Source organism: Schistocerca piceifrons, chromosome 4, assembly GCF_021461385.2.
Source record: "Schistocerca piceifrons isolate TAMUIC-IGC-003096 chromosome 4, iqSchPice1.1, whole genome shotgun sequence".
Classification (NCBI taxonomy): domain Eukaryota; kingdom Metazoa; phylum Arthropoda; class Insecta; order Orthoptera; family Acrididae; genus Schistocerca; species Schistocerca piceifrons.
The window spans coordinates 366,146,573-366,290,751 of record NC_060141.1 but is presented as its reverse complement, the minus strand read 5'-3'; the positions used below and the strand labels follow the sequence as shown (position 1 = coordinate 366,290,751).

General features: G+C 40.3%; 1 protein-coding gene across 1 annotated transcript; it reads left to right on the top strand.

The window, feature by feature from the left end:
- Positions 1 to 35,854: 35,854 nt before the first annotated feature.
- On the top strand, positions 35,855 to 125,805 carry LOC124794801 (protein disabled). Its single transcript, XM_047258458.1, has 7 exons — positions 35,855 to 36,082; positions 36,553 to 36,767; positions 43,967 to 44,110; positions 97,685 to 97,825; positions 97,923 to 98,552; positions 98,649 to 103,572; positions 121,471 to 125,805. The coding sequence occupies exons 1-6, from the start codon at positions 36,046 to 36,048 to the stop codon at positions 103,569 to 103,571; spliced, it is 6,090 nt and encodes a 2,029-aa protein (XP_047114414.1). The 5' UTR covers positions 35,855 to 36,045; the 3' UTR covers position 103,572; positions 121,471 to 125,805.
- The last annotated feature ends 18,374 nt before the right edge of the window (positions 125,806 to 144,179 follow it).

Genomic DNA, 144,179 nt, shown 5'->3' with positions numbered 1-144,179 from the left:
TTAACCAAGTCACCACTAACATCATATTCCCCGTCCCTATGGAGACTGTTCCCTGCTCCACCCACTATCACTACCTGGTCCTCTTTCGTAAAATTCTTACATAACTCCCCTATGCTTTCAGTCACCTGAGCCAATCCTGCACTACGCTTCACAATGCTGGTGACCTGGTACTCACTTCCTGCAACTGCTGGCCCACACCTCTACCGTGGGAACTACCAAGCAGCAGAACCTCCTTTCTGCTAGACTTTGCAACTAACCTAGGCCTCCTAATTGCTGAGGACTGCTGCAAGTTACCTACATCTACGGCTACACGAGGCTCCTCTCCACTCAACTCTGACAGTTGGTCGTATCTATTGCATGTATGCAAAGTAAAACTGTCTGAATACCTCCTCTTCCTAGCTACCTTCTTGCCAACTGCCAGTTCCCATTCCCCACCACCCTTCACCCTCCTCAACGTATCTAGTTCCTCCTTTGCGCGTTGTAACTGCACCTGAAGGGCACAGATCTTGCGCTCCTGCTCCTCTATTCACTTGTTTCTACTACAGATTCTACATTCCCAGGAGAGGATATCCCTAAAATAACTACTGGCTTCCCCAATGCTTCCCCCCCCCCCCAATGAAAATACTTTGAACAAATCCCACACCGTAATCCACTACTCACAAACCTACGACAGAGCCCATACTTTTCACTCATGGTAAAAATTTTACAGTTACTCAAAAAAACTATACGTCTACGTTACCAAAGTTAGTTACGCCAGTAGAACTGTTTAAGAACTAACAATAATGGTCTCGAAATTCTCTGCGTACGAAGAAAGCAGCTACTTGTATTAATACTATTACAACACAGCCGATACCAATACCAGCAAAACTTCACAAAATTACTAGCGAAAACCAAAAAATTAAAACGACCACTGTAACACTAAGCGAAGTTAAAACACTAAATGAAAATTTTACTGAAATATTTCACTAGAAAGAATAATAAACGTCAGTTGAAAACTAAAGCACGAAATTTACTAACGACTTCAACACACCGAAAACTATAAAACACAGCGAGCGAACGATTACAAAAGTTTATTAAGTCGTTATTTCGCCACAAACGGCACGCAACACCGCTGAAATCTATTAAATTTAATAACTGTATTACAGAGCACAAATAAGTTTGTCAGTACTTGGCTTATATCCGCTACAGCTGCAGTGCACGCCGCAAAATGTAAACACACTACTGAGGCACGAGGCTTAGACAAACGACGAAAGCAGACTCAAAATAATAGACCACTCGAGTCAACAACACAGGAAGAAAGACTGAGATTAATGAAAATCCACTAATAAGTTACTTTTACGGCAAATATTAAAACAAATAAACTTTAAAATAAGTAAATGAAGTCTAAAATTTATAAAATATTTACGAGCTATTTCAACAGCAGTGCAGCACACGTGACGTCACCACGTTTAGATTCCTATCATTAATTTATTCAAACAGTAACCCATTCTTACAACTACTTTATTAGTGCCTTATTTCTTGCCCTGCCAGCACTACATCCACTGAGAGAATATTATCTATCTACGTCAAAATTAAGAAATAATTTGGGAGAGGGAAAAATCAGAGAAATTAGTGGATATGTACAAATTTCTGCATTTAAAGTAAATTGTGCTTTACAGTCATTATTATTCTGTATCAACTTAAGTTTTTTTCTGGCACTGTAAATGTCATTTACGAACTTCCAGCATGCGAGAGTAACTTGGTCCAGCACCTTCTGTTGATCAACAGAAGGAAAAACCGGTCCAATTTGCAAATTTTTGCTTTTTACTCATTCGATTACTAGTTTCGGGCCGAGACCCGTTTTCAGATCATAGTACGGGGCAGAAGACCAAATTTACACTTACGCGTAATACAGTTATTGCCAAATTCTTAAGTACATGCCCAAGATACAGAGTATGTATTTTTAAACTTATATAAAAAAGTCGAAAATGGCATTTCCGAAGATGTCAAAACTGTACAATGAACATTTATAGTGCTTACAGATAACTGGCAGTTTACTCCTTCCGATGACGTAAGGAAACCTAGGGGAAGGGGGCGCCCTATCAGGCTGTAGGAAACCTTTTTATTTATTAAAATGTTCTCCAACCATCAAGAATACAAAAATTTATACAATAACCGTATGCTTAAGAACTTTGTAATAATTGTATTACGCATGAGTGTGTATTTGGTTTCCTGCACTGTAGGATGATTTGAAAATCGGTCTCGGCGCGAAACCAGTTATCGATTGAGTAAAAAGTAAAAATCTGCATCTTGGACTGGTTTTTCGTTCTACTAATAAATGTTATTTAACTGCGTTTTTTTGTATTGTAAGAAAAGTTAAAACGCAATATTAATAAAATAAATTCGTGAGCAGTAAATAGTTGACTTCAATAAATATGATGCCTCTTTTTAATTTGTCTGAGACTAACATTCTAACATTTTGTTTTTTAATTAAATTTTCATAAATAATATAGTTGGGTTTTGCTGAGCTTTTTGTTTTTTTTTAATTTTTCTAATAAAAACGCTTTTTCCAGGTTAAATTACAACAACCTTGATAGCAGAGAATTACGACGGACGACATCGGGTCACATAAACGCTCTACGTCAGATAGAGAGAAATGCGTAGTCATTGTAGGTGTAGCCAATACTCCAGAAGGAGGAGAAGAGTGAGTGCGGGAACATACTTGCCTATTAGTGTTGAAAAGCCACGCGCGACGTAAGATTGTAGAGGAGAACAACAGAGGCGAAATCGTGAGTCACGGCCACTGGGAAGACACTCAGCGAGGGGAACAGGTTATAAAATACTGCTGATAAATATTAGATCCAGGGCTTTTTCGTGCCTGCGCACCCTGAAGTAGAGGATAGTCCCCTGCACTGGAGTATGCGAGCGGCAAAATTTGTTCAGATTGCCATCCAACAATTTAGGCCTGCAGGTGACTGGTAATAGTTTCAATAAACTGGAATTTCCATCCGATGATGAGCTTTCCAGGTCCCAATAAGCAACTTCTTTGTTATCTTGAAACAAAATACAGTATATAATGATACTTGGTAGATATTTTAAGTTTCAGCCAGTAGCTGTCCTCATTTTCACCGAACCGCGGTCTTTTGCTGCACCAGCTACATTTTAGCTGCGGGGAAGTCTCCGCTTGCGTTATCACTTCAACAGATTACTTAATAAAATGTTTTATTTGTTTGCAAGTGTGTAGTAGAAGGGCAGGCTTGCACCTGCAAACAAACAAATTATTTTTTGGATGTTAGGATTAAAACTTTATGACCATCCCTCCTAAGTTTTTTTTTTCATCCGTAACACAATGCGTTTCAAGAATTAATTCTAATTTTCAAGTGCTGTGGGATAGTATATCATTTTTGAGTATGTCGTATCCATGTGTGATGTCCTGCTTCTCTTTCGCTGGGGGTCCACTGGGGGCCGAACCGCACAATAACCCTGGGTTCGGTGTGGGGCGGCGATGCGGTAGGTGGACTGATATGGCCTGTTGTGGAGTTGTGGACCGCTGAGGGCTACGGCGGGACGAAACCTCTCCGTCGTTTCTAGGTCCCCCGTTTAATATATTCATACATACATACATACATACTAAGCCTGTAGATATTCCGTTTTTATATAGTATTTGTTTTGCATTCTTCGATGCGAAAAGATGAACACTAGTGGCTCGAAACGCGTTACAAGCAAGTTGTTATAAAATTGACAATTTCTAAGCTTAGTGACTCGTAACGGTGCAAACGTAGGTATAGCCTTATCACAATGCAGTCGCAGAAAACTAATATTGCCAATACAGCAAATAACTATTAAAAAAATAAGTTAGCTCCCTCAGCAGTAGAAAACGGGAATAAATCCTCGAAACGCGTTGGGCTGTGCATGAAAAATCTTAAATGGTTTTGTATCTTTCTTATTAAAATTATTGCATACAGATTTCCTAAAAGCATCGTTTAAGGTGCGTGAGGTCGAGTTACTCATTAATGCCAGTTTTTGACGAATCAGTATGATTCCAGTTCGTTGTTGATTTGTGCATGCAGCGCCGCGCTGTGGACGTATGTAGCGAGCAGAGAGAACAGTTTTCCGATAGCCGCAGCGGCCTTGCTCCTGTAGTGATATCCACAGGCGAGCAGCCAGGTCTAAAGTCTGTAGCAAGGCTGCCGTGAGCCTCAGCACGGACCACGTGCAGTAAGGCGCATGCGCGGCGGCTGTGACCTTGGACCGTTCCTCCGCAGACCGCGCGGAGACGTTGTGTAACTTGTCGGAAGACCCGTGCTGACGCGCCCGCAGCTGGCTGGCCTTGCACAGACGCCGGTGACAGGAAGTTTCTGTCTCACTACTTCACCATGCCAAAACACTGCCCACCATCACTTTCGAGCGCTATCTTCGTAATCTCTACATGATTTCGCCCACGATGATTAGATAATTTGGAGAAATTGCAGAGACCATTCGCTTGTTTTGACTCCATTCCACCGTAATGCCTTCCGGGTCTTATTCAGTTTCATTTAACTACCCAATTTTTCGAGTAGTGTACCAGAACCAATGTTGCAGCCAAGTTGTATTTAATGCAGCAGCTGATCCTTCTCATCATGAAAGACCTCTTGGGCACACAGATCATTACTCTTCTGTTGTAGTACCGTGGCAGGACAGGGCTGCAAGGACATCGATAAGTTTACATTTATGTACATCAGCAAGCCACCTTGCGGAGTAGGCCTGGGGGTACTTCTGGTACCAGTTTTCTTACTTGCAGAACGCCCCTGTTTTAGTGTCTGCCACTGGAGTTTGGTGGGCCTCTCCGCAACGCCCTCGCGCTTGGTAACGAACTTCGGACACAACGTGACACTGTTCTTTGGATGTTCTGTATGTCGGCTTATGGTATGGCCAAGAGATCGCGGTGCTACACGAAAGTCGGCAACGGGAATCGATACTACAATTATTAGAGGGAGCTCGCTGCAGTCCACAACGACGTATGGAAGGGACTCAGCACAGCACAGCATCGCTCACGCACCGGAGGTCAATATAGAGCCGAGAACAGAAGGGCCCTCCCCCATTTCGAGACTTCAGCTACAGCAGTAAACATCATCGTGTAGGACAGTGACAGTTAAAAGTTTCTGACAAACTTGTACTTAGTAAATGTTGAACATTGTACCTCAAGACAACAGTGCATCAGGAGATGCTTTGCTAGTCAATGACAGTTGTCAGTTATCCAGTACTCCTGTGGCAAAGAACTTTGGCAAAGTTAAGTAAATCCTTAGTCATTAATGTAATACAATTAACTAATATTTCATGAGCTGTAGCTCCTATGTGCCAACTCATAGAGCAATCAAAGAACTCACAGTTATGGCCAGATGAAAGTAGTTTCGTCTGGTCATAACACCTCTACTAATCCACCCGGCTAATGATGCCAAACCGACGAGAAATATACAAGAATCGATGTGAATACGAGTATTTCATGAGCCACTTCTTTCGTTGCTGTACACTCCGGACTGATACGGAACCCCTAGATATTTCATGGTCGTGACTGTTTTCAGTGATTTACCACAAACCGTGAAATCCAACAATTATTCAACTTTCCTTCTATTTATGCAGAATATTTAAGACTTATTTTCTTCGAGGATCAATTACCAGCCCCTGAACCAATCGTCAGTACCCTTGTAAGTCTTACTGCAATTCGTTATAGTTTTCTAGTGTTGCAACTTGTATGCAGGGTTTCTCAGAAGGAATGGTCAGTGCTCAAGGCTATGACAAGGATGTGAGTACTTGTTCATCTACGATACTGTGAAACACATCTACTGAACAAGAGCTAATAGCTCTTATGATATGCAGTTTAGAGCATATGTTTACTGGAGCTAGTACTCGAACAGATTTGTTTCGCAGTATCGAAGGTGTAATGTCATACGTCTTAAGGCATGCATTTTAGAGCATATGTTCACTGGAACTTTTTTCTTGTTTCGGGCTATACTACCTCCGCACAGAATTCAGATAGCAAAGAGCTAGAAGCAGAAGAGATCTGTTTCACAGTGTCGACGATATAGTGATCATAACTCTTACGGTATGCGTTTTAGAGTCCATGTTTACTAGATGGATTTTTTTTTCTCTCTTCTTTCTTCATACTAACACCTCTGGAAGTTTGTCGATGGAGTTTTGATTCACCGTGCACAATGAATTTTAAGTGTCCTGTAAAGCTCCCTTGCGATAATACCGAATTATCTTGTGCGCCTGACCATTTCACCCCGTTGAGAACTGCGTGCTGAGTACTAGCCAGTGGAAAGTTCTGAATCCAGACACAAAACTAGTCCGATAATCAGTAAGCTTTGCTTGAAAGAGAGCTTACTCTGTGCATCGCTGAATGATGTACGATGTATCTACATGCATGCACATCTACATCCATTCTCTGCAAATCACTTGCAAAGGGTACAGTAAAAAGTTTGATGATATGCTATATTATTAGAACTTCTTTCCTGTTCAATTAACGGATAGAGTGTGGGCAGAATGATTGCTTGTATGTCTTTAGGGGTGCTGTTATTAGTCTAGTTTTATCTTTATCCTTTCTTCAAGTACTGTGTGTGAGGAACAGAAAACTGTTTCCACTCTTGCATCCTTTGCCGTCCGTTATGGCTGAGCGGTTCTATGCGCTTCAGTCCGGAACCGCGCGACTGCTACGGTCGCAGGTTCGAGTCCTGCCTCAGGCATAGATGTGTGTGATGTCCTTAGGTTAGTTAGGTTTAAGTAGTTCGAAGTTCTAGGGGACTGATGACCTCAGATGTCCCATAGTGCGCAGAGCTAATTGAAAATCTTGAATCCTTTGTAACTGTTGTAGGGATCTTGTATATTGTCGCTATTGTTGTCTCAGTACACATATTCCCTGTTTGTCTGGTCTGATATGGATCCCCATAACTTGTACAAGGGTTTCGTAAGTAATCTCTTACGTGGAAAAAATCTAGTTTCCTAGAATCACGCCAAAAAATCGAAGTCGGACTTTGCTTTACCTACAAATTGACACAGTGACTCCACTTCATATCATCAATCATAACTGCTTGCAGGTATTTTGTAGAACTAATTCCAGGCTTGCCTCATTATGAGCTCCGACCTATTATCGATATAAACCCATCCAAGCAATAGCAGCGTCACCTGGCGAGGAATGATTGCTAGCCAGACACACGCACGGTGTACGTAGCATTAGTGAGCGTGCTGTTCGTGTGTGGAATGGGGAAGGCGTGCGATTTATCGGAGTTTGACTGAGGGCAGATTGTGATGGTCTGAAGGCTCAGCACGAGCAGTTCGGAAACTACACTTCTTGTCGGGTGTTTGAGGAGTGCTGTGGTGAGCATCTTCAACACGTACCGAGATCAAAGTGAAACCACGTCCAGACGTCGTGGGTTTGGTCGGCCATCCCTCATTAGAGATGTCGAATGTCGTAGGCCGGGCAGACTTGTGAAACGGGACAGGTGGGGAACTGTGGCGGAAGTAGTATCATACTTTAATTCTAGGTAGAGTACAAGCGTGTCTGAGCACGCAGCGCATCGAACACTCCTAACGGTGGGCCTCCGCAGTCGACGATCCAGGCATGTGCCAAAGTTAACACCACGACATTGACAACTACGACTGAAATGGGCACGTGACCGTCGGCACTGGATCAAGGCGCGGTGGCAGAGTATTGCATGGTCTGATAAATCCCGATACCTTCTTCATCACGCCGATGGGAGGGTGCGAATCCGTCGTCTTCCAGGGGATCGCTCCTTGACACCTATACTGCGGGTTGGAGACAAGCTGGCGCGGCTCCATTATGCTCTGGGGAACATTCACGTAGGGATACATGGGTTCAGGGGAGCTCGTGCATTGCACCCTGACGGCGAAGGAGTATCGTACGGTGGTTACAGACCACGTATACACTTCATAACGATCATGTTTCCCAACGGCAGTGGCAGTTTTCAAAATATTGTGCCATATCACAAGGACTTCCAATTGACGTGCTGGCCACCCAATTCACCAGATCTGAACCCGATCGAACCCTTATGGGTTGCGATTGAACGTGGCGTCAGAACCCATCGCGTCCTTCCCCAGAATTTATAGGAATAAGGTGACTTGTGTGGGCAGATGTGGTGGGAACTGACTCTAGCGTCCTGTCAAGGCCTGATTGGTTCCATGCTAAGACCCGTCACCGTTTTTACCCGTTATTGATGTGGACATACCGGCTATTAGGTAGGTGGTCATGGTCATAATGTTCTGGCAGACCAGTGCACAGTCGAGCGCTGCGGCCTTTTAATGTTTCATGAAATGCACAACTTTACATTTTTCCCATTTTAAAAACTAGTTGTCGGCCCTTGCACAAGTTTGACACTCAACTGTACAGTTCCAGTTATCAGTCAAAAACGGCTTCAATGATAGTCCAAACAGTGGTGCTGTGTCCTGAGTCAACATGTCGCTATCTGATATACGCTTCGAGGCGTCGTTCACCACGAAGTCGTCGTACACGTTTAAGAATATTCTGGTTGAAACACTGTTTGTGAAAAGAAACTACAGTCGAAATACTGCTGTTCGCACTTAACAATTGCAAGTTTCATTTTTTAGGATTCTGTACCTCAGTCTGTAAAAACGGAACCTTGTACGATCAGTTCGTTGTTCGTCTGTCTGTCTATCCGGCTGTTCAAAACTCTTTATCTCAGAAACGGTTAGACGCATCAACTGGAAACTTATGTCACTTATTAAGGTCTACAGTCGCTTCGCGATGTAAGAAAATTAAGCTTCTAAGTCAGTGCAATCAGAATACACGGCCATTTATGTCATATATTTTCATACTCTCATACTCACTCATAGCTACTGCAGGGCTTCCCAACCTTTTCAGCTGGCGGACCCCTTCTACAGTCGAAAATCCATGGCGGACCCCTAGTCAGTCAAGGGCACAGCAACTTTAAATTTCAGAGCGAAACCCATGGGAACTGAAAGCTTCTTAATGCAAGTGCCATGTTCCCAATGACCCCCCCCCCCCTCCCGAAGTATCAATAGTCTTTTGAGCTTCTTGTGGTTGTTCTTCCTTTGGTCGTCCTCCCTCCTCATTCATTTCAACTGGAAACTTCCCTTGTTGTGAAGGCGATGGAGAAACCGCACCCATCTTCAGTGATCCTGACTTCAGCCACGGATCCATGTTAGAAGTAATAAACTGGTCAAAAATCGACTTATGAAATAGATAGTGCACTGACAAAGCAAGTTTAACATTTAACGATGCCTGGGGCCGCATACGTGCCAGCGAGCGCTGTGATTGGTCGACAAAGCGCATGCGTAAAAGGTTTCACCGTATCTAGCGCCGTGAACCGGCGCACAAACGACCCCGCTATTGTTGCGAAACAGTCGATCAGAGAAGCCGCATTCTCCGGCACTAAACTATGCATGCGTTCTCACTTAGGAACCGCAAAGGCTGCTTGAGAATACGATCTGAAGTAAAAGTGCACATGTTTTTCACACGAAAAAAAAACAGTGATGAATTTGATTTTCACATTTGTATACAATAATTTTACTCATTATTTTACACGATTTGTTGAAAGGTGGCTGCGGACCCCCTAGAAAGAGCCGGCGGACCCCTAAGGGGTCCCCGGACCACACGTTGGGAAGCCCTGAGCTACAGGGTACTTCCCTTTGACGTAGAACGTGACGCCTGGCACGAAGTCGACGTTCCAAAACATCCCAAAGGTGTTCATAGGATTCAGGTCAGGACTCTGTGCAGGCCAGTCCATTACAGGGATGTTATTGTCATGTAACCACTCCGCCACAAGCCGTGCACTATGAACAGATCATCGATCGTGTTGAAACATGCAATCTCCATCCCCGAATTGATCTTCAACAATGGGAAGCAAGAAGGTGCTTAAACATCAATGTAGGCCTGTGCTGTGATTGTGCCACGCAAAACAACAACGAGCGCAAGCCCCTTCCATGAAAAACACGACCACACCATAACACCACCGTCTCCGAATTTTACTGTTGGCGCTACACACGCTGGCAGATGATGTTCACCGGCATTCGCTATACCCACACCCTGCCATCGGATCACCACATTGTGTACCGTGTTTCGTTAGTACACACAACGTTTTTGCACTGTTCAATCGTCCATTGTTTACGCTCCTTACACCAAGCAAGGCATCGTTTGGCATTTACCGGCGTGACGTGTGGCTTATGAGCAGCCGCTCGACCATGAAATCCAAGTTTTCTAACCTCCCGCCTAACTGTTATATTACTTGCAGTGGATCCCTATGCAGTTTGCAATTCCTGTATGATGGTCTGGATAGATGTCTGCGTACTACACATTATGACCCTCTTCAACTGTCGGCGAGCTCTGTCAGTCAACAGACGAGGTCGGCCTGTACGCTTTTGTGCTTCACTATCACTGGACCTAGGGATGTTTAGGAGTGTGGAAATTTTGCGAATTGACGTATGGCACAAGTGGCACCCAATCATCTAACCACTTTCGAAGTCCTTGAGTTCCGAGGTACGCCACGTTCTGCTCTCTCACGATGTCTAATGACTACTGAGGTCGCTGATATGGAGTACCTGACAGTAGGTCGCAGAATAATGCACCTAATATGAAAAACGGATGCTTTTGGGGCTGTCCGGATACTTTTGACCACATAGTGTGTCCGTAGCTTTGGATAAGTTTAAGCACTTAACAGTTAGCACATCTCTAACTTCCTCTGTGTTTTCCGTCAGTCGGACTTGGTAAGCGTCTCACACTGACGAACATTACCCTCGAAATGATTGCACGAATGTTTTGTGATAGATCTGTTGGTTAGGTGAAATATAGTGCCTTAGCCTTCGTCAAATGAACCTTCACCTGGAATGTATCTCCGGCATAAATACATACATGTCACCGGTCCGCCTAAAATCGCCGCGTGTGACTACACAGGGATATCTGACCATTTTTTGTAGTGAGTGCTAATCTACAGATTTGTCTGTATTAAAAAACAATTTTGTAATGATGATACTTAACGTATATAGAAATAAAACGTCCATGAGGAGCATCAGAAAAGTAACAACCTTTTTTTTACCAGTTATTTATACGTACAGTGAGTAGTAACACTCCTATCACAGTTCCGAGCAACAAGCTGAATATCACTTCCGCTTCCAAAGACCTCTTACTATTGGAAACCACGGGCTAAATCCTAATATTCCTTATGAATGTCTTATCTTACCGTGTCAGCTGTGCGGAAGCGATTGCAATCCATTTAGTCGCGACATCGATAGCTCCGGCGCCACGCTGTCGATACATACGATTTTCAGCTGACAACCTACTCCCCGTCGGCGCGTTGTATTGACAGATCTGCCCACGAAGAGGCAAGGTGTGACTCTTTAACACTCGTACAGACAGCTTGTGGGAACACCTCTCACGGCTTCCCGTAGCATCACTGATTCGATACTGATACTGGAGTTTAGACAGATGAAAGCCGTCGCTACGCAACAGTGTCGTAGTGACGTTTTCCATTAAATAATTGCTCTCATTTTTATACACATATACCTAGTAAATTACACGTTCTGTGAACCACTATGAGGGGGTCACAAGGCAATTGAACAACAGAGTATAATGGAAACTAATATTTGTAAGCTGTACGAAATTTCATTTCTGTTTCTCTGATATTGCAGTGCAAAGTTTTTTTTGGACAGATCTCGACTATCGCACTTTAATTCGCATTTAATAGATCCATCTTACATAAGCTGTATAACACGTAACAATTTGAGGGGTTTCCTTACTTTCTCTACATTTCAGTTGCAACTATCCCAGACTACAAGAATTTCGCGCCAGAATTGATGAAATGTACGTCGTTAAACAGAGATATCCATAATTGTAAAACAAGACGTAAAAATGATAATCACATTGAGGGAAATCGGGTTATATTTAATGCCAAGGACACGGTAAATGCAGGGTGCTTTCTGTACAAGAGTTTGCCACACTATATAACAAAATGGTGTAAATATGGCTATTTTCAAAAGTAAATAACACTGGGATGACAGAAGTCATGGGATAGCAATATGCACATGTACAGGTGGCGGTAGTATCGCACACACAAGGTATAAAAGGGCAGTGCATTGGCAGAGCTGTCATTTGGACTCAGGTGACCCATGTAAAAATGCTTCCGGCGTGATTATAACCGCACGACGGGATTTGACGGACTTTGAACGCGGAATGGTTGTTGGAACTAGACGCATGGAGAATTATACTTGGTAAATCGTTGGGGAATTCAATATTTCGAGATCCACAATGTCAAGTGTATGCCAACAATACAACATTTTAGGCATTACCTCTCACCACGGACTTAACGACAGAGAGCAGCGACGTTTGCGTAGAGTTACCAGTGCTATCAGACAAGCAACGCTGCATGAAATAACCGCGGAACTCAATGTGGAACGTACAACGAACGTATCCCTTAGGACAGTGTGGCGAAATTTGACGTTAATGGGTTGTGGCAGCAGACGTCCGACGCGAGTGCCTTTGCTAACAGCAAGACATCGCCTGCAGCGTCTCTTATTGGCTCGTGACCATATCGTTTGGACCCTAGACTACCGGAAGCCTATGCCCCAGTCACATGATTCCGGATTTAGTTGATAAGAGCCGATGGTAGGGTTGCGTGTGGCACAGACCTCACGAAACCGTGTACTCAAGTTGTCAACGAGGCACTTTGCAAGCTGATGGTGGTTCCATGATGGTGTGGGCTGTGTTTACATGGAATGAACTGAGTCCACTGGTCCAGCTGAACCGATCATTAACTGGAAATGGTTATGTTCGGCTACTTCGAGACCGTTTCCAGCCATTCACAGACTTCGTGTTCCCAAACAACGATGGAATGATTATGGATGACAATGCGCCATGTCACCTGACCACAATTTTTCGCGACTGGTTTGGAGAACATTCTGGACAATTCGAGCGAATTGTTCGGCCGCGCAGATCGCCCGACGTGAATCCCGTCGAACATTTATGGGATGTAGTTGAGAGGTCAGTTCATGCACAGAATCCTGCACCGTTAACCAATTCGCAGTTACGGACAGCTGTAGACGCAGCATCACTCAGTATTTCTGCAGGAGACTTTCAACGACTGGTTGTGTCCGTGCTAAGCCGAATTATTGCACTACGACGGCCAAAAGGAGGTGCGACACTATATTAGGAGGTATCCCGTCACCGTTGTCACCCCAGTTCTAAATGTTACTTGGTTAAAATTTGTCCACACATTGTGAAAGAATATCTTGAAGCTGAAAACTGTAGTAGTGTGAACGTCAGTACTTTTAAATACTTGCATTAATTAAATCAGTCGTTTTTATATATTTATGTAGTTGTGTAATTTTTAAACTTGTAAGCGTGTTATTATTATGTCCTATGTAAACGTGACGTATCCAATACAATTGAAGAGAATGGTCCACGGACAAAAAAAATTGTGACTGTAAAGAGAGAGAGCGGATAGTAACGGACCAGGACCAACTGACGTTTCTCATTGTCCAGTGACACGTGACGTAATCGCTGGCACTGAATCAATACTTCACAGAAAAGTGTAACTTAAATCATGAACAGAGTTTCGCGGAGAAGATTCTTGTTTACTTCTACGCACAATGTTGCCAGATTACGAAGACACCTGCTATGAACTCGGAGATACTGGAAACTTTTCGTGCGGTCATATGAACTAATTTCAGCTGATCGTGAATTCGAATTATACACAGCATCGTATGCCTCGTAATCCTATGGAAGCTAGAGCTCTGTGCAAGGAGTAGCGCAACCTGTAGTAGATGTTATGTTATTCTAATTGATGTTTTAATTACGCAGCGAACGTGAGCTCCGTCTCTAATGACCTTGTTGTCGACGATACGTTAATAATCTTCCTTCCTGGTTTTTAATTATGCAGAAAAACCTTATTTCATTGACGTGGTACGTAATGTTGTCAGGGCGCATGTAATGAAGTGCTGGACAACCACGTTTATTAGTGGTCAGACATCTTAATAACCACCTTGAAATCGGCAGCCCTGCCTTCCAGGATAATACGCTCTCGCCCATGGAGCCGAAATTGTGATGAAATAACACTCATTATCCTTCACATATCTTGCCTGACCAGCAGACCATCCGAATTTAAACCTCAATTGCAAATACTCGAAAAAATTCAAGAAACGAGTGTTCGTCTGCAAATTCCAAGGCGGAAAGATAGCGAGCCACAGCAGCAGCAAAGTTCGATCGACTGAAAGACATGTGCACACTCGTCAGCTGATGACAGGAGGAGAAACAGTCTGCAGTCATTTACCCACTTACCTTTTAATTGTCTTCACAGCGTTAGTACATGTTAGGTATTTATATCTAACGATTAATCCTATAAAAATTTTATGATTGCCACACGATTGATAATTGTATTAACATCCTCAGAACAAGACAGTTACTACATTTGTTAAAGAAAAAAGAAAAGTTTTTTTGTTTAGACTGATTGTATGTAATTAGGAGTGATGTGAGTGATGAATCGAAAACCCACAGTAATCATATAAAATAATGATGTAGTTTGTAAACATATACTGGGGCGTAAAACGTCAGGACAAAAGTAACTGTCGCATGAAGTTTCATTACCAAGTAACATCACTCGATGAAACTTGGACCATACATAGAAAGAAAAGCTTATAGTAGAGAAGTTAACTGGAAGAAATATGCAATGAGACGAACAGAAGTGACACTTTTATTCGAAGGCAGTAAGTACAACGAAGCCACAGCGATTCATGATGGTCGCCTGGACATTACGAACGGCGGGACGTGGTTCTTAATAGGAGATGTGATCACCACCGATGGCAATACATTGTCTGCCAGATGCTCCCATACTGGCCCATAGGGTTGGTAAGGTTGTGTTAGGGCGTTCCATACCTCCACCAGTGCCCTTCACGACCGCTGGATGGTCGTTCGTGCACGTGGTCGTGGAATCTTTTGTGACGTCCTGGGGGCCATCATAAATCGCGGTGGTGTAATCATCGTCTTTGAATGAAAGTGTCATTTCTATTTGTCTCATTGCGTATTTCTTCCAGTACCCTCTGTATTAGACTATGAAGTTACTTTGGTCCTTAAATTTTGCACACCAGTGTACCAGGGGTGCTTGAAAAGTCCGTACAAAAATAAAAACTGCTTACATGTTTGGGGTAAACCTTTTTTATTTGTCGACATAATCTCCTTTTAGACTTACACACTTGGTCCAACGCTGTTCTAATTTGTTGATACCTTCCAAATAATAGGAATTGTCCAAGTCTGCAAAATAGCTATTAGTTGCTGCAATCACCTCTTCGTTTGAATACAATCTTTGTCCCGCCAGCCATTTCTTCAAACTGGGGAACAAATAGTGGTCTGAGGGAGCCAAGTCGGGAGAATGGGGGGGATGTGAAACGAGTTAGAATCCTGTTTCCACGAATTATGCGACAACTGCTGAGGTGTGTGCTGGTGCAGTGTCGTGATGGAAAAGGACTTTCTTGCGGTCCAATCACCGGCGTTTTTCTTGCAGCTCGGTTTTCAAACGGTCCAATAACGATGAATAATATGCACCTGTAATAGTTTTACCCTTTTCCAGATAGTCGATGAGGATTATCCCTTGCGAATCCCAAAAGACAGTCGCTATAGCCTTTCCGGCCGAAGGAATGATCTTCGCCTTTTTTGGCGCAGATTCTCCCTTGGTAACCAATTGTTTAGATTGTTGTTTGGTCTCAGGAGTATAATAATGTATCCATGTTTTATCCACAGCGACGAAACGACGCTTAAAGTCCTGCGGATTCTTCCTGAACAGCTGCAAACCATCCTTGCAACCCTTTACACGATTCCGTTTTTGGTCAAGCGTGAGCAATCGCGGAACCCATCTTGCGGATAGCCCTCTCATGTCCAAATGTTTATGCAAAATATTCGTTCATTCGAGATGCCCACAGCACTAGCAATCTCACGCACCTTAACTCTTCTGTCATCCATCCCCATATCATGGATTTTATCAATGATTTCTGGAGTCGTAACCTCCACAGGGTGTCCAGAACGTTCAGCATCACTTGTGCCCATATGGCCACTCCGAAAATTTTGAAACCACTTATAAACTGTTCTAATCGAAGGTGCAGAATCACCGTAATGTTTATCAAGCTTCTCTTTAGTCTCCTCAGGCGTTTTGCCCTTCATAAAGTAACGTTTAATCACCACACTAAATTCTTTTTCGTTCATTTTTTGACATTCACTCGACTTCCTTGATTCACACGAATGCCAAACACAAAGAAATAGATCAGTATGGCTTAAACTTGGTGTGCGTTTTTTCCAAAGATGCTACTAACTAAACATGACTCGATACACGCTGGTGATGCCATGTCTCGGACTTTGAACGGACTTTTCAAACGGCCCTCGTATTATTAAATAACACTGTAGTTCTCTAAATAACCAGACAGCTGAAAGGCTATGTAATTACAAATACATTTTTAAAAATCTCTTGGAGAGCCTTGAACAATCTACCGAAATCAGGGACTGTGGACACTCAATCCGATCGCCTGCAAAGATTTTTTGCCAGGACTGGTTGGGCACTGACGACTTCTTACTTTCTGATGCCAACCCGCAGCGAATACCAGGTGTTCTTAGGGTTAGTGAACCGATTAAATCTTATTAGGAGAGAGCTTCCTCGTCCAAGGAACTTAATCATCGAAATTGTTCTGTTCGAAAGCCAGTGAGCAACCGCTCTTTAGCTGCCGTGGTCAGATACAGCCAAAATCACACAGAACGGACCGACCTCCGCAGAAAGAGAAAGTGGTGTAATATTCGTCCCCAACGGGCGCACGTGGCAGGGCTGCGAATCAGCAGCAGCCTCTTGTGACTGCAGCAACGGATCCGGGCTGCTCCATTAGGCGGGGCTCAGCTTGCATCGGTCGCCTTTTTTGTGGACGCTTCCGGCCATCCCCTCCCCGCCCTTCAGCCAGAGATAACAGAACAGGATGCTGCCTCCGCGCCACAAAGCCAGCCGGAAAGGTCCAGTTCCTATCACATATGAGAAAGCTAATCTCTCAAGATCTAGCCACTGGAATACAGGAGTCTATACTTTTTAGGCTACTCAATACGTTTGCAGAATTTCTTTAAAGTTTCACTCTTCTTTACGTAACGCATTTCAATCAGTACAGTAGTAGAACCTGCAGCTTTTACAGCTTTGCCGTGCCGCTGTTGTGACAGAGTAATAATTTATACAAAATACGAAAAGGAACTAGGTTGCCCAGAATAGTGTTTATCAAGAGGTTGTGATGCTTACCAATACTTGGGAAAACGAAATTTGGTGAACACATCTGAACTATAACACTGCGAAAATTCCACACTCAGAAACAGGGCACCAAATGAATTCAAACTGACAAGAAATGTACCGTAAGCCGCTGTACGAGCATTAAACGATTAATTTTGTAAAATTATGGCATATATCTAGTCCCTGCAGCGTCGTCTCCTGTGTAACCAGAAACGTTATTGATGCACCATTCATTTTGTGAAAAGCTTCCAAAGTGGGAACGTGAAAACCACTATGTCTCACTGACATCAAAGTTCGCAATATAAGAACTGTAAGATGACTAGAGGTGACGTTGCTGACAGGATTAGATAAATCGACAGAATTTGCCTTTCTAGTAGTCTCTGCCAATGTGAGCTTGCAGAATGTTAGTGTATTTATATCTACAGAAAAATTGCAGAAAACCTATTGTGTAGTTGAGTTGGCAATCGTCTTATTTGCTTGCATGTTTGATGCATTAATTGTCTTTAATTAAAGCTGGGTGCGACTGGAATGTTTTCAGTACTAGTCAACATACACTATTGGCCATTAAAATTGCTACACCAAGAAGAAACGCAGATGATAAACGGGTATTCAAAAAAATGGTTCAAATGGCTCTGAGCACTATGGGGCTCAACTGCTGTGGTCATCAGTCCCCTAGAACTTAGAACTACTTAAACCTAACTAACCTAAGGACATCACATACACCCATGCCCGAGACAGGATTCGAACCTGCGACCGGAGCAACAGCGCGGCTCCGGACTGGAGCGCCTAGAACCGCTCGGCCACCGCGGCCGGTAAAAGGGGGTATTCATTGGACAAATATATTATACTAGAACTGACATGTGATTACATTTCCACCCAATTTGGGTGCATACATCCTCAAGAGGATGTCGTTATCAGGAGAAAGAAAACTGGTGTTCTACGGATCGGAGCGTGGAATGTCAGATCCCTTCATCGGGCAGGTAGGTTAGAAAATTTAAAAAGGGAAATGGATAGGTTAAAGTTAGATATAGTGGGAATTAGTGAAGTTCGGTGGAAGGAGGAACAAGACTTCTGGTCAGGTGACTACAGGGCTATAAACACAAAATCAAATAGGGGTAATGCAGGAGTAGGTTTAATAATGAATAGGAAAATAGGAATGCGGTAAGCTACTACAAACAGCATAGTGAACGCATTATTGTGGCCAAGATAGATACGAAGCCCACGCCTACTACAGTAGTACAAGTTTATATGCCAACTAGCACTGCAGATGACGAAGAAATTGAAGAAATGTACGATGAAATAAAAGAAATTATTCAGATTGTGAAGGGAGACGAAAATGTAATAGTCATGGGTGACTGGAATTCGGCAGTAGGAAGGAGAGAAGGAAACGTAGTAGGTGAATATGGATTATATAATGGTAAGACAGAGATTTAGGAACCAGGTTTTAAATTGTAAGACATTTCCAGGGGCAGATGTGGATTCTGACCACAATCTATTGGTTATGACCTGTAGATTAAAACTGAAGAAACTGCAAAAAGGTGGGAATTTAAGGAGATGGGACCTGGATAAACTGACTAAACCAGAGGTTGTACAGAGTTTCAGGGAGAGCATAAGGGAACAATTGACAGGAATGGGGGAAAGAAATACAGTAGAAGAAGAGGGATGAAGTAGTGAAGGCGGCAGAGGATCAAGTAGGTAGAAAGACGAGTGCTAGTAGAAATCCTTGGGTGACAGAAGAAATACTGAATTTAATTGATGAAAGGAGAAAATATAAAAATGCAGTAAATGAAGCAGGCAAAAAGGAATACAAACGTCTCAAAAATGAGATCGACAGGAAGTGCAAAATGGCTAAGCAGCGATGGCTAGAGGACAAATGTAAGGATGTAGAGGCTTATCTCACTAGGGGTAAGATAGATACCGCCTACAGGAAAATTAAAGCGACCTAGAGAGAAAGAGAACCACTTGCATGAATATCAAAAGCTCAGATGGAAACCCAGTTCTAAGCAAAGAAGAGAAAGCAGAAAGGTGGAAGGAGTATATAGAGGGTCTATACAAGGGCGATATACTTGACGACAATATTATGGAAATGGAAGAGGATGTAGATGAAGATGAAATGGGAGATACGATACTGCGTGAAGAGTTTGACAGAGCACTGAAAGACCTGAGTCGAAACAAGGCCCTGGGAGTAGACAACATTCCATCGGAACTACTGACAGCCTTGGGAGAGCCAGTCCTGACGAAACTCTACCATCTGGTGAGCAAGATGTATGAAACAGGCGAAATACCCTCAGACTTCAAGAAGGATATAATAATTCCAATCCCAAAGAAAGCACGTGCTGACAAATGTGAAAATTACCGAACTATCAGTTTAATAAGTCACGGCTGCAAAATACTAACGCGGATTCTTTACAGACGAATGGAAAAACTGGTAGAAGCCGACCTCGGGGAAGATCAGTTTGGATTCCGTAGAAATGTTGGAACACGTGAGGCAATACTGACCCTACGACTTATCTTAGAAGAAAGATTAAGGAAAGGCAAACCTACGTTTTTAGTATTTGTAGACTTAGAGAAAGCTTTTGACGATGTTGACCGGAATACTCTCTTTCAAATTCTGAAGGTGGCAGGGGTAAAATACAGGGAGCGAAAGGCTATTTACAATTTGTACCGAAACCAGATGGCAGTTATAAGGGTCGAGAGGTTTGAAAGGGAAGGAGTGGTGTTGGGAAGGGAGTGAGACAGGGTTGTAGTCTCTCCACGATGTTATTCAATCTGTATATTGAGCAAGCAGTGAAGGAAACAAAAGAAAAATTCGGAGTAGGCATTAAAATCCATGGAGAAGAAATAAAAACTTTGAGGTTCGCCGATGACATTGTAATTCTGTCAGAGACGGCAAAGGACTTGGAAGAGCAGTTGAATGGAATGGACAGTGTCTTGAAAGGAGGGTATAAGATGAACATCAACAAAATCAAAACGAGGATAATGGAATGTAGTCGAATTAAGTCGGGTGATGCTAAGGGAATTAGATTAGGAAATGAGACACTTAAAGTAGTAAAGGAGTTTTGCTATTTGGGGAGTAAAATAACTGATGATGGTCGAAATAGAGAGGATATAAAATGTAGACTGGCAATGGCAAGGAAATCGTTTCTGAAGAAGAGAAATTTGTTAACATCAAGTATAGATTTAAGTGTCAGGAAGTCGTTTCTGAAAGTATTTGTATGGAGTGCAGCCATGTATGGAAGTGAAACATGGACGATAAATAGTTTGGACAATAAGAGAATAGAAGGTTTCGAAATGTGGTGCTACAGAAGAATGCTAAAGATTAGATGGGTAGATCACATTACTAATGAGGAAGTATTGAATAGGATTGAGGGGAGGGGAAGTTTGTGGCACAATTTGACTAGAAGAAGGGATCGGTTGGTAGGACATGTGTTGAGGTATCAAGGGATCACCAATTTAGTATTTTAGGGCAGCGTGGTGGCTAAAAATCGTAGAGGGAGACCAAGAGATGAATACACTAAACAGATTCAGAAGGATGTAGGTTGCAGTAGGTTCTGGGAGATGAAGAAGCTTGCACAGGATAGAGTAGCATGGAGAGCTGCATCAAACCAGTCTCAGGACTGAAGACCACAACAACAACAACAATAACAACAACATCCTGAGAAATCAGTACCGAGAACAACCACCTCTGGCCGTAATAACGGCCTTGATATGCCTGGGCATTGAGTCAAACAGAGCTTGGATGGCGTGTACAGGTACAGCTGCCCATGCAGCTTCAACACGATACCACAGTTCTTCAAGACTAGTGACTGGCATATTGTGACGAGCCAGTTGTTTGGCCACCATTGAACAGACGTTTTCAATTGAGAGATCTGGAGAATGTGCTGGCCAGGGAAGCAGTCGAACATTTTCTATATCCAGAAACGCCTGTACAGGACCTGCAACATTCAGAAGGATGTAGGTTGCAGTAGGTACTTGGAGATGAAGAAGCTTGCACATGATAGAGCAGCATGGAGAGCTGCATCAAACCAGTCTATGGACTGAAGACCACAACAACAACAAGTAATTACAAATCACAGAATTAACGTGACAGAGTTAACATGACATTTGACCACTGATTGCTTCCTCGGGATGTTCTCAAATCTGAGATTCTGGTTGTGTTTTTACTCTTTGTGTGTCTTACTCTTGGAAATAACTCCTCACAAACATACATATTTTAAAGAAAGATGATATATATAACGCTTGGCTGTGCGGCAAGGGATATTTGTCTCTGGGCAGGTATGATTTGTTAAAGTCTAACAAAGATACTTGATGAACTTTTCCTTTTAATTGCATGCCAGAGTGCAACTTTATACATTCCATATGAAAATATTCTTGCATTCTGTCTAAAATGTTTGTAAACGATGTAACCTAAATACAAAAATTTTGATTATTTTTTTGAAAATCCTGGAATCAGTTTTCAGATTATTGTATCAAATTGAGGAGTATGACTGCATATTTCAGGCCTTCCTTATGTTTCAGTTTATTATAATTGTACATAAACAGAACTTTCTTTTTGACCAATCGTGTGACAGATGCTCACTTCTTGGGTGCATAGATAATTTTGATACTTGCTTTGGGCTGCAGACAGCCCGGGGGTTGGACACCCCTGTCCTAGAGCATAATCTAATTTCAAACACAATGGATACCAAAGAAAAAATGGTCTTCTCTGTAGGAGTCACTGTGGATTGTGAAACTTTAAACGTTGTCAAATATGTGGGCAGAAATAACCCAGGGTTCCTATTTTCCAAAATGTTTTTGATTCTATGCCACAGTGTAGCCAGCTTCAAAAATATTTGCTATTGGACTGAGTATTTAGTGATAGCCATATTGTAGTATGTTATCCACAAAGGAAACTCACCCACAAGTGTGGTTATCATATAGTGTTCCAAGGAAGTTTGATAGTGCCACTCCCGCTACTTTTCCACTACAAGGTGGAGAGTACATTGCAATAAATGTTGGACAAGCTACAGTTGTATGATAAACCTAGAGTTGAATATAGATCCTTGCCATCTGCAGGCAGCATGCTATCTATTGTTCTACCTATACATGCCTCATTGACTAAGAAGTACACAACCTTGTCTACCATAGTAACAATGAGTTCACAGACCATCGTGTGATACAAGAAATTAAAGGCGTTTTCTCAACTCATCACCAGACACTCTAGTTTTTATAGGTTTTTTTATAATGTTCCACATAAGAAGACTAGAAACAAGTTGCACCCATAATTTAGAATTTAGTAGTATTCTCATAGCGCAGGGTACAGAATTATGTTGCCATTAGGAGGCAAATCAAGGACACCTGCATGCCAGAAGTATTGAAAAAGCATCATGTATCATGTGTTATGCTACAATGTTGATAATTCCCAGAAGAGAAAACGCAGGGAAGATGTGACCCAGAAAATAGCTGAGAAAGGAACTGTACAGTGCATTTTCTGCTATAGTGTACAGTTTGTGAAAACACAACCAGCAAATGTTGTCAGGACTACGTAAACCTTCGTGATGTATTATCTGAATATATTCTTGTAGGGTCTTAGGGTCTGCAGCCAGATTATAGTCATCTAGACCCATTATTTCAGTGATCTGCCTGGACCACTGAAATATTGTGTCAAACGAACTCCATGATCTGGCTGCAGACATGACAAGAAGATGACTAATAAGAAACATTAATTATTGACAAACTCATGAGCACAGAAAGCTACATAATGTGTCTATGTAGTCACCATTTAAATTCATATTTTACATGCCCAGGTCGCAAGTGGAGGGAGGGCACTTCTGGCACCCCTGTTTGTCCTCCTTTCCCTGTTCCATTTGCAAAGGAATCATGGGAAGAATGATTAAAGATAAATCTGTGTATTAGCTTTAATTAACCGGTTTTTCTCATTGTGATAATTTTGCTATATTTAGGAGGGAGTAAGTAACATGTAGTCAGATTCTTCCTCGAACATGTTCTCTCAGAATTTCAGTATTAAATCTCTCCATGATGTCAAATATCTGTCTTATAGCACATACCACTCTAGTCTGTAACACTGTCACACTCACTAAACAAAAATGTGTGGCTTTTGATTGGATCTTCTCTATTTCTTCTATTAATCCAATCTGGTAAAGGTCCCAGACTAATTACCAGTACTCATGAGCGACCAAAGAAGTGTTTTGAAAATAACTTCTTTCATGGCTGAAATATATTTCCTTATGATTCTGCTTCTGAATCTCAGTCTGGAATCTGCCTATCCTGCTATTTGTTATATGTGGCCATTCTACTTTAGATTTATGTGGAGGGTTACTGTTAAGTATTTTAGAATTGTTACTGTTTCTGGTGTTTTTTCACCAGTAGTAAATTGTATGGTAGTGGATTTCTTCGCTTGTTTATGTTACAATTACTTATGTTTAGGGTCAACTGTCAGTCCCTGCAGCAACCATCAATTCTCTGTAGATATTTCTGGAGTCTGCTACAGTCTATTGGTGTTGCTACCTTCTTATAGATTGCATCATCTGTGAATGGCCTCATGGAGTGTCCGATGTTATCCATTACATCACTTATATAGAGGGTGAACCAGAACTCCACCAACAAACTTTCAGAGGTTGTTTAGGAATATTTTGTGAGTATTTTGATAGTAGTGACCAAGACCTCCTGTGGTTTATTGCAGAGTAATGATGTAATAGTGATTTATTCGGTTTATCATCCCAACTACCTTTATTTATGGGAAAATACCTTAACAAGACTATAATATGACAACACAAAATACAGTATAATGCAGCAACTCTCAGACAGATGCTGCAATAGTGCAGTGAGGTTGCACTGATGGGAGAATGTCTCAGCACAGCATCATTGTGCAGCTCTTCCATTGCATTCAGTGAAACCGTACACCTGATGCGTTTTGGCAAACTCTCCATCAGTAACCAATATGGCTGTTAATGAACAACTGACTTAGCCAGAAAAAGATACTGAATGCAGTCTTGATGTCAAAGAGTAATCTGGGCTTTACTGTTGTCAACAACAAGTACTATGAATGACTGGAGCAAGTGTTTCCCAACAAGACGTACGGTGCACTGTGCATACCTCAATGTTTCCAGTGTTATACCGATATTTTCAGTACAGTACAAAGATACATGAGCACAAGAAATCAAGTAAAATGCAATTACTCTTTAATGAGGCACCAGAGATCATGAGTCCCTTATACCAAAATACTCAAAAAGTATCCCTGAAAAACTTATGAAATTTTGTCAGTGGAATTTGGTTCACACTGTATACTGTAAACAGTAATGATTCCATCACAATTTGTTGGGGTACTCAAGAAATTACATTTACATTTGTTGGGCTTTTCCCCATTAAGAACATTGTATTGAGTTCTATCTGCAAGGAAGTCATGAAATGTCACAAATCTGGTCCACTACTCAGGAAGTTCATAGTGTTCCAACTTCCACCAACCCCCCACTCCTCTTCAGTAAACGACAGTGTGGAACCCATGAAGTCCAGGAACACAGCATAAGGCTGGAAACTGACAAAAGTGCTCTAGATCCCACAAATGAACAGAGTGAGCTGAGTTTTCCAAGATCTCTGTTTGTTGAATTCATGTTGGTTTTTGTAGAGGAGATTTTCAGTCTCCAAAAAGTCATAATATCCAAGTTATATCATGTGATAACTTTTTGTAACCCTCATTCATGTTCCTTTGACATCAGAGATTGAAAAAGGTGAAAACCAATTTCTTCATGTCCTTCAATTTCATAAAATATGATAATCAGAAGGAGACAGATTTAAGCAGTTAAATGTGTGACCAAGGTTTTCCCCTTGAAAATGTTACTGAAGTTTTGTTTTCTGAGCAGCATGAGCTCTGGCATTGTTATAAAAAATCCTGTATCGGAATACATCTTACACAAATTTTTCACGACTTGAAATAATCTGTAACAATTCCATAATTAATAGTATGCAAAAAGGAATGAAGTATTTAACTGATATCAGTTAGTGTGATAGACCAAATTATTGGTATTGTTTTTGCCAACTAAACACAGCAAGTCAGTCATAATGACTGATGAGTACCCTATTAATTGTCCATTGTGAATCTTCTGCCACAGTAGAACTTATAAGGCTGTCAGTAAACAAATGATTCACAAATATCTCATTCTCACTGCTTCTGGAGAGAGTATCAGATTGTCTCACATTTCTTGCATTTGTAATTAAATTACATATGTAACTTAAACTTAGAACTGATTCAAGCTGCTAATAAAGGTCATGGCATAAATGGACCATACTTTCCAGACTTGCTGTCCAGTACAGCAGCACACACACAGGAGCAGGGGGAATTAGTGTAAAATTTCAGACATTGAGATTAAAATAAAGAAGTATTATATTGGATTTACTGTGTACAGTTGTAATAGATGGCATCATGAGACCAGAAATAGATAAACAGAAAGTAAATGCAATAATAAACACATAGATGATGATTTGATCATGTTGGAAACTTTCAGCTATGAAGAAATTAAATTAATGGTATACACAAGGCTGAATACCAAAATGAATAAAAGAGATAAAGACAAGTGTAGAATTTCTAATTATAATATATGCATTTTGTTGTAATATAAATATAATCCTAGTCAAATGAAGACATTGAAAGAAATCTATGATTACATATTTATTAGCAGGCTGAGAAGTTGTGAAACTCATCAACAACAAACCAGATACACTGTGTGATCAAAAGTATCTGGATACTCATAAAAACTACTTTTGGTCACATAGTGTAGTTGTTGCTACTGCCAGTAACATTCTGCTTTTTGAAGGCCATTTTCTGTACAGTCAGTCTGTATATCTCAACTAATATGTTTGAAACTACACATGTTGATGCCTGTTAGAGAAAAAACAACAGGATACATAAATAATGAACTCCATGACCTAGCTATGTATTGAAACTACAGTGGCTGTATTATAGAAGCAAACTGAAATGAAGATACAACAAGACAAGGGCAAATTAATGAACGAATTGCTCAAGAATATGAGAAAGAGGACAAATAAGAAAATGTGAGAGAGCTCCACAGGAAAAAGTAATAAACTTTCATGTTCCTTCCCTGCAGTTGTGGGTTGCCCTATCATTTCTGCAATTGCTTCAAATAATATATGAATACCTTGGCTGTAAACTGTGGTAGGGGACAAGTTAGTTGTTTTGAGAAATTGTGCAGTAAGGTTAAAGTAGAATCTCATAAATATGATACTTCAAGTACATCCATAGTGATCTTTTTATCCAGGTAACTCACAGTTTTCAAATATTTGTAGGGTACTGAGATGTTTTTAAAATTATAAATTCTATCCAAAATTTTATTCTTAAAAATACATCATCGTATATTTAACATTTTTTATTTGCAAACTGGTTGCATCTCTTGTGGGTTAACATTGTCTTACCACTGTTTACTTGCTGGGCAAAGTATCAAAACAGTACTGTGAAACCTCTCATAAATACAAATTTAAAAGTCCAAATTGTTTCAGTTTATCATATTAAGATTTACATAACGAGTTTTTGCAGTGATAAAGTACAACCGTCTCAAAATTAATCTATGATTCAGCAAAATATAAAATTAATTTTACTGTCACCTTATTACAGCATGTAACTGTGCTAAGAATTGCCCTTAACATTTCTGCCATCAAACTATTACATAAATTCACATAAACTATGTTAAGGGACCTTACTTAACATTGTTTACTTGCCAAAATAATAATTCATATGTACCTGATTAGCACCAACTGTTGAAGTGCATTTGCATTGAGGAACATATTCAGGATCTTTATCTGAGTTGAGTTGTAATTACCCACATCATCCCTAGATTTGCACAATTCAACCCTGAAAAGCATTTTCCTGTCACAAATACCACACATGTTCCTACTACTAGCAGCCAAGCTTGTGCCACTTACCACTGTCCTGACAAACTTGCTGTTAGTGAGAATTTGAAATTAGGATAGAGCTGCTATCTATTGGTATATTTTGCAACTACCAACCACTGCAATATGAATGAAGTAGATCACATTCCATGTTTATATGCAATGACTCTGTTTCTCATATATTGTTCCTCACCATTATTTACAGCTGATGTCTTCGTGTTATTGTTTCCAATGGCCTCCCCTTGCACTGCTAAATGGGAAACAGAACAATGTTGCATCTTTAACTTCTGTATATGTATACTTACATGGGTTAATCTACATACAGCCTTTTAACTCATTGTGTATGAATAAAAGTAGTTTTGTCTTTCTCTTGGTTTATACACACCTGTAAAGTTGCAACTTTGACAGCTTGTGTTTTGTGGTCAATAAGCTAGCATATGTGTAGAATGGGAGTACCGTCTATCATAAGCGCACAGAGACTCATAAAAGTAGAAACTGTCAGATCTGCTTTATTTTGCAAATAGTTGTAGTCTTCTTTCCAAAGACTAGTATGATGCTGCTTTCTATGCTGGTCTGTCCTGTGCTAGCCCCTTCATCTCTGTGTAACTATGACAACCTACATTCATTTAAACCTGTGTGCTGTATGGAAACCTTGGTCTGCCTCTACAATTTTTATCCTGCACACTATCCTCCATTATCAGATTCACTATCTTCAGGATCAACTGATTTCTTTTTTTAGTCATGTTGTGCTATAAATATCTTTTTCCTCCAGTTTGATGCAGTACCTCCTCATTAGTTATTTGATCTACCCATCTAATTTTCACCATTATTCTGTAGGACCACATTTCAAACACTTCTATTCTGTTCTTGTTTGAATACTCACATTTCACATCCATACAAGGCTATACGCCATACAGATACCTAGAGAAAAGACCTCCTAACATTTAGTTTTATATTGGATGTTATAAAAGTCTCTTTTTCTGAAATGTTTTTCTTTCTATTACCAGTTTGTGTCTTACATCCTCTCTACTCCAGGCACCATCAGTTACTTTACTCCCTAAATAAATAAAAAAAAACCTTTATTGTCATATTTTGTTGCCTAATTCCTTCAGCATTGCCTGATTTAATTTGGTTATGCTCCTGTGCTTTTGTTTTTCTTTTGTTGATGATGTTCATCTGAAAACCTTTTTTAAAGACACTATCCATTCCTGAATGAAAAGTCCAATAGTGCACAATAGCTGCATTTATTGATGTCAATTAGAGGCTCACACAACCAGTTTTGCAGCTTTGAAGTTAGATCTTCTGATGTATATAATCCTATGCCATACAGTATAGGGAGCTATTACAGAACACCAGTTCGTTCAGTTTTCTTATCTATCTCAGTACCCTGACAGCAGTCACTGCACATGCTCCGGCAAGACACTGAGCACCTCGTAGCTTGTATTGTTTGGTGCTACGATTACTATTATGTTGTTAATAAGCACACACAAGTGTGTCGGCTTCTGGACCTGTTTTCCTGGATAACATTTATGAGGTTCATTGTCCGTTTCTCGACATAGACCCACAGTAACATGTTTTAATTGGTCATTGATGATCGTTTTAACCAATTTAAGAAGACTGAACACTTTGCCTAACCACGCCAACTTTTATTCTGCGGCATTCTGTAAAGCTATACATATGACTTAGCATTATATACGCCAGAAGATGCAACTTAAAAGTCTGTAACTGACTTCACTAAATACAGCTATAGAAGATTATTGAACCTTTCATTCAGTTTTATATTTTAATTGTTTTATTTGTATGTAAACATTTGTTATATGGTATGAATGGTCAATCGTTTATGTATAATTACTTTAGCTATGGCTGCCCTAGTTTTAAAATTATCTGTAATTATCCATTCCATTCAGCTGCCCTTACATATTCTTTGCTGTCTCTGACAGAATTACAGTGTTGTCAGCAAACTTCAAAATTTTTATTTCTTCTCAGAGAACTTTTTTTCCAATTTCTTCCTTGGCTTCCTTTACTGCTTGCTCAATTTCATATAGAATTACATCAGGGATGGCCTACAAGACTGTCTCACACCCTCTTCAACTATTGCTTCCCTCTCATGTCCTTTGACTTTTACATTACGGTACAACCAAAGCTACAAATTTCACTTTATTCATTCACTCAAGGCTAGTTTTGGGCCAGAACCAATTTTCAAATCACCATCCAGGCCCAAAACTAGTCATCAAGTTGATAAAAAAAATGAAATTTAAAACTTTGGCTGGTTTTCCATTGTACTGATTAACACAAGTTGCTGACCTACAATCATTCCAACATGTTGGAAGTTTATTTTCCATTGCAGTTTGGTTTCTAAAAGTTTTAGATAACTTTTTGCTCTCTATATTTCATCCCCACTAAAATATTTGAATGAGGTTTGTCTTTCTTTAATCCATCTAAGTTGTAAGGTCAATACTGTCTTGCATGTTCTTACAGTTCCCTGGTACCCAGACTGATCTTGTCCAAGGTAGGCTTCTACCAGTTTTTTCATCCTCCTGTGAATAATTCAGGATAGTATTTTGCAAATGTGAGTTAGTAAATGGATAGTTTGTTAATATTCACACCTGTCAACATCTGCCTTCTTTAGAATTGGAAGTATTACGTTCTCTAGAAGTCTGCGAGTATTTTGCCAGACTCATATATTTTGAACACTGGGTGGCATAGTTCTGACACGTTTGGCTCTCAATAATTCTGAGGGAATATTGTCTGTTCCAGGGACCTTGTTTCGATTTAGTTTGTTAGAAAGCTGCAAACAAAGTTTTTCGTGTCACCGGAAATATGTTAAAGCAACTGACCCTATTTAGAAGTACGTTTAAATGAAATGCTCAAAGCACTGAAGTTCCTTTTTTTGTTGGGTGCATGTAAGAAAGAGAGACCTTGAAAATGACTTTGTATTATTTTTTCATATTTTCTCTCACCGCTATATTTAGAAGGTGTTATGCTCATAAGAAGTGAAAATACAATAACATTTCTATAGGTTTGTTGTAATGACAGGATATAATACATTCCTGCAGGCACGTGACATACCATTTAGAAATTTCACAGTATCCGTTTTTCAGAAGCCAAGCCAGAATGGAGTTAGTTTAGTGCTCTCTGACAAGAGTGGTGTACCATTATCACAAAAAATGATTTATCTGTTCCTTTACTCATAATCAATCTTACAAATTATATGTTCTAAACCACACCTACCCAAACTCCACTGTTCACTAAAAATTGCTGTTCCACTTGCTGTAGCAGTTATACAGAACAATTAAGCACAGGAAAGGAATTGTTAATGGTATCCTACTGACAAAGCTCATCTTCATCGACGTATAAGTCACCAAACTGGCGTAGAATAAAAAGACTTGTACCACGTGGTCAAACAACCCCAGATGGGGTCTCCCAACTAATATTACCATACGGTAATTTCATTTCATTGACAAACTTTTGTTGTGGTGCAACTAATGTATATTCCATTGTGAGATACCCATCTTCTTCATTACTTATTGTTTTTTATCAGTCAGTTTAAAATTAATTTGTTCTCCCATTTTCTATTCATATTTTACTGACATTAAGATTCAGTAGAATATTTTCTAATATCAATACAATTTCTGTAAAATATTACCAAAACTCTCTAAGTGTTTAGCTGTAAATGTGACTGCAAAAGAGGTGGTCCTAGTTAGTAGGTCTTGGAAGAAATGACTGTGTGAAGAAAAAACAACCAGAGATGTTCATACCTAAACCTTAAGTGGCTAGATAATGTTAAGTAACCAATACTTGTATGGGGAAAAGCTAACATATTGTATTCCACGGAAATAGTATAGATATGACCAATTAACTACAAAAGTCTTCATAAAAATTTAAAAGTGAAACAGAAATTTAATGAAAGCACCATAAATCATCAGTCAGGTGGTAAATCTTGTTGGATAGTAGGGGGAAGGTGCAGAACACACTTTTGTTAACACTTCTGGTTGCGCCTCATAGAAATTACAGGCACACAGATTTCACTGATAGCCAGTAATCGAAGAATGAATCTCTGAATGCGGTTTGTTTGATTGTTACTTCACAGTGCATTATTTCTAAGCAATTATGGCTTGAAATCAGTTGTTCACTCTTTTGGCACTTTGGATAGCCACCTAAATGGATGTTCCTGCTTCCAAAAAGTGCTCATGACTTGAAAAACATATCACAGATGTGATCAGTTCCAGTACATTTGTTTTGCAGTGCACTTCTGTAGTTGCCTTGATCACAAAAGTTTGTCATAGAATAGGGGACAGTTTGATTGAAGAAAAAGTTCTGAGGCTGCTTGAAGAATATTATGCCAAAATTGATGATGGTTTTGAAATCAATGACTATTTCTGAAACAAATGATAATCTGATTTCCTCCTTCGTTATATAAACAGGAGCCACAGAAAGAAATCAAAAATGTTTATGAATTTTGGGGACTGCAGCAGTCACTGTGGCCTGACTGTATTAATCTAAACATTGGTTTAGAATCATGTAGGTAGAGAAAAATGAAAACACTAACATTTGGTTTCTCTGAAACGTGAGGCAGAGGGCCACGACAAATAAAATTTGAACTCAGGCTAATAGGGGAAAACTTGTCATCATCTGTGTATTGTACAGCATGTACACAAACAGTTGTAAAATCAACAAACATGGCAATATAATGACAAAAAGAACAGCAGAAAAGATAAAACATTGCTTTTGAGGTGCATGGAAGGAAAAGTGCCAAGAAGAAGTAGACTTGAAATAGTTAAGATGTAAGGAGAGAGAAAAAAAGTCCAGTAGAAACAGCAGTAAGATAACAGAAATATGTACGCCACACTTGTGAAAGTAGAGTTAGAAAACGGATGATGATGATGATGATGATGATGAGCATCATGATGATGATAAGAAGAAGAAGGAAATATAGCATTGGCCAGGTGTCTTGGCATTAGGCATTTATCACCTGTATATGTAAGACTAGTCTAATAAGCACTTTTGGACTCATCACAAAGATGCATGGGGATAATAGCATTTTGGTTCGTTACTTCAATGAAATCATGAGGTAAGATTTTTTTTCAACACTTTACTGTAATCCACCCAAAAGTAGAGGAAAAATTTACATAATGGTAATTATTTCCTTACAATGAGGAAGTGCTCAATGAAATGTCAAGTGTTGTTGAAAGCCTTAGTGATACTGGTTTATGTGCGGTATGATATTATTAAATTCTTAAAGTAAAAATAATTTGAAGAAAATTAGATATCTATCAGGATCTACAAAAGATAAATTTGTTTGACGAATAGAGGTGCTACTTGCTATGAAAATTCCTTTCCTCTGCATGATCAAAGAGGCTCCTGTCCAAATAACCTAGCCAAGGTGCGGCACATGTAAGTTTGCATTGTGACAGCAATTAAGCTTTTGTCAGTGAAGGAAATACTAATCCTTGCTATAAAATATTGCATAGTTCAGCATTCACTGATTACTAGGCATTTTTAAGCTCAGTCAAGATATGTTTTGAACATAGCTTCAACTTAATCCAGGGAACTATACATGCATAATGCCCAAACTACTTTAAGGAGTACCATCCTCAGATGTGCTGCCTTTTATTTACTTAATTTTGGGTCTAAGTAAAATAAGTATTGAATCACATAAGAAGTAAGAACAGGTAGTGCATATTTTATTCCTTGCTGCAGTCTTTCATGAAAAGGGGAGGGTGACAGGGTAGTAGTCAACAAATTAGAATCCTATTCTTTTTTCTTGTCAATAGTAAACACAAGTCAAATAGTAATGAATTTGCAAAATTACCTTTTCATTAATTTTAGCCTCTTTTTAGTTCAAAGTTTTTAGAAGCCTGTCATTATCTAGTCATGCATGGAAATGCTCACATGGTGCTGAAAGTTTACAGAGAAGTAAGCTGAGTTATCCACCATGTAGTGAAATTATCATGACTACCAATGTTGCGCCATCAGACACAACCATAACATAGCATGACTTCATTACATCTCCACAACACAATTCAGCTAACTAAATAAAATACCACACTGCCAGCTGATAACTCCATATGTTGACGTCAGAAGAAGTCATTGAAAGCTTGAGATTACATACAAATTTGTCAACGCCAGAAATCTGTAAAGAATTTTTCTGTTTACTGTATAGCTCATTCAGGTAGTGCTTTAATGGTATGCTACTTGCAGACAGTAAAATTTATATCCACATGTTGTTGTTCAGTTCATTGCTGTATTGACTGGAACTGCTCGTATCTCTTTCTTGAAGAGGATAATTTTTCTTGATCGACTTTAGCATGTCTACAGAACTACTTGTTTCACATTTAAAACAGCTTTTATTACAACTGAGTATGAAATAAGTTTTGGTCAGGAACTGTCTACTGGGTAATGAAAACAGTTACAATACATTTCATTAAAAGTTACTTGAATGTTGTAGTTTGTGAAGGCAACATGTACTTGTGAATGTAGCAAACTGGATATCCTCTTGTTTTATGCTTTTGCATGAAGTATATTATTTTTGTGGCATTAACTTCCATTACAAGGATTTAAAGTAACTTACTCTTCTACAGAAATGTGTGCATTATTCAGGAACACACATTTTCAATAACTTGCCTGTAGCCATAAAATGCTAAACAACCAATGAAATTCAGTTTAAGAGAAGCCTAAAGGATTTATTGGTGGCCAACTCCTTCTATTCCATTGATGTATTTCTCAGCAGAACCAACTGATTTGTTAATGTGTTCATTGTAAATAAGTGTGTGTGTATGTGTGTGTGTGTGTGTGTGTGTGTGTGTGTGTAAGTACAATCTAACTTCTGTACCATTTCAGTGCAGTAATGTGTTCATTGTAAATAAGTATTATAGTAGTTTATTATCTTATAAATAAAAAAAAACATTTTTTAAATTTTAAATTCAGTGCATTAATGCAATCTTAATAAATTACTGTTTATAAAATGATTCTTTCATATAGTGTTAATTAAAAAAATGATGATCATTCAACTTGGGACCTGTGGAATGTACATTAGCTTATTTGTTTCAGTTGTAAATATTTGTCATGTATTATTGTTTTTCTGACATGTTCTACATCCTGGAGGACCTCCTCACTATGGATCAATTGGAATGAAAGTAAATCTAATCTAATCCAATCAGTGCTTTGCAAACTCTCCTTATTACAGTAGACTGATATTCAGAATTTATTAATTGTTTTACTGGAGGAACTATTGTTTTCTTCCTGTCAGATTAATCTGATCCTTAAAATATGATAAGAAAAGAAATACTGCTGTCCACCGTTTTCAATAAACCAGATAGATAGCTCAGAATTTGTCAAAATGAAGACAAGAGTTTTCCAATAATTATGTGCAAGTTTTATACCTTTTGTATGATGACATTCTGATTCCTTACTTTTGTCTTCTGCCACGGTAATGTGCATTTTATTATGGGCAACAGATGTTGGTGGTGTTTCGTAATCCAAATACTTCAGTGTTGTAATGTCAAGAAATATACATGTGACCAAAAGTTTGTAAGAACTTAAATCCTAGTCATAAATTTTTAAAAATTAAATTGCTTGTCAAGTTTCAAATTACGTACCAGTACTGAATGAGTTATTAATGATAATATTATTATGTTTAAGACATTTTACTCAGTCACTCTGTCACTGATGTAGTTTATAGACAGTCAGCATGCAGAATGCCTCAAAAATGAATATACTACCTAAAAAATGTAACCTTAAAAAGCTGGTAATAATGCTTCTTTAGTTTTCACTTTCAAACTATGGCATACCACTACAAAATCAACAGTAACATATTTCTTTCAATCCCCCTTGCTCTTCTATCTTAATCACAGAAAATTTTGAAGAAAATGTCAACTGTAGTGGACCATAAACAACTTTAGTTACTGGTGGAAGTGGAAAACAATTACTGTCACTCATTCAGTTATTTATTTATATGTAAAAGTAGTAAACAAAAATAAATGAAAATGGAGAGATATTTTTGCAGTATCGTGTTTGTAATGAAATTTTTATTCAGCATTAATAAGTTGTGTTGTTCATGTTTGGAAAGTATTTCTGAAGAAATATAGTTACACCTTTTGTGACAGTAGTAAAAATATGAGCACAGGCAGAGTTTGTAAGAAATATTGCTGTAAATTACACTAAGTTATTTACATAGTGTCAGGCAGTTGTCATCAGCATGCAATTATCCAGCCAATCAATCAACAAGTTAAATAATGATTAGTAGTACAACTCTAAATTTAATAGTATTTACTTATGAAGAGTTATGCGGATAGTGTATTTCCTACTGTTATTTATCTTTTACAAATATACGTATCAGGTGGTAAGCATTCATACCAGAGACTGTTTTTGATAATTTCAATATATGTCATGCATAAACAGGGGAAACTTTATTGAACACACGTAAATAACAAAACACAACACAAATCACAGCCTAGCACTGCAGTTTACAAAGCTTGATATAATTCAGCCTGTGTGCCTGTTACTGAAACATGGCAAGCTGTCCATCCTCTGTGAAGCCCCACTGTACACTGAATGCTGGGTATTGATCCAGGGGTGTGCTGGCAGCAGCACTGAGCATGGCACGACTCACCCTCACTCCCCTCCCTTCCCACACACTCTGGATCAATGAAATGTGTATAACCCTTCTTAGGAGTGAAAATCAATGCAGATGCCGGAGTGTAGGATACATGTTAGTGAGAGGATGTTGTTAATACTTACACCTCTTGCCTGTGTGCAACATGATCTTGTTTGTGTGATAAGAGCCCATGGGCATGACATGGTGTTGCCTAAACTGCTAGAAGCCATTATTGCTGTTTAAGCAGACACTTCAGTCATACTACAGTGGTTATAAATGTGTGTATGAAAAAATACTCATCTCATGCAAACTTTAAGGAAGAAAACCAGTCCCTGTAAATGTGAGTAAGCCTTAGATTTTCATAAACTTGTGTAATATTAGCAGCACATAAAAAGTGTCACTTGCACATTTTTGTTCCACACGTTTCATCTAGATGCATGTTGTTATTAGCCATGCTGCATGTGCTAGCACAAGCACTTAAATAATGAAATTACTGAGCTGATGTCAACTCTGTTGCTGCAGGCAACACAGGACTCTGAATGAAAAAAGGCCACGTCTGACAGTATTAACTAAGGTGTCAGTATGTTGTTTTACCTGTATGTGATCTTTAAACGAAAGCAATGTTATTATGACATATGAACATGGTATCTCACCTGCCTGTTGACTTTTAATAAAGTTAAGATCCTTCATCTGTGAATTTGTAATAGCTAATAACTTGTATTTATAGAAAATTTTGTATTTTAAAACCTCTCTGATAATTTTATGTACAATTAAGAACAAGTATTTATGCACTTATCTCTCTTTTTTCAGATAAGAATGAGCCCTCAAGATTCTTGGGAGAAGGGGTGAGCTTCAAGGCTAAATTGATTGGAATTTTGGAGGTCAACGAAGCTCGTGGTGACCGAATGTGTCAAGAGGCTTTGGCAGATCTCAAAATGGCAATCAGAGCTGCTGGAGAACACAAGCAAAGGATCAACATAAATATTGCCATAGATGGTTTGCGTCTCAGGGATGAAAAGACAGGGGTAAGAAAGAAACAATATTTTGTTAGCAGTAGCATTAATTTCCTCATAATCTTCAACACAAATGTCAGTAAATATTGGTATTTGTATAATAAACTGGATTAAAACCAATTTTTATCTTTAGTAGATATTAAACATTTAAAACATGTTACATTTTTTGTTTTCACTTTGCATTCCTAAAAACAGTAAATTGAAGAATATAAACATCTATTTGCACTGCACATCAGTTTTGTAATAATCATGGAAGTGAATTTTTGTGTGAGAGGCGAGGAAATATTTCATCACTGATACTCTAATCCATTAATATTTGGAACAATATTTTTATAATACACAACATTTTTATTGTTCCTTCTAATGCTATGTTGCTGTTGTATTGGTTGTTTCTTCTTCTCCTCCTCCTTCTTCTTCTTCTTGCATAATTAGTAACCTTTCCCACAGAAACCTTAAACTCAAGGAAAAAAACTTATAATTGTCATTATTAGACACACTGTGAGAAATCGTTAATTTTGTTTCTCGGGAATTGAAACAGAGTCAGGGCAATATAAATATCAGTAGCTGTCTCAAGCTGGCATCAGTGACAAGACAAGAAGCCGATAAAACCTGTTTCATCAACTATTTAAATAATGTGACAGCACATCACTACTTCTGGTTATTGGCATAACCACGAGCCATTAAATATTTTTTGCAAGAATGATGAGCACATCACACTGTCAGATTTAATTAATTCACTTTTTCAAGCAATAAATTCTCTGAGATTTATACAATTAGCAGGAAGTGTCATGTCATTGTAGTGATTTCACCAGTAAATTATAATAAATTCGTGAACATCATCTTACAGCAATTAAATCTGATAGTGCTTGGCTATTTCCTAGCCTTTTTTGTATCCAGCACATATCTCCTCCTTGAGTATATTCTATCTTTTATTTGTTCTGAGACAGTTCATAATGACATTTTAAATCCTGTTTCATTCTGTTAATCTGAAAACATGTTTTCAACCAATTCTGCTTAGGGGTCCTGAGCTAACCATGCACAATCTTCTCATTTTACATATATATTACACAGTGTGTTGCAGTTGTCTAACCACAACAGTACACTGTATTTCAGCTAAATTACCACAGTGCTTGTTCTTTATTAAGGCTGTTACATCTGCGTTAGTACTCTGCAAGATGCTGGCAGAAATATATTGTACAACTGTTGCTTTTACTCTATCCTATTCCTTTTGTGAATGATGCACAAGAACAACAACTGCTGATATACTGCTGTGTAAGCCTGTATTTAACTATTTTTTGATTCGTGAGCATTGTGTGAAATGCAATTGGAGGCACTAATATTTTCTTACTAGCAATAAGATGACTACATATCTTAGATTTCTAAAAGTAAGTCTTCACATGTAGGGTGTCATCTTTCCTACAGTGTCTTTCACTGGAAATTGTTAGAAACTTGTGTGACATTTCACCTCTAAATAAGCACCAAAAATTGCCCCTGGTGGATGTCCCCAAATATTTAGTTGTTGCAGCATGTTAAATTTTTTTCTTGTTGCTTAAATGATGGGCAGATGTTAGTCACATAAAAGTGTGAATATTAGGCACTTTAACGTTATGATTTTAGATAACATTATTGGGAAACAGTCATCTGTCAGTTAATTAAGGTTAGTGAAAAACTGTCTCAGTCATACAGTCATTTATTAAAAATATGACTGGTTTTGGTCTCTAGTAGTAGGCCATCTGCAGACAATGCACCATGCAGCTCATGTTGATGATACCTGGAACAGTTGTGCTGACCTCAGTTGCAAAACGGTAGTTCTGCAACTAGGATCAGCACAGCTATTCCAAGCATAATCAATGTTAGTCAACATAAGCCGGATGGTGCATTATCTGAAGATGGCCTACTACTAGAGGCAAAACTAGTCATACTTTTAATAAATGACAGTGTAATTGAGACAGTTTTTTACTAATTTTATTTTAATGTTAGTGCTTGAGTGTATGGTCATTTATTCTATGCACATAATATACAGAACAGAAAAGAATTTCAGAATGCTGCCTGTAGAGAGGGGAAAAAATGCTGAGATTATACGAACTGATGTGCAGATGCTGAGCATATTTTCTTCTGTAATGACTGGGGGGGAGGGGGGGGCATTACATTTGTGTGTGTAACTGCAGGCTCCACAAGTTTCACACAGGTCTGTTCTTAAGATATAGTTCACATTTTCCAAACTGAATTACTTTCTGAATGTCTTCTAATTGAAAACTAATTGCATAAGGGCATATACTTATTCTCTTGATAGTATGTATCATGAGTTTGTCAGATATTTTTGTGTTTCTCCAACCAACACCAGTAATTTAAGAACAAAGATTCTGGTCTATATAAAGGTTGCTTTTGTATAGCATTGTCATGGAGACATTGATCTATATGTAAGAGTGCCCTGCTCATAAGCTGTGGTGCTATAAGTATGTTGTGCTTCTTTCTGATAATGTTATCTTTGTTCATCACATTGGACTGTATGAGTCAGTCAGCATTCTCTTCTTCCTTGAAGGTCATATTGTTTGATTCTTGTAGTGTGCCCAGTACCTTTTCATACATGCCAATTTTCCTCAATTCACATGAAACCTATGTAGCCACTCTATGTGCCACTTCTGCTGAAAAATTGTGTGTCTTCAGAAGGATGTTAATTCTGTCTTTGTTCTCTGTATTTGCTATCTCGTGTTCAACTGCATTGATATCATGCTGGATTCTTTGGATCCATAATCTTCCTGTCTCCTGCCTGAAATTTCTCATCACCAGTTGTGACTAGATCCTGTTTTCTGATTGTCTCAAGATAGAATGGAGATTGGATAAACTTCTCGATAGACAGCCCATTTTGGATGGTGTTCCAGACTCCTTTTAGCTGATTTTTTATTTATTTATTCAAGTTCGGATGATTCTTCCTTTAGTTTTGAGAAGCTGATCTGTTCTACTTTCCATTTTAATTTTGATATAGTTTCACAAGCGTAGATTGAATCTGTGAGCAATCAAATTTTATAGTGTTAGATCTCATAAAACATCTATTATTATGTATTGACAAGGCTAAATTTGAACTTTATGCATTTTGTTGGTACTATTTATCCATGATGATTTTGTCAATTTTTTTTTTCTTCCAGGTTTTTAAGTTGCTCCACTGTGTTAATTAGCTGATCACTTATACTTATATGGGTTTCATGGAGAGTTTTCTCAAACAGTATTTGTAATCCCAGTTTTTGGGCAGTTTTTTGTAGCCTAGTACTTCTTCCATACTGAGGGCAAAGAGAGCTAGATTGCTTGCATACCACAGCAGCCGGTTCTTGCTGAGGGTTACCTGTTCTAATTACATTGCTTCTACCACATCCAAAATTTTCCACTGCAGTACTCATCTTGGCATTTGAAGAGTATTATTTTAAAGCTGTCTATGAATTGTGTTATTTGTTACCTACCTACAGTAGAGTCTTGTTGCTTGTACAGGTACATGAACAGAAGATATTGATGAAAATCTGTTTCCCACTTCTCAAAATGGCTTGGAAGGTTCGAATTTCTTTTGCAAACAGTTAATTGCTGGAACTTCTTAACTTTCAAAAAGCAGCACAGTTTTCATTCTCACTTACTGTATTACTGTCTGCATGTATGTTTTTTATGCTACTGTGTTTTTTCTGTTGAGTATCTGAATAGTTAGCATCACTAGTGGTACTTTGTCCAATATTGAATTTCGTTCCTGTTTCATTATCTTTTACTAAGCTACACGACACAACAGTTCCTGTTATTTTATTGTGTTTTAGATTGTTTTACATCATTGTGAAGTTATCAAGGCTACACTCACCTCTAAGTTCTTCTTGTCTGTGTGATATAGAACATGTATATTTTCATTTATGTTTCCTAATAACACTATTAGAATTTTTTAAATATTCACACTTGGTACACTTAAAAGGAAACTTATATTTATTTGCTTTTGTAGTAACATGTAGTTAAAATGTATATTCAACATAGTAATTAACTCATGATGTGTCCTTGTTTGAATTCAGTGGGTTATTTTCAAATGTGATTACTTTCTAATAGATGTGATGAATGTGTGAAATTAATGTGTCTTAATTTTTTACCTTCAAGATTGCTGCCTGAATGCAACTAGTTATCTGCAATAAATTCATCAGTGTTCAATATGCTTAAATTAATTACATAGTAGATTCTGGGCTCTGACTGATTTTAATAAGTTCGATGTAGTTAATTTCTTAGTAAAGAATTTCCTCCCATATTGATTATCTTAGCAACACAAAACACTTGTATATGATCTCGTAACTTTAGTAACTTATATAATATTGCAAGTATTTGAAAAATAAATTGCATCCTGACCTGTATACTGCTGTTACAAGAATGCAAAAATTTCATATATACAATGTAAATATTGCTTTGCTGTGTAGATGTAACCGACACACACAGATTGTTATTGATCAGTTGAATCTTTGTCAGGTGGCAGTAATGAATTTCATGGGTCTTAGCACTTGTGTGAACTGAAACCTGAGACCTCACCATCAGAAGTTCACACTGGGAAAATATATCCCCAATTATGCACATGACACAGCTTGAATACTGCTCATTGTCAGTTTAAATAGAATATTGTGCACTGTAGGAACTGTGAACATTAGTGGTCAGTCAATTACTAGGTTTGCACAGCTACTGACAAGTAGTGACCAAATACTGGTTTTGCATTCATGAGTGGTGAGGTCCAAATTCCCTTCCAATCATTCAGATCTTTTTTGTTTTTTCTTGGTTTTTCTAAACCGAATAAGGCAAATAACAAAATGATTCCTTTGAACATAACACACCCAGTTTTGCTCCCTGTCCCTGTCTAATCTGAGCAAGTGCTCCATCTCTAATGTTGTCATTATGGACTGGATGTTAAACTCTTTTATTTCTTCCCAGGATGACACCCAACTCCACAGTGTACACTTCTTCACTGGAACAGATGTATACAACACATATGCAGCTGTTACAAGTCTCTACTTCCTAGAAATGCAGCTGCAACTTCAATTTTGAATGCTGTTGCTTCAGTAAAAGAGATTCTCCAAAAATGTGCCACTTTTCTTATCAAACCCTGTGTTGATTGTACAGTGTTTTTGAGGTCACTAATCCGTGAGAATGACTAACATCAGGTTCTCCTGTAGAGAAGTCAGTAATGTAATGTAAATGCCGCGTGACTATGGCCTCCCATCGGGTAGACTGTTCGCCTGGTGCATGTCTTTCGAGTTGACGCCACTTTGGCAACTTGTGTGTCGATGGGGATGAAATGATGATGATTAGGACAACACAACACCCAGACCCTGAGTGGAGAAAATTTCCGACCCAGCCGGGAATCGAACCTGGACTGTTAGGTATGACATTCCGTCGCGCTGACCACTCAGCTACCAGGGGCGGACAAGTCAGTAATGAAAACCATTAAATCCTTTTGGATATATCTGCTTTTGATAGATACTGAACCAAGAAGTTAAGTTTTTTGCATACTTTCATGTTATTTTGTAACAAAACACTGGAAACCATATTTCACTGACAGCTCATTAAATGGATAAGTCCTGTAACATCCAATAATTAATCCATTCTTGTTTTCTCTTCCCACTAGTCTGATTTTCCAAATGTCTTTGGATGTATTTCTTATGTCTGCACCTTCGATCGCACCAAATGCTTTTGCTGATCAATTGTGCAAGAAGTAACTGAGCTGTATGGAAAATAAATAAAAGACAACCATCCATGACAATCGATTATTTTTTGTGGTTAGGGCTGCACAGTCTGTAACCATCAGAACTTATTATCAGTATTTATTTCCAGACAGATAGTTTTGGTCAAGCATTAACCTTCAAGTCACAGTGTGGGCGTAAAAATATGTAAGATACACGACACATCAGGAGGTTGCAGTGAACCACTAGATGTAATAGTTACGGTTGGACCAGCTGATGTTTGTTTTTCTAATGAGTAGGCCTACTGTATTTTGATATTTAATTCTCAAATATTCATGCCATTTCATTAAATACCATGGTCCGCCCCCGGTAGCTGAGTGGTCAGCACGACGGACTGTGAATCCTAAGGGCCTGGGTTCGATTCCTGGCTGGGTCGGAGGTTTTCTCCGCTCAGGGACTGGGTGATGTGTTGTCCTAATCATAATCATTTCATCCCCATCGACCCGCAAGTCATCGAAGTGGCGTCAAATCGAAAGACTTGCACCAGGCGAGCCGTCTACCCTATGGGAGACCCTCGTCACATGCCATTATTATTATTATTATTATTATTATTATTATTGTTAAATACCATGCATTGCATTTTGTTATTGACTTATATGAGAAATAAAATTTCATGTCCTGTATATTATTCTCCCATCAAATGGTAGCTGAAAGAGCTTGAGAATCATTGATTGCCATTTAAATTTATGAAAAGTAATTTGGTTAGAAATCTCATAAATGTAAAAGAAAGAGCAGCTTCATGTCACGGTGCATGTAGGCAAAAGAGTAAGTGAAGAGGGGGGGGGGAGTTATTTATACTCATTAGAGAAGTTAGTCACACTGATCTCAAGAATGGAAATAGTTTCTTCACTCATAAATTAAATTTCAGAAAATGAACTGCTTCATTAGCTGTGACAGTTCAGTATGTTACTCATTTATTTATGAATTTCTAAAAACATCTGCTCTCAGTTCTTATTTCCAATATGAATATAAGATTTAAGAAGGAAATTTCTTGAGTGCAGATTGTTCCTTGTTTAAAAGACTTGTGAAGAAAGCAAACATAGCCTGCAGAAAACTTTCATATGTCTTTTCATAATCTATTTGACACAGAAGATTCTTCACTTAGTTTATTTTATTTCCTGATGCCAATAGAATGATATGAGTTTAAATCTGAACCACATCTTACAGCATGATAGTTTTGTGAGGTGCAATTCATTAAAAAAGTATTCCAAGTAGCTTGAAAAACAATGTAAATATTCGTGATCATTTTCTCCATATTGTGTTTATCTGTACTTACTGAAAGGAAATAAAATGAGTAGGGAGATTGTACAGACAGCTCAGAAACCTTCTGAAATGTAATGGTGCTGAATGTCACAGTCTGTTTATGCTGCTGTATTTAGAAAACTGTTTTTAATAAGATGCACAGCACTGCTTTCCTTTATATAAATCTTCTCTCCTTTTTATAAATCCTTCCTCAATTTTTATTTACAGGATTGCTTGTACCATCATCCTGTTCACAAAATATCATTTATTGCACAAGATATGTCCGATTCAAGGGCATTTGGTTATATTTTCGGCTCACCGGATACTGGACATAGATTTTTTGGAATAAAGACTGATAAAGCAGCGAGTCAGGTAAGCTCCCAATGAATTTGGGTAACACATTTAACATACATTTAATAAAGCAGATTAATTTTCTTAAGTACAACAAAGAATACAGTGTTAATGCCATCAAACACCTCAAGTTATGTCTCCTTCAGGTGTGGAGAAAACTATGAATACATTAGTGCATTCAGAGAGATATTGGAAACTTTCAGTATTAACCCAAAGTGCACACAAATTGTCTAAATGATGGCAGCCTGTCACATTGGTTGCCATTAGATGGATTAAAACATAACTTTATTTTGCTTTTATTACTGCTCAGTTTTGATTGTGCAGTCATTTTCAAATGATTGTAATTAAGTATAAAATTTAAAGCTGTCATCAACCCAAAGTTTGGCTTTAACTTGACAGTACTTTTAACCATGGTCCTGTTTAAGGTGGTATGCTGTTTGCCTTCCTCTGACCTTTGAGCTAACTCACCCAACCAGTTTAGCAGAACCTACAGTTTAATGTAGATCCTGAACCACGATGTAGCTCTATATTTTTCACATTAACAATTCATTGCCAGAGTTGATAAGCAACAGGAAAAATCCATGGACTGTTCGGGGCTCAAATCCAGGATCTTTGGATTTGGAGTCTGTGTTTATCCACTTTTACTTATTAATTTTTGGCACTCTTTGTACAAAGTATGCAAACTGCTCCTCTCGAAAGCACTTGGATGTGTTACCGATTTTTTGACTTGATCTCATTTGTTTCATTGAATTTCAGTTCTAATATCTTCAGATACCTGGCATATTATGTGTATAAAAGCCTTTGTGATAATGGATTGATTTGAATGAAATAATGCATACAGTGTCATCTAAAATATAGGTGAAATAAAATATAAAAGGAGATGAGTACAAAATTGCAATTTTTTAAAAATAAAACATTCAAAGTAGCTGATTTCTGTGGATTTCAGATCTTATTGGTATTCACTATGATTATGTTTTATGAGGGTGCCATCAGTTCAAACATAATTGTAGAAAGTCACTTTATTTTCTTGAGTTTCTTTTGCCTTCAATATTAAGATTGTCTTCCATTGGTAGAAACTCAAATCTGTTTTGAAGCTTAACGACATTATCTTTCAATTTGTTATTATTTATTTATTTACACGCCAAGTTCCATGGGATGAAATTGAGGAACAAATCTCCAACGTCATTGGCCTCTCAATATATATATGACTGTGTATGTGCGGATGGATATGTGGGTGTGTGTGCGCAAGTGTATACCTGTCCTATATATATATATATATATATATATATATATATATATATATATATATATATATATATATATATATATATATATATATATATATATATATATATGGTTATAATAGAGGGAAACATTCCACGTAGGAAAAATATATCTAAAAACAAAGATGATGTGACTTACCAAATGAAAGTGCTGGCAGGTCGACAGACACACAAACATACACACAAAATTCAAGCTTTCGCAACAAACTGTTGCCTCATCAGGAAAGAGGGAAAGAGAGGGAAAGACGAAAGGATGTGGGTTTTAAGGGAGAGGGTAAGGAGTCATTCCAATCCCGGCAGCGGAAAGACTTACCTTAGGGGGAAAAAAGGACGGGTATACACTCGCACACACACACATATCCATCCAACATATCCATCCACACATATACAGACACAAGCAGACATATATAAATGTCCTGGGATTGGAATGACCCAAACTTCAAATATGTCTGCTTGTGTTTGTATATGTGTGGATGGATATGTGTGTGTGTGCGAGTGTATACCCGTCCTTTTTTCCCCCTAAGGTAAGTCTTTCCGCTCCCGGGATTGGAATGACTCCTTACCCTCTCCCTTAAAACCCACATCCTTTCATCTTTCCCTCTCCTTCCCTCTTTCCTGATGAGGCAACAGTTTGTTGCGAAGCTTGAATTTTGTGTGTATGTTTGTGCTTGTTTGTGTGTCTGTCGACCTGCCAACACTTTCATTTGGTAAGTCACATCATCTTTGTTTATATATATATATATATACACACACCTTACTTTCATTTCTTGTTAACAGTATTACCTTATTCCTTCTTTTTCAATGAGGCGTTTCCCGCATGCAGAATATCCTCGCTCAACTGACTAGGGCAGTTCCCATTCCTGAAGCCTTCCATCTGATTGGCTACAGCTTATTCTACATTATTTTACATTTTAACATATTTAAATAATCAAAGCTTGACCACTTTCATGTTCTAAATAAAGTAACAATAATACCCATCACACAATAAACGTTAAATTCTTTTACACAAAACCAATACAATTTTCTTCTTAACTTTGAATGTCGTGGCCTATAGCCTTGCACCAATGTGCTTCCTGATAAATAAATAAAGAACAAAAGTAACTATTATGCACTAAACTTTACAGCAAATATCCTGTTACCTAATGATTCAATAAGGTGTCATGCTGTCATCTTTCAATGTGTTTTGTGTAGAGGAAATGATGATCTGATGCTTAACTGAACATACTGATAATTTAAATTAACTATATCTTTTAAACAAATAAAGTTACAGAGTTGATATTTACAACATTTGTCATTTTAATGATATGATTTTATATGAAATGTCGATCATTAAGATCGACCAAGCGTTCAGATTTTAGCATTCAGATCTTTGTTAGAAAACTTGTTAATTTCACTTTAACATTAAATCCTAAACTATTATAGATATGATCAGTATTCAAGTTTTATTGGGATCACCAAGACAATTTAAGAAAGATGGTAGATTAACATTATTGTGGCGTCATTCCGTGAATAACTACAGAATTAAATAGTTTTCATAAATGTTTCCCTTTATGGCCGATCTTAGGTCCACCATATTTAACATTGCTATGCCTTCCTGGGCACAAACAGCTCATACGGGGTTTCCCTATGACTTAGGTTCTCATCTGTCTCACTCGCACACTACAGCACTTAGGCCTAAACAGCCTGGCCTCATTCAGCACAATAGACGCCTGTGAATTTCCCCATCTCGTGGCAAATCTGCACCCTTTGTGGCACATGTCCTGGATGACAGGATTCGTTTCACAATTCCTGGAAGGCTGTCTCTTTTGGATATATATCTAAATGACAGCGAAATGCTCGTTAACTCACAACATTCAGTTTTAAATATTTCCTTTCTACCATTTCCCACTGCTGTTGGTGATGTTATATTCAGTCTAGTGCTGAAATGAATGAATTGTCATTTTTCGTAAGGTGTGTGACAAACCATTTACTGAAAACTAGAGAATTATTTGGATAAAAATTACAATTATTAAAATTTAACTGTTTGCTAATTCTCCTTGTGCATCTGTGCTGTGCTTGATTAAAATTCTTGCTTCATTGGCAGAGATAACTATTTCAACTTCATTATTATGAGATGGGTGATCACTGATACACAGCAAGAACAGGAGCAGGCATCCATATTGTAGTGTCGGTAGCTGGACCGACACCGTGATGTTGATTGCTGAAAAGGAATGCTAAACTAAAGCTGTGGCCGATAGTGCACGCACGGCAATAAGCATACGGGCGTGAAGTCTGGAACATAAAAACTTATGAATGAATAAGAAGAAAAGTATGTAGATGCTTTTTACTTAACTTTTAATAATTCCTTGGAATACATCTCTCTTGATTACTCGTAAGCTATAGGCACTGATACAAATGGCTCCTTGCTAGTTCGTAGCCATTAACTTAGCTGATGGCTATTATGTCTCTCGGCTAATGAGAGAGAAAGGCTTCGTACAACTGGGCGATAGCTAGGTTCGCGTACAACTGGGCGGTAGCTTGGTTCTCGTACAACTGGGGTCGAGTCCACTCTCGTATCACGAGACCTGCCTTGGTGGTGGCGCTAGGTCTGCGATCACAGTGGCGACACGCGGGTCCGACATGTACTACCTGGACCGCGGCCGATTTAAACTACCACCTAGCAAGTGTGGTGTCTGGCGGTGACACCACATTCCTCCCCCGCAAATCGGCGAACGGTCGTGAGATAAGGCTTCCGCCCGCCGTGGGGAGGACCACATGTTGACGTATGCGATGAGGTGGGGAGCCTAACAACAGGCGAGGCTGTGCCACCCGCACCCGGCCATTCGGTCCGAGGGGAGCTAGGAAACGCCTGAAAAACTAGTCCAGGGTGCACGTCAACATGCGGTGTATGCGCCCGTAAAGAGGCAGGAGGGACCGCAGGATCAACCTCCATTGCGTCGGGGTAGCCGACGCGCGATGACGTCATGTGGTCCGGAGCGGGCGGGAGTTCCATGGCGGAGGACAGCTGGTCACGGGAAGCGACCGGCGGCGCGTGACCCTGGAAGGCGCCTGACGGCTGCAACGAAGCGTCGAATGCGGTCGGCGGCGGCGGCGGCTGCTGCTGCTGCTGCTGCTGCGGCGGCGGCGGCGCGTCGCCATGGGGCAAAATGGAAGGCATCGTCGGTAACACCTGGGGATGAGGCGAGCCAGTAGATGGGTCCCCAGGGCGCTGACCGGACGGCACCGTCGCTGAAAGCAGACGGGGAGCGGCAGAACCCGAGCGACGACAGAGGCGCAGCTGATTGAGATGCCGACGCACCTCACCAGAGGCCCCCAAAACCAAATACATCGCGCGGCCGAGGCAGCGAAGAATGCGCCCTGCGAGCCAACGCCGTGAACCTCGATAGTTGCGATAAAATACAACGTCGCCTGGAGCAAAAGCAGGAGTCTGCCGCTGCGCAGGAACCTGATGTGGCGGATGCAGCAAAGACATCAAGGTGCGATGAGGACGACCGTGGAGCAACTCAGCCGGCGAGCGACCATCTCGGGGCTGAGAGCGATACGAAGACAAAAAGAGCAACAATGCGTCCTCCCGAGAATGCGACTCTTCCAATTTCAACATCTGTGACTTGAAAGTCCGGACCAATCGTTCAGCGGCACCGTTGGACTGAGGCGAAAACGGCGCGGATGTCAGATGTTGAATACCATTGGCCTGGCAGAATGACTGAAATTCTGCGGACCTGAATTGTGGGCCATTGTCGGAAACAATAGTCTGCGGAAGACCTTCAATGCAAAAGATAGCAGACAACGCTTGGATGGTGGCGGAGGACGTCGTGGAAGACATCCGGACAACAAAAGGAAAATTACTGAAGGCGTCGACCAGAACCAACCATCGAGCATTCCAGAATGGACCAGCAAAATCAATGTGCAAGCGTTGCCAAGGGGAAGTGGCTTTTGGCCACGCAAAGACTTTCCGCGGCGGTGCGGATTGTTGTTCGGCACACGCCGGGCACGAAGAACACATATTCGTAATCGCAGCATCGATTCCGAACCAAGTACAGTGCTGACGAGCAAGTTGTTTCGTTCGCACTATACCCCAATGTCCTTGGTGAAGAAACCGTAAAACAGAGGACTGTAACGAACGTGGGACCACGACTCTGGACTGATCATTATCAGAACGCAACAACAAAACACCACGTCGAACAAAAAGTCTCTCCTTGTGAGCAAAAAATCGGCGAACCAACGGATCCTCGATCCGAGACTTTGACAAAGGCCATTGCGTAGCAACAAAACGTAAAACAGTAGCAAGGACAGGGTCAGCAGCTGTGGCTGTAGCGACACGACGAAAATCAATCGGAAACGATTCGACCACTTCATCGGTTTCCGAATCAATGAACATGCAAGCAAGTTCGGAAGAATCGAATGCTTTATCCTCCGCAACAGGCAAACGGGACAACGCATCGGCGTTTCCGAGCTTAGCAGTGGACCGATACAAGATATCGTAGCGGTACTGCGAGAGGAAAATAGACCAGCGAATGAATTTCTGCGCTGTACGTGGAGGTACAGGCTTGGTCGGATGAAAAAGCGATGTCAAAGGTTTGTGGTCTGTGATGATGGTAAAGTGACGACCATACAAGAAATCATGGAACTTAGTAACACCAAACACGAGAGCCAAAGCTTCTTTCTCTATCTGTGAATAATTTCTTTGCGCAGACGAGAGCAATTTGGACGCAAAGGCAATAGGGCGATCATGGGAGCCAACTTTGTGCGCAAGCACAGCACCGATCCCGAAATCCGAGGCATCTACCATCAACAAAAGGGGTTTCTGGGGATCGAATGGCGTAAGGCAAGTATTAGAAAGCAACGCCGATTTCAACTGGCGAAAGGCGCGTTCACATTCCGTCGTCCAGACGAACGGAACACCTGCACGGCGTAAGCGATGAAGCGGAGCTGAAATGAAAGAGGCATTGCGCACAGTCACTCACACCTTGTGATTCTAGATCGTGTAACGTTCTTGCGACCTCATCACGCAATGCGTGGGGAACATTGCGCGCCCTGAAAAATTTCGGTTGCGCGTTTACCTGCAGTTCTAAATGTGCTTCATAGTTTTTAGCGCAACCTAAGCCCGGTGCAAAAATGTCTGCAAATTCGTCACACAGCCGAGAAACACTGTCTGTAGGCACAGTCTGATTCACTGATAGGACCTGATTTACAATAGACATGTTAAACAACTTAAATAAATCTAGACCAAATAAGTTCACTGCAGAAGAAGAACGAAGAACGTAAAATGACACAAGTTTTGTTTGTCCCTTGAATGTTGCAAGAAGGCTGCACTGTCCTAACACAGGAATTTTCTGTCCGGAATATGTAGTGAGCTTAACATTTGCGGCACGCAACGGAGGTGCGCCCAGTTGTTTGTATGTGTCGTGATTGAGCAATGAAACTGCAGCTCCGGTATCGAGCTGGAATGGTATCACTTTGCCTCCAAAGTCTAAGTCCACAAAAAGTTTATTGTTCTGCTGACGACAAGAGCGACTGTTTTGTGCAATTGGAACAGACACTGGTACAGAATCACTTGCTAATTGACGTGATTTCCGGCGACGTCGACGCACAGTTTTTGTGGGACGAACACAGTTACTGTTAGAGAAAGTGTCACTGGACGAAGCGGAATTAACGACATGAATGTCCATAGGCGAAGGTCCACGAGCCTGAGTGTCCTTGGTTCGATTCCGGCGCGAAGCAAAGGGCCTGGAATGATTGTGATTGTCTGATCTGAGCTTTTTCTGGCAAACACTTTGAACATGTCCTTTCTTATTGCAGAAAAAGCAAATAGCTTGGCGTGACGGGCAATGTTCACGCGAATGTCTAGTAGCACACCGCGGGCATGATTTCACTGCATTTGTGGGCCGGCGCGGCACCTCTGGGGTAGCACGCGGCGGTCGCTGTGTCGCCGTGCGCGAGGCCCGGTTACCGGGCCGCGCAGCGCGTCCAGCGGGCCGGTTAATGTTACACACGGCTGGCGAAGTTTCAAAAGATTCCTGAGCACAGTCCAGTGTGTCCTGTCTATCCAATATGTCTATCACTTGTTGAAGGGAGGGATTAACTAGTTTCAAAATTTGCTCCCGTATGCGAACATCAGAAACGTTCTGGGCAATTGCATCACGCACCATTGTATCTGAATAAGAAAGACCACAGTCACATTCAAAGGCACAGTCCCTAGTAAGTCCTTGCAATGTTGCTACCCACTCCCTATTAGTTTGACCGGCCGTACGTTTTGTACGAAAAAACGTATACCGTTTTGCAACCACATTAACTGTTTCTTTGAAATAGGCATCTAATGCAGACAAAATTTCCTCGTATGACAAAGTTGCTACGTCGCGGCGGGGAAACAATTTCACTATCACACGGTATGTGGACACACCGACACAAGAAAGCAAAAACGGCTGCCGCTCATTACCTTGAATTCTGTAGGCAGCAAGGTGAAAGGCGAACTGACGAGACCACTCTTGCCAGGTCTCGTGGTTCGGGTCGTAGGGCCTAAAAGGCGGTGCAGCGGCAGGTTGTGGCTGCGGTAGCGGTGAAGCGGCTGCGGCCGCATCGGTGTGCAGCGCACGTTGACCCTGGACGAGCTGTCCAAGGGCATCCAGTAACGCCTGCGTCTGCTGATTCTGCAAGCGATAAAATTCGGACAGTACATCTGGAGAATGTGGCGAAGCCATGACACAATGAAATGTAAGCAATCAGAACACTTTAAAACGTCGTCAATGTTACAAACGAAGTAATACAAACTCTTTTTCTCGTCGCCAATAATTGTAGTGTCGGTAGCTGGACCGACACCGTGATGTTGATTGCTGAAAAGGAATGCTAAACTAAAGCTGTGGCCGATAGTGCACGCACGGCAATAAGCATACGGGCGTGAAGTCTGGAACATAAAAACTTATGAATGAATAAGAAGAAAAGTATGTAGATGCTTTTTACTTAACTTTTAATAATTCCTTGGAATACATCTCTCTTGATTACTCGTAAGCTATAGGCACTGATACAAATGGCTCCTTGCTAGTTCGTAGCCATTAACTTAGCTGATGGCTATTATGTCTCTCGGCTAATGAGAGAGAAAGGCTTCGTACAACTGGGCGATAGCTAGGTTCGCGTACAACTGGGCGGTAGCTTGGTTCTCGTACAACTGGGGTCGAGTCCACTCTCGTATCACGAGACCTGCCTTGGTGGTGGCGCTAGGTCTGCGATCACAGTGGCGACACGCGGGTCCGACATGTACTACCTGGACCGCGGCCGATTTAAACTACCACCTAGCAAGTGTGGTGTCTGGCGGTGACACCACACATATCATACTCTTTGGAATGACAGTGTGATTTATCTGTCAGATGATGATTTGCCATGGAAACCGTCTGAGCTATCCAACATCACTTCTTCCACAGCTAATATGAAATGAACCAATTACTGCATCTTGGAAACTATAAACTAAGTTTATCATAAAGAATGTTGCAGTTTATGCACAAATGCATGACATATATCACAGAAAAATTTGGAAAGTGTAATTTTTGTCACTTTACTGTTTTAATACTGCGACAGTAAATTTTTGTTTTTGAAAGTGTTTTCCTTACAAGATGTTGGACTGACCTCAACCTGACTTAAGTTTCAGAAAAAGCAAACAAGGTGGAGGACTCTTAAAAGCAGTGTGGAAAGAGTATTTACATCAGTTTTATTTAAAATCTACACAAACACCAATCAATCAATTTTGAATGCAAATCTTACTTACATAATCATCACCTAACATTATGATCCCATGCTTCAAACTTTAAAGAAGTGAATAAACAGAAACACTCACATATCTCACATCGTACTACATATTGAAACTCCTTAAGCCAAACCGACAGAAAAATAAATTTGGTACTTCACACCTGCTCACACTGGAAATGTAGAAGTTGCCTCGTAATGGTAACGGTCACCAGATGCGGTAATTCTTGATCATGTCCTGAAGTTCTGGAAACACAGTGAGAATAAAAAAAAATTAAAAAAAAATTGTGTAGATAATGACTGAATTCAACCACGAAAACATCCTCGAACACAATAATCCTGCTTAAATCTGTTCTTTCCTTGTGCTCTTCTGATGAGTCTGGTGTGACCAATTCTTTGCAAGGCATAAGGTTGAAAATTACAGTGATTCAGTTCAGTATGGTAATCACACAGTGCCCATGATCAACCATTTTAATCAAACTTCTCACCCATTGATGGCAAAACACTTTCTGAAGTCTGATAAGTAATTACCAGTCAATGGGAGTAGAAACACACCCAAGAAATTAATTACTATATTCTGTAGTGTAATGTTCTAGCTGTCTGACTGAAGTGCAGAAAGATTTTTTTCAGTCCCCTAACTAGCCACCCCAAGGCACTGAATGAGGAAATGTGGAGAAACGAAGTTGCTCAGCATGGGTTTATTACATCAGCAAAAGTTCTGACAATTGTAGTGGACTGGTCATGGCAGCTTTGCGTGTCTACCTGAACCAGTAATGTGATGCGATTTTGTAAACATCTCAGTGGCAATGCTGAGTGTTATCACAACTCAGTAGATGACATCTAGCACTTTGCAATTGAAACCTGGCAACTGGCCTATGAACTGTTGGGGATCACCTTACACTGCTTCAGATCATCTTATGCTACCTCATCTATAGAAAAAAAATCTGGAATCCATTAAACAAACTGTACCTTAGACACAGCCATTTCAAGAAAAGTATATTATATGGAAGCTACTTCAACCAGGAGATGACCTTAGGTGTCCCTGTTCTGAGCTCACACATAATGTGGTATCTTGAATGAATGACCACCTCAATGCCAACCAGATTGGCTTTTGAAAATGTTGATCTTGTGAAACCCAACTCGCACTTCGCTCACTTGACACACTGAAAGCCTCAGATAAAGGCAATAAAGTAGAGGCTGTGTTTCTTGATTTTCAAAAAGCATTTGACTTGACATCACACCTACGCTTATTGTCAAAAGTACTATCATACGGGGTATTAAGTGAAATATGCGACTGAAATGAAGACTTTTTGGTGGTGAGGACAAAACATGTTATCTTGAATGGAGAGTCATTGTCAGATGTAGAAGTAACTTTGGGTGTGCCGCAGGGAAGTGTGTTGGGACCCTTGCTCTCCATGTTGTATGTTAAGGGCCTTGCGGACAATGTTAATAGTAAAATCAGGATTTTTGCAAATGATGCAGTTATCTATTAACTGAGTATTATCTGAAAGATGCTGCACAAATATTCAGTCAGATCTTGACAAGATTTCAAAGTGGCACACAGATTGGCAACTTGCTTTAAATGTTCAGAAATATGTGTACTGTTGGAATTGGCTGACTCGTACAAATACCTGGATGCAACACTTTGTAGGGATATGACACGGAATGATCACATGGGTTCAGTCTTGGGTAAAGCAGGTGGTAACTTCAGTTTATTGGTAGAATACTGGGGGAGTGCAATCAGTCTATGAAGGAAATTGCATACAAATCACTCGTGTGACCAGTTCTAGAATATTGCTCAAGTGTGTGGGACCTGTACCAGATAGGACTAACCAGGGATATTGAAAGTATACAGAAAAGGGCAACACAAAGGGTGACATGTTTGCTTAATCCATGGGAGGGTGTCACAGAGATACTGAAGGAACTGAACTGGAATGCTCTTGAAGATAGACATAAACTATCGTGAGAAAGTCTATTAACAAATTTTCAAGAATCATCTTTAAATGATTACTCTAGGAATATACTACAACCCCCTACATACCGTTCACATAGGAATCTTGAGGATGAGATTACAATAGTTACTGCATGAACAGAGGCATTTATACAGTCATTCTTCCCATGCTCCCCATGTGAATGGGACAGTAAGAAATTCAAATAACTGGTACAATGGGATGTACCTTCTGCCATACACCTCACAGTGGTTTGCAGAGTATAGATGCAAATATAGATGTAGATGTAGATACTGTTCTCAAGATACAATGTCTCACTTGTTGCATTATCTAAATACTCTTCTTCCATCAATCATGAAACCTTCAGGAATGCTTACAAGTGGTCAATAAGTAATAAATTATTGCTGAATCTAAAGAAAATGAGCAGCACAAATTTCATTTTAAAGAGGAGAATTGTTAACTGTAGATGATAATGCCGAACATTGTGTAGCAAACACAATAATATCAAGAATGAATATAGATTGTCATCTGAAGTAAGATAAGCACACACAAAGCTATTAGGTAAGTGAATGTCATCAGCAAGTTATGCCCTTATAGAGCCCTGTCATCTTTGTTACATCAGATGCCTCAAAGGTGCATGCTGTTCCTAAGTACACTCAGTCATTTGCTGTGGTATAATTTTTTGGGATCAAATGCACAACTTATTGCCACAATATTCAAGCTATAGAAAAGGCCATAAGAATAATGACTAGAACAATAATCAGTCTTATTGCAAAAATTGGCCGAATTTAAAAGAACACAAAATCTCCATGATCGACGATATTTTACTGAAACTTTTAACTTAGCGCAGACATCAGTGTGACATGCTTTTAATAGCTGCCACAACGAAAATCTGGCCCAAAATCTGAAGATATTCTCATCATATGTAAAGTATACCATTGGCAAGACACAATCAGTACCTTGACAATGGTAATATTACTGATGATAGTTCTACTAAAGTATTTTGTTCACACCCACCTACATAGGGAGAAATGAACATCATAATAAAATAAGAGAAATCAGAGCTTTCATGGAAAGATTTAAGTGTTGTTTTTCATGCATACTGTTTGAGAGTGGAACGTTACAGAAATAGTCTGAAGGTAATTCGATGAACCCTCTGCCAGGAACTTATATGTGAACTGCAGAGTAGTCTTGTAGATGTAGATGTAGACCTCATTGGTAGATAATGAGAATAGCTCACTACTACCTGCAAGTTTAAAAGTTATTGTCAGAGAGATGATTGGGTTAACAGTGTATAGCAGTGTGACAGAGTTGCCTGATTCCGCAACCAAGGAACTGAGTGTAGAGGTCAGTACCCTATTGGTGACATGGTTCTTGGCTGTAACTCCTTGCTTAACATGTGATAGTAGGGCTAGATCCTTGTGGTGCTAAGCATTAGATTTTCCTATCATGGGGTGAATATCACGCCCAGGTTTTCTTCTACAGAACAGTATCACTGTTTGACTGATTCCACTTTTGCAATTCCCCAGAATGAGCATGAATCAATGAGCTAAATGTTGATACTTAATTGTGGGTATTTGCCAAGTTTCATAGAGAGTTCCTACAGCTATTATAGAAGTCACAACATTTTCTTTGCCTCTTACCTTACTAGCTCTGAATGAAAGACTTCAAGTCAGTATGTTAGCTGATCTATGCAATCAAATAACACATGGGGGGAAAATGTGAAAAATGTGTTGCAAGCCATACAGATGGAACAGAGGCTTGCTTGTAAAAAGAAAGAAGGTTAGGGATTAACTTCTCACTGATGCCAAAGGTATGACATACAGCAGAATATTATTGCTCAGTTCAGGTTTACTCTATAGCAGTTAGGTCCAGCTTCCCCAAATAGTAATCATCATTTGGTACGCACAGTGTTTATAATAAGGCAGGCATAACACCATAACTGAAATTAGTCCTTGATTCAAGTAAAAAGATCAGACATTATGTTTGCAGCTACATTGTTGCTCTTTCATGCTGTCAGCAGTTAAAGGTGGAATGACCTCCAGTTACTGATTTGTGGGGTAAATTTAAGTGATTGCAGAGGCTATGTAGCAGACCTGTCTCATATTTCAAGGATTTCTTGGACATGTAATCTATGGTGATATGATGCCCTGTTTTGCTGATGATGCTGAAGAATTAGAAAATTCTGAGAGCGCCAATGTCAGCTATGTGTTCTACATAAAAAGGATTGGATCATGCTCTTAAAATTTTCCAAGGATGGAAAAACAGCTCTCACTCCTACCAAAGACATAAAAAGAGGTCTCATTCTGACACTATCACTATAGTGCTGGAATGTTTTGTTCGTATTTTGTCTGCTCTAGATAATGGAATTATGCAAAATACTGATCCAGAGGTGACAAAAGCATTGAATGTGGCAATTTGTTGTCTTCAGAACACTTGATATCTGTATATGAAAGCATCGATGAGCATCTATATATGGTTTCAAGTATAAACATTGTCCGCCTCCATAGCTGAGTTGTCAGTGCGGCAGAATGCCATGTGAGAGGTGCGGGTTTGATTCCCAGCTACGTCAGATATTTTCTCCACTTACGGACTGGGTGTTGTGTTATCTTCATCATCATATCATCTTCAAGTCACCAGTGTGGTGTCAATTAAAAAGACTTGGACCAGGTGATTGGTCTACCCAATGAGATCACACGACATTTCATTTCAGTACAAACATGGAGATTGCATATGCCAAATGGTAGCTTGTATCAATCGTATGTAATGCACAGAACAAAAGAGCTTCAGCAAAGATTGAATGCCAATTCCTAGCATATTTAGGGAACCTATGTTGTAGTCTGCATGAAACTTATAATGGGCTGCAGTAAATCAGTGTATATTGTGAAAATAAAACACACCGCACCACTCATTATTATTTAAAACATCCCTTACAGAGATATGTTGTCAGTTTGAAAAAAGTTGTATTTTTAGAGTTGTAATTAATGCTAAACATTGTTTCACAAATTCAGTTGTCTTCAATATTATGCACAATATACAGAGGTAAAACAAAAAACCTTTTATGAATATTTGTGATAAGTCTTAGTCGCTGTTTCTATAGTATGTTGGAACAGACAGAATTCTTGTTGTGAAATTTAAAAACTTTCCCTGTATAACTTACTGCTATATGTCAGAGCAGTATCCTGTGGCTTACTTCAGGTGTGTAGTAACAAAAACCCTAAAACCCAATTATCAATGAATCATGGAAATATGACTGTCTGAGGCCCTTATCAATGAGGACCTTGGTTTCCAGTTAGATGATGTATGCAATTGTGCACAGAAAAACTTAATGCTCTGCATATTCGACATTGTTCTGCACTTTTACTGTGTGAAGATGATCAGTCCGATATCGATGAGGTGAGCTTTGACCATGGAGGGTGTTCAAACAGTGCACAGACTTGCAACAGACATGCTGTGCTCTAGCAACTAATGCACAATAACAACTGGGCACATCATACATATGCACCATTGGGGTTTTAAATGGGAGCTCAGTGCACTTATGCCAGTGTACACCCGAAGATAGCCAGAAGACTTTGTGCTGAAATATCATGGCAGCTAGTTACTGACATCTGGCAGATCACTTGAACTTTTGTTCTTTGTGTAGATTACAAACAAATAATAATTGATAATGATGTCTGGTCTGATGCAACTCTTCACACTAGTGATGACTGGTCTGATGCAACTCTTCACACTAGTCTATTCTGTACAAACCTTTTTGAATTGGCGTAGATAGTGCCCTCTGCATCTATTTTAACCAGTTTACTGTATTCAAGTTTTGATCTCCCTCTACAATTTTTACTCCCTGCACTTCCCTCATTACCAAATTAAGTATTCCACACTGTCTTAGAATGCATCCTATCAATCCGTCTCTCCATTTAGTAAAGTTGTATGAGAAAGCTGTTTTTCCCCAACTTCTTTCAGTAGGTCCTCTCTTACTGTCAGCATTCTACTGTAGCACCATATTTCAAAAATATCGTTCTCTTTTTATCTGTGCTGTTTATCATCCATTTATCTCTTCTTTGTAAGATTGCACTCTAAACAGATACTTTCAGAAAAAGATTTTCCAACACTTATATTCATATTCATTGTTAACCATTTTTTCTTTTTCAGGAAAGCTTTCCTCATTATTGCCACTGTACATTTTGTGTCACCTTTACTTCTGCCATCATCGCTTATTGTGCTGTCCATATAGTAAATCTGGTCTACTACATTTAGCATCTCATTTCTTGATCTAATTCACTCAGCTGATTTAATATGACTACAAACCATTACCATTGTCTTACTGTCATTTATATTCATTTTATAACCTCTTTTCAGGATACTATCCATTCTCTTCATTTGCATTTATCCACTCTCTCTGGTTCTTTGCTGGCAAAGCTTATACATCTTATTTCTTCTTTGTGCACTTTAATTCCCTTTCCAAATTTGTTCTTAATTTCCTTTACTGCCTGCTCACTTTACAGATTGATTGACATTGGAGATACACTACAACCATGTCTCATTCTCTTCTCAGTTACTACCTTCCTTTCATGTTCTTCAACTCTTAGAACAAATTTGTTCTTAATTTCCTTTACTGCCTGCTCACTTTACAGATTGATTGACATTGGAGATACACTACAACCATGTCTCATTCTCTTCTCAGTTACTGCCTTGCTTTCATGTTCTTCAACTCTTAGAACTGCACTCTGGTTTCTGTAAAAGTTCCAGGTAACTTTCAGCTCCCTATATTTTATCTTTGATAGCTTACAAATTCATAATAGTGTATTACAGTCATTATTGTCAGATGCTTTTTTTCTAAATCTGCAAATATTATAAATATTGATTTGTCTTTATTCAGTCTGTTTTCTGATACAGCCAAGCCTGAACTCCACCAATAACATTTCAAATGTTGCCCAGAGATATATTCTGAATATTTTGGCATCAGGAACCCATGGTCTCTAGTGTATCATTACAGAGCAATAACGTTATTTTGATTTATTCAGTTTGTTACCCCAATTGCCTTTCTTTCTTTGAAAATAACTTTGTGATGATGAGAAAGCCTTTAATATGCAATCACTAAAACATTCAGAACAAATGGAATAATGTAACAACCCTCTGATGCTGTGATATGGTTGCTTTCACTAGCTCAATATGGTATTGTTGTACTGCACTTCCAGTCCAATCAGTGAACTCTTCATCTATAAACTTATTCATACTGCAGTGTATCTCTGTGAACATACAACTAGCACTGTTGGGGAAACAAAACTGAGCAGTACTGAATGCTGAGACTTTAGAGGAAAGTGGACATTACTGTTGTTTGCAGCAAGTACCATGAATGAATGGAACAGGTTTATTTCTAGACCGGGTGCAAAGCATATACTGTCAACTTTTGGATTGTAGCACAACAATTTTCAGTGCAGTACAGGCACAAAGATGAATGGGGCCAATAAACTAAACAAAATGTGGTTATTTTATCATTGACAGGCCACTTGAGGATCAATTGCGACTCCCTCCTGCCAGAATTGATCCTCTGCAGGTCTTCCTGCATTTCGCTACAATTTTATAGCATTGCAGTTTCTCTGTATACAAAACACTTCATGGAACTTCTGATGTTGACTGCTATGTCGTTGATGTACAAGCTGATCAGAAACAATCTGAAAAGCTTGTACGGGTTTTGCAGTGTACGTTATGCTGAGAAGTAATTGTTAAAAACATTGATATATTATGCTGTCTCCAAATTAGTTAGCCAATCGGACTGTTTCACATGCTGGTTCAAGCATACCATAAGAGATGGTGTCACCAATGTGTTCTTAACAATTACTTCTCAGCATAACTCACCCTGTAACATCCTTACAAGCTTTTCACATTATTTGTGACCTCCCTGCATATTGTGGAAAGGAGAGGATCTATTACACTCTCTTTGGGTATGCTCAAAGACTTTTCTCGATTGAGAATGACATGTTGTGTTCTGTTGTTAGAAGCTCTTCAGTTCAGTTACTCTGGTATTCTGTACGCTCATATTTTGTTCATTAGGTGGTAGTGTGGAACTGTATTGAACGTCTTATGAAAGTCAAGGAAAACAGCATATACCTGGGCACTGGTATCTACTGCTTTCTGGGTCTCATGTATGGACAAAGCAATATGGATTTCACACATTCATTATTTTCAGAACCCATATTGATTCTTACAGGAGAGATTTTTGGTCTCCAGAAGTGTCATAATACATAGAACATGTTCCAAAATTCTACAACGGTTTGACATCAGAAATTTAGTCCTATAGTTTTGTTCCTCTGATCAATAACCCTTCTTGAAAATAAGAATGATCTGTGCTTTTTTTCAATCATCAGAAACATTTCACACTGGCAGAGACATAAGGCGCACTGCTGCTAGAAGCTTGGCAGGTCATTTCCACACCTCACAACTTTGATTGGCACATACCTGTCTAAAGTGTATAGGGCAATGCTCTTGGACTTTGTCCATTGATACTCAGAATGTTAGCACTGGAGTTGAAATTTTCATGCTGATTGCTCAGATAATCTGAAATCTGTCCCTCTTGCTAAGCAGAAAGATCTTCCTACCTTCCTTTGTATTCCTATTTATAACCATGATGCTGTAGTAGCCTTATGATATGATTCCCTGTTCTACATTAACAGAGTCAAAAAGTTTGGATCTGTTTCTCACCAGCAGTTCTAAGATGTTACTTTCATGAGTTGTTGTCTAATTAAATGCTCGAGGCAATTTTTGGATAAGGCATTTAGAACAATTTCACATGATTTCCTGTCACTGCTAGCCAGCTTAATCACTTGTCTCCCAGTCTATATCTGGTAAATTGAGATCTCCATCTAATGTTCCAATACAGTCAGGGAACTTATGCAAAATATTCTCCAAATATCTTCTCAACTGATCCACCAATACTGCTCCGGAGGTATGGGGTCTATAGAAGTGTCCAATGACCATGTTTGATTTACATTTGTCTTAACCTAATCTCACTAGATATTATCATCTTTTTTATAGATATAAAAATGCTTCCATGACCAGTGTTCAACCTATTCATGTGACACGCATTCCATTCGGAGTTTACAAGTACATGGCTGTTAACGTCTTACTTCAGCCACCTTTGTGTCCCTAGTACTCTATGGGCATTGCTACCATGTATATGCAAGATTAGTTCCGGGGTATTTCCTGTGATTAACAAATATTATTTAACATTTTCTTTCTCTGCTACGATGAATGCTATTCTGTCTGGAATCAGAATACATCATATAGAGTCTATGGAGGGATTTTCTATCGTAAAAAACCCATATGTGCATGCCACATGTGCTCTGCTACCCTAGTGGTATATAGTGCACTCCTGACGTATTAAGGGTTTCGTAGATATCTACATCCAATAGCAGAGGTTGAGAAATCCAGGATTGTAACAGATTCATATAAGCCTCTGGTTCAAGCTGTCCACTTGGCTTCAAACCAGAGGACTGAAATCAGTTCAGAGAACAAAGCTGCAAAATTATAGCTTTGCTTCCTCCCTGTGAGTGAGGCTGCTAGCTGTCTTCATCAAAGCAGGAAGCTGCCCATAGGAATTGAGAATGTCCTCTGAAACTAAGCAGTAAGCATCATTTGTGCCTACATGACCCATGATTTGGAGCCGGGTGCATGCAGTGCACTTGATTGCAGCTGGCACAGTCATCCTCTACATCTCGGATGAGACACCCCGGCAGGCATACAGAGTGGACACTGGTCTTCATTCCCAACCTGGCCGTTATTTCTGCTGAGAGGCTCCATCACCCGTCTAACATTGGAACTCCCTATGACAAGCAATCCCACCTTCTTTGCTTATCCAGACTTCTCATCAAGAGCGACCACAGTCCCAACAGATGAGGGGTCTCATGCTTGCTCAGATGTACTTTCAGCAGTAGGCAGTACCTCAAACCTGTTTTTGAGACATAAGGGGACAGCAGCTGGTCCTTCTTTCACATTCCTTCCAGAGGTACATGATCCTGCCCCTGTTTGTGAATCACCATCATGCAAGTGTTGACTGGCCTGGTGTGGGAATCAGAAGGCATAGCAGCATCACGGATCCCAGGCAACAATATGGGCTCCAGAGGTGCTAAAGCATTTTACTCAGGTGCCTCAACACCATTGTGGCCCAGGCCAGCAGCCTACATCCTGTTGATCATAGCCTACACAGCTTTCAGCTGTTTACGGACAGTGGCCAATACCTGCTGCATCTGCATACAACAGGCACAGTCCCTCAACACCTTTAAAACTGTTGTTTTCTCTGCACTGTAAGTAGTGTAACACTAATCCAGAAACTCACTGTTTACAGTCTTAAGTTCTGCCATTGTATTGCTTCTGTTTTAGTTTTTCTACACTCCAAAGTTGGCTCACACGAAGGTAATGCACTAAAATTTATGCAAAAACCTTATAGTTGGTTAGTAAACACTCTCCTTCACAATAAAATACACTGATATGATTTAGTTCTTTGCAGGTGTAAGTGAAAAGCAGAAACTAAACTAATTACTGTTTATAAAACAGAAACTGCTACTACTACACTTGATGTACCCACTTGCCTTCTCATCAGCCACTACACACATATACAGTAATAAAAGTTTATTACGAAAATAACACATTATCTGAAAACCCTACACCCACATTAGATGAAATGAAGAAAGATTTATACCCAAAAGTTAGTCACCATAACAAACTTTACTACACAGTACACTGATGTGAGTGTCACACTCTGAATTCTCATGCAATAGCACAAGTAGGACCATTGTATAGTCCTATATTTCACTTGTTATGCTGTTGTCAAATGTTTTGAATACGAAAGGCTAATGGAGGAGTCCCTAGTCTCTTGCAGATACTCATGATGCCATCTTGTACAGATGTACTAATTCAATTACAACCATCAATTAAAATATTATGTTCCTCTGTAAGTTAGTTTTGACTATAATGATTCTTACTGGAACATGGGAAATGTGTCAGTTTTTCTCTTGTTTCCGTACGCAGGGCAGGGATGGATTACTGAATCTCTCCAGCATGGCATTCTCTGCATCCCACTTCACCTCTCTAAATGTGGCAGAGAAGAACCCTATAGACTTTATGTAGTAGTGTGACAGAAGTTTTCATGGTGTTCTGTGTTGCAGACATGACATTTTGATGGCTCAGTGATCAAATTCATTTCCCCATTGGTTTGAAGTGTGTCTTCCAAAGCCCATAAACCTTTTACATTTTCAGGTTCTGTACTTTTCAACACATATCACAATTTAAATTGAAGATGTTGATATTTTACTTGCAGTGATTTCAGTTTCCACACCTAATTTTACGTTACATGCTATTTTGCCCTGAGAACACTGATGATGTGTCTTGGCATATTTCCATGGACTCTGTGAGATGTTGAAAGTTTTGAGATACCATCCTGAACCAAGACCAGCCAGCAGGTGCCCACAGATTGGTCGAAGCTGATGCCAAGATATATACATATTGCTTAATAGGATCCCAAATGTACTCAATATAATTGAGTTAAGAAGAACTTGGAAGCACCACAAGCACCATCATATTCATGGAGAGTTCCTCAAATTATTCTAACACAATTTGGTAGATCTCTTTGAGATAGTGAATTATCTTGCTGATTATACAGGTCACCTGTGAATGCTGTAGGTCAGTTAATGAAAGCCATGTGAACATCCCATATATGGAAGCACCTCAGCCACCTACCTGAATAGTGCTGCTGGCAAGCATGACACCCCATATCATATGATCTTTGACATAATGATACCCTACAGTCAGTATACTCAAACATTTACCATGGATACTACACACCTTCATAATAATTGCCCCATATCTCCTGTACCTCTCTTTCAAAAATGCGGACATCCTGTACACAAAAATACCTCCTCACCTGCATGAATAATGCTGTCAGCAAGCATGACACCCCACATCAAGTGGTCTTTGATGTACTGGTACCAACATTTATGATGCCTATTAAAAAAAGTTGACACATCACACCCTCATATTATTATCCAATCTCTGTAGTATCCTTTATTTCCAGGATAAGAGAGTACTGCCTGTAGCGCCAAATCTGTGAACATCTACCTAGAAATAACATTCCAGTGAGTCACAATATAGTTTAAGATCTGGTTTGTTGACTGTGAGAGAAGTTGAAGATGTTGTTTCTTTTGTATTATTCTCATTTGAATTACAACTCTGTGTTAATGCCATGCTCGTTGATCTCAGTAAAGGATTAGACATTGTCAGCCAAAAAAAAAAAAGTAGAAGATCAAATGTGCATAAATGTCACACAGTGTATGTCACAATGTTCTGTGTTAGGCCTTTACTGTTCATAATCTACATTGATATCTTGTCTGCTATTATGTTGAGTAAGTCAACATTATATGCAAATGAATCTCATTTGATAGAGTTGGAAAAGACTTCAGCACAAAAACATCAATCTGAGAATCATCTCAGAGTGTCCAGTACATGGTTTGGAATTGTTGAACTGCATGTTAATCATGAGAAAACTGTAAATATTTTATTCAGTCTTTATATGGAAGATGAGGACAATGTGCTTCTGCTGAATTTCTTAGGATTCGTCTTGCCCACAATTAACATGGAAAAGTAATTGAGAATATATGTACGCAAAGTATTAGGTAAACTTGGGCCCTGTGTTAGTGATAAGCTGCTTGTCAATGCCTACTATGTCTTTTACCATAACCACTTGACTTATGGAGTTCTGTTGACCACAAAAAATTCTTATTTGGGGAGGAGGAAAAATGCAGTTAGATATTTTTATGAACACTTCTTTCCTACATTTCATTACATGGCAGTGAGTGGTACACAGTTCCCTGTAGGCACTTTGAAACATTGATACACCAACAAATCAGACAACTTCATTCACTGTGTAACCATGGGCATGTCCTAACATGATAGTTCCATTCTGCCATTCTTTCATATCTTCACGTCTACCCATCGCTGGTACAATAGAACCAACTGGTGCATATACACCACCTCCCTGCCGAGCCTTATGTCAGTGGTGGGGAATTACATGGAAAGATGACTCCAGCAGACAAAAAGAGAATGACACACATACAGATGTAAGATTCATGATTATGTAACTCCTGCAGTTCTTGAAAATAGGAATAACTTCCTGGTTCTTATCATACCATGCACATACTTGCGGTGTTGTGACACTGATGTTTTGATTCTCTGGTATTGTGGCCCAACAAGTTCAAAAGCCTACCAGAACGCATGGACTAGGATGACAGCCACTAGGCAGCAATCTTAATATTTACGAGCACTGGTCTCGCTGCCTTGGCTCTAGGTGTGTCCCATGCCCAATGTGCCAGCCTATCAGCACTTGCATACACTCAGCGTTTCTTTGATATTGCTATGTCAGATTTGGTTTAAACTCCAGACTTGTCGTTCTGTAGTGTTATCTTGTTGTTCGTCCATCGCTGTTCTTGTCTTTTGTAGTTTTCGACGACTGGCAGTCAATGCCCTTGTTCCAGTTACTATAGATTCCTTGACAATGAAAGCCAATGAAGTGGTACTGACACTATCATTCCTGTCTACAGCAGGCTGTGTTGAGTTGACTTCCAAAAACTAATTTTGTCAGCTCCAAACCTTAACAAAATTACAGTCTTATGAGGTATCAAATGTAATTTGTGACTAGATTGGGGATTTATTGATAAGGAGGACGCAGCTCTGAGATGGAGAGTCATGAACGGATGTTGAAGTAACTGCAGATGTGCCCCAGAGAAGTGTGTTGGGACCACTACTGTTCATGTTGTATCTTAGTGACCTAACTGACAGTATTAAAAGTAACCTCAGACTATTTGAAATTGATACAGATAACTGCCTTGCTGACAATTAAAACTGAATCATGAAGAAGGATGGCAAATAAATGAATTTTACTTATTGTGCATAATAGGAAAGAAACATGACTAAATTTGGAAGTGATTTGGGAGTATACAGGATACGAAATTTAGTACACAGAGCTGCCACCTCCGCCAATAACAGCAGCTCTAACCTGGGTAAGGACAGAATAGAATTGAGCATGGGTAACAGATATGGGCATAAGATTCCTTGCTATTTGTTTAACTCTGTGCTGTGGTTCATCAATGATAATGGCTGTTACGGGGTGATGTGCTAGTTTCCTCTTCAGCCCAGGAGCAACTTTTTCAGTGAGTGAGGGGTATGTAGGACATGCTGGCCTGGGCAACAGTTGAACACCCTCTGCCTTGAGGTAGGACAGGACAGCAAGAGCAAAATGAGGCCTTGCATTATCTTGCTGAAAGATAATATTATTGAGACCTTAAAGATAGGGCACAGCCACCAGCTGTAACAAGTCACAAATGTAATGCCTGCTGTTCAGATTATTGGCCAAGTGAATCAGAGGTGATTGTGTTGTGTCCAAAATGCTACCCACAGCATTAAACAGGTGCTGGGCCTATATGATGGTGACAAATGCAATGTGGCAATGTCCATTTTCCTTGGAGCCTCCAAACATGAATACCTTTTTATCCAACTCTTTGCAGATAGAAACACAGTTTATGGTTACTCACACTTGTGGTAACGAGGAGACCAGTGGAATGAAGCGAGCAGCGCTGGTGATGACTGACAGTAGAAATCATGAGGTGAATTAGTAACCAACAGAAGTCCAGAGTGTAGCCAAATTGTCCAAACATATGGGACAATCCAGGCAAAAGTCCATATCACAAAACGTTAATCAGGCAAGGTCAAAATACTCTGCTATCCAATGGCGCATATGTATGGCTTCAGTGGCTAGTGAGAGACTGGCCAGAATCACCGGGCTTCGGTATATCTGTAAACAGTTGTCAGAGGGTGATGCTGTCTCAGCTGCTTAATGCAGCAGCCACATCCTTCACTGCATGGGCTGCGGTTGTCACCCACAACCCAATTTTCTCTGACATGTTCTCCCTATTGATACTCAGGCTAGCCAGGCTAGCCAGGGAATTTGAATCACCCTCAGATACTAAAGGTATGTGTATCATGATGCTTTACATAGAACCAGGACCTGCTTCAAAGTATGACATGGTGTCACTCCTGTGTCCAGTTTCATTGTTGTGTGAATCACTGTCAGCCACCTGGCCTTTGTACTGCATTAACAGAAACTGCAACAGTAGTCACCATACTGACAGTCTGTGGTCCTCCAGACACCACTGTATTGTCCATGTGGATACTTATCTTGCGGCAGGCAAGCCCTTTTCCTCATTCTAAGTATATCAGGTTGGTGGTTCTTCTGGAAAACCTGGAATTTTCAGGGGATTACATTTAACCTGGAAAAATCAGGGAACTCTCAGGGAATTTCATAAAATCTCAGGGAATTCTGTATTTTTAACACAGCATTGAAATTTAATTTTATTGACTTTTATAATTCACAAATTTTGAAATACTTTACATTTCAAAGTGTGTTAATTACATGAATGTTATTCTATATAAAGTATCTGTTTGAAAACGGTAGTGAAACTACTGCTTATAGCTGGTATATGCTTTCAGGAGCTTATGACACCACTCACACAATCTTCTTCCTCACACCTAGTATTCTCAGCAATTTTTTTTTCAAGTTTGGGTAGACTCCCTATAGATGAATTCCTCTGTGGTTCAGTGAAGAGCCGGCCGGTGTGGCCGTGCAGTTCTAGGCGCTTCAGTTTGAAACCACGTGACCGCTATTGTTGCATGCCTTGGGCATGGATGTGTGTGATGTCTTTAGGTTAGTTAGGTTTAAGTAGTTCTAAGTTCTAGGGGACTGATGACCACAGATGTTAAGTCCCATAATGCTCAGAGCCATTTGAACCGTTCAGTGAAGAAGCAAGCGTCTGGCCTATGCAGTACTTGTCATGTGGGGCCATTGAAATCCTGCATGTTGTTTGACCCTCCAGAACTGACCAGTTCCATATTTGAATGACAGATGCGGTACCCAGACTGACGTGATAGACCAATCTTGATTGGCCACGACCCTGCCGCTGTTGAATTTTAATATGCGCTGGTAGACGTTTCTCCTTATGCATAATGCTTAACATGATGTTCTTACAAACAACCAACATTCAAATGCAATTTATGAATGATAGGTCTGCTGTGAAATCGTTTCTTAAATATGAAAAATAAATGGTGTTACTCCTACCTAATTTTTGCAACTGCTCATCAGTCCTAATCATTTGCATATCCATACATGTAGTACACCTCATGCTAATTTGTTGTTCCTTGCGTGTCACTGATGTGATGTAAAAATTTTAATGGCTGGCAGTAATCAATGAAAAAAAGTTCACAAATACCCACTCTGATGTCGATAAGATTTTGAAATGCTGGTAAGGTTGACAATTTGCTTTAAATGTACCAAAACGTAAAATTGTACACTCCAAAAATACATTGCCGCTGCCGGAAAAAGATCCTGCAAGAACAGGACCAACGACAAATGAAGAAAATCATTCAACACGACAGACGTGCAACCCTTCCGCAAATTGCTGCTGATTTCAATGCTGGGCCATCAACAAGTGTCAGCGTGTGAAGCATTCAGCGCAACATCATCAATATAGGCTTTCAGAGCCAGAGGCCCACTTGTGTACCCTTGATGACTGCACGACACAAAACTTTACGGCTCACCTGGGCCCATCAACACCGACACTGGATTGTTGATGACTGGAAGCATGTTGCCTTGTCAGACGAGTCTTGTTTTAAATTGTATTGAGCGGATGGGTGGGTATGGGTATGGAGACAACCTCATGAATCCATGGACCCTGCATGTCAGCAGGGGACTGTTCAAACTGATGGAGGCTCTATAATGGCGTGGGATGTGTGCAGTTGGAGTGATATGGGACCCCTGATATGTCCAGATTGATATGTCTAGAGACTACTCTGATAGGTGACATGCATGTAAGCATCCCGTCTGATCACCTGTATTCATTCATGCCCATTGTGCATTCCAACGGACTTGGACAATTCCAACAGGACAATGCGACACCCCACATGTCCAGAATTGCTACAGAGTGGCTTAAGGAACAATCTTCTGAGTTTAAGCCCTTCCGGTGATCACCAAACTCCCCAGACATGAACGTTATTGAGCATATCTGGGATGTCTTCCAGCGTGCTGCAGAAGAGGTCTCCACCCCCTCGTACTCTTACGAATTTATGGACAGACCTGTAGGATTCATGGTGTCAATTCCCTCCAGCACTGCTTCAGACATTAGTCGAATCAATGCCACGTCGTGTTGCGGCACTTCTGCGTGCTCGCGGTGGCCCTACACGATGTTAAGCAGGTGTACCAGTTTCTTTGGCCCTTCAGCGTATAATAATATACTACAGTGGTAAGACTGGACTGTTTGTATGCATTCGACGGGTCACTGAACTACAAGCCGGTTAGGCAGGCGGTGCAAGGTAGCACAATGATAAGGCACAGACCTTGCACTCAGGCGACAATAACAGTTCAGATACCAGTCCAACCATCAGATTTAGGTTTTACTTAATTTCCCTTCGTCATTTACGACGAATGCCGAGATGGTTTTTTTTTAATAGCACACGGCCGATTTTCTCTCCAGTCTGAGCTTGTGCTCCACCTGTAATGACCTCGTCGTCGACGAGACGCTACACTCTTAATTATCCCTTTTTTAAAGACTCATCTTTAGTGAAATAATGATCGCAAGATAAACAAAAGATAGATGAAAAATGAAAAACAGTGAGTAGATCTATCAAAACTTTCATAAAATATGGGGGTAATGACAAGGCGAAAATTACTCTTTTTCTCTCTTCTCTTTTCTTTTTTTCTTAACACGCCTCTACCGAATGATAGAGGACAGACTCAGAAAACAAATATTAATGTATCTTTTAAAACTGTGACAGTTATAGCCCGAATAACGGAAATGTGAAATGAACAGGAAGAGGTAACATATAGAAACGATTATATATGAAGATGGTATCTGTTCTTTCTGACATGTCCGAAAGAACAGATAACATCTTCATATAGTTAAGGCTAACCGGCCATTGACCTCCTTCTTCTGTGCAGATGCAAACGTATTGCCCGAACATTTTCGGGACTCGGTAAGATTGTCTGCCGCGGATAATGAATGTAATGGGCAGGGGCGCTACGAATGTAGTGTGTGGACATTAAGTTGATAATGTGGGTCCCTGCAGTATCACTATTCCCTGTGCCCTCGGTTGCTCAGTTAACGGATCCACGATGAACTTCAACAAGCGTCATGGAACGTCCACCCCGAACAAATAAAACGACTGCTATGTAAGCAGGACATACTGGGTTCGTGTCCCGGTCGGGGCACTCATTTTCAACTGTAACCATTGATGTAAATCAACGCCTGTCGACAGCGTAGGGTCTTGATTTAATTATCATTTCATAGAAACGATTCTGTCGGGAAGGTTACCAAATCAGAGAAGAAGAAAAAAAAAAAAGGAACGGCGTGGCCAGATGAAAGAAGAAATGAAATAGTGGGAGAAGGTGGCGTATTGGGGAAAAGGGCAACAACTAGGAAAGTAAAAGAACTGAAATTGTTACGTGAGCGCAGTTCGTATCGTATAAAAGTAGTCATTTGTTGCAAAAAAAAAAACAAAAAAAACGAAGTATGACTATTGACACTTGTTCCACTATTCTGGTAGTAGGTACGTTCTATCTTGATGACGTAGTAGGCATTCAAGGAAAAAGTTATTTTAGATCTTCAGTGTAGTCATGGTAGCAGTTAGGGAAGAGATGAGTACCAACAAAAGTGCTGACAGGAGCAAAGTTTGTCATTATGAAACTTCGGCATCCCATCTTGCCCCGAAATCACAGGTGAATGGAGAGTTATTTACAATTTCGGCCCTTTGTGCTTATTAGTTTGGTAAGCCAGTTTTGACAGGTAATTCTGGTTTATCGTGGACTGCATCTCATAGATGTTAATGAAATAGGTTGCTGGAATTTTGTTAGTTTTGCACTCGCGGATTCGGACATCATCCTTAGCTAGAGCAATACCTTTACGTTGTTGATGGTTCCACAGTAGGCTTAAGTCCAAATAATTATAGCATTTTTGTTTTGTTTTTCAAACTGTGGTATCATAGGAAGCAGATGGTTCTTAGAATTATTACTGTAAATATTCGTCATAAGTAGTGATATGCAGTGCGTTAATACGAAAGGATCAGTGTTGGAGTAAGTTCTAATAGTCGCTGACAGTTGGTACGTGGGCAGATTTAGAGGTAGAAAAGTCAGAAAGTAAAGGTAGAAAAGTTCTTACAACAAGAAAAAAACTATGAAGAAATCTGAAACTTGTTTCTAAGTTGAGTGATTCCAGTAAAGAAATAGTACGAATTAGTGCATCTGATCTTTATGAACTGAGTGCAAATAATTCCTGAAGTAGTGACCCGACTGCAGAGTTTTTTCACTTTGAGTTGTATTTTACATCATTATATTTCTTTTGTGGCAATAACAGTAACAAAACTGGGAGTGCTTCAGACTGGATAGAATGAACCGTGATGGTATGAGGCTTTTATTTTGAAAAATCTCAGTGACGCATTTGAGATAAACCAAGATTAATTTGAAAACGTTTTTTTCATAAGCTAAACGGATGAGCTACAGCGTTGTGTGTTAAGATATCCAGGTGAGGAAGAAGTATTCTGACCAGCCTGCCAGTTATTCAAAGATGCGTGATATTTATAGCTTGCAGCGAGAGGTGTCCGAAAATGGAGAAATAAACAACGGAGAACCGACCGACACTTTGCTGTACAAAGACAAACGATAATAGTGGAGAGGGCGACATTTTTTCCCTTATTTTAGCTAAGTAAGTGTCTATTGTCATTATTGGTTTGTTGGGTGATTGACCACTGGTTTACCATATTACAAGGGTAGTCGCAAATTTTTAATCATTACCTTGAAGAAATGAAGTTACATGTTTTTTTATTTTTTCTTATGTGAATGTCTGCTGTCTTAATACACTTTGCATTCTCTATGCCACAGTACAGTAGCACGCGACTAGAGAGGTCAAAACACATTGCCACACGCCATGGACAATTTGGTGTACCGTACCGCAGTTTTGTCTTCGGTAGCATTTGAAATGTTGGAGTTGTGTCAGGACAATGCGGAGGGGTATTCCGAAGTTCCAGTATAAGAGGCACGTACCAGCAAGTAAACAAGAAATTAATTACGTAAGTTTATTTTTTCGAAGGGACAATTAAAACTTCGTGACTACCCCTCGTACATATTTGTCTGTGTACGTACTTGTCGATGAAGCTGACGCCCACTTCCACTGTGTGAAACGGATACGCGCGAAAGCCAGTACCTCGTGAATGAGTCGCCACCACCGCTGTTCGACTCCGCCGTGAGATTGCGCACTGATTCACTACGAATGTCACCTGGCCACGCGGCCAGATTGCGTGTTGAGATAATCAGCTGTCTGTGATTACTCTCTCCGTGCATGTGTTTTAGTGCTTGTGTTTGGGTCGGTTTGCATCGCAGTACAGTACAGAGACAGTCATCATGGAAAAGGGAAAATGTATTCCTCTTCGCAGTGGGAACAGTTCGTCGACTATGTTGATCACTGTTGTTCTTAAGTCTCAGTTCGGTAAGTGAAGATGTTGCTATTAATATTCAGAGTTGCGCTCGAGCAAACGCTCATTCACAAGTTTCCATTTACTTACAAATTTGATTAACAGAAAAAATGGTGTTCTAAGTCATTTTCATCCACACACACACTTCGCAATTTGCCTTACGTTGTGTGGTGGAGGGTACGTCATATGCGAGAACGGCTGTCTATAAAGCTCCATCTAATCTCTAGTTTCCTGTATTTAAGCGTCATGACCATTTCGAGAGATGTATAATGGAGAAAGTAATGTGTTGCATTTGCGGAATTTTAATAGTAAACCAAGTGCGTGACGCACAACGTCTCTCCTTACACTTTCAACACTAGAGTTACGCGAGGATTTCCGTGACGTTCCTGCACTTACTAAACGAAGTTGTAACGAAACGGGTAGCTTCTATTCGCATCTTTTCCGTCTCCTGTTTTAATCCCACCAGCTACGGGCTTCTGACTGACGAGCGATACACGCGAGAACCTTCGACCAATTGGATTGTAAACTACCTCCTTCCTTAGGTTTCGTCCCTTAAATTTCAATCTCCCATCTGCCTCTCCTACAACAAATGTCAACTAGCTGCTCCGCCAAGTCGCCCTGGACGCACACACATACATACACTCTGGTTGTGAATGATGCTTATCGCAGTAATCGAGTGGTTCCCAAACTGTGGTTATTATCCCCTGAGGGGTAAAATGAAATTTTCTGAAGGGTAAAAAAGAAAAGGTTTTAGTAATGTATGGATCTCGAAACTGAACTAGTTTCAAAATATCATTATTATTACATCACTATTTCGTAAAACTGTAACAGTGATTACAATTACATAACTTACCAATAATATTTTTTATTTCAAATACTGGCATTAATGGGTGAGACAATGTGGTGGAGGTTACAGCTTGTGAAACGAATGTGTGAACATCTTCCTTGTTCCTCACATAGTATCCATCTGTGTCAATAAAATTCATTCATATATGCTTAAATATGTCATGAAAATGCCTTCCCCGAGTTGTATGTAGTTCCCACTATGGACCAGAAACCGCTTCATTATTCAAAAAACGTTCAAATGTATGCGAATTCCTAAGGAACCAAACTGCTGAGGTCCTCGGTCCCTAGACTCACACACTACTTAAACCAACTTATACTAAGAACACCACGCACACGCACACACACACACACACACACACACACACACACACACACACACACACACACGCCCGAGGGAGGACTCGAATTGAGAATGGCCTCTGCAACTAAGAAGTAAGCATCATTCGTGCCTACATGACCCATGATTTGCAGCTGGGTGCACCCAGTGCACTTGATTGCAGCTGGCACAGTCTCTTCTACCCCTCAGGGGATAATAACCACAGGTTGGTAACCACTCGATTATTGCGACTAGCATCAATCACAACCATTGTGTATGTATGTGTGTGCGTCCAGGGCGACTTGACGGAACAGCTAGTTGACATTTGTTGTAGGAGAGGCAGATGGGAGATTGAAATTTAAGGGACGAAACCTAAGGAAGGAGGTCCGGTGACCAGGCGCATTATCACTCATAAAAATTCCATCGTTGTTTGACTGCAAATGGTCTCCAAGTAGCCGAACACAACCATTTCCAGTCAGTGGTCGGTTCAGTTGGCTCCGAGGGCCCAGTCCATTCTATGTAAACACAGCCCACACCATTATAGAGCCACCACCAACTTACACAGTACCTTGTTGACAACTTGGGTCCTTGGCTTTGTGGGATCTGCGCCACACTCGAATCCTACCGTCAGCTCTTACCAAATGAAGTCGAGACTCTTCTGACCGGGCTACGGTTTTCCAGTCGTCTAGGGTCCAACCGATACGGTTGGCGCTGCAGGCACTCGCGTCGGTCGTCTGCTGCCATAGCTCATCAACATCAGATTTCGCCGCACTGTCCTAACGGATACGTTCGTCGTACGCCTCACGTTGATTTTTGCTGTTACTTGAAGCAGTGTTGCTTGTCCGTTAGCACATACAACTCTACGAAAACGCTGCTGCTCTCAGTCGTTAAGTGAAGGCTGTCGGCCACTACGTAGTCCGTAGTGAGAGGTAATGCCTGAAATTTTGTATTCTCGGCATACTCCTGATGGTGTGGATCTCGGAATATTGGATTCCCTAATGATTTCCTAAACGGAATGTGCTAAGCGTCTAGCTCCGACTTACATTCCGCGTTCAGAGTCAGTTCATTCCCGGCGCGCGGCCATAATCACGTCGGAAAAGTTTTTACGTGAATCACATGAGTACAAATGACAACTCTGTCTGTACACTATCCGTTTATAACTTGCGTACGCGACACTACCGCCCTTCTGTATGTGCGCTTATCGCTGTTCCTTTAGTTTTGTCACCTCAGTGTTTATTGAGCTTCAACTGTCTGTCCCTGCAGAAATAGACGATACTCTGCAAGTGTTCCTGCATTTCGCTACAATTTTCCGGTGTTTGCAATGTCCCCATACACAGCAGTATCACTGTGATCACTGATGTCTCCTAACACTCCACGCGGCATGCCCGAATTTAACCTGATGACCCAAAGCATTACCACCGCGTCCTTAGCAGAACGTTGGTCCAAATGGTTCAAATGGCTCTGAGCACTATGGGACTTAACTGCTGTGGTCATGAGTCCCCTAGAACTTAGAACTACTTGAACCTAACTAACCTAAGGACATCACACACATCCATGCCCGAGGCAGGATTCGAATCTGCGACCGTAGCGGTCGCGCGGTTCCAAACTGTAGCGCCTAGAACCGCTCGGCCACTCCGGCCGGCCACGTTGGTCCACCTTTGGAACGTACGACAGCAGCGATTGTTCATGGCGTGGGTTCAGCAAGTGCACGGTAGGTTTTCTTAGGTACGTGGTACCAGGTGCCTACACACACGTCACGCAATTCCCGCAAATTGCGGACCGTTGGTTTGTGGGTGTGGGGCTGGCGCCCGATTGCGTAATAGGTATCTTTCAACGGGTTAAGGTCAAGCGAATTTGGTAGCCAAGACAGCCGCATGACTTTACTATCATGCCCTTCAAATCACTGTAGCAAGATTCCAGCCGTGTGAGACTCAGTTACTCTGCTGGAAAATGCTAACACCGTCAGGGAAGACATCAAGCGTTAAGAGATGCAAGTGGCCCATAATAGTGTTCACGTAGTCCACAGCTGCTTCCGAGATGGACATTCCATGGCGCCGGTCCACAGAATTTGGCTTTTGTCAAAGTCGCTTATGTCAGTAGAGTGTTATATAGTCGTTAGAAATTGTTTTATTATTTCTGTTGTCTTTCAATTCATCTCTGAAGGAGATGGCGGGCTGCGGCAGCGCGGAGCATTTTCCAGTCATTTGTTTAGCTAGCAGTAGGTTTTCAAGGGCACAAAGGTATAGCTCTTGGAAATCCCGGTTGGTTGGTTGTTGGTTGATTGATTTAGGGGAGGGACCTAATGAGGTCATCAGTCCCATCTGGTTAGGGAAATATGGGGAAGGATATCGGCCGTGCCCTTTCAAATGAACTATCCCGGCATTTGTCTGAAGAGGTTTAAGGAAATCATGGAAGATCTAAATCAGGATGGCCAGACGCGGGTTTGAACTGTCGTCCTCCCGAATGCGAGTCCAGTTTGCTAACCTCTGCGCCACCTCGGTCGGTGCAAGTCCTGGCATTTGCCTTACGGCTAGGGGAGAGCTCCGCCAAAAACCTGGCTGGGAGTGGTTTTGCGCTTTTGTGTCTTTTCTACTGCGGCACAAGAATGATTTCCCATTCGTCTTTGCTCCACTTACATACGAACGTGCAAACCTTAAGGATGAAATTAACTTTCGTGTGATGTGCCACTGCCAAGTAACAGCTCGATGTAACCTGCGCCGTTGGGGCCATACAGAAAGAACTGCTACAGTATAGCACAGAAGGTAACTGAAGGAATTACTCAGTGAAACGAACCGAAATAACACTGTTATTCATAGATAATAATTACATCAAAGTCTCCGTTACGAGGGGCGTTAGAAAAGTCCGTGCAAAGTCCGAGGGATGGCATCACCGGCGCATATCGAGGTCATGTTTAGCCGTGCGGTTCTAGGCGCTACAGTCTGGAACCGCGTGACCGCTACGGTCGCAGGTTCGAATCCTGCCTCGGGCATGGATGTGTGTGATGTCCTTAGGTTAGTTAGGTTTAATTAATTCTAAGTTCTAGGCGACTGATGACCTCAGAAGTTAAGTCGCATAGTGCTCAGAGCTACTTTAGTTAGTAGCATCTTTGGAAAGAATGCACACCAAGTTTCAGTCATATTGGTCTATTTCTTTGTGTTTGGCATTCGTGTGAATCAAGGAAGTCGAGTGATTGTCAAAAAATGGACAAAAAGAATTTCGTGTGGTGATTAAACATCACTTTATGAAAGGCAAAACGCGCTCAGGAGACTAAAGAGAAGCTTGATAAATATTCCGGTGACTCTGCCTCTTCGATTAGAACAGTTTATAAGTGATTTCAAAATTTTCGGAGTGGCGATATGGGCACAAGTGATGCTGAACGTTCTGGACGTCCTGTGGAGGTTACGACTCCAGGGACCATTGATAAAATCCATGATATGGTGATGGATGACAGAAGAGATAAAGTACGTGAGATTGCTAGTGCTGTGGGCATCTCGAATGAATGGGTATATAATATTTTGCATAAACATTTGGACATGAGAAAGCTATCCACATGATGGGTTCCACAATTGCTCACGCTTGACCAAAAACGGAATCATGTGAAGTGTTGCAAGGATACTGTGGATGAAACATGGATAGATTACTATACTCCTGAGACTAAACAACAATCTAATCAATGGGTTAACAAGGGAGAATCTGAACCAAAAAAGGCGAAGACCACTCCGTCGGCCGGAAAGGTTATGGCGACTGTCTTTTGTGATTCGCAAGGGATAATCCTCATCAGCTATCTGGAAAAGGGTAAAACTATTACAGGTGCATATTATTGATCGTTATTGGACCGTTTCAAAACCGAGTTGCAAGAAAAACGCCGGCGATTGGACCGCAAAAAAGTCCTTTCCCATCACGACAATGCACCAGCACACACCTCAGCAGTTGTGCTCGCAAAATTATTGGAAATAGGATTCCAACTCGTTTCACATCCCTCCTATTCTCCAGACGTGGCTCCCTCGGACTACTATTTGTTCCCCAGTTTGAAGAAATGCCTGGCGGGACAAAGATTTCATTCAGACGAGGAGTGCAGCAACTAATAGCTACTTTGCAGACTTGGACAATTCCCATTATTCGGAAGGGATCAACAAATTAGAACAGCGTTGGACGAAGTGTATAAGTCCAAAAGAAGACTATGTCGAAAAATAAAAAAAAGGTTTACCCAAACACGTAAGTAGTTTTTATTTTTTCACGGACTTTTCAAACGCCCCTCGTAGTTATGATGGTCCCATGGACATTACGAAAGGCGGGACATGGTTCTTAATAACGTGTATTATCTGCAATGTGCTCCCACGTTGGTCACAAGGTTGGTAAGGAATTCTTGCGATAGGCTGTGCCATTCCTCCACCAGCGCGATTAATACTGCTTAGTTGGTTGTTGGTGAGTGGAGGTGCTACTGCACGTCTCCCCAACACATCCCACACGTGCTCGATATGATTTATGTTGGTGGAACAGGCAGGCCAGTCCATACACCGAATATACTCTCGTTCCGAGAGCTCCTCCATCAGCACAGTTACATCCGGTCGCGCATTGTCATCCATCAGAATGAAGTCAGTGGCGAAAGCTCTCCTAAACCGACGCTCATGCTAAAGAACTACACTGACACAATAATGTTGACCGGTGAGTATACCGTGTTCAAAGATTTGAAGTTCGGTGTGCCCTCAACAACATCATGCCTCCCTGCAAAATAAAAATAAAAGGTTCAAATGGCTCTGAGCGCTATGGGACTTTAATTCTGAGGTCATCAGTCCCCTAGAGCTTAGAACTACTTAAACCTAACTAACTAACCTAAAGACATCACACACATCCATGCCCGAGGCAGGATTCGAACCTGCGACCGTAGCGGTCGCGCGGTTCCCGACTGTAGCGCCTAGAACCGCTAGGCCATCCCGGCCGGCGCACCATAACACCTGGATAATCAAAACGAATTATGTTCGACAATGCTGGACCTAATTTCTTATGGCAAGAGGTGATAACGCTTAATGCATCCAGGAACATTGCTCTCGTAAAGGTCATTTTGGCATCGTTCAACATTTGTTTGGCTTCGTTTAAATCTGAGATGTTGCACAACAGAAAATGTTTCCCCGTGTCTCACGATCTTACTCATTGGACTGCCTATAGTCAATGCTTAAGAACTGCGCCTTTATGCATCTTCACCGTCGCCTCATTTACAAACATTGGGAACTATCCTTTTCTGCCCTCTTGCTGCGTTTCTGCCCTTTGCAAATGTGTAGTGACGCAATTTCTCCGTATGTGCTATTATGAATTTTTTATAGTTAAAGTGCAGCTACTTTCGGAAATCCTGTGTGAACTGTAATTATCGTATGGTAGCGGCACTTGGTAGAGATTCTAACGTGTTAATGCGGCAGATTTACGCCGGAAAAATAGTCCCAGTTTTGCTCACCAGGTGCAAATCTGGCGCTGTACTCTGGTTGTATGAAGTTTTAGTATCCGCGCAGTCATTTGTCAACACATGACGTTAGTGAACAGTATGGCTATCGGGAAGAGAGACCGTGCGCTTCTAGTGGAACTGTTTTATATGAACGGCAGCCATTACAGTGCTGCATTGACAGAGTATCGCCGACCTACAGATCCAAGGAGAGACCCGATGTTATTAAATGGTTTAAAGATGATAATAATGAAATTCGAAAACATGGATGAGCTTGGTATAGCACCTGGAAGAGAAAGGCGTCCTATCCCGTTGTAAGTTACTGGCGAGGCTGCTGTTGCTGTAACTCACTGTGGAGCACGTGCCTCGGGTAGTGCTAGTGCTAGTGCAGTGTGACGAGAATTGTCCATCCCATGAAGACAAGTACGGAAAGTTTTGATGTCTTTTGTACAGTGGTTGCCGTACAACATCCAGACGGTGCAGCAACTGAAACCTCGTGATCCGCAGCGCCGTTCTGAATTTGCTCTTTGGTTTCTGGCACTGACCGCAGTTGATGACATGTGACCGGATGGTAGTCAGTGGAGTAACGAGGCACATTTTACGCTACAGGGTGCAATGAATACACAGAATTGCCGAATATGGGATACCGTTTAACCGCGCGTTATTTACGAAGATCCACTGCACTTGCCGTATGTGACTGTGTGGCGTGGATTCACGAGTAATTTTATTCTTCGCCCCTTTCTCTTTGAAGAGAATATACGCAGTGGGCCTGTCAGGTGTACCGGGGCGTCTGCGTGTTATCTAGACCTCCTTGCACAGCATGTGCTTCTTGCTTTGTAAGACCGCAACTGTGTGCAAACCACTGTTTTCATGCAAGGCACCTCATATCGCTAGCCCAGTGAAATATCTGTGAAATGCAACCTTCCATGAATGTGTTATCTCCAGAGGTTTCTCAGAAGCGTGGCCTGCGAGATCACCTGATCTGAATCCATGCGACTTTTCACTCTGGGGATATCTAAAAGAGTGCGTATACCAGAGACACATTCGGTGTCTGACTGATCTGAAGGCCAGTATACAGAAACACGTTACTCAGATTCCACCAGAAATGCTGCTAGCAACTATTGATCATATCGATTTACAGCTGCAACGTCACTGGTGCTCAAATTGAACAGTGCGCCGCTCGCGGTCGCGTTCTTGCTTCCTGAGCATGGGGACCCGGGTTCGATTCCCGGCGGAGTCAGCGATTGTCACCTGCCTCGAGGTGACTGGGTGTTTGCGTTGTCCTCGTCATTTCATCATCATTCCAGAAAGTGGCGAGTTTGGACTGAGCAAAGGTTGGGAATTTGTACGGGCGCTGATAAACGCGCAGTTGAGCGCCCCACGAACCAAACATCATCAAAATGAACAATTTGTGTAGCGTAGGTTAATAATAAAATCAACATAATGTCTTTCTCACGTGTTTGACCTTTTCTGCTCATGTCTCGTCCCTATTCCATTACATATGAAAATATTTCTATATGTCATATGAATCCCGATTCCTCATAAAGATCCGATGCAGCTGACATAGTTCCTTCCCTTTCTCGTGCATTCACCTTCAATTTACATAAGGTTTCTACACGCTATGTGATCGAAAGTATCTGGACACCTGGCTGAAAATGACTTACAAGTTCGTGGCGCTCTCCATCGGTAATGCTGGAATTCAATATGGTGTTGGCCCACCCTTAGCCTTGATGATAGCTTCCACTCTCGCAGCAATACTTTCAATCAAGTGCTGGAAAGTTTCTTGGGGAATGGCAGCCCATTCTTCACGGCGGGTTGCACTGAGGAGAGGTATCGATGTCGCATGGTGAGGCCTGGCACAAAGTTGGTGTTCCAAAACATCACAAAGATGTTCTATAGGATTCAGGTCAGGACTCTGTGGAGGCCAGTCCATTACAGGGATGTTATTGTCGTGTAACCACTCCGCCGCGGGCCGTGCATTATGCTCGATCGTGTTGAAAGCTGCAATCGCCATCCCCGAATTGCTCTTCAGCGGTGGGAAGCAAGAAGGTACTTAAAACATAAATGTAGGCCTGTGCTGTGTCAGTGCCACGCAAAACATCAAGGGGTGTAAGCCCCCCTCTATCAAAAACACGACCACACCATAACACCACCGCCTCCGAATTTTACTGTTGGCACTACACACACTGGCAGACGAAGTTCACTGGGCATTCGCCACACCCACACCCTGCCATCAGACCGCCACATTGTGTACCGTGATTCGTCACTCCACACAACGTTCTTCCACTGTTTAGTCGTCCAATGTTTACGCTTCTTACACCTACCGAGGCGTCGTTTGGTATTTACCGGCGTGGTGTGTGGCTTATGAGCAGCTGCTCGACCATGAAATCCAAGTTTTCCCACCTCCTGTCTAACTGCCATAGTACTTGCAGTGGATCCTGATGCATTTTGGAATTCCTGTGTGATAGTCTGGATAGATGTCTGCCTATTACACATTACGACCCTCGTCAACCGTCGGCTGTCACTCAACGTCAGTCAACAGACGAGGTTGGCCTGTACGCGTTTGTGCTGTACGTGACCCTTCACGTTTCTACTTCACTATGACATCGGAAAGAGTGGACCTAGGGATGTTTAGGAGCGTGGAAACCTCGCGTACAGACGTATGACGCAAGTGACCCCCAATCACCTGAACACGTTCAAAGTCCGTGAGTTCCGTGGATCGCCCCATTCTGCTCTCTCACGATGGCTAATGACTACTGAGGTCGTTGATATGGAGTACCCGGAAGTAGGTGGCAGCACAGTGCACCTAATATGAAAAGCATATGTTTTTGGGGGTGTCCGGATACTTTTGATCACATAGTGTATGTCTTTCTTGTATTTTCAGCGTCAGATTTGTACCTGGTGGCCAAAATTAGTACAATTTTTTTTTCAGCGCAATGGGTACCACATTAAGGCATTAGAATAGCTATCAAGATTCGCCGCCATACGATAATTACAGCCCACATTGGACCTCTGTGTGTAGCTCTGCTTTAATTATAACCACCGGGTACACCCATACTCCGCAAACCATTATAAATTTTATGTCTTAGGGTACTGTCTGTTGTACCGCATATGCAGACTCTTCAGAAACAGAGTTACACGTGTCGTCCCACTCTAAGACAATTACGCAACAGGAGTAGTGCATTGTTAGATTACAGTACATGTTCCGGGTTTCCTTCACACACAGTTCTACTGCGGTAAGGAATACAGATGCGTCGCAGTGTGAGAGTGAAATTGTGCGGCACCTGGAGACGTACTTCAAAATCGAAGTACGCTGGGCATTACGATTCTTGAGGCCAAAACGTCCAAACTGAACACATATTCATCGTGAAGCTCTGGCGGTGTATGCCCCAAATGCATTTTAGCGCCCAGTCGCAATGAAATGATGCCAGCAATTTTACTAAAGTCGCACAGACATCGGCGATACTGATCAGTAAGGCAGGCCGTCGAATCGACCACAGCCGGCCGCGGTGGCCGAGCGGTTCTAGGCGCTTCAGTCCGGAACGGTGCGACTGCTACGGTCGCAAGTTCGAATCCTGCCTCGGGCATGTATGTGTGTGATGTACTTAGGTTAGTTAGGTTTAAGTAGTTCTAAGTTCTAGGGGACTGTTGACCTCAGATGTTAAGTCCCATAGTGGCCAGAGCCATTTTTTTTTTTTTTTTAATCGACCACAGATGTCGATGTCCAGACAATCAAGGAACTGATTTACAGAGTCGTAAAGTGACTGTCGCGGACATTGCTCAGCAGATGCGTATCTCCATAGACAGTGCTCATTCGATCATTCGAGATCGTTTGCAGTAACAGATATGTGCTTACGTTGGGTTCAGCGATCACTGTCATCTGCACATTTAGGCGCAAGCTTTGTGGCGTTTCTGGACTTCCATGACCGTTACTCTGTAGAAGACAGTGATTTCCGAAACCGCGTCATTACCGGCGATGAGACATGAGTCCATCGTTTCATACCTGTAACAGGGAGATACACCATCTTGACTCCGCGGAGGTAATGCAAATTTGCGCCATGAGCAAGAAATGTCATGGCCACAGTGTTCTTCCATTATGGAATTTACGGGAAAGAGCACAACCATTAATAAAGCTTCATACTATGCAACATGTCGGTGCGCAACACCACAAAGAACAAGAGTCGTGGAAAATTAAGCAAAGACGTTGTCCCCCTGCACGATAACGCAACACTTCACACGGCACGCACAACACAAGCTTTGCTTCAACGTTTTCAATAGGTTTATCAGTATCCGCCATATAGTACTGGTCTTGCAACATGCTATTTGAATCTTTTCGGTAGTCCGATAGAACAACTAGTGGAATAGATTTTCCAGCCTTGAGGACGTTCACACTGCAGATTTATTTTGTCGAGGAACTGAACGACTCGTAGGACGATTGACTAAAAATCCGAAGTGCGTCTGGCGTTCGGCTTATTTCGCACAGCGGTCACGTGACGTCTCTCGCCCGTGTTGTGCTATCTTACCGACAAATTTACGAAAGCGTTGTTAAGGATTAGATCGCAGCTAAATATTTGTGACAAGCAAATATGATTGCTGCTTGTTCCATTTGCAGCAATTTAAGTTGTGCTCTTAGCTTCCTACGTAGCCGCACCATCGAAAATAGCGACCTATTCCGAATAAAGAGCTAAATACTGGTGACAAGCAAGACTGTAAACATAATTGCCCTTCGTTCTACTCGCGGCTGTGGAAGTTGTACTCTTAGATTCCTGCCTAACCACATCCTAGGAAATCGCGACGTATTCGGAAAAAACTGTCAAATATTTATGACAAGAAGGCACGTAAATATAATTGCTGGTTGTTTCACTCGCAGCAATTTCATCTTTCGTTTTTTTAATCGGGCTGAAGCCATGAAATAGAAGGAACTGATTACTAAGAGATCACACTCAGAATATTGCACAACATACTTTTGTTACATGAATAATAAACACAAAGATGAAAACAATATTAGCATGTAGCTGAATTCGAACCTACTTCTTTCAGCTACACAACCACAAATCTCAACCCACGTTAGCCGGCCGGGGTGGCCGAGCGGTTCTAGGCGCTACAGTGGTAACCGCGCGACCGCTACAATCGCAGGTTCGAATCCTGCCTCGGGCATGGATGTGTGTGATGTCCTTAGGTTAGTTAGGTTTAAGTAGTTCTAAGTTCTAGGGGACTGATGGCCTTAGCAGTTAAGTCCCATAGTGCTCAGAGCCATTTGAACAATTTTTTTCTTTCTTTTTCTTTTTTTTTCAACCCACGTTACCACGGTGTACATACACTTAGCAACACTTCAGAACTGTTCATATTAAATTTTCTTAGAACTTTTACAGACAATGTATCATTAATTGATATATAATTATAACAAATCGCGTCTAGAGTGATAATCATCATTACGCCTTTGCCTTAAAACGGTGTACTGTCATAAAACGGACGCTATAATACGGAAACAACCGAAATATGATGAACCCAATACGGCGTCTCAATAGCAGGCAGCGACGAAAGTCACGTGACCGCTGTTCGGTTTCAGTCGAATGCCATATGCGCTTCCGATTATCTAATCCTTGGAGAACGTTTCTATTGTTGTTTACAAAGACTTTTTGACTATGTTGAAAAAGTGTGTCGCGTATCTGTGTCATTCTGGAATACAATTCAGCATTCAATAAAAGTTACTTTGCCTACCACTCTTCAGTGATGAGTTCCGCTTCGAAGTGAGCCCCGATGACCAGCGGTGACGTGTCTGGAGACACTCCGGACAGGGGTTGATGCCAACCTGACAGTCGCCCGCCATACAGCCCGATATCCATTTCCTTTCATAGCAGAATCCCTTTGTCATTCGCGGCACCCTTACAGCACAGCGGTACATCTACGATATACCACACCCCGTTTTGTTGCTCTTCATGACAAGCCGCCCTGGGCTTACATTTCAGCAAGAAATTGCCCGCCCGCACACGTCGAGAGTCTTCAGTGCTTGCCTTCGTACTTGTGAACCCTACCCTTTCCAGCCAAATCACCAGATACCTCTCCAGCTGAGAACGTTTGGAGTATTATGGACAGGGTCCTCCAACCAGTTCGAGATTTTGACAATCTAATGCGCCAGTTATCCAGAATATAAAATGAAAACCCTCAGGAGGACATCCAACAACTCTGTCAAGCAATGTCAAGCCGAATAACTGCTTGCATAAGGGCCTGAGGTGGACCAACGCGTTACAGACTCGCTCAATTTGTGGCACTGAAATTGTAAACATTTTCTTGTCTCTACATACTCTCCAGATCTACTGATTTCCGTTCGATTCGGATAATTCCTTCGTGATGCGTTGCTTGCTTATCTTAATGAGTATTTTCAGCTTCTGGGACCTAGTTACACATCAGTAAATTTTAAAAAAGTACATTGTTGATAAAGTAAAAAATCTACTAACGAAACTTATATTCCTTTCAATTTTATTTTCTGACAGTCATAAAGCATCCCCTCCCTTCCAGCCACCCCTGTGGTAGTGCAGGGTATTCAGTATGCGTTGGTAGTGTTAGGGCTAAGGTTAAGTAGTGGACGTGTGATGGTACTGTGTCAACGTTGTGTCACAAACCGCAACGGAACAGCATCTATACACGTGTTTAAGACATTCTGCAAAATGTTGCTAAAATCCTCGTTTCGATACCTCGAACCTTCGCAAAATAAAAGGGGTGCAAGTCTTTACGTTAATCGCGCTGTGTGTTACGTCCTGGCGCTAACGGGAGTTCGGCTGTGTGTCACTTTCTGTACCGTTGATTTCTGTGTAGAAAAACAGCGTGACTTGGAATGTTCTATTCCACGTTGCAAAGCGCATGAATACTCTCGGGATTTCATTTTTTTTATGTTTTTATTATTCGTACTTGTTTCAAAAAGGTTTTAACTGACGCCGACAGTGAGGTAATTACATTCTAAGAAAAACAGAACGACGCACCGCGAAGGAATTATCCGAATTGAACGGTAATCGGTAAATGTGATGTACATGTGCGGACAAATTTCAGAGAAAAATTGGACGATTTATTCAAGATGAAAAGCTTTAGAAACTGAGTAAATCAATAAAGCGTTGGTCCACCTATGGCCCTTATGTAAGCAGTTAATTGGCTTGACATTGCTTGAACATGTTCTGTACAACTGGCGCATTAGATCGTGAAAATCCCGAGCTGGTTGGAGGGCCCTTCCCATAATGCTCCAAATATTCTCAACTGGGGAGAGATCCGGCGACCTTTATGGCCAAGGTAGGATTTGTCAAACATGAAGAAAAGCAGTAGAAACTCTCGCCATGTGTGTGTGTGTGGGGGGCGGTCATTATCTTGCTGAAATGTAACGCTAGGATGACTTGTCATGAAGGGCAAAGAAAAGGGGCTAGAATATTGTTGACGTACTGCTGTGCTGTAAGGGTGCCAACGATGATTATCAAAGGAGTCCTGTTATGAAAAGAAATGGCACCCCAGCCCAGCCGGCCTGGAGTGGCCGAGCGGTTCTAGACCCTACAGTCTGGAAGCGCGCGGCCGCTACAGTCGCATATTCGAATCCTGTCTCGGGCATGGATGTGTGTGATGTCATTAGGTTAGTTAGGTTTATGTAGTTCTAAGCTCTAGGGGACTGATGACCTCAGAATTAAAGTCCCATAGTGCTCAGAGCCATTTGAACCATTTTTTGAACCCCAGCCCATCACTCCTGGATGTCGGTCCATATGGCGGCTGACAGTCAGGCTGGAATCTCACCGTTGTCTGGAACGTCTCCAGATGCGTCTTCACTGATCATCTGGGCTGAGCTCAAAGCGGAACTCATCGCTAAAGACATTCTTCTCGTCAGTGAGATTCCGTGGTTTTAATATCAACGAAGGTGGTTGTCGCCATGCCTATTAATTCTGACCAGTGAGGCCTTCGGTGTCTTTTGTAGTCGATGGTGTGCTAAGAGCGCGGAACTCGTCACTAATGTACAAATATTGCATCATAGACTGTCTCTTATTTGGAATATGGATCCACTTTGCTGCATCAGGACGGAGCAGAATAGAGCGATTTGTACAGACTTTTGTAAAATATTATCCTAAGTTAATATCTTCGAGTGCACAGACAAGCCTTCTAAAGTTATTTCAGTGTTTGGTTGAACAGATGTGTACCATAGCCTTTTTCTGTTATGAGACTTACAAAAGTCCCACCAGCGTGATGTTGATCTGCATGACTCCATGAGTGTGACTGTATCGTGAGCTATAGTTCCAGATATATTACATATTCTAAAATCGAAATGTGTATAAATTGATTAACATCACGACATAATGTTATATGCCTGTATGTAAAGCTTTTTGTACTTCCACTCACCGTTTTAACACTGTGTAATGTACTCATTTAATTAAATAATCAAAATAATTGCTTCGGCGGAAAGTAAAAAGTTGAAAATAAACACTAATGGTAAAATCCTGCTTATAAGAGTATGCTGCAGTATTCGCCTCTTAGAAGTACTCCCACAGTGTTGCAAACACGGTCTTCCAAAGTTTTCCACTCCAGGAGTGCAAATCTTGGCCAGGCCTGATCTAGCGGATAATATAAATCGCAGTCTTACTCTTTTCGCAAATGACGCCATTAGTTATGACTTATTTGCGAAGAAATCTTGAATTGTAAAAACTAATACTTTAAATTTTTTCAATTATTTTTAATGTGACATTTGTATATTTGAGAATCTTGATTTAAATAATACGTGCTAGGTTTATCATTATTACTGGACAGTTTCTTCAAGAGATGATGTTTATTTTTTGTAGTAAAAATATTTGTTCTTTCTTATGATCAAAAAACTGATGACTCCGTTTTTCACAATATTGTGGCTTGTCAGTGGATAGCAAGCAACTAAAAATCTGAATAAATAATGCGATAAGAATTACATTGTGTCTAGGAAGGTACTGACAACGTTGAAGTTTGGTACAAAGACTGGAGTATCCCTTAATTTTCTCACTATGCTAATGAAGACTAATGGAAGCTGTAGCACTGACGTACACACTACTGAGTCAAAAGATTGCGAACACTGCCCACTGCGAGACTGAATGCTGTCTGGTTCGGTTGCGGGCACGTGATACGGTAAGTACTACACGCGCAAACTCAGTTGATACTCGACGCAGTGCTGGTTGGAGCAACAGTAAAGGCATTTCCCATTTACAGTCGTTCCCATCAGCAACGGCGCCGTGTGTCAACTTCTCAAGAGCCAAAGAAACTGGTAAATCTGCTCAATATTGTGTAGGGCCCCCGCGAGCACGCAGAAGCGCCGCAACTCGACGTAGCATGGACTCGACTACTGTCTGAAGTAGTGCTGGAGGAAATTGACACCATGAATCCTGCAGGGCTGTCCATAAATGCGTAAGAGTACGAGGGGTGGAGATCTCTTCTGAACAGCAAGTTGCAAGGCATCCCAGATATGCTCAATAATGTTCATGTCTGGGGAGTTTGGTGGGCAGCGGAAGTGTTTAAACTCAGAAGAGTGTTCCTGGAGCCACTCTGTAGCAATTCTGGACTTGTGGGGTGTCACATTGACCTGTTGGAATTGCCCAAGTCCGTCGGAATGCACAATGGACATGAATGGATGCAGGTGATCAGACAGGATGCCCACGTACATGTCACATGTCAGAATCGTAGACGTATCAGGGATCTCATACCACTCTAACTGCACTCGCGACACATCATTACAGAACCTTCAACCAGCTTAAACAGTCTCCTGCTGATATGCAGGGTCCATGGATTCATGAGGTTGTCTCCATACCCGTACACGTCCATCCGCGCGATGAAATTTGAAACTAGACTCGTCCGACCAGGCAACATGTTTCCAGTGTCTACAGTCCAATGTCGGTGCTGACAGTCCCAGGCGAGGTGTAAAGCTTTGTGTCATGCATTCACCAAGGGTACACGAGTGGGCCTTCGGCTCCGAAAGTCCATATCGATGAGGTTTCGTTCAATGCTTTGCACACTGACACTTGTTGATGGCCAAGCATCGAAATCTGCAGCAATTTGCGGAAGGGTTGTACTTCTGTCACGTTTAACGATTCTCTTCAATCGTCGTTGGTCCCGTCCTTTTAGGATCTTTTTCCTGCCACAGTGATGTCGGAGATTTGATGTTTTACCGGATTCCTAATATTCATGGTACACTTGTGAATTGGTCGTACGAGAAAGTCCTCGCTTCATCACTACCTGGGAGATGCTGTGTCCCATTGCTCGTGCGCCGACTATAACACCACGTTCAAACTCACTTACATCTTGATAACCTGGCATTGTAACAGGAGTAGCCGATCTAACAACTGTGCCAGACATTTGTTATCTTATAGAGGCGTTGCCAACTGCAGCGCCGTATTCTGCCTGTTTAAATATCTCTGTATTTGAATATTCATGCCTATACCAGTTTCTTTGCCACTTCAGTGTAAGTACTACACGCGCAAGTTAAGTTGACACTCGGCGCAGTGGCTGGTTAGAGCAACCCATTTACAGCCGCTCTCATCAGCCAACGCGCCTTGTGTCAACTTGGTTCGCGCGTGTAGTTAAGTATACAGGGTGATCCACCTGCCCCTTCCTATGAGTTTCGTGCATCGCCTTCAAAAACTACACACGAGATTTTCATATTGGCTCTCTCGCTATGCGCAGACGATTAGCTCTACAGAAAAAATGAACAGGAAGTTGTCATAGGAAATTTAAGTTAAATTTTGTACTGGAATATGTTTCACTGGAGGGCACGATTTTCGAGTTATTCGAGAGAAAAGCGTCTGAAGGTCACTTTTGTACGTTTTCTGAAACAATTCGAAAACTGTGGCCTCTAGCGAAAAAGTATCCCAGTACAAAATTTACAGTATATTTACTACGAAAAGGTCCGGTTCATTTTTCTGTTCGAATAATAGTTTGTGTGTAGCGAGCGAGAGAACGTGAAAATCCTGCATGTGGTATTTAAGGCGTTGCGAGTAGGGACAGCTGAATCGCCTTTTATACGCATCGCAGAGATGAATGGAGAAGCATTGTAGCGACGATAGAGGCCCACATAGAAAATCCATTAATATACCGGTAAATGATTTTGACAAAGGCTAGATTGTTCCGGCCTGGCGCCTGAGAATGACCATTTCGGAAACGTTGAATCTGGTCATATGTTTGCTAGCTGCTGTTGTGAGCAGCTATGAAAAAGGTTAGAGGACAGTGAAACCAGGAGTAGGTGACAAGCCGTTGGATGTCCACACATCATCACAGAAGTTGGACTATGGAGGCTTGCCCACTCTCTAAAGGTAGATAGGCAGCGTGAGGCTACTTGTGGCGGAGTACAACGGTGGTGCATGCACAAGTGCTTCGGAGCACATCGTTCATTGAACATGGTCGAACGTGGGGCTCTGCAGCGGATGACCCATACGGATTCCCATGTCGATCCAACGATAATATCAGTTACGACTGCAGTGGGTACGAGATCATCGAGAATGGACTGTGGAGCAATGGAAACATGTCACATCGTTGAATACATCAGGTTCCTTGTAACACCAGGTCGATGGTCGTGCCCGGATATGCCGTCATCAAGGCGAACAGTTGCTCGAAACAAGCACCGAGTCACGGATGCCACCTGGTGGGGGTAGTGTAAGGATTATTCAAGTGAAAAGGTACGAAACATCGTAACAACCAGAGCAATTGAAATCTCCATATGCCACTTTGTGATAATGTAGTGAGACCTCCAGGAACGCGAAGGTAGTGAAGTCACCTCCGTTAGAAAATCCGAACTGTGCCCTCAGCCGGCAAGATGATGCTCACTGCCTTTTTTGACATCTGAGGTCCGATACTCGCCAATTTCCTCGAGCACGGAAAAACCATTAACAGTGACACATACTATGAGACACTCCATAGCCTACTAAAGTCCATCTGGCGCAAAAGGTCTGCGCTGCTGACGGATGTGACATTTCTGCTCCATGATAACATGCCTCCAAGGTCACACAAAGTGTAATGGCCAAGTTCAAGTGGGAGCAAATTGAGCATTTGCCCTACAGCCCAGACATGTCATGTCGCCCTGCGATTTCTACATGTTTGCTCAACTATACGAAAAGTCTGTGCAAAAATAAAAACTACTTACATGTTTGGGCTAAACCTTTTTTATTTTTTGACATAGACTCCTTTTAGACTTATACACTTGGTCCAACGCTGTTCTAATTTGTTGATCCCTTCCAAATAATAGGAATTGTCAAAGTCTGCAAAATAGCTATTAGTCGCTGCAATCACCTCCTCGTTTAAATAAAATCTTTGTCGCGCCAGCCATTTCTTCAAAATTGGGAACAAGTAGAAGTCCGAGGGAGCGAAGTCTGGAGAATATGGGGGATGTGAAAGGAGTTGGAATCGTATTTCCATTAATTTTGCGGCCACAACTGCTGAGGTGTGTGCTGGTGCACTGTCGTGGTGGAAAAGGACATTTTTGCGGTCCAATCGCCGGCGTTTTTCTTGCAACTCGGTTTTAGAACGGTCCAATAACGATGAATAATATTCACCTGTAATAGTTTTACCCTTTTCCAGATAGTCGATGAGGATTGTCCCTTGCGAATCCCAAAAGACAGCGGCCATAACCTTTCCGGCCGAAGAAATGGTCTTCGCCTTTTTTGGTTCAGATTCTCCCTTGTTAACCCATTGTTTAGATTGTTGTTTGGTCTCAGGAGTATTGTAATGTATTCATGTTTCATCCACTGTGACGAAAACGACGCTTAAAGTCCTGCGGATTCTTACTGAACAGCTGCAAACCATCCATGCAACACTTCACACGATTCCGTATTTGGTCGAGCGTGAGCAATCGCGGAGCCCATCTTGCGGATAGCCTTCTCACGTCCAAATGTTTATGCAAAATATTCGTTCATTCGAGATGCCCACAGCGCTAGCAATCTCACGCACCTTAACTCTTCTGTCATCCATCACCTTATTATTGATTTTATCAATGATTCCTGGAGTCGTAACCTCCACAGGGCGTCCAGAACGTCCAACATCACTTGTGCCCATATGTCCACTCCGAAAATTTTGAAACCACTTATAAACTGCTCTAATCGAAGGTGCAGAGTCACTGTAATGTTTATCAACCTTCTCTTTAGTCTCCTGAGGTGTTTTGACTTTCGTAAAGTAATGTTTAATCATCTCAGGAAATTCTTTTTCGTCCATTTTTTGACAATCACTCGACTTCCTTGATTCACACGAATGCCAAACAAAAATAAATAGACCAATGAGGCTGAAACTTGGTGTGCGTTCTTTCCAAAGATGCTACTAACTAAACATGACCTCGATACGCGCCGGTGGTACCATCTCTCGGACTTTGCACGGACTTTTCAAACGCCCCTCATAAAACATCTTCCAGGTGACACAAAGTGTAATGGCCAGGTTCAAGTGGGATCGACTTGAGCATCCATCCTGTAAGCAAGACATGTCGTCCTGTGACTTCTAAGTGTGTGGTCCGCGATAAAGAAACATCACAAAGGGAATGGCTTCTACTCGGTCGATGAACTGGAGGACACAGTGGAGGATTGAATCCTGTCACAGTCACAGGAAGTCTGGGGACAGGGAATTCTTCGGCTCGTGAAACAGTGGAATAGTTGTGCTCGTGCCTCTGGTCATTCCCTTTGAATAAAGACTTCAGTTATACCCACAGTGTCGTTTCGTACGTTTTCTTTTGAATGCCTCACATGTTATGCTATGGGGGACATTCACCTAGGCTTCCATGGGACCTGTGGTAGTCCTTGAAGGCACCAGTATTGCGGACCATCTGTCTTCCCCAGCAGCCGTGGCAGCTTACTTGAGGATAACTGTCCATGTCACATGGTCTGAGGAGCATGAGAGTGGACGTACGTTGATTCCTTGGCTACCAAGTTCGTCTTTTATGGACCTGATGGGGCACATCTGAGACCCTATCTGCTGCCAATTCCGCACCCACAAACCACGGATCCGTAAATTACGGGGATTGCGTGACCCGCGTGTAGTAATCTGGTGCCACTTACCTCCAGAAACCTAGCAAGGGCTTGTCGAATACATACTGTGGAGAATCGCTGCTGTACTGCGTTGCAAAATTGGATTGACACGTTATTAGAGTTGTGCCCTACTAAAAGTACAGTTCGGTCGTTTTGGTAAAATGCATAAATGACGTAGTAAATGGTAGGATAACGGGTGGTATCGATAGCTTCAGTAGGGATACGAACATAAATGAATGTTTGAGAGACAAGCTGGGAGCCGACGACTTCTCTTTACATTTTGTTTGTTTTGCCCGTAGTAAGCGCTGCATATCGTTCAGTGTTAAGTCTACTGTGTATTCTATATTCTTACGAAATATAAATGGCATTTTAGATGCAATAAAAATTAGTCTATAGCGCAACTTCTGAGTTTTTATGTGACCAAAGCAATTACTTTTGATGCAAGTACAGTTCACATGCAAAAACATAAAAAACATTAACAGTTGTTGTAATTTTGTGCTCAATAGAACGTTCTTCATCGTGATCAAAGGCAAGAGTTTCCTGTTGTTATTGATAAATGCGAAAGTTGTTTGTGAATAACACAATCATGTTTTATATAAGTTTGATGAAGTATTGAAGCGATGTTTGATATGTTTTTGTGTTGCGGTTTTTTATTTTACCTTTTTGTTAGGGATACAGTGTTTTTAGAGCTACATGATAAATCTTCATCCCTCTATTCCACGTTATGAATCAACAATTTTCGAATAAAATCTGAATTAAATTTTGACAATTTCAGTTTTCCTATAAATACTGTTTATTCCTAAGTAACAGACAGGAGGATAACTATGTAGAACAAAAATGTTCTATAGGTTACCAAGAACTTTATATATCCTCACTCAGTTTCTAGACGGAGTTGGGGAATCTGGTAAGACACTGATCGCTCATGTAAAGAAAGAGATCGTTATCAGCTAACACCCGATAGGTATGCAACACACGTAACCTGCAGGTAATGCTGGTACGACTGTACCCGACCAAAGCTACAAGGAAAACTACCGTAGCTTGCACTTACCTAGGATAGTTTACGGTAGTATTGTAACAGTCATAATGTTTAGTCTCATCAGTGCATTAAAATTCGTTTCTAAGCTGTTTTCATTTAATATAAAAGCTTTCATTGTAGCCGAGAAAAGGCTACGAGCTGTTCCTAGTAAGTTCAAAACGCAGTAAGCTTTGTTTGATTTCCCTACAGCCACTTCTGGTGAACACCGACAAAAAAGGAAGATTGAGTTTTATCATGCCTTGACACTGAGTTCAGTAGAGATAGATCAAAAGCTTGTGTTGGGGAAGGATGTATAAGGATATCGACCGTGTTGTCTTAAGTGATTTAGAGAAACAACGGGAAAAGTGAATGTAGATGAGCGTATGGGGATATGAGCCACTGTTCTTCCGGATGCAAGTCCCTCTTTTGTTGTATCCCGCACGATATTGTTATGAAGATGACGCGACATTTCTTTGCAGCAGGAATAATATCAGTAGCCTTAAAACCTGTTATATTGGAGATACAATCGTTCAAGCATCTATTTGGTTCCGACCAAATGGACTCATGCCGAATGAGAACGAAACTCAGCAGGTGGGCTTTACTTTATAATGTAAACTTCCCACCAATGTTCCTAATTGAGTTCAGTTCACGGGTATATATTTAAATGATAAATATTACCTTGAGGTCAGAGTGTAAAATATATTGGTGGTAAGTTGTCTAAAGTAATTTAACTCGTAAGGTGGCGTATGAATTGTGGACCCAAAATCTATGTCCTATTCTGCATTATTTCGTAGCATAGTATCATATGGTATTATTTTATGTGCATGGCATTTTAATACTGCAGACTAAAGCTGTTAGTGTACTTACTGTATCGTCATATAAATACTAAGTTTTAATTTAGCTATAAGGAACAAAACGCAGAGAAACTGCGCATTGCTATAACACAAGCAGCAATGATGCATTTATGTATCATACCATAGATTGTAAACAGTTAATAGTGTGACGTCATGGTACCCAAATTACTTCATGAACTATCATAAGCTGTACAAGTTCTTCTTAAGCAAGCAAATGCTGTCTGACATTTCTGTATTGTATTGTATTATTGAACTGGGAGCCTAGAAACGGCGGAGAGGCTTCGTCCCTGCCGTAGCCCTCGGTGGTTCACAACCCTCATAACAGGCCACAGCAGTCCACCCACCCCACTGCCTCCCCTCGGCCCCCAGTGGACCCCCCCCCTCCCCCGGGAACGTCTCACACCATACGAGTGTAACCCCAATGTTTGCGTGGTAGAGTAATTATCGTGTACGCGCACGTGGAGAAAGTGTTTGCGCGGCAATCGCCACCGGGCGGCTAACCGGACGGGCGTCTGATATTTTAGCTGTACACCCCTATAAAGAAATTTCTTGAAACTTCCGGGATGAATTAAAGGAATTTAATAATTATAATATGAAGTTTCAATGTCAATAACTGAGCTATTGCACTTTTTTGTTATTAATTGCATTGTATTATGCATTTGACGGTGTCTATTGCTGTAAGGTTCTAACGACAGTGAAATTATTATTCTTATTACCATCCTGTGTCTTACCACAGCACAACCTCGCCCGTTGTAAATGCCGAGAAGCCTCGTAAATAATTTCGATTCCTTCTCTTCTTCTTCTCCACTTGAATTAGTACTCCGTGTGCAATGAACGCGAAATTAACCAGACGGCAAAATGTGGTATTCATGTCAGTGTCTTACCATAGTGTTTAAAAGCTATTGTAAGGCAGAATATTGCAAAATTTTGGTTAGAAACTATGTTTTGATCGACATAAATGCGCCTTTATCTGTATGGTGAATTATATTTTTCCCCTACTTCTTTAGGGGATTTTCCGGTGGAACAGGCCAGCTTTGTGACTGATCTCAGATCGCGATGATGACGTGATGCTCGACTTTTGAACTAGCTAGTTCGAACCCCAACGTTTAAAATACTTTTCGTTAGCAGAATGAGGCCAGTGAAGAAAGGACAGATACCTGCATTCAGTTTCGGACGGCCTGGATTGAACAGCAAACCTCTTTGCAAGTATGTTATGCTGTGACAGCATAAAACACAATATTACAACTAACACGTACTCTTCTTCTGCGAATTGCTACACTTTATCCAGTACAATACTCGCAGCCCACTCGGAAATGGCGGAAAGGGTCAGATATGGAAGAACTACGAAAAGGGTCACATATGGAAGAACTAACTATTTTGATGACGGTAGCAACCAAATTGAACTCCTGCCGTACACCACATGAACGAATTTCCCCCACCCCACCTCACCCTCTATTGAACGTCTTCGTAATATTCACACGTATCACGTCAAATTCTGCACTTGAGTTAGCTGTAATCTTTGATTTGAAATGTAATGTAACTTTGCATTTGTTACTGTACCAAATTTGTACATGTACCACACTGCAGTTTGTTGACCAGTACTAAATTATTATTCTTTTTTTAGGTTGTAATTGCAATGCGAGATTTGTTTCAAGTTGTATTTGAACTGAAAAAGAAAGAGATCGAGTTAGCCAAGCAGCATATTGAGCAACACCAAATAAAGTTGGGAGGTGGGCTGTTTTCAGAAGGCTCATCCGGCACCAAGGTAAACCTTACACCCTGCAACTCTGTTATTGTCCAATGTGATTGTAAGGATTCTGGAAATGTAATTTGTTCTATGTTGCTTTCCTGTGTGATTTTAGAATGGAGCAAGCAGCTTGGAGCCAGGAGCAAGTAAGATGAGAACTATTCAGGAAGACTCAGCAGTAAAAGAGAATGGAACAGCTGCTTCATCTAAATCCGCTCAACAAACGTCCGAGGTTATAGCAGATCTTCTAGACCTGGAATTTGAACTAAACAGCATACAGCAAGGAATTCATCAAATGGAAAGAATAACGCCATCTGATCCATTTGGACCTTCGTCTATCAGAGAAGACCCTTTTGGAAGTGATCCATTTGGGGATTCGTTTGCCCCTGCAACGACAGCAGCACCAACTCCAAAGTCAAGCAAGCAGCCTATAGCTATTTTGCCACCACCTCCGTCAGCAAAGGAGCCTGTTCGTTCCCTAGCAGACCCATTCAACGTACCAGCAACATCTCGTGGTACTAGCAGGCGGTCGACCAATCGAGCAGCTACGAGTGAACAACTCCCCGCTCCTGCCCCAAGTACTGTGAAGCCAGTGCAAACTCAGGCGCCTACCGCACAGCCGGAGAAGCACTGGTTTGACCAAGAGACTGAGTCCCTTTTTGATGAAGGTGAATTGGTGACGCCACCGTTAACATCCTCTGTAAACACTGTGACCTTGCCACCAGTACAGCCACTTTCTGAGCAAGTAAGTTTTCTTTAGCAACATAGCAAATCTGCAGGCATTTGAAATATTCAGTTATTTAGCAGTACCTTATATGCCAATATACTTGCTTGATTCCAGGATGATAAGGAGTCCCGGAGGAGTCCTTCAGCGCAGAAAGCTGAGAAACCGTTTGATGTTTTCACTGAATTGGACCCACTTGGTACGGGCCGCAGTAAGCCGTATGTGGACAGAAAAGACTTTTTCCAGGAACTGAAGAATCCACCAAAGAAAGTTCTTAAGGACTTAGTCACAGAAATTCCTTCCGAAGCTACAGCCCCATTATTCCAGGCAACGTTTGAGAAAGGAAGTAATGCACTGACGCCAGGAGATGGTGATTTGCCGTGCTCCACAAGTACTGTGCTGTCGAGTGGTGACAAAACGACTGTCACATTTAGTCCACTGACTACCTCAGCTCTAACCACAATGTCAGCCAAAAAGTCGTTGGTGTTAGATGTTGACCCATTCGAAGACACTGATCCATTTGATAAGACTGATCCCTTTGCCGAAGACGATTTTCCTCAAAATAATTCGTTCCCATCGTTAGGCAGCAGTAGTGACCCTTTTGATACCGGTTTCGCTGATTTTACCATGTTCGCAAAGCCAAAGAAGAATGAAGTTTTTGCTGGCATTGCAGCACCTGTGCCAGCACAGGACGATGTGAAACCATCTACGCTTATGTCCTCGGCTGAAAGCACCACCCCTCAGACTTTCCACGGACCACTGAGAGTTTCATTGCCTCCCGAGAAAACAGATGTAGACACAGTTCTTACCACACAGTCTGTGACACTACCATCGTCATCTACAGCGCCTCCATCCGTACTGGAAAGTCCTGTAGATACACTTAGCAAATCAAAGAGTAAAACTTCACGGCTTAGTAAACAAACCACATTGTCTACAATGGTGAAACTACCAAGCCCGAAGTCAACGCCACGATCCTCGTCACGCCTTGTAAAGCAGATCACTGTGGACGCGTGCACAACCAGTAGCACAACACAATCAGTGCGTCTGAGTCCTACGCCTCCGATGCCTCCGACACCATCAAAATCGGATAGAAAATCACCAGTAAGCCAGGGCATCTTGGAAGGTGTTACGCTACGCAATCGGTGTGCCGTGACCCCTTCTCCTCCAGTGGTCGCCAGTTTCCCAGATTCTGGAGACGGTGACAGTACCTCGAGGCTGTCGGGATCCAGTGCTGAGCTAGCAGAGATAGCCCCTGAACCGCCACCGAGGCCTGCAGCTAGCATTGCGGCCATCAAACCACCTCCACTTCCTCCAAAGCGGCAGCAGATTAGCTGTATGATGAAACCACCTCCTAGACCTCCACACGCTGATGAACCACCTCACTATGACTATATAGAAAATTACGAAACGTCGACATCACCCACTCCTCATGAAATCGACGTGTTACAAAGTCCACCTCTCCCAGTTCCAGCAAGAAGGCCAAAATTTCCGGAAGTTGACTTTGTACCTCAGAGACCAAGGAGGCAACAACCTCCCCAACCTCTCACTGCAAAATCTTCTATAGGCAGTGACGACTACTTAACACCTACACCTTTTCCGTTACTACCTCCACCTCAGAAGAAAAGTCCTAGCACAGACAGCGGCAAGTTCCATCACCTCCCCAAGGCTCGTTCGCCAGTTATGACGACAATTGATTCCATCCTTATGTCAACATCGAGTGCAACAACCACATCAGCGAGTGATGACCGAAAGAAAAAGCCGAGTACTTCACTAAATATTACTTTAAGTCAGCTCACAAAAACGGGATTGCAAGATTTAGCAGCAGCGTTAGGTGTTTCTCCCGGGCATTTATCCAACATGACACTCCAGGAACTTACTAACTGCCTCTCCAAGCTTTCGACAGAAGCTCAAGGCCCCGAAAATGGCGGCGAGGAAACAAAGACAGAGACAGATGCAATTAAGAGAGACAAATATGCCACACTGAGAGAGTCGGTGGACGATGAACCAGAGTTTAAGGCAGACTTTGAAACTAATTTTGAACCAACAGACTCATCGGACAAACTAGAGGATGTTTTCCAGGAGGCACCATTTGATAAATATGCTGTATTCCGAGAATTGATTGAAGAAGCTAAAGATGATAGGCGGACTAAAGGAAGCACAGATTCTGTAGATGCTGAACCCAAACAACGAGTAGTAGTCTCCGAAAGTTCCGCAGAAGAGATGAAGGCAAGAAAGGAGGCTGAGGATAAATATGCTGCACTTAGGGAGATTTCTCTAGATGAAGGTGCTGGTGAAAAAGAGGATGGCGACACGTCAAGTGAGAAAGACGACAGTATTGCAGAAGGTATCAAACCAGAGGAAGAGGATGATTTGTTAACGTTATCAAGACAGCAGAGTGAAAGCACTGAATCGCCCACTGTTGAAGCGGTGACGCTTCGTGAACCTCAGTCGATCATTGAAACAACTATATTAGAGGAAGACGCAACTGCTTTAGAAGATGATGCTGGAGCTAGTGCTGAAGAAATAAAGCACACATCACCACTTTCCGCAGAAATAAGCCCTGTCACAAAGAATGCTGACGAGCAAGAGGCAGTAGAATCAGCAGATGGTAATAATGGATCGTCAGTATCTGAAAAAGAAGACGCCACCAACGATATTGGCTCTCCCGATAAGGATGATGACAGAGCTGAAGGTGTGTCCAGTGCTGAGGGTTGGGCAAAATTTGACTCAATTGTACCAGAAAAGACTTCACCTGATACGCAGAGAGAGGAAGTATCTTCACCATGGTCATCTGATGGGAAAGAAACAGGGAGAATGCCTCCAGCTGGTTACCAGGATCATTTGGAAAGAGAACAAGAAATGGAAAGAAGAAGAAGAATGAGAGCACGAGGTCAGTGGCGTGATGATGATGAAGAAGAAGAAGGCTGGGAAGACAGGAGGGCAGATGGTATGCCATGGCAAGAAAGGCCTTGGAGAGAAAATGGTTGGAGTGATGGAGAGCCATATTATGATGATGGTATTCACCGTAAAGAAAGAATGTACCATGAAGAAAGGACAGCAAGGAGAAGACGACCTGCTCCATGGAAAAGTGGTCAGAGAAGTTCAAGGGATCCATCCCCTTGGGAACAGGATGATAAAGACAATGAAGACCACGGATGGGTTACTGTGAATAAGAGGTGGCGTGACAGATCTGTTGATGAAGATGAAGAAGAGGAAGAAGAAGAATATGAAATATCTAGAAAACCTCGATCCAAACAGTATGCTGCACCAAGAGACGATGAGCGGTGGAGGAGATATGAACACAGAGAAATGAATGGGTTAGAGTATGAAGAAGGCAGGAAAAGACGTCCATCCCCTTGGAGAGGAGAAGGTGAAAGTCGAAGCAGTTGGGAATCAGTGTCATGGGATGAAGAAGAACGATTTTCACAACGCGAATATTGTGATAGACGAAGTAAAGCAGAACGTGAAGAAGCATACTGGCGCAGAAGAGAACTTGAACATGATGGAAGACCATATCCTTGGAGCAGGAAGTGTGTTCCCCCTGATGAAGATTACATGCGACCAGAGCAAACCCTTAGGTGGAAAGGTGAAAGATATCATAGATATTCGAGGGATCGTTCTCGGGAACTACCATGGGAGGATGATTACAGTGAACAAGGGGATGAAGAATCGCCCAGGTACTTGGGAAGGAAACAGAATTGGCCAAAACGGCCTAGTAGTGCAACAGAATCACGCTGGACTCCAGAAAAAGGACCCGCCAGCGATTATGTGCCAAGAATTGGAGAAAAACAACAGCATTCTCTCCCAAGTGCAGCACGCTCAGATAGGCCAGACAGTATTGAGAAAATGGGAAGCTACACTATGGCCGAACGAAGACATCGTGAAAAAGTAGGTAGGCGACCGAGGAGTCGGGAAGGATATTTTAATTCTGATCAGGAATATGATTATTGGCCACAGCAAGAAAGGCCCCGCAGGCAAGACAAAGAAATAGGTTACGATCAGAGATCACAGACACTCCATACGAGGAGACCTCAGCGATACAAAAAAAGCAGTGAATATAGCTACAGTCAGAAGTCACCATTCGATGATGATTTCACAATGCAACCATTTGAAGTAGGTATAGATATTAACAAAAGCCAAGGTGCAGAATCAGATGCATCAGATTCTGCAAAACAAAGATCTCCTGCACTCTCAAGTCACAGTCTCCCTGTAACAGCTGGTTCTTCTGTTGAAACTTTCGCAAAGGGTAAGGAAAGCCATACTAGTGATCCTAATTCCCGGCCAAAGGAAATAGGCCTGAGTAGTCCTCCAGAACCCTATCAGTCTTCACTTGGTGAAGACACAAATAGAGTTAGAACTCCAAGGAGCTCAACTCACAGAAAATCTCCATTTGAAGATGACTTTACTCCTACTGAAATACGGGGCATCAGGCTTGCATCAAGTGTATCAAGTGATATAAGTGACCACAGGAAGTCACCTTATGAGGACACCAAACCGTGTAGTAGAGGCCCAAGTGTGGTAGATGAACCTGCTTGTGCTAGTGTTCTCGACCAGAAAAATGGTAAACTAAGTGATGATGTTTTTCTTCCTGCAGGCACCTCAGAAACAGGAAAAACGCACAGTGAACATGCTTTTGCTGATTTTGAAAGCATGCCCTTTGGTGACAGTGAATTCATCCCTTCACCAAAAACTCTTTCTGAAAGCAAATATAGTGATAAGAAAGCACCTGGAACAGTGTGGAGTGGTGAAGACTCTAATAAACATGATAAATTTCATCCAGGAATGAAACTTCGTATGTCAAACCTTATGAGAGCAGATTCATCAACAAGTTTGAAAAAGTCGGAATCAATAAATATTTTTGTACGTGAAAGTGATCCATTTGATGACGACTTCTTCTGCAGTGATACAGCTTCGACAATACCCCGTCCACGCTCTGAGAACACTGGTCGGGCAGAAGATAAATCTGGTGCTAGTAATCAGACTGAAGTCTTCAACTGGACTAAAGCCTTTGACTCCTTCAACTTTGAAGAAGAGAAGTGAGGTATGTAAGGAAGGAAGATACATAAAATTTAGATTGCTCGTCATAGTGTATAGTCGTGAATTTCCTTTTGCAAAAAAGTAAGCACTGACAGACATCTTGTTCTTACTGTTACTGGGTGTATTAACTTATTCTTATTGTCAGATAAGCACAAATAATAATTCTCTAATGAAAATTAGAAGAAGAGGTGAGTACAGCTGTTCGAAGATTATTGAATAATCTATAGAACAGGCACTCATGTGACCAAATTATTCAAACATTAAATAATGAAATAACTCCACTTGGTATTTTTTGTGGCCTGTACAAGGCACTTGACTAGGTACATCACTACATGTTAGAAAAACAGGTTTAACAGACTTAATTGCTTGGCTACTATAAGACTTGCACAATACTTGATGTAAAGAGTGCACATTTTGCCAAATGTAGCCAAAGGACTGTTTTATGAGTGAGAAGGTATTACTTTTGAGAGAACCCCAGTGCTGTCAATAAACCAGTTAAACATGAGTGTTAGGGCCAGTTTAAGGAGTTTTGGGGCCTCCTGCAAAGTCTGTGTTTGGGGCCAGCACTCTTTTTCTGGAATGTAGTTTCCTTTACATTTTGCACAGTTTTCATGATTATATGTGGTTGTTATGAATGTGTGTGTGTGTGTGTGTGTGTGTGTGTGTGTGTGTGTGTGTGTGTATTTTAATCTTTGTACAAACCGTATCATATTAGCTTACCTGTGACTTCGCCCGTATGAAGTCACAGGTACCCTAAGACTTGTTGATAAAAAAACATTCAGTTATTTTTTATATGGAATGCAGTGTGTTAACCTCAAGTTGTATGAATACTGGATAGTATAGATTTCACAATATCTCTGTTAATCTTTTTCAAAATGTAAACAGATAGTTCTCTGCCCCAGTTAGGGCACGAGTTGGCCTTGCCATGTAAATGCAAGCACTTAGGCATTAAAATATCTACAAAAATACCCAATATATATACACTAAAACAAGAAAAATATGCACCACAGATATACTAATAATCCCTTACAATGAACAAACTTGCACCTAAAACCAACTCCAATGAACAAACTTGCACTTAAAACCAACTCCAAATAGAACTGGAAAAAGAGGAATCAAAAACTTTATTAGGTATTTCTGACATTACAATCATACTGAATCATTTCTGGACTTATTTTGCTTGTGTCAGTTATAGTAAACTACTAAATGTTTTTCCAAATCTTTCAGAAAGGCCATCGTCACATCTGTCAAAATAGTTTTCACTAGTGGAAAAATCCCGTGTGTGTCACCCTATAGTACAAAGTAGAATTTAATTGTTGCAATGTTACTTGTAAAATAATTCTCAAAAAGTACATCCAGAGTAATAATGCCTGGTATAATGTTTTTCTTTAACTCACAAATTTAACAGCAAGCAAGTATATGGTGGTTTTGAAACATACTAAAAATTACTTACAGTATTTCAGATAAATTGAGGAACTCACAGATTACTACAGATACTGCAGTAGCTGTAATGACTGAGCGTTTCATTATAATTTTTTCTTTTTAAGAAGCAATAGTGGCTGGTTCAAAACTAGGTCTCCAGATTGCATGAAAGGTTGATCTGTTCTTACATTCAAGACAAGCAGCCAGTGAGAGCTGTTGTAGAAATAAACTGTATTTATATGCATTCCTACCTTTTTGGAACCTTTATCACTGGTGACCACAGCTTAGTAATAGTTCATAATAGCTGCGAGTGAAGCCTGGCTGAACTTTTACATGCACCACTCCAACCATGCAAAATTAGGTATATAATTTAATATGTTATGTCTAATGATAAGTAAAATGGAAAAAAAGCCTACTAAGTTCTAAAAACATTATTTTAAAAATTGCGCACCTGAATCTTCACTTTTCTTGCTTTTTGAGTAGCGAAGACGACTGCTTTCTCCATGTTGAGCGACCACGCAATGTCTTACCATGCTATTACAGCAAGACCTTTTAGCTGCTTGTTGCTCTTGAAGATCTGAGATAGTTTTTAATTATCTTTAAGCTGGAAAAGCTACATTGTGCAGGAGCTACAGACACGGGTATGCACAAATATATTCTTAACACAATTGTTACATTTAGGGAAAGTCTTGCAAGTTCATTTCAAAGATGCACTAAAATACTACTAAACATGTTTCCACAGTTTGTGGAAATACAGGGGACACTACTTCCAATTCATTTGCAAGGTCCTGCAAATTTGTGCCTCCTGAATACATTTTAGGGTCTCTCAAAGCTTCTGCAAGATTCCTAAATTGTCTGTTGAGATCGTGTTTCTTTGTTGCCAAGTTCTTAATGTTACAAATAACACTGAACACATCACAGCAGCCACAGAGCTGCTGAAACCTTCCTTCAAGGCCATAGTAGTGGCGTCTGCCACAACACAGAAGAAGTTTACCCTTAAGCAGTTCTCTTCCTCTTCAAATGGGATCATGCTTACTTTCTTAAGAAAACTGCCTTTTAATAGTTGTAGATCTAGATTCTGTTAAAGATGCAACCAATTCCTCCACTTTTCTCTTAGCCTTTTCAAACCCGTCAGTTCTATATTCTTCAGTAACACTAGTCAAACAATGGAAAATCCAGGATGGAATGTAACAATGTGGCTTCAGGTTTCAGTTGCACGAGACTGCAGTTGTGTGTTATAGTTGTGTGTGTGTGTGTGTGTGTGTGTGTGTGTGTGTGTGTGTGCACATGCATATGTGTTTGTCTATTGTTGAAGAAGGCCTTAAATGGCCAAAAGCTATAATTGTGAGAATCTTTTTGTTGTGCCTATCTGTGACTGAGCATCTCCGCTATATGGTCAGTAACACTAACTGTTGATTTTATAATTTTACTCTAGTGTCTAACTACATTCCTTCTTGCTGAACTGCTTTACTGATTCTGTTGACATGGCAAAGGATATTATGTCTATCACAGCACACAAAGAAAACTTAAATTTTGAGGTTTCTTTCAAGAAAATAGATACTTCACTGAAACACAATGGATCATTTTTGCATTTGTTCTTTAAGTCTGTTAATGCAAGTCTTCTGTTATTAAGCTCAGATCTTACAACCTCAACACTTTCAATCCTATCTTCCCATCTTGCCCATCCTGCATCATACAGAGAGTTCAGACTCAGATTTAGATTCATGAGTGCTTTCCAGCACTTCACAGAGGCAGAAAATAATGTGAACAATGCAAAACCACACCAAAACAATGTAGCACAATTACAGATGATTTAACTGTTTTGTTAACAACCAAGTTCAAGCTATGAGCACAGCAAGGGATATAATGAGCTCTTGGAGTTTTTTTGATGGTACAAGGTTGAGTATCACTCTTCTACTCTTCTTCCTTGCCCTTCTTGTTGCTCCTGTTGTCATAAGATTGTCCCCTACCATCTGCAACCAGTATGTCAAGTTATGTAGTATCTGAAATAACAATTTCTAATTTCAGTTGGTTTGGAAAACACATCTACCACTCTTAAAACCATACTTAATTGTTACTTGTGACTTGAATATGGTGTCTTTCATGATAGATACTCTCATCAGAAATTATGGTAATGATTTAATTTTGTATGACCTTATATCTAAAAACAAAGATGCTGTAACTTACCAAACGAAAGCATTGGCATGTTGATTGAGACAAAAAACACAAACACACACACAAATTCCAAGCTTTCAAAACCCACGGTTGCTTCATCAGGAAAGAGGGAAGGAGAGGGAAAGACGAAAGGATGTGGGTTTTAAGGGAGAGGGTAAGGAGTCATTCCAATCCCGGGAGCAGAAAGACAAAAGGACAAGTATACACTCGCACACACACACACACATATCCATCCGCACATATACCCCCTAAGGTAAGTCTTTCCGCTCCCGGGATTGGAATGACTCCTTTACCCTCTCCCTTAAAACCCACATCCTTTCGTCTTTCCCTCCCCTTCCCTCTTTCCTGATGAAGCAACCGTGGGTTGCAAAAGCTTGAAATTTTTGTGTGTGTTTGTGTTTTTTGTCTCTATAAACATGCCAACGCTTTTGCTTGGTAAGTTACAGCATCTTTGTTTTTAGATATATTTTTCCCACTATTTTTCCCTCTATTATATTTGTATTACCTTACTTACATAAGTAACCAATGTTCCAATTAGGCCATACAGTTAATATGATTATTTGATGAAGAATTGAACTTGGCCATTAATTTTACTTTCTCTAAATAGTTTCCGTTACCTGAATTTCCCAACATTTCAGTGTCACCTCTTAACAGAAGATTTCTTTCAGCAAGGAAGCATACTATGAAAAATACACTTAAAGAAACCAATTTCCACCTCTTTTCTTCCTGATCAATTTGATCTTGAATTGTCAGGAAATTAATTTTTAGTTTTTAATTCTCTGTGAAAGCTCTTTCCCCTTGCACATTTCAGTAATATGGTTGTGGGATAGTTCATGGCTAGACAGAACTTTTGACAACCTTTGCCAGTCTCTTAAACCATTTCGTCTGATAGTGCCAGCACTTGAATTGAATAACTTGCAACAAAAGCAATACCCAGCATCTTTTGTTCGAAAATATACTAGCCATGTTTGTTTAACTTTTTCATCATTTGAAAGATGATGAAAGCAACAAAAAACAGTAACACACTTACTTGTCTTGCTATTCACAGGAAATGTGACCTTTTTTCACTAATGTCTTGTGGACCTTCCTTGATTGCACTTATTCTTAGATTATCATTTATACTATCTGGCCAGACTCCAGGATAACTAACATCATGAACATCTTGAAAGCTGTAACTTTCCTTAGATGATTTTCTTTTGTCTTGGAGATCTCAGCTTGCTTCAATTTCTTCCACAGTAACATTGTTATTTGCTATTTCCACAGTTTCATCAGCCACTAATTCTTGCTTGCATGAACATGCAATTCTTCAGTATCATCAACTGATGAAGCTTAAGTAACACTACACTCTTTCACATCACATACTACATCCATTTAAACACTGTCAGTTTGGTTTAAAAATTTATTTAATGAGCTTTTTTTGCCGCAATTGCTCTTTAGGATGTCACACCTACGTTTTCTTTTTTTTGACACTAGCAAGTATTTATGATCCATTCTATGTTGTAGCATAAAACAAATCACAGACTCCGATAGCATCAGACACAGGCCACAGACTTCATTCATACTTCACACTTGATTTAATTGCTGAACCAAGATACCAGAAACCTTTACTCAAACATGCCCACCAATGGATTAGCAGTGGAAATTCCAAACAGCTTGCTTTCCTACACTGCACACTTTGTCTAGCAGGCAAGGCATATTAAGTGTCAGCATCATCAAATGCTTCTGGTATTTCTGCACAGGCCAGCTACTGACTGGGTCAGATGTGGAAATCCCTATTTTTGTCAGTTCACTGGCCAAACGACTGCCACAGTATTCATCATAGCTGTCCACTTTAATAAAAAATAGAATCGAAAATGAAGGTGCTTTCAAGAGTGGGACTGCCTTGAATGGAGCCTGTTAACATTCTAAATTTGAAGATATATATATATATATATATATATATATATATATAAAAATACAAAGATGAGGTGACTTACCGAACAAAAACGCTGGCAGGTCGATAGACACACAAACAAACACAAACATACACACAAAATTCAAGCTTTCGCAACAAATTGTTGCCTCATCAGGAAAGAGGGAAGGAGAGGGGAAGATGAAAGGAAGTTCCTTTCGTCTTCCCCTCTCCTTCCCTCTTTCCTGATGAGGCAACAATTTGTTGCGAAAGCTTGAATTTTGTGTGTATGTTTGTGTTTGTTTGTGTGTCTATCGACCTGCCAGCGTTTTTGTTCGGTAAGTCACCTCATCTTTGTATTTATATATAATTTTTCCCACGTGGAATGTTTCCTTCCATTATATATATATATATATATATATAAAAAAATCAAAGATGAGGTGACTTACCGAACGAAAGCGCTGGCAGGTCAATAGACACACAAACATACACACAAAATTCAAGCTTTCGCAACAAACTGTTGCCTCATCAGGAAAGAGGGAAGGAGAGGGGAAGACGAAAGGAAGTGGGTTTTAAGGGAGAGGGTAAGGAGTCATTCCAATCCCGGGAGCGGAAAGACTTACCTTAGGGGGAAAAAAGGACAGGTATACACTCGCACACACGCACATATCCATACCTATTTTATATATATATATATATATATAAAATAGGTAATGATACTTTACTAAGTAAGAACAAATATTTACAGCCTCATGGTGGGGCATCCCAAGCTCTGGGCTCCCCATGATTGTAGTGATTGCAATAGCCTTAAACTGGCCCTGTGTGTGATTTGTGTTACATATGACCAGCCATGACATGACAGAATGATTAAAGCAACAAGACAGTGCTATCACCTTGATTAAATGAAGAAATTATTTTGTTAAGTTGTCATTTGTGTAAGATTTACTCTTACAAATACAGGGTAATTCTGTGTTGATGTTAGACAAACTTCAGGGATGATGGAGAAGGGTAAATGCATCAGTTTGAGGTAAGGGATCGTAGTGTGGAAATGATACAAGTCAAAATGTTACAAACGTCTCATATTTCTGTCAATGAAATACACACACCGGCAATGTTGTTGATAATATTATAGGGCAGGCAACTTTCAGAGGTGGTATTAAAGATGAAAACAAGAAAAAAGTGTGGTAAACATGGGCTCTAAAATGGTTATCTTAAGAGCTGTTAGCACTTATTCAGTAGTTGAGGTACACTATGTGATCAAAAGTATCCAGACACCTGGCTGAAAATGACTTACAAGTTCGTGGTACCCTCCATCAGTAATGCTGATTCAATATGGTGTTTGCCCACCCTTAGCCTTGATGACAGCTTAAACTCTTGCAGGCAAACATTCAATCAGGTACTGTAAGATTTCTTGGTGAATGACAGCCCATTCTTCATGGAATGCTGCACTGAGGACAGGTATCGATGTTGGTGAGGCCTGGCTCGGAGTCAGCATTCCAAAACATCCCAAAGGTGTTCTGTAGGATTATGGTCAGGACTCTGTGTGGGCCAGTCCATTACAGGGATGTTATTGTCATGTAACCACTCAGCCACAGGCCATGCATTATGAACAGGTGCTCTACCGTATTGAAAGATGCAGTCACCATCCCCGAATTGATTTTCAACAGTGGGAAGCAAGAAGGTGCTTAAGACATCAATGTAGGCCTGTGCTGTGATAGTGCCATGCAAAACAACAAGGGGTGCAAGCTCCCTCCATGAAAAACACGACCAGACCATAACACCACTTCCTCCAAATTTTACTGTTGGCACTACACACATTGGCAGATGACGTTCACCGGGCATTCACCATACCCACACCCTGTCATCGGATTGCCACATTGTGTATCATGATTCATCACTCCACACAATGTTTTTTCCACTGTTTAATCGTCCAATGTTTATGCTCCTTACACAAAGTGAGGAGTCGTTTGGCATTTACTGGCATGATGTATGGCTTATGAGCAGCTGCTCAACCATGAAATCAAAGTTTTCTCACCTCTCACCTAATTGTCATAGTACTTGCAGTGGATCCTGATGCAGTCTGCAATTCCTGTGTGATGGTCTGGATAGATGTCTGTGTACTACACATTATGACGCTCTTCAACTGCCGAAGGTCTCTGTCAGTCAACAGACCAGGTCCGCCTGTAGGCTTTTGTGCTGTACGTATCCCTTCACATTTCCACTTCACTATCACATCAGAAACAGTGGACTCAGGAATGTTTAGGAGTGTGGAAATCTTGCATACAGACGTATGACACAAGTGACACCTGATCACCTGACCATGTTCGAAGTCCATGAGTTCCACGAGCAGCCCATTGTGCTCTCTCATGATATCTAATGACTACTAAGGTCGCTGATGTGGAGTACCTGGCAGTAGGTGGCAGGACAACGCACCAAATATGAAAAACATGTTTTTGGGGGGTTTCCGGATACTTTTGATCACATAGTGTATGTTTCAAAATAGCATTGGTGAATGAGTGGTCATAGCTCATTATGTATGCATTCTAGGGCCCGTATTTACTGAACTTTTTTTCTTGTTTATGGTCTGTACTACTACCTCCAGATGTTCAAAACCAAAGAGCTTGCAGTAAAACACATGTGTTTCACACTACCGAAGGTGAACACGTACTCATAGCTCTTGAAGTATGCATTTTAGAGTCCATGTTTACTAGACATTTTTTTCTTGTTGGTCCCGGCGGAGGTTAGAGTCCTCCCTCGGGCATGGGTGTGTGTGTTTGTTCTTAGGATAATTTAGGTTAAGTAGTGTGTAAGCTTAGGGATTGATGATCTTAGTAGTTAAGTCCCATGGATTTCACACACATCTGAACATCTTTTTCTTATTTTGGTCAATACTACCACCTATGAAAGTTTCCTACCCTACAATCTTAGCCACAACAGTACTTGCACATGTATTCCACTGTCAGAGATATCAGAATGATTTTCGCCGGTAACTTTCACTTTGGTCATTTTCAGACCAGAGCCCTTACCTAAAATTGATACATTTAGCCTTCTCCATCATTCCTGAATATTTGTAGCATCATCATGGAATCATCCTGCATACTCTTCAAACCATTTTGAAGTGCATGCAATTAGCATGGTACTTAGGAGCATGGGAAGAATGACTTCTGAAATGAGTCTGTGCATGCTGTAATTTACCGGGAATGATACATAGGCACCTGAAGAACATCTCTCGATTTCTCGCTGGTTACTGATTCTTGAAAGTCTGTAAGCAGATTTCTGTGGAATATTTTGCTATCTGTCTTCAAGAGTCTGCAAATATGCTCTCCTGTGAGTTAAACAAGTCTCCTGTGAGTTAAACAAGTGTGCCACCATTCATGCCACCATAATTTGTTTTTATGAGTGTACTAATTCTAATTGAGAGTCATCAATATTTCAGTCATATGATAATAGTTTTTTTTTTTCATTTCTGAAGTACATGATTTTATATTTCTATACATTTAAAGCAACTGACCAATAATCGAAAGATTCTGAAATCTTAAGATCTGATGTAACATTTCTGCAGCTTTTTTCAGACAGCACTTCAATGTGGATAACAGCATTATTTATGAGAAGTCTGAAGTTTCAATTACTATTTTCCTGGAGCACACATGAAATTACCTCTACTTTTACTGGGCTCTTCATCCAAGATAATCTGCTGCATCATGCTTACCAAGAAGTCCTTACTTCAGTCACAAATGATGTTTTGACACTGCATATAATCATAATTTTGTTAATAAACTTTGTCATGTGCATTTTGAAAGTCAACAAATAGTGTATGTACTAAATTTCCGTGATCCATGTCCTTCAGGATGTCATGTGAGAAAAACCAAAAGTTGGGTTTAGCTCAATTAATGTTTTTGGAATCTATGCTGGTTGACATGAAGGTGGTCATTTTAGTTGCGATGCTTCATGATGTCTGAAATCAGAATATGTTTTGGGGCAAAAAACAGATGTACGTTAATAACACAATATTTTATTGGATCACTTCTGTTATCTTTCTCCAGTGTCTTGTTCAAGGGGTCTACAGTATGTTATGATTAAAATGAGAGCTAATCCAGCCACACATTCTAGGATCTGATGGGAACCCCCTCGGAGCCTGAAGCCTGGTTTAATTTTAACAATTTTAGCTGTTTCTGAACACAACCAACATTAATATCTGTACCATTCATCTTTGCAGTGATGCAAGAAGTACACTTCAGCAGTACATCAGTATCTTTCTTTCAATTGATTTGATTTTTATTTAATCAGGGAGAGAAAACAACAGCGGATTTACCCCCCAGCTGCCAGCACTAAATAAACTAAGTTTATTGTGAAAGCTCTCTCTCTGCCATTCTAGTAATGACTTCCAGTACCCTTGAAGAGTAGTAGGAGACCCTTTACCACACACAATTTCTTCAGGAATTAGTGACGAAACATTTTGTGTATGTGATGCTGTTTCATGTCCCTCACCTCATAGTCTCTACTTTGGGGCTTCTTTCTCATTTCCTACTCTGTATGAATGTTTCTGGAAGTTCCCATGGCCATTCCTTAAACTTACCATGAGTTTAATCTGCTTCCTTTTCAAACCCGTGATTGCAGAACTTCTTTTTAAACACAGTTTCAGCATCATTAGGTTGTGCCATGTTTCTGTTTTTGGGCCTTAATCCAAAGTTCTTTTGCTCCCTTCTTATCCATTCATGTAGTTTAGGTTTTATCACCACTTAAATTATCTGGTCTAACAAATGGGATCATCACCCCTGAGCTGGATAGCCTATCAGCTTTTACATTACCAGTGATATCTGAATAAGCAGGGACCCTTAGCACGTTTACCCTTTTCCTTGTCCCTAGTGTCACAAGGGATTTCTGCAATAACTTATGATCTCATTGCAGCAGCTGTTAGAGATTTCAGGGCTGCTTGGCTGGCTGAATAAATGTAGATGCTTCTATCCTTACAGCACCTGTGTAGATTCTTCTCTGTGTACACCCTGATAGCAAATATCTCCACCTGGAATACTATAGCCAGCTCCCTGGCTTAGGCTGTACCCTGTACACGCCAGTCCCAGCACCTTCGTCTGTTTTCAACCCATCAGTAAACCAGACTTTGTCACCTGAATAGTATCATGGTTCATTCTTCCACTGTTCCCTACTTCCAGTTGTTACACTGAAATATTTATTGAAGCAGCTGAAAGCTATTATATAGTCAGTCATCATTCCCCTGATCATTTCTATATTTTTACCTGATTCATTATACTTGAATATGGTTCTGGATATTCTAAAGATTTCCAGTTTTTAACATATATTCCCCAGCCACTGCCTCAATTGTAACCCATAGGTGTAATGTGGGCATTTCCAGCAGGGTCTCCGTCCCATCAGTGGGGTGCTGTTAATTCTGCCTGTTACACTACAAAAAACCAATCTCTGCACCTTTTCAAGCTCCACAGCAGCCACATTCTTTTCTACTTTATTTCACTGTATTTTAGCCCCATAAGTTACCATACATCTTATAGCATGGGTGTATGTCTAATACGTCCTCCTGGGAGTTAAACCTAATTCCCCCCCCCCCCCCCTCCCCCTCCAAGACACTTATAGTGCACATGAGAGCACCTTTTGACTTGCAACTTATATTTCTTATGTGAAGGGTTCATTTTAGTTTCACATCCAGGGTTATCCCTAGATATTTCACTATCCCCTCTGTTGGTTGAATTGAATTGAAGAACTGGATATGCTTCATCATGATGGTACAACATCAGATTTCCTGGGACTGATCCTTAGATCCTGTTTTTACACCTCTTTTTCTTGACATTCAGAGTGTATTGTGCTATTGCTCTATGGTACTTTCAAATTTGACAAGTATTGCTATGGCTGAATGATACACATATCCTTCGAAAAAGTAAGCTCTAACAATTGACTCTTTAATGAGTTCATTCACCACTAGGTCCACACTAGTGGACATTCTCTGGTGGTCCTTATTGCATTTTTACACCCATCATGATGTGTTTCTAGCTTTTGTCTACTCAGCATGGTCTTACTCCACCTGCATACAGTGGTCTTAATGCCATGCTCTTCCGCAGCTCTAACCACGATTTTGAAGATTGTATTGCTAAAAGGCCTCTCTTGACCTGGGAAAAAATAATCCCTGAAAGTGTAGAGCTTTTTCTACCTTTTCAGCAAATTGGTGAAGTGCTCTTTTGTGTCACTTATCTGGTTGATATTCATGTTGATTTTCATGTAGAGGTACTTCAGTTAACACACTTTGCCTAACATGTACATTAACCAGTTTTCCTAATGTCTTTCGTGGAAAGTAAGACAGATTGATTGGTCTCATATTCTTAGTCTTGGTATGATCAGTTCTCCCTTGCTTCAGAACGAGAACAATCTTTTCTGTCCAAACATTAGGAATGACACTGGCTGCTAGACCGACTTCAAACAAACAGCATAGGAGGCTGATTAATACCTTTCCTGCTTGTTGCAATAGAGCTGAAAAAATTCCATATGTGCCTGGTGACTTATGATTGAAACCCGATTGAAACATTCCCAACACCCACTGGATTTTCTTGAAGCCAACACATACTTTGACAGACTGCGAGTTCTCCTATTGGTTACTGGTGAACGAGTACCTCACTGCAACCGAATCTTGGTATGTATCATCTGCCAGAGTGCATCAAAGGAAGTGAGTCTTTACAAGCACCTCCAGCATCTCATGCCCTGTCCTTGTGTACCTGCCATCCTCATTTCTTTGTGTACCTCATGGATTTGTTGGTATTCTTGTGAGGATTTTGTGAAGTCTGGTCATGACAGCTGTACCTTGCACCTCCTCACAGAATACCTTCTAGGATGATTGTTTTGCTTGCTTAATAGCAAGATTATATTTGTCAAGGGCCTTTGTAGCTTAAATTATTGTTCCATATAGGTACATTACTGTTTGTGCTCTCCTTGGTGATAGGACAGTTTTCTAAGTGTTAGGTCTTGGTGGCAAGTTCACTTCATCTTCCATTTCCTGTAAATCTACTGGTTTTGGTGTGAGCTTAGGTCTTTCCTATACAAGCTCCAATCTGTTTTCCCAAGATTCTTATTGGCCATGGTCTGCTTAGTGCTCATTTCAACCCTAAACGTAATATACATGTGTCAGATAAGGATGGCTTCATCTCCACATGCCACTGTTTGACGTGGCTACCCATGAAGATGGAACAAAATATTATGTCATTTCCTTCTTCCCTTCTTCTCTCCTTGAAAGTAGTTTGCTTACCCCTATTCAAGACCTTTATATTGGTCTCCAGTAGATATTGAAATAGATGCTAACCTGTGCTGTTAGTGCCACTGCTTTCCAAACCAGGTTGTGGGCATCACAGTCAACAAGCAGTTGTGCCAACCGGTCTCCTCACTTCATAGGAAGGAGGAACATTGACCTCATATGGAAGGCAAGTTGAGGCCAGTACAAATTTCCTTCCTCAAGTGGCTTCATCCTGGTGGTCACTAAGTACCTGGAACAAAAAATTGCCATCAGCATGAATGTAATTTCATTTTTAATGTGGAAGAATGTTCCAGGGGTGTTTAGATTTCTCACATAAATTAGGTTACCTCCAGGAGTTGTCCCCTTACTATGTTGCAGGTTTATCTGCAACACTTCCAGTGACCAGCTTGTCTCCATTGTCACTCCTGATATAATTAACCCAGTCGCATAAAATGACGAACTGTAGTCATATAAAGTTGCTATAACATTTAAATTGTATGATAAGCTCAGCTTGCAGATGATTGCTTCATTATATGAATCCATGAAGTTCAGTTTCTGGCTAATAGCTGGCTCTTAATTGTATCGTAAAATGATGCACAGGCCGTGCTTATCATTGGGTATCTGATTTTAGTAAACAATCAAGAAGGTGTAGAGAGTATTTCATTGCTGAAGATAAGGATGGTTTACAGAGACCACTAGAGTGTGCACAGTTACGTGAGAACTCTGTTCACAGGTGACTATCTACAAGTACCACCACTATGAGACTTCAGACAAAACCATGGGCACGTCTCTCAATACACATACCCCCAACTGAGATGGAAAGAATGTCACGGAAAGGTGTGTTGTGTGCTACCCAAAATAAAAAAGTACCGAAAGTGCAGTTTACAAAGTGTGACATTGTTCTACATTTAGAAGACTGTTTTGAGATCTGCCATAACCAACGATCATACTAGCCGATTTGTAAAACACTCATACTAGCTGATATACAGGGTGTCCATAATTAAAGTTCCAGTTTCAAAATGCTGTAGAAAGAGAACCAATGCTCAGAGTAAAGTCAAATTTGAACAACATATTATTGATGATTGAGAAGAGATTTCTAATTGTTATGGGACTGAGGCAAGACATGTTCAGCATGCTGTCCACTGTTTCATACCACAGCATGTTCCACAACAGATTGGAGTGTGTCTTGGGTCATGTTCAGAATGCTTTGCTCAGTGCATGCCTTCAATTCAGCTCCGTTCATAATTGGAGCACTGAAGACAACATCTTCCAGAAAGCACTCCGATTAAGATCGGGTGATCTGTACGGCAAGGCTGTAGGGAAATGATGGCTGATAAAATCTAGCATTTCTGAAATGCATCTGCATCAGCCACTTCACTGTCTGTGCAATGTGTGGACAAGCACCATCTTGCATAAAAATGATCCTGCTCACACATCCATGCTGTCTTACCCACACACCCATGCTGTTGAAGGGTTGGAATGATGTCAGTGTGCGAAAGACTCTCATAGCATGTACAAGTGATGGTACAGGTAATGGGAACAGCAGGACTCATTTCCTTGGAAAAATGCAGCCCTAAAATAAGTGGGTGCTATTAACATGCACCACACAATACGTTTTGCAGAATTGAATGGTACCAGTTGATGTGTGTGTGGATTTTCTGTTGCCCATGTTTTGCAATTCTGCATATTGACATGTCCTAATAGATGGGAATGGACTTCATCTGTCTGCAGAATGTTCTGTGGCAGTTCATTGTCCACTTCCATGCAAGTTAGAAATTCCAGAGTGAAAATTCATCTTTCTGGCTGGTCAGCAGGAAGCAACACCTGTACACGGGTGATTTTATATGGTAGCAAGACAGGGTGTGTCATAATGTTTTATGTGCTGTGCTTGTAGGCATGTTTAATGTTTGGACACCTCTGTCACATAGCACTTCAAAAGAACCTGTTTTTTGAAATTTTGTAATCATTTTCTCCTGATTCTTAGCAGACATCAGAGCAATGCCTTTTTTTCATTTTCTCGAGTGCCTACAACTTCTGCAGGACCACTGGTTCACACTTTCCAATATTGTATAGGAGCTTTACCAGCAGTACATGATCCTTCATGGAGATACTCATGATGGGTATCACAGACACAAACTGAGGAACAGCCATATGCCACACATCTGTTGGTGTGCTTATTATGATGCTTACAGCACCATCTATTGGTTAAATTTACATTAATTTGTTTTCTATGACATTTCACCCTGAGTCAGTAACATGCAGGTCAAGTTTATCATTATCAGCAGAGGTTCTCTTCCTACAGTGTTTTGAAACTGGAACTTTAATTATGGACACCCTGTGTATTAATTCTTATTTCACCACAACCAGTAGGATATTTAAGTAGGACTTTATCGGGTTGTCACGGTGACAGTAACCTGCGAGAATCTTTCGTTCGGTTTTAGGTCTTACTCTTGTATTACCTTCAGGAATTTCTCATTGACTTCAATCAGAATAGTTTAGCCATCAGGTAAAACCTTCCTGTTGATTACTCTTCAGTCATCTATCGAGACTTTCTGGTTATGCGCCCATATTTTCTTGAACAGGATCTTTGGAGGAAAATCCTTAAGTAGTCTGGGAACCCAGATTTATATCTTTGCAGTCGAGAAGAGTTCCTCTGCTGCCTTGACCAGCAAATTTGTCTCCTCCCATGGATGTATCGTGATCGTCATCTCCTTCAGCTAATCTATTTTTCCCATCCCGTCATAGGCAAAGATTAGAGCACCTTTGTTCAGATAGATCCTCATGCATTTTTGGCCATGACTTGTGTCTTTCCCAGTCTTTTCAAAGAGAACCATCTGAACTAGTTATTCTAGCTGTTAGGTGATGCTAACAAGTGAGTATCCTTGTTGGATTACTGCTATTATAAAAATTGAAACTGCACTACTATACATCTGTTTCCTGTTTCAGCTTTTTCCTGGATCTGGTTTTCCTGGGAAGTGGGAATGAAAGACTCCTTCCTCGTTCTCTTAGTCTATGTCTTGGAAGTAGGAGGTTTTCTGTTTAACCCCTTCCCTCTGAGACAGTCTTTTCTTAGATGTCTTATGTTCGAGACCTTTAATTCCCTCCATTTGTTCTTTATTGCCTTTCTTTTCTCTTTATTGTCTTAGAAGTTTCCTCCTCTCTGCCCCAGACAAGGCTTTGATCTTGATCTGGTCCAACTTCTTAGTGATGTTTTCCTCTTCTTGGACTGGTCTATCCCCTGATGCTGTTGTGGGCATAGTTTCTCAATGTTTGGGAATTTGAGGTATCATCAAGTCCCTCAGTTTTTAAATTTGTTTCTGCGTCTTTCATTTTGGGCCTCCGAGAATTTAGGGTATACCAAGCCAACACCAGTGGATCCCCATGCCAGTGTAAGACTAATTGCTCTGGGAGGTCACCTGATATGCCTGAAGGTCCATATATGATATATCTTCCTATTTGATACACACCCTTTGACACATATAGCATCATTCCTTGGGTTGGGGGCCTAGGGCATTGGGGTAAAGGACTATGGAAAAATGTGTGAAAAGAGATAGAACACTGAGGGGTTTATTTTATCATGTTCATCCACTGAGTCCTGTCCAGCTTGGAAGACATCCTCGGATTCATGTGAGCATGCTAACATCTCTTCTTGCACAAAGTCGATGCTACAGTAAGTTCTTTAGTAAAGGGACAGTTGAAAACCTGCTACCTTCAATTTCAGTTCCTGTGCTGTCCACGAGTTTCTGGACACTGACATTGGTGTCACTGATAGCCTTTACATATGACCAGAAATTTTTGGGCTTTGTGAGAGATCTAGATGAGTTTCTGTATATCATTTCAGTAAGCACAGTGGTGTTGAATGTTTCTGTAGGGTATTCCTCTATTCTTCACCAGTTAACATTTATCCTAGTCTATAGTACCTAATTATATGGAATTTTTAGTGTGCTAATTATGCCCCACCATATCCTGGACGTGTTCGGTTTTTGACTTCATCTTATATGCTGCAGCATATAGGTCACCTCTTTCTATTTAAAAGAACACTAATCAGAGATGGGCTGCTAGATTTGTTACTGGTAGGTTTGAACAACATGTGTTATAGAGATGCTTCAGGAACTCAAATGGGAATCCCTGGAGGGAAGGCGATGTTCTTTTTGAGAAACTCTATTGAGAAACTTAAGAAAACCGGCATTGGAAGCTGACTGCCGAACAATTCTACTGCCACGTACATACATTGCTCATAAGGACCACGAAGATAAAATATGAGAAATTAGGACACATACAGAGACAGTTGTTTTTCCCTCATTCTATTTGCGAGTGAAACAGGAAAGGAAATGACTAATAGTGGTACAGGGTACCCTCCGCGATGCACCATACAGTGGGTTGCTGAGTACCTAAGTAGATAAAGATGTAGATTTAGCTGTGGAATGTATCAGTGACTGAAAGTACATGAATTACTTTCAATTAGTAAGAGGCGTGTTATCCAGGACTGAAGAATAAGGAAAAATTACCTACATTAGTACATGTGGTGCATAATGCAAATACTTACAAAAGCTGTAATTGGAGCTATAGCTGTCTTCACAGAATAAGGGAAATTTAAATGATGGATGAGTGGATAACACATTGGTTTAAAGTGCCACAAAGAGAAGTAGAGCAGAGGGCATCAGTGGCTCACAATTTTTACACAGCTTACTAAGTCAAAACCATCACTTCTACAGTATTATTTCCAATGGTTACTCTTAAAATGTTCAACACACTGCCTTGAGAAGTGTTATTTCTGTGACCAGGATTATTCAGAAGGATTACCATGAAGGACTTGAAACAGCAACCGTCATACTGTGCTGGAGTATTTTTCAATAGTGAATCAAGTGATTGTACAAAATAATATTTTTTTTACATCTGTTTCATATGTTCTTGTTATAAATAATTTTGTTTATCTGATATATGATAAAAAGTGTTGTAAATAACTTCTTGGTAAGTTATATGATATAGAATACAGTGCTGACACATTCAGTCATGATTGCTAAATAATGTGTATCTGATTATAAAGTTAATAAATATAAAAAAGTGGAGCAACTGATAATCTTAAAATTTTTCTATATCTTATTACTCAACACTTGTTACAATTAGTAATCTATTTTTCAATAGATTTTATTTTTATTTTACAGCTCTTCAAGAATAGTACCAGTGAACTGATGAAAGAGATAATGCAGTGACAGTGAAAACTGAATTGCAGTTGTGATGCCAACTTACATGAAATTCACGTTTTAAATCATGTAGGTTAATTTTGTTGGTGATGAAATTCACCCATGCCATGTAATTACTTAATACCCACTGCTTATTACTGACAGAACTGCAGTGTGTACCATTATAAAGGAGCCGTGATTGTTTCAGTATTATGTTATCATTGTCCACAGATCTCAAAATTTCATTATATTGCAATAATTTCCTTGCTCAAAGAGAGTGCAATTTAGTTGCCTTCTGCTCACTAAATATCACTAATTTTGAATGTTACCATCAATAAACTATGACAACCTGTTTTAATTTAATTTGGAAATTTTGTCATTTGCATTCCATCAGAAGTGAGTAACCATCAACCACCACATAATATTTTGCTGTTCTGTGTTGAGTAAGAAAACCTTAAATAGGTTAATATATTGCTATTGTTGTATGCACTAGAACACCTGTTGCTTTTACAGAAATCCTTGGTGGTTTTACAAATACCTGTTTGGATTCAGAAACTGGAGATTTTTTTACTGTCATATCATTACTAGTATGTAATAACTTGACACTAAGCCATAAACTGTTACTTCTGAACCCATATCAGCAATCTGAGGATCATATTGCCTTTATTGTGAAACTAGATATTGTGGTCTTCCTGCTGTGTCAGTGTTTTTGCACACTGTAGTCTTCTCTGGATTAATTGGACACTCTGTAAGGACAAGTGTCTATTGCATAGGGTAGGATTTTGAAAAAGACCTCAAATGAAAGTTCCAAAACAAAGGAAAATAATAGTTTGAAAGCTCTGGAGACCATCAACAACTAATACAAAAATCTGTGCCCTTTTATTATGAGAAATGTTTACTAGATCTGCACTGAACTATTTCTAGAATTATAAATAGTTGGTTCACTACAAGTGTGCCTATATATGTCTTCACTGGTAAGTATGAAAAACTTATTTAAGAACAATTATAATAGTCAGATTAATTGGCATATTGATTCCAAGATGCTGCAAGTGTATGGATGAACAATAAACAACACCAAAACTTTTATTTCTGTAGTTTGAAAGTTTTTTTTACATTAAAAAATTATGGGAACAAGTTAATTATTTATATAAGTGCAGTTCGTCTTTGTCTAAGCACTCTAATTTTGGAGATTCTTGTAGCTTATATCCCATGATCGCTGCAGTGTTACTTCTTAGCATCTACACACAGTGATTTAATTAGGTTGTTATTTACAGTATTTGCCTCAATTTTAGTGGACTAATGTCAAGTGACAAAGAGTGTCATCAGCCCTTTAATTAAATTTAATGAATTATGATTTTATATTACTTCTGTAACATGCAACTCACATTTCACAGTTCCTGTAACTGTTTCAAAATGAAATACTAACATATCCAAATTCAGTGAGAATAATTATCACATAACTAGACAATTTATCTGCATAGCATAAGTACAGTTAAAACACACAGAAGTATTTCAAAAGTATATATATAAACTCCTGTTTTGTGTGGATACCCACATCTTTGTTAGAATTAGGTGTTATTTGATAGTCCTTGTTTCCCTCCTGTGTTCCAATAGTATCTTACAATAGCATTCTTAACACACAGTGTGAATGTTCGAGGAGTGCATGTTTCATATCTGTTCTGAGTCTTGCTAAGTGGGCAGTTGTAAAAAATTCCTAATGTTTTTCTTATAAGGTAGATTCTTTTAAAAAACTGGGTATGAATAGGAAACTGTGCTACTGCAGTATAAAATTCTTGGTAGAAACTGCATGTTATAGCATACCAGATGATCAAAATGAAAAAAAGAATGGGTTAGAATTGCAGAATGCACATACTTTGACATACAGTATTCCTCTGAGACTTAATAAAAGAACACCAATTGCTATTTTATGAGACTACAGTGAAGTGTTACAAAATTTTCATATAATCATTATATTTTTTAAAATAAGAAAATTTTGATTTACATCACATTTATGGTATTTCAATTTGTTGACTCCTAACCAGTATTAACTTTCAGCCAGTTTTTGCTATAGCTTTATTGTTGTTCCAGAGCATGCAGAAATATTGTATAGCTGTTTCATGTGCAAAGTCAGTTTCTAAAAATTGTGTGGCAGTGCAAAACAAAATTCTGCGAATGTGGCACTGTTATTTCATTACATATTATTGCTTTTAAATACTGCATGAGACAGTGTAACTGTGTGTGTTATAGGTACACTTAGATATATCCAGTGTAATGATAAATACAAAGGACTTCTGTGTTAAGTATAGACCTTCTTATTAGAGTCACACAGCTAAGGAAATGCTTATAGTGTTTATGAAACTGGTCTGACTCAATGCCATAAGTGTATGTGATGTTTCCCATTAAAAAAAAAAGAGTCCCCTAAGGGATTACATGCTTCTGTGTATATCACATTTCCTGCTATAAACTCAATGAGAACAGAAGAGTGCTGGTGGAAATGAACTTTTATCCTGAATTATTGTGATGTTTTATGTCTGTCAGTAACTTTTCATTTTAGTAAGTTGTTTCTCAGTGCTAAACTAGTTCACTTTGCACTTCATTAATTGATATTTATTTGTGCAACAGGCATAAAAAGTAAAATTTTCTGCAGCATTAGGAAACATATTTCAAGACAGTGCTAGCCTACAAGGTCATTGATATTAAAAAGTTACTCCTCTTCATAGCTCTGTTGAGACTGAAAATATATTATACTGAAATTCAATTTTTTCTCATTGTTACGATCTGCTAGAGTCTCTTACATAAAGAAAGGGTGCAGTGACTAGTATTTTTTAACGTAAAGAAAGGCCAAGTTTAAGAACAAATTTTTGCTTCGTAAACAGAGAATGAGACTTCTTAATATGCATGAATACTAAAGTCATGAATGCTTAAGTGAAATTGCTGTTAATGTCAGAGCTTCATGATATTTTGGAAATTGCAGTAAGCAATGTAAAACAATAACAAGTGTAATATACATCAGATGTATAAAATTTTTTTAGATGTTATGGTTTTTATAACTCATAACTATATAAACTATTACAAATTTTTTACACTTGCATTTAAATATGGAACGTCCATCATAATTCAATTACTTGTATAACTATATTCAGTCATAATTTGATAAACACACCAGCTTCAGTTAATATATTTAATGGAAGAACTTCCAGGTCATGCGCATTTTAACTCTTGGATATTGCTCCAAGGGGTGACAACTCACATTTAGTGATAAATAGGATGAGATGTTCTGAAATGTACTGAGAGAAAATGAGGCAGTGGGGAGTTGGTTTTCTTCAGAGATGCAAATGCTTTCAGTTAACATAATTTGTTTTGGAAATCTAAATTTTACAAACAAAACACTTTTGTTTACAACTCTTGTTCTCATTAAGTTACAGGCACTGATGAATTAAAGAATAATAAAATGGATCATTGAAAGCATTGGTGAAGCATGATTAGCTCCCTTCAGTCAGTACTACACACCATGAGAAAAATTATTTTATTCTGATACAGTGCTATTTTTCTGACAGAATCTCTCACATGAAGCTCCATGATTGCTGAACTATATTCATCCACATGTATCAGTTTGCAATAAAAACATGAGGTATTTCCACTGTACAGGTGACATGAAAAATGTGTACATATATATTTGTGTATTAAATAAGCTGACTAAACCAAAGAAATGAGCAACCATGTTAAAGACATTACATTTTGTACATAATTGTAAAAATGTAAAAAAATGTAATAAATACTTTTGTATAGGATAAATATATTTGAGATAAAATGTAAGAAGTGTAAGTTTCATAATTTATGTTTTAAAATTTGACTCACTTGTTGCTTGTAATACTTTATAATGAATGTAAATTTCATGTTAGACAGTGAACTCAATTTTGCCCCATATTTTCAGATGTACGTTTATGAATTTTTAAGATCAAATGCAGGAAATTCAATTGGTACGAATGTTCAACTGTAATCCATATCAACTGTTATTATTATGAACATGGAATTAAAAGATTTAAATCTCAGTTGGTTCAGTGGGATTAACAAAACTATTAATAAAATTTGTGCAATTTATTCGGCTTGAATGTTGATTATTTATTTGTAGCACTGTTCAAACAGAGATTGAAAAGAACAAAATAACAATGTATTATGAACTGTGTCATTTCACTCTTTGTACGATGTTCATATTGAATATCGTTAGTTGTTTAATTGTGGACTGTTAAGAATGAAGAAATAAGCGAATGGGTTGCTCTCATTTGAAGACCTGTAAGAAAATAAAGTTATTTTTTACAGATTTTTATTTTTATTTAAAAGATAAAACATCCTTTTTGCAACAAAAATTAATCCCTTGCTACCATACTCCCTTTTCCTTATTAAATATTAAATTTAAAAACAGACTGCTATCTTTCCCAAAATGTTAGATCAGTAATGCTTAACAAACATATCCTTACATTGCGTGTAATGTATGCTGCCATAAAATTTGTGATGACAAAAAAGTTGTAATAGATTTGAACTTCATTGTCACCATATTTTAAAATTGGTATTTTGTTGGTATGAACAATCTTCACTGTCTGTTTCGATTTGTGTTGTTGGTTGAAATGGGCATAATTCATTTTGCTAATTAGATCTTCCAATTTCTTTCATATCTGTTTTCCAAGCTTTAAGCATTCCAAATCAGTGTGTTAGCGGTTTATGTTCTTGTTTGTATATCTAATCAGTTGTGTTGTTACTTTCATTTCCAAAGATTCAGCAGTGATGAAGAAATTAGATGTAATGTGACACATCATTCACATCACACAATTATAGGTTTCTTTCAGGAGAACAGTTTAATCTTTGAAATCTCAAATTCTATGAAATTGAAACATACCAGTATTTTTGAAGATCATTTTACCTATCCTACCTTGAAAATGTGGTTCAGATATTCATTTTAGAATGTAGATGTGTCATTCTCGTTGTGGGAAAAGTGGAGCAAGTGCAATGTGAAAGGTATTTTACTAGCTAGATTTGATAATGTTAAAAGAAAAATGTTTATGCTTAGGAATAATTGCTTAATTCTTTTCTGCACATGACTTCTTTAACTGTGAATGTCAGAGTGATCACAAATCTAATCATGCAACAGCTAAGCAGATAATATAATGAAATCATAAATCTAATTTTATGATATCACTTCATTTGTAAAACACAAAGAAGGGTAAAATATACAGTGGAAGGTAAGAGAAATCTCTATGTACCAGAAGTGATTATTGTGAAATATTGAAGCAAAATTGCTCCAAACCAAACACTAAATTCCGTGTTTCTTTTCTTATAGACTCGACAAGGTATGTGCAGGTGTAGAAAAGGAAAAGATGTCCCCTGCAGAACTATAAATCAAGCCAAATGTCCCACATGCATAGTATGGAGGCATGCAGTTAAGAGAATTAGAGCAGTCTTTAAATATGTCTGCTTGTGTCTGTATGTGTGGATGGATATGTGCGTGTGTGCGAGTGTATACCTGTCCTTTTTTCCCCCTAAGGTAAGTCTTTCTGCTCCCGGGATTGGAATGACTCCTTACCCTCTCCCTTAAAACCCACTTCCTTTCGTCTTCCCCTCTCCTTCCCTCTTTCCTGATGAGGCAACAGTTTGTTGCGAAAGCTTGAATTTTGTGTGTATGTTTGTGTTTGTTTGTGTGTCTATCGACCTGCCAGCGCTTTCGTTCGGTAAGTCACCTCATCTTTGTTTTTATATATAACTCTCTAATCAGTTTCATTCCCAAATTGAGACACAGCTGGAGGTTTCTGTAGTGCATAATGTATCTCTGTTTACCCCTGAGCATCATTATCAGCTTTGGGAATAGAACCATTGCATGGAACTAGCAGGACATAGTGGCAACTTGCTACATCCGTCATACAAATAATTAGAATATGCGTGTCTGCCTCCGTGACATATGCTTCACCAGAATCCACTGCCACATCTGTGAATTTATCAAATCTGATGATTTTTTCATCAGACAGCCATTTAAACTATCCAACAAGCACATATTGGTGCATGGCATGTCACATAAGTTGTTAAAATCAAGGTACATGATGTAACTCACACTGTCAGATGCTTGGAACTGTCCATTCCTTGGCATGCCTATGGACACATCGTCGAAATACCCCATGAATCCCACATTCAAAATACAGCAGCATTTTGACATCAGTCAATAATTCAATGCTAACACATTTATTTTTCAACATAGTGTCCCACGAAAACACTGACGTGGTGTAATACAATGCAAGATCGATCAGGTATGTGGTTATCCACAGAATTCAGAATTTCTCAAAAATATGTGCAAGCAGGCATAAATCAGCATCTATATACAGCTTTTCATGCTCTCCTAATCAGAGATGTTGAATTCCTGCCAAAGATACACCTCATGCCCATACTCCTCATCCTTTATGGAATTACCTGTAAGGTTACTGGTGAATGTAGCTATTCCAGGCAATTGGTTTTCATGAGTCTCTCCATCAAATTCAGATATTTGTATGGGAAGGCCCCCTTCTTCATCACAGCATGAAATTTTGCACTATTCAGATATGCAGCTCTAGTGAGGTGTGTGGCCTCCTAATTCATTTCTCAGCAAATTTCTTGAGTCATATGTACATCCATGAACTGCAACATAATATTTGGTGTCATCTGCTTCGAGACTGGAATATACCTCAGGCAGGGAACTAATCTGATTGCTGGGTAGTGTTTAATAACTAAACGAGCATCATATCCCCTCTAATTTTGGGAGGAAACAGGTATGTGTCATGGCACTTGATAGTTCAAGTTGCATGCATTGTGTGCTGCACCATGGAACTTCCCTGTGAGATGACAGCGGTCTCTACATGGAGTTTCCGCTTCTCTATCTAATGGCAGCCCACAGATATGGCAGTCAACAGCTTTTTTGTATAATGCATTGTTCTCCTTCTATATGGTGTTGTATGTGGGAGCAGTAAATGCAACCAACACACCACGGAAGTTTTTAGAGCTCAGAGAATAACCATCCACAGGATTGTCTGACATCTGAATCATGTCCCCATTACTCGATTTGCCAGCACGTATGGTAAATTTCATTCTGTGAGGGTAGTACGGAATGCAGTGGGGTCACCTTCACAACACCACACAATATCTCAGAGGCACTCAAAATCAGCCTAAACCACTGGTGGTGAGTGTTCTTAAACTTTAAGGACTTGTTTGCCTTGGCAGGTATTTCCACACATAACAGTTCCTGGCTAGAGCACTCAGTTAGATCCTTTGGAATGATTGAGACTTGAATCGTATGAGCATGCAACTTGATAAACTGCTGCATATGGTACATGCCTCTCTGTGAAGACTGTATGGTGGTGGTGGTGGTGGTAGGGGGGAGGGGGGCGGGGGGGGCAACAGAGTGATGACATACTCGAGATCAGCGAGTACTACAAAAGGTATTAAGAACATGTTTTCCTCAGTGGGCATTATGACACGTACTGTTTCCTGGCTAGAGCATCTGCCAGATGCTTTTCTAGGCTCTTACTCAAAGTAAACTATTTGAGGTATCGAGAGCAGTTATATCATTTATCACTCCTTTTATTCTTTTGGGTGGATAGTAAGTGGGGCATGTTCTTGGCCCTTACATATTGCTGTTTTTTCCCAAGAGAGAATAATAACAAATCGTTTCTGATGTTGACTGACTACATTGAAAAAGTAGAGAGGGTCTGGTGACATTATACTTCACTTCTTTTTTCTGCATGCTGTGCTCTTCTTCTGGTTTGCTTTCATCTTTCTTCAAGTCAAACATATGAATGGAAGTAGGCTGCTTATATTCTGAAGTTTAACAGCAAAATCAATGCCATCAAAGTTATAAAGTCCTCAAACATCATCCTTACTGTATGTGGATGGATGCTCATCATATGTTGTATAAAGTCCCTCACAAACCAGTATTGACCAAGAGAAGCAGAATTCCTTTTTGAGATTTTGGACATTAATACAGGCCCCTATATCTTTGGAGGCTAGATATAGCTAGACCCCCCCACCCATTTAATGCAAGTGGGCATCAAAGTGGAGTACATGGCTGAGTTCCTTACCAGACCCCCTTTCCCTGAATTTTGGAGAAATGGCCTAGTATGACCCCCACAATGTCAAGCAAATTCCCCTCAAATACTGATGATGGACTTCTCCTGCACACCAACTTCTTCTTTGGGGGCATACATTACTCCACAGCATAGTACTGCACCACACTTAAAGGTAAGATTTGATGATTTCAGGGAGAGTACTTTCCAGAACAGGTATAAATACAATGAGAAAAAGGGCTGGGTTTGGGCAGTCAGCAGCAGAATTATCTATGTCGGCATATAAGATCCACTTCTTAAATTCACCTGCAACCACAGAGTAGTTTGATGCTAGCATGCGACTGACCTGGTGCACTCCTAAAAAACTAAAGTGGCTGAAGGAGCCACTGCTAGCCAGCTGGTGATTACAACTAGTTGTTGATGACCCCGATAATGTGAATGTACTGTTGACAACCCCAGACAAGATCAAGGGGCCGTTGTCAGCTTGAGACCAGGTGTTGACAGCTCTGGATGAGTGAAGGGACCAGCAGAGGCACTGACAGCTCAGGCCGTGGTGAAGGCATTGGGCACATCACATATTATTTATGTGATGGTGGTGCTGATTGCACTGCAATTCTGCTCCCAAAAATACTGCAATAAACAGCATTGATAAGTACCTTATGCATGTAATGATTTTGAAAACAAGAATTGTATGCAGCCTCAATAATAATAACAATTTCTGGTACTTACAGGTATATTCATATGCATCCACATAATTGAATATAGACCTCATATAGTCATTAATTGGTGTACTGCTTCCCAACATCATCTCAATATTATTGCCATCCCCCATTGCTATGTCATTATCGAGTACATCTAGAACAAAAGAAATGTCTCATGAACATTGTATGCAAATGCAAAGAAATTTATTCTAGAAGAGAAATGAATTATTCATGTATCTTCTTGTTTATGATGAGGCAGACCCATCCCTGTGAACTTGTGGGAGGAAAGTGGCGCTACCTCCTGGGACACTTCATTCTGATCAACTGCCACTGCTGTGGCCTCAACCCTCTCCTCCATGACTTCACTGTCATCAATAGCAGGATGCAGAAACAAGAACATCTCATAGTCAGTGCATGCTAATGTGAATTAATGTAATGAATAAGAAGAATGAATAGCTGCTGCTACTACTACTACTACTACTACTACGTATGTATGCATTCATTTATGATGGGAGCCCCTCCCTGCAAGCTGATGGATGAAAAAGGAGTTATAGCCTTGTATGGCTGATTCTTAATATAAAAGCATCCAGAAAGAAGACCAATTCAATAACAATGCTTGGAGACACAAATACACCTCAAAACACAATTAAAGGATCACTTTTTCTAAACCCCATAATTGTCTCCCATTGCAACACAGAAATTTGAAATTTGGCTAAAAGGTGTATACTACCTTCCTCTGTAATGATGAAAAAGCATGGCACCCTGTGATACCACCCTCAGGCTTGGCAAGACTTCGCAGCAAGGTGTCAACACATGTGAAAAAGGGCCAAACCTCAGAAGTTTTTGTTAGGTGTAAGGTGGGTTAATGATATCACATTTGCACCAAATTTCACTATAATTCTGCCCAATGCCATTGTGGATGTGTCACATGATGGGAAGATCGTCACACTCCCTCTTACACACATTTCAGCCCTTCTTTTGATGACTCTGTGATGGAGGTCAGAAACATGATGCCCAGCATTGAAATTACACAATTTTCTTATGTGTGGCTGAGTAAAACTTTACACCTCACATTAATTTCTAAGATCTGCCCTTTCTTCTGCACATATCAATACCTTACTGATTGAGGTGTCACTGAGCCTGAGGGTGACTTCGCAGGCTGCCACGCTTTTGCATCATTACAAAGGAAGGTTGTAGGCACCTTTGAGCAGTATACGTTATTATTCAAACCACTATGGGTCAGGGTACGCTATTAGATTGCCTCAGACCAGCAACAGACATGTCTCTCCTTTTGACAAAATGCAGATGCATGTCTCTGATGGCAGTGGCAGTGGCATGGCGCACGGTCCTGTACAAACACTCCCATAGAGCAGCAGGCACTGGGAAGCCAGGAATTGTAGCAGTAACACATACCCACTGTGTTAAAACATTACCATGCATACTTGTTCCACATGCTGCTGCCTCAGGACCAGTCAGCAACCCTTATCCAAATTGCTGATAAAAATTAGACTCTTTGGGACAAGCTACATCTCTCCTATCTGTCATGCATAATAGTCTTCTGAGTTTTGACACATGTAACATTTCTGAACAGTTTAGATACCACCACAGTTGCAGAGAATATCATTATTACACATCTAGTATTCAAGAAAGTGACATCCTTAAACACAAAATATCCACATTTGTTGTACAAGCCTTGACTATCTGCAGTGATGCTTGCACTCTGAGTCCCCATAATGAAATGCTGCTGATGTGGTGCATCACATGATAATTTATACCACTCTCTCTGTAAACCCAGTGAGAGGGCAACAATTGATAGTCAATCATGTAGCAATAACACATAAACAACAGTTGCTTTAGGGATATTGTCCAATGTTTCAAATTCTGTACATACATCCACAGTGCGAGTTTTTACTGCCTCATTTTGCTTTGGACAGTCTTATTACAATGATGGGCACTAATACCTTAAATCCCTGTGAGTTTTGGCACATTAAAACCTGTTATTTCCCTGATAGCAGAAAGGATGAATACAATAAACTGTATACAGTATTATCCTGTTTCAGCTGTAAGTCATCATATGGATATAACTCAGACTTTGGGTAAACTTTGGCACTCATTATTTCTTGACTCTTTTTTTGAGATCCGTTTCCTCTTGGTCTGCAGTGCCAGCATATTAAATTGAGATGTTTCTACTTGGGCTGCTGTTGTAATGGCCCATGCCTCTCTGGATGTAATCAGAAGAACTAGATATTCATACAGCTCCAATGAACGGGGAGTTAGTGCCAGTGGACTTGGGAATTCAGTACTCTCAGTAATTTCAGGCACTCCTCATCTTCTACAATAACATGGAGTGTTTTCCAGACTAATTTCTCTAATACAATTTTATTCTGTTTAGGATTAGCATCTCCCTGAACATGTTAAGTTATTACCTATCACACTTCTTACCGAAATCATTTCTTGTTTCGAGTTCATGATAACACAGTGCAAATCTTCAGACTATTCCACAAGCATCTTAAGTGGTAAACACACATGACAGTTATCATTTACACTTATCAATCTGGCTATGGACCATCTTGCATTTTGCAGACAATTCAAGCGAGAAACCAATGCAGGAATGTATGTTTTGAGGGATGATATGATTCCAAAACATTGTGAGTGATCAATCTGAGAGCCATTTCACAAATCGTCCTTCTAGATGTAGGAAACTGCTGCTCAGAATTTTTCTTGTATCCTGGTGTTGCAAGAGAATCCTAACCTCATCATTATTACTAAATATTACAGAAGCAAGAGTTTTGGGATAAATAATCCTAATTGATGATTTGCTCATCATATTGAACTGGGGTTGTAATACCAAGTAATGCCATTGTGTGGTTTCGAGCCTATTGATTTAAGGAACTTGTAATTCTCCAATGTTATCATGTTATGATGCCACTGCAAAATTGTGTACTGACAGCTGGGCACATCAGTTTTACATCTGACACCCATTCTGTTTCAAGTGAAGATGTATAACTATCTCTTTATTATGAAAATCAAGTAAATTACCATCCTGGTGTACAAAATTCAACGTGAGATGATCTAGTGTCTGGACAGTCACTGAAGGATATATGGGATTGTTTGGCACCTCAGTGAATTTATATGCTGGGCCTGCTGTAAGGAAAAATCCATAGATTGTATGAATTGGTCTGTCTTTGAAATATGAATCTGTCACAATATAACACTTGACATCGATCATGCTAACCGGTAGTATATCTACAGGTTGTACCAACTCGTAAAATTTATGGAATTTCTTCTCCAAAACTTGATTCCTTAAGAAACCAAGTAGTGGTCCTATTGAACCTTTGCTGGTAAAGTCTTTCGTCTGTCATATTGTTTTAACTCCATTAGAATATATTAAAATTTGCATGTAACTCAATCCCTTCTACAAACAGTTTTATATGTGCACTTATATCATCAATATCATATGAACCAGGTTGTATTTCTACAACTTTACCACTACCTAGGTGTAGCTTATTGTTCACCTCAGTGATATTAGGAATCCTGTCATATATTTCCAGCCTACAAGTGCAATACTCCATTGCCTCTTGCTTAGATCAGTTGGTGGGAAAAAATTTGCTCTTACAACAGAGGTAATTCTTTCAGTGTTGCAGTGTATGACCTCAACTGTCACACTGATGCACATGCTGCTTTCCTCATGCACTTTTCATGAGAGACATGAGACACAGATGTGAACTCAAGTCTTAGTAGCATTGAAAATTGTAGAACACATGGTTGATGTTGGTAAAGTGATAGTACAATTCATCTCATGGGTGTAAATCACCTTAAGATTCAAAGTAATACACGTTGTTCTGTTATTCTTTACAGATGCAACCCAGCAAATTTCAGATCCTTCTGCAACATGTAGGTTTACTACCCTGAAATCTCGTCTATCTCACAGTTTTTACAAATTTAAGCAAGTCTACATTTGTAAGTGGTCTATTGGGTACTACAGCTATGAGCTTCTTTTTTATTAACAATCCAAGCCTTTTCCTGTGTGTGAAGTAAAATTGTTTGCCAATAAAGACAGATTCCATGATTCTAGTGTGCCTTTTCACCTGTCTAAATTGCTGTTCTGCACTTGGTGCATTGTTCACTGTTCGTATTATGGCTGCCGCACTCCAGCTAAAGAAATGGTAGCTGATAATCTAGCCAGTTCTGGAATTAGAAACGGGATAACTCCACCCAAAGCCTCAGGTATTGATGGTTTCTAGATGTTTTAGTTTTTCTTCTCAATCTTACTCATTCTGCTTCACAGCACTTTATCTGCTGACAACGGTGCCTGGATGCAATTTTGTAAATATCCTACAAGTCTCTTCTTTTGCTTCATAAGTGGGCAGCAAGTGCCACTGAAAACTTATCAGAAATTTATCCTAGCACCCAGTTTTAGCCTGGCATGCATTGACTTTTCAACTGAGGACGCTGCAATATGTATTTATCAGCTAAAATTCAGTCTGTGACATGATGTTCTGTTAAACCTTTATTTGCAGCTTATGCTAAATCATGTTTCTTGCAGGCAACATTGGCAGATAATCCCCTTATTTCCATGTACTACACATCTTTGCAGCTTTGTTCCAGGTCCCCAATAGCTATTTCAGGGGTGTGTTATGAAACTGATGGGCTATCAAGAATACTATCTTTACCATGCCCAGTGCACATCCTATGAGACATGTTATCTACTGCATACTGGGAGGGTTTGCTCACCTTATTATAAGCAACATCTTTACCGTCCACCCAGCTGTTGTGTAATGATGGAAGCCCAAATCTTAACTAAAGCCTTGCTTTCTCAACATCTTAGGACATGCTCTATGAGAAACACATCAGGTTTAGAGCTTCTGTGCAAGCCTTCTGTGTAGGAACTCCCAGAAATGTCTTCACCTTCACCGTCCTTTAAGATGTAAGTTCCTGGGTTTGCTCATTGCATTTTGAAAACTTTGTGGTGCAGTTCAGCAGGTACAGTTTAGCAGGTAAGATTTCTCAGAAGCTGTCTTGTATTTTGAAATATGTACCAAATCACATATACTGAATTTCTGCTTGTGTGGAGCCACCATTTTGCTACAATTCTATACTGTATTTGGAAGCTCATTGTCACGAACATCTATAGGCCTCATCATGTGGTGTTTATAATGGTTACACTGTGCAACTATTGGTGGGAGAATATTGAGTTATTTGTATGATCTTTGAAGATTAAACCACATCCATATACAGTTTTTTATCATTCTGTACAAACATTCTACAACACTAACTTTCATGTGAGCAAATGTCAAGTGGTGATTTCATATGTTAAATGTTACAGGATTCAAGTTAACTTCTTATTTCTGCAGAGAAAATATGGAGAAAGGAGGAGCTGCCACATTTGTCAGAAGCTGTTTTGATTTCAAGAATATTGATGTTAATAAATTTTTCTCAGAGCAGCACTTAGAAGCTTGTGCAACAGAAGTAGTATTTCATAAGAAGTCCTTTATAATAATAGGTATATACAGATCACCTTCAGGAAATTTTAACCTCTTCTTAAAAAATCTGCAAGGTCTGTTGTCCCGTCTCATGGTAAAAAAACAAGGAAATAGTGGGTGCTGGTGATTTTAATATCGGTTTATTGAAAAGCTCTGTCAGTGAACAATTATTGCAGCCAGTAACACTATCATTCAATATAGTTCTTACTGTGAACTTTGCAACTGGGATATGTAAATGCTGTTGGACTGCTATTGATAATGTGGTGTCACCGCCAGACACCACACTTGCTAGGTGGTAGCCTTTAAATCGGCCGCGGTCCATTAGTATACGTCGGACCCACGTGTCACCACTGTCAGTGATTGCAGACCGAGCGCCACCACACGGCAGGTCTAGAGAGACGTCCTGGCACTCGCCCCAGTTGTACAGCCAACGTTAATAGCAATGGTTCACTGACAAATACGCTCTCATTTGCCGAGACGATAGTTAGCATAGCCTTCAGCTACGTCATTTGCTACGACCTAGCAAGGCGCCATTACCAGTGTATATTGAAATGGAAATTATGTACAGTAAAGAGAGATGTACACCGATTGTGAATTAAAGTTAAGTATTCTACCAGTACCTCCTGTTTTGCTAGTCTTATTTCTCTGACCTGTTCCAGACCTCACGCCAGTCTGCGTGTAAATAAACACGTGCATTTCGGCCTCCTCTAGCAACACGGTGTTGGCTCTTCTGCCAACACTTCAGATAATACCTTTGTAGATAAATCTAGGGAAAAAAGTCATATCACAAAACCAATAGTAAATGGGCTATCTGATCATGACATGCAGCATATTGTGTTAAATGTTGAAACTTGTCAAGATAAAAAAATCTATTAAATCTGCATACAGGAGGCTAATAAATAAGTCAAAAATTGAGAAATTCAGGAAATTGCTGAAAGACATGAACTGTATAGATGTTTAAAATACTTCTGACTCAAATGGAAAATATAAAGCATTCATTAATAAAGTTACCTCCTCTTTTGAAAACTGTTTTCTCCTAAAGGTAACTCAAGTCACGCACAACTCAGAAAGTAAACCGTGGACTACACAAGGAATAAAGATATCATGTGGGACAAAAAGGAGACTGTATCTACCGTCTAGGAGCAGCTCTGATGTTAGAATTGTAATGCATTACAAAGAATACTGCAAAATATTGAAGCAAGTAATCCAGAAATTGAAGCAGCTTTATTATGAGGAAGAGATAATTACATCAGGCAACAAAATAAAAACTGTATGGGATATAGTGAAGACAGAGACAAGTGGAGCCAAAAAGGAAGAGGAACAGATTGCTCTAAAAATAAATGAGACTTTAGTAACAAGTGCATGTAGTGTTGCAAACCTCTTAAACAAATACTTCATTTCTGTTACTGACAGCTTGGGATTATCAGGTTCGGTGAACAGTGCAATGAAATACCTGAGACCAGTCTCTAAAAATAACTTCAATAAAATGGAAATAACACTCACATCTTCCAAATAAGTAGCATCCATCATAAAATCCTTAAAATCTAAGTATTACAGTGGGTATGATAACATACCAACAAAGTTAATCAAAGAGTGCTCATGGGAGTTGAGTTCTATTTTAAGTTATTTGTGTAATCAATCTGTTATCAGCGGAACATTTCCAGACCGGCTAAAATACACTGGAGTTAAGCCTCTTTACAAGAAGGGGAATAAAGAGATACCATTAAACTATCAACCAATTACACTTTTGCCTGCTTTCTCAAAAGTATTTGAAAAGCCTGTGTTCAAGTGCCTCCTGAAGCATCAGACTGCAAATAATATGTTGTCCAAGTCACAGTTTGAATTTCTTAAGGGTTATGATACAGAGAAAGCTATTTACACTTGCAGTGAGAATGTACTTAATTCATTAGATAATAAATTAGAGGCTGCTGACATTTTCTGTGACCTTTCGAAAGCCTTTGACTGTGTGAACCACAGTATTCTCTTAAGTAAATTAGAATAGTATAGTGTCATCGGCAATGCTGCAGAATGGTTTGAGTCTTATCTAACAGGAAACAAAGGGTGTTCTGCAAAATACCTGTGCAGTGAGCAGTCAGTCTTCATCTGATTGGGAACTAATTACATGTGGTGTTCCTCAAGCTTCTATGTTGGGTCCATTGCTTTTTCTTACATTAATGATCTTTCATCTGTTACATTGCCAGATGCCAAGTTTGTTTTGTTTGCAGATGATACAAACAATGCAATAAGTAGCAAGTCAAGTAGAGATACAGAAATAGCTGCTAATCTAATTTTCACTGACATTAATAAATGGTTTAAAGCTAATTCACTGTCATTTACTTTGAGAAGACCAGATATGTGCAGTTCAGATCCTGTAAGAGATTTCCTTCCAACATGTGTATAACATATGAAGACATGCTGATCGAAGAAGAAAATTTAAAAAGGGAAATGGATAGGTTAAAGTTAGATATAGTGGGAATTAGTGAAGTTCAGTGGCAGGAGGAGGAGGAGGAGGAGGATATTAGTGTTTAACGTCCCGTCGACAACGAGGTCATTAGAGACGGAGCACAAGCTCGTGTTAGGGAAGGATGGGGAAGGAAATCGGCCGTGCCCTTTCAAAGGAACCATCCCGGCATTTGCCTGAAGCGATTTAGGGAAATCACGGAAAACCTAAATCAGGATGGCCGGAGATGGGATTGAACCGTCGTCCTCCTGAATGCGAGTCCAGTGTGCTAACCACTGCGCCACCTCGCTCGGTCAGTGGCAGGAGGAACAAGACTTTTGGTCAGGTGAATACAGGGTTATAAATACAAAATCAAATAGGGGTAATGCAGGAGTGGGTTTAATAATGAATAAAAAAAATAGGAGTGCGGGTAAGCTACTACAAACAGCATAGTGAATGCATTATTGTGGCCAAGATAGACACGAAGCCCACGCCTACTACAGTAGTACAAGTTTATATTCCAACTAGCTCTGCAGATGATGAAGAAATTGATGAAATGTATGATGAGATAAAACAAATTATTCAGATAGTGAAGGGAGACGAAAATTTAATAGTCATGGGTGACAGGAATTCGAGTGTAGGAAAAGGGAGAGAAGGAAACATAGTAGGTGAATATGGGTTGGGGGTAAGAAATGAAAGAGGAAGATGTCTGTTAGAATTTTGCACAGAGCGTAACTTAATCATAGCTAACACTTGGTTCAAGAATCATAAAAGAAGGTTGTATACATGGAAGAATCCTGGAGATACTAAAAGGTTTCAGATAGATTATATAATGGTAAGACAGAGATTTAGGAACCAGGTTTTAAATTGTAAGACATTTCCAGGGGCAGATGTCGACTCTGACCACAATCTATTGGTTATGAACTGCAGATTAAAATTAAAGAAACTGCAAAAAGGTGAGAATTTAAGTAGATGGGACCTGCATAAACTGACTAAACCAGAGGTTGTACAGAGTTTCAGGGAGAGCATAAGGCAACAATTGACAGCAGTGGGGGAAAGAAGTACACTAGAAGAAGAATGGGTAGCTCTGAGGGATGAAGTAGTGAAGGCAGCAGAGGATCATGTAGGTAAAAAGATGAGGGCTAGTAGAAATCCTTGGGTAACAGAAGAAATATTGAATTTAATTGATGAAAGGAGGAAACATAAAAACGCAGTAGATGAAGCAAGCAAACAGGAATACAAACGTCTCAAAAATGAGATCGACAGGAAGTGCAAAATGGCTAAGCAGGAATGGCTAAAGGACAAATGTAAGGATGTAGAGGCTTATCTCACTAGGGGTAAGATAGATACTGCCTACAGGAAAATTAAAGAGACCTTTGGAGATAAGAGAACCACTTGTATGAATATCAAGAGCTCAGATGGAAACCCAGTCCTAACCAAAGGAAACCCAGTCCTAACCAAAGAAGGGAAAGCAGAATGGTGGAAGGAGTATATAGAGGGTCCATACAAAGGCGATGTACTTGAGGACAATATTATAGAAACGGAAGAGAATGTAGATGAAGATGAAATGAGAGATACGATACTGCATGAAGAGTTTGGCAGAGCACTGAAAGACCTGTGCCGAAACAAGGCAGTCTTCATTTTATATCCTCTCTACTTCAACCATCATCAGTTATTTTGCTCCCCAAATAGTAAAACTCCTTTACTACTTTAAGTGTCTCATTTCCTAATCTAATTCCCTCAGCATCACCTGACTTAATTCAACTACATTCCATTATCCTCGTTTTGCTTTTGTTGATGTTCATCTTATATCCTCCTTTCAAGACACTGTCCATTCCGTTCAATTGCTCTTCCAAGTCCTTTGCTGTCTCTGACAGAATTACAATGTCATCGGTGAATCTCAAAGTTTTTATTTCTTCTCCATGGATTTTAATCCCTACTCCGAACTTTTCTTTTGTTTCCGTTACTGCTTGCTCAATATACAGATTGAATAGCGTCGGGGAGAGGCTACAACCCTGTCTCACTCCCTTCCCAAACACTGATTCCCTTTCATGTCCCTCAACTCTTATAACTGCCATCTGCTTTCTGTACAAATTGTAAATAACCTTTCGCTCCCTGTATTTTACCTCTGCCACCTTCAGAATGTGAAAGAGAGTATTCCAAGCAACATTGTCAAAAGCTTTCTCTAAGTCTACAAATGCTAGAAATGTAGGTTTGCCTTTCCTTAATCTTTCTTCTAAGATAAGTCGTAGGGTCAGTATTGCCTCACGTGTTCCAACATTTCTACGGAGTCCAAACTGATCTTCCCCGAGGTCGGCTTCTACCAGCTTTTCCATTTGTCTGTAAAGAATTCGTGTTAGTATTTTGCAGCTGTGACTTATTAAACTGATAGTTTGGTAATTTTCACATCTGTCAACACCTGCTTTCTTTGGGTTTGTTATTATTACATTCTTTTTGAAGTCTGAAGGTATTTTGTCTGTGTCATACATCTTGCTCACCAGATGGTAGAGTTTTGTCAGGACTGGCTCTCTCAAGGCTGTCAGTAGTTCTAATGGAATGTTGTCTACTCCCGGGGCCTTGTTTCGGCACAGGTCTTTCAGTGCTCTGTCAAACTCTTCAGGCAGTATCATATCTCCCATTTCATCTTCATCTACCATCTCTTTCATTTCCATAATATTGTCCTCAAGAACATCGGCCCTGTATAGACCCTCTATATACTTCTTCCACCTTTCTGCTTTCCCTTCTTTGCTTAGAACTGGGTTCCCATCTGAGCTCTTGATTTTCATGCAAGTGGTTCTCTTTTCTCCAAAGGTTTCTTTAATTTTCCTGTAGGCAGTATCTACCTTACCCCTCATGAGATAAGCCCCTACATCCTTACATTTGTCCTTTAGCCATTCCTGCTTAGCCATTTTGCACTTCCTGCCGATCTCATTTTTGAGACGTTTGTATTCCTGTTTGCCTGTTTCACTTGCTGCAGTTTTGTATTTTCTCCTTTCATCAATTAAATTCAGTATCTCATCTGTTACCCAAGGATTTCTACTAGCCCTCATCTTTTTACCTACATGATCCTCTGCTGCCTTCACTATTTCATTCCTCAAAGCTACCCAATCTTCTTCTACTGCATTTCTTTCCCCCATTCCTGTCAATTGTTCCCTTATGCTCTCCCTGAAACTCTGTAAACCTCTGGTTTAGTCAGTTTATGCAGATCCCATCTACTTAAATTCTCACCTTTTTGCAGTTTCTTCAATTTTAATCTGCAGTTCATAACCAATAGATTGTGGTCAGAGTCGACATCTGCCCCTGGAAATGTCTTACAATTTAAAACCTGGTTCCTAAATCTCTGTCTTACCATTATATAATCTATCTGAAGCCTTTTAGTATCTCCAGGGTTCTTCCATGTATACAACCTTCTTTCATGATTCTTGAACCAAGTGTTAGCTATGATTAAGTTACGCTCTGCGCAAAATTCTACCAGGGGGCTTCCTCTTTCATTTCTTAGCCCCAATCCATATTCACCTACTATGTTTCCTTCTCTTCCTTTTCCTACTGTCGAATTCCAGTCTCCCATGACTATTAAATTTTAAACCCCCTTCACTACCTGAATAATTTCTTTTATATCATCATACTTTTCATCAATTTCTTCATCATCTGCAGAGCTAGTTGGCATATAAACTTGTACTACTGTAGTAGGCGTGGGCTTCGTGTCTATCTTGGCCACAATAATGTGTTCACTAGGCTGTTTGTAGTAGCTTACCCGCACTCCTATTTTTTTATTCATTATTAAACCTACTCCTGCATTACACCTATTTGATTTTGTATTTATAACCCTGCATTCACCTGGCCAAAAGTCTTGTTCCTCCTGCCACCGAACTTCACTAATTCCCACTATATCTAACTTTAACCTATCCATTTCCCTTTTTAAATTTTCTAACCTACCTGCCCGATTAAGGGATCTGACATTCCAAGGTCCGATCCGTAGAGCGCCAGTTTTCTTTCTCCTGATAACGATATCCTCTTGAGTAGTCCCCGCCCGGAGATCCGAATGGGGGACTATTTCACCTCCGGAATATTTTACCCAAGAGGACACCATCATCATTTAGTCATACAGTAAAGCTGCATGCCCTCGGGAAAAATTACGGCTGTAGTTTCCCCTTGCTTTCAGCCGTTTGCAGTACCAATACAGCAAGGCCGTTTTGGTTAGTGTTACGAGGCCAGATCAGTCAATCATCCAGACTGTTGCCCCTGCAACTACTGAAAAGGCTGCTGTCCCTCTTCAGGAACCACACATTTGTCTGGCCTCTCATCAGATACCACTCCATTGTGGTTGTACCTACGGTACAGCTATCTGTGTGTGTTAGCAGTAACAAAATAATAATGGTCTTACCACAGTCCAATGGGCACTAACAATAGCACATATATAATTGGGAATGAGTGGTTCATCCAGCTTCTCCTCCTCCTCTTCCTCCTCCTTCTTCTTCTGGTTTCCAACATCATTGCAAGACCAATTAGTTACTACAAAGTCCTTGTGGCAAGGGTGTTTAGTCCACTCAACCTTGGTGATGACTGCAGGTTTACGTTAGGATGCAGAGGATTTTATATATAGAGAGGAATAAAATACATGTGACTCTTACACTTTTATTCCACTCATAAATTCTTACATGTCGCTGGATACACGTACAGGGTTAAATAGGACTGTAATTCAGTGCCTTCATCAGGCATGGCTGGTTTGTACATATTTCTGCATATTAGTGCACAGCTTGTGCAATAGAGTTGTGTGGTGATCTCTTCTGTTGGGTTAAGAGCTTGGCATGCTAACCTTGTTAAACTGATCCACATTTTCTTGTAGAATCTGCATATGTATGGTTGCCATCTTAGCCGCTTGTCTTCAGATTGCTGAATTGCATAACTGGCATACATTAAATCTGAACTCAATTGGCTACCATTTGTTTCCTAAAGAACTGATGTCTGTTTCATGTAACATTACACACAGATTCGATAAGCTACGACATTGCATCAGAGTCATGAGTTTGATTCAAAGTATGACTATTGTGATAAAAATTGTGTGCTTTCAATCAAATGGAGAATGTCAGCTACATAGATCATCTCCTATTAAACTGCACTGTGTTGACATTAAGGAAGCAAATAAAATAGATGATTTTATAGATGTTCTTCTTCTTTTTTCTTTGATATAAAAATATATGTGGTTGATGTAGCTCAGTCAGTTGGTAATGGGGCATTTTGTTCCTTTTTTTTGTGTGAGTACCTGACTTAGCTGCTATGATAGTGCATCTTTATGTACTCTTTATAGTGTACATATCATGGAAGCCAGTGATAGATATGTAAGCCTATGCAGGAACATCCATTTATTGCATTGTAAACATCTGCAGCCTGCTACTTATGAGTGTCTTCTTGAAAAGTGAGACAAAATTGTAATGAATTACTCCAAAACTGGAAAAGCTTTGTAAGTTGGTACACTTGCAGGGTATGCACATTGGCAGTAGTTCTTAAGCATTTAATGACCTGTATCTACATTTGTATTCTGTAAAAGTGGTGTAAATTTGCAGAATTTTAACAAATAGCCCCAAAACTGTAAACTGCATCCCACAGCAACTGAAAATGGTGAAAGTAATACCCTTATATAAAAAAGGTGATTAGCAATGTATGGTAACTATTGGATTGTGTCTCTACTGTAAGGGCTTTCAAAAATTATTGAAAAAGTGTTCCTTTCACAACTAACTACATTCTTTGACAAGAATAATACTGTTTCTGGATGTCAACATGGCTTCAGACAACAGTGATCAACTGAAACAGCCACTTTCAACCTGATAAACTGTGTTGTAAATGCAGTGGACAACAAGAGAAATATCTCAGGATTATTCTTGGACCTAACAAAAGCTTTTGATGTGATTGATCATTCTGTGCTCCTGAGGAAGCTTGAATGGTGTGGTGTAAGATGTGTGCTAGATCAGTGGATAAAATCATATTTGGA

Excerpts from the sequence above, each read along its gene's own strand:
- LOC124794801 (XM_047258458.1), top strand. The coding sequence starts at position 36,046 with ATGCAAACTTTAAGGAAGAAAACCAGTCCCTGTAAAT. Across the intron at positions 36,083-36,552 it reads GAAAACCAGTCCCTGTAAAT|ATAAGAATGAGCCCTCAAGA; the intron begins GTGAGTAAGCCT and ends CTCTTTTTTCAG. Across the intron at positions 98,553-98,648 it reads TACAGCCACTTTCTGAGCAA|GATGATAAGGAGTCCCGGAG; the intron begins GTAAGTTTTCTT and ends GCTTGATTCCAG.